The sequence below is a fragment of the Salvelinus namaycush genome, chromosome 23 (genome assembly GCF_016432855.1).
Source record: "Salvelinus namaycush isolate Seneca chromosome 23, SaNama_1.0, whole genome shotgun sequence".
In the NCBI taxonomy this organism is placed as follows: Eukaryota; Metazoa; Chordata; class Actinopteri; order Salmoniformes; family Salmonidae; genus Salvelinus; species Salvelinus namaycush.
The window spans coordinates 22196426-22324441 of record NC_052329.1 but is presented as its reverse complement, the minus strand read 5'-3'; the positions used below and the strand labels follow the sequence as shown (position 1 = coordinate 22324441).

The window sequence follows — 128016 nt, the reverse complement described above, 5'->3', positions numbered from 1 at the left end:
GTAACACAAGACCTGGCAGCCTAATGGGCCTCTAAGACAATTTCAAATATGTTTAAATCACAGTTAAACTATGAGCAATATCTATCATACAAAAAAAGGTGCTATCTACAACGAAAACAGGTTCTTCGACTGTCCCCATCGGAGAATCCTTTGAAGAGCCTTTTTTGGTTCCAGGAAGAACCCCTTTGGTTCGAGGTAGAAACCTTTTGGTTTCCTTGTAGGACCATTTCCTTGTAGGACCATACATGGACACCAAAATAGTTCTACCTGGAACCAAAATGGGTTCTACCTGGAACCAAAAAGGGTTCTCCTACGGGACAGCTGCAGAACCTTTATGGAACCCTTTTTTCTAAGAGTGTATACTGTAGGCCTACATTTTGTTTGACACTATATGTACCACAGTGTAGGCTCCTCAGAGGAGGAAGGGGAGGACCATCCTACTCAGTGAATTTCCTTCCAAATAAAAATAGTGAAACATTAAAAAAGTTATCCTTTTTAGATAAAACTGTACTAAATATATTCACATCACCAAATAATTGATTAAAACACTGGAATGGAGGTCTACAGTAGCCTCAACTGCACTCTGTAGGGTAGCACCATGGTGTAGCTGGTGGACAGCTAGCTTCCGTCCTCCTCTGGGTACATTGACTTCAATACAAAATCTAGGAGGCTTGTGGTTCTCACCCACTTCCATAGACTTAAACAGTAATTATGACAACTTCCGGAGGACGTCCTCCAACCTATCAGAGCTCTTGCAACATTCTCTGATCAAAGGATCAGAGAATTAATCTAGTACTGAAAGCATAAGCTACAACTAGCTAGCACTGCCGTGCCTAACATATGGTGAGTAGTTGACTAAAAGAGAGAGAAAGACAATAGTTTAATAGTTTTGAACAAAGTAATTTCTTCAAAAATGAAGAAGCAAGAGAAAAAGAGAGAGGGGGAGAGATTTTGATATATTTTGTTGTGTCTTTTTTCACTTTCACTTACTTAGCTAGTGAATGCAGCTAGCTAGTTTAGCCTATTCAAAACCCCGGCTCAAACAGAGAGGGATGCTATGTTAGCTAGCTGGCTATAGCTATCCAACACTGGAACTCGTCCAAGTCAAGGTAAGCTTTTGGTTTTATTAATTTATTGTCACCAGGACCCGCAGGTGTAACTGCTAAACTGCTTGCTGCTGACTGTACACTGTACTGCATGATTGTAGCGGGTTTACTAACATGTTAGTTGTAGTAGCTATGTTGACTATGACGTTATTATGGTGACAACCATGTAGGCTGTGTGTAGCGGTTAGCGGTTATGATATGGTTTGGCTTGGAAAGGTTTTTTGCCTGGTCACAGAAAGCTGATGTGTTGTGCACTGAAGTCCACAAGCGAAGGGAAAAGGTGAGAGGAGAGTGTGTAGATGTGGGAAGGAATACAACAATGCTTTTTTTATGTGGCTGCTACGAAAGTGAACTGTGTTTGCGTGTGATCAGGGGTGTATTCATTCCACTAATTCTTTTGAAAAATGTTTCTTAAACAGAAGCAAACGGAACAAAACAGGGATGAACATATCTGAATTTGTCCAATAGAAACTCTCGTTTGCAACTGTTGGACTAATGATTACACCCTAGATCAGCTAGATGCAAGCAAAAGCGTGCAAGGCAGTATTGCATGTGTCAATGTCTGTCACCTTAATTACTCTAATTTTTAGGTTTAGACACACCTACTCATTCAAGGGTTTTTCTTTATTTTTACTGTTTTCTACATCGTAGAATAAAATAACACCTATGGAATCATGTAGTAACCAAAAAAGTGTTAAACAATCCAAATATATTTTATATTTGAGATTCTTCAAATAGCCACCCTTTGCTTTGATGACAGCTTTGCACACTCTTGGCATTCTCTCAACCAGCTTCATGAGGTAGTCACCTGGAATGCATTTCTATTAACAGGTGTGCCTTCCTAAAAGTTGCGTTTGAGCCAATCAGTTGTGTTGTGACAAGGTAGGGGAGGTATACAGAAGATAGCCCTATTTGGTAAAATACCAAGTACATATTATGGCAAGAACAGCTCAAATAAGCAAAGAGAAACGACAGTCCATCATTACTTTATGACATGAAGGTCAGTTAATACGGACAATTTCAAACACTTTCTTCAAGTGCAGTCGCAAAAACAATCAAGTGCTATGATGAAACTGGCTCTCATGAGGACCACCACAGGAATGGAAGACCCAGAGTTACCTCTGAAGCAGAGGATAAGTTAGAGGTACCAACCTCAGAAATTGCAGCCCAAAAAAATGCTTCACAGAGTTCAAGTAACAGATACATCTCAACATCAACTGTTCAGAGGAGACTGTGTGAATCAGGCCTTCATGGTCGATTGCTGCAAAGAAACCACTACTAAAGGACACCAATAATAAGAAGAGACTTGCTTGTGCCAAGAAACACGAGCAATGTACATTAGACCGGTGCAAATTTGTCATTTGGTGTCAAGTTTTGACCTCCTTCTTGTGCAATTCCCCACTTGAAAAGGACAGTCCCTCCACATGAAGATTTTAACTGGATTTCACTCAATAAATAGCCATGGAATCAGTTGTTTGTCTTTTATTTACCATTCTTTGGTTGGCAGTAAACAGGTGAAAAACCTCAAAAAAGAGATGACAAATACAAGTTATTATTTGAGTTGACAGCCTAATTAAATACACAAAATTATCCACATTCACCTCAGATAAACACATTTCTGCCATTATAAAATACAAGGTTTCCACTTTTAAGCAAATGTTTCCCAAAATAGAAACCCACCATTTTTAATCAAATGAGCAGAATCAGTATATTTTTATCTAAATTTGCATTTTAGCCAAATACATTCAAAATATTTTTAGTAGTAAAAAATTACATTTATTTTCTAATCAGTAGTTTTAAGCAGACAAATCTTACATTTTTTAGCCAAAGATTTTTTAGACTATACATTTGTTACTGAATTAAGAACTTGGTTTACTAAGATTTCTACAAAGTTTAAATTACTTTTAACCATTTCAAACAAGTTCTTTGTCAACAATGAATTTGGCTCTTCTTACTTTTCCTTTATACCCCACAAACAACATTTGAAGTTATAAATACCACTGCAAAAGTCCTATCAAAGTTAAGAGTTAAGAGTCTGTGTTTTCCAGAGTATCATTAGCAGTGCACTGCTTAAGTCAGTCTAGCCAAGCATGGCCAATATGGCGCTTACCGGCTGTCTTTCACAGTTTTGTGGAGGGCTTGGACTTGCACAGTCACCTTGATCACAAAGATGAAGTTTCCTTGGTCTTGTGGTGCTATAAATGCTCCTTTCACTGCGGTCTAAAGACAACAGCAGAGCCAGGTGCTGGCACGCCCAGATTGCCTGGAAGATTTGTTCCACCTGGTTCACCACTGATTGAAGGAGGAGGAGTTTCACCACTGAGGAGCTCCCAGGCAGTTTGTCAGCACATTTGGTCTGATGAGTCCAAATTAGAGATTTTTTGTTCCAACCGCCTTGTCTTTGTGAGACATGGTATGGGTCAATGGATGATCTTCGCATGTATATTTCCCACCGTAAAGCATGGAGGAGGAGGTGTTATGGTGTGGGGGTGCTTTGATGGTGACACTGTCTGTGATTTATTTTGAATTCAAGACACACTTAACCAACATGGCTACCACAACATTCTGCAGCAATCCGCCATCCCATCTGGTTCGCACTTAGTGGGACTATCATTTTTTTTCTTCAACAGGACAATGACCCAACACACCTCCAGGCTGTGTAAGGGCTATTTGACCAAGAAGGAGAGTGATGGAGTGCTGCATCAGATGACCTGGCCTCCACAATCACCTGACCTCAACCCAATTGAGATGGTTTGGGATGAGTTGGACTGCAGAGTGAAGGAAAAGCAACCAACAAGTGCTCAGCATATGTGGGAACTCCTTCAAGACCGTTGGAAAAGCATTCCAGGTGAAGCTGGTTGAGAGAATGCCAAGAATGTGCAAAGCTGTCATCAAAGCAACGGGTGGCTACTTTGAAGAATCTGAAATTTAAAATATATGTATATTTGTTTGACACTTTTTTGGTTACTATATGATTCCATATGTGTTATTTCATAGTTTTAATGTCTTCACTATTATTCTACAATGTAGAAAAAAATAGTACAAAATTGGAAGTTCATAGTGTTCAAAACTCTCAGTGTACAATAGCACACACATGGCTAACAACACAAGTTCTGCCGTGCCGGTAACTTTACCAAAGGGCTTTACTTGTCTATAAAATATTTTTTACACAACCTCAGCAAAGAATATAGATGCCATTCTCCCTTTCTTACTGAAGACTTAAATGTATATACAGGTAATAATAGAGGCTATGGGACACAAGGACTTGTTTCAATTGGATAATGAGTGGGTGTTGGAGAGGCAGCAAAGAGGGAGAAAGGCACTGTAATTACATAGGCTTTTCCCTCCTTGGGACGTTAGATCATAGTGATCTGAGCTGTACAATACACCCAACTACTCCTTAACATTTTAAATGCCCGAGACTCTGTGGTCAAGATCAGGGCTTAGCCAAGATATTATATTGTATTTCTTCCTTCCTTCCTTTCTTTTTTCTCCTTGTCTCCTCTCTGCCTCTTGAGGTTTCTATCCTCCTCCATATTCAACAATAAAGTGCGGTTTTGGGATGTTTTTAGCTGTCAATGGCCATATCGTCTTGTAGGATTCAACCATTAAAAACCTGTAGTGTCTGTGAACTGTCTGCTTTCTTGTCTAGACTGTGAAACATACCATCTCTATACGATTCTTCCATGTTATTGAAATATTCTCACCATGTCTCTACTGTGTGTTGTAATGAATTGGAGCTATAGCCCTATCAATAGGAGGTTGTGAAATTTACTATTTTGTCTGTACAACAATATAGGGTTTCTAGTGAATCTCCTGATCTCGCCAGGTTCATGCAATCTCTCTGTGACGGGACAGTGACACATTCTGTTCTCTCTCCCCAGGTAGAGCCATTCAGCCAAAGCCTGTGCTGTGTGTGTGTACTGTGTACTAAGTTTATGGGATCATGTGGGCCTATGCACCAAACCACAAATTACTTAGAAAAGGAGCACACGAAAACAATAGTACTGTCAGAGTCAGCTGTTAAAGTCTGCATGTTTTAGTCATTAAGTTGAGAAATAGCTAAGGAGTAGCCAAAGAGGACTGCTACTGAAACTTTGTCATCTCCTGTTTGCTGTTCAAACACGTTCTCTAGAGCTCCGTTAATACCTGCTTCTAACATGCATCCTTGTCTTGATATTGTCCACATTCTGATTGTGTCCACATCTTTATACAGGTGTAGACGATTAAAAGACTCATTGTGATTGTAATCAGATCTTCCTGAACACCTCCGAAGGTAGTCAGGCACTCATTGTATCTGGATATCAATCAAGTGTAAACAGATATGGATGGTCAAACCATTTAAATCATCATTATACCGGTATCTAAAATCATTGACAGGTAGCACCATTGACTTATGTCATCAATAATTGTCTTAAAATAAATAAATTCATATTATTTTGAAATAATATCTGTCAAATAATCTGCATACAGGGAGGCACCAGGAAATCAGGAAACCTGGAATCTCCCCCACATTTAGTCAGGAATTTGATTAAATGTACAGCATTTCTTACAAAGGGCTTACTTTGACCATAACTGACAACATTAATTCCTATGATAGTTGTTTATAGGTCACAAATAAACTATTTATTCTATACGGGTTATACAGTTGAAGTCGGATGTTTACATACACTTAGGTTGGAGTCATTAAAACTCGTTTTTCAACAACTCTACAAATTTCTTGTTAACAAACTGTAGTTTTGGCAAGTCAGTTAGGCCATCTACTTTGTGCATAACAAAAGTAATTTTTCCAACAATTGTTTACAGACAGATTATTTCACTTATAATTCACTGTATCACACAATTCCAGTGGTTCAGAAGGTTACATACACTAAATTGACTGTGCCTTCAAACAGCTTGGAAAATTCCAGAAAATGATGTCATGGCTTTAGAAGCTTCTGATAGGCTAGTTGACATAATTTGAGTCAATTGGAGGTGTACCTGTGGATGTATTTCAAGGCCTACCTTCAAACTCAGTGTCCCTTTGCTTGACATCATGGGAAAATCAAAAGAAATCAGCAGAGACCTCAGAAAAAAATAATAAATTGCAGACCTCCACAAGTCTGGTTCATCCTTGGGAGCAATTTCCAAACGCCTGAAGGTACAACGTTCAACTGTACAAACAATAGTACGCAAGTATAAACACCATGGGACCACGCAGCTATCTTACCACTCAGGAAGGAGACGCGTTCTGACTCCTAGAGATGAATGTATTTTGGTGTGAAAAGTGCAAATCAATCCCAGAACAGCAAAGGACCTTGTGAAGATGCTGGAGGAAACAGGTACAAAAGTATCTTTATCCACAGTAAAGTGAGTCCTATATCGACATAACCTGAAAGGCCGCTCAGCAAGGAAGAAGCCACTGCTCCAAAACTGCCATAAAAAAGCCAGACTACGGTTTGCAACTGTACATGGGGACAAAGATCGTACTTTTTGGAGAAATGTCCTCTGGTCTGATGAAACAAAAATAGAACTGTTTGGCCATAATTACCATCGTTATGTTTAGAGGAAAAAGGGGGAGGCTTGCAAGCCAAAGAACACTCTCCCAACCGTGAAGCACGGGGGTGGCAGCATCATTTTGTGGGGGTGTTTTGCTGAAGGAGGGACTGGTACACTTCACAAATAGATGGCATCATGAGGGAGGAAAATTATGTGGATATATTGAAGCAACATCTCAAGACATCAGTCAGGAAGTTAAAGCTTGGTCGCAAATGGGTCTTCCAAATGGACAATGACCCCAAGCATACTTCCTAAGTTGTGGCAAAATGGCTTAAGGACAACAAAGTCAAGGTATTGGAGTAGCCATCACAAAGCCCTGACCTCTAGAAATTGTGTGGGCAGAACTGAAAAAGCATGTGTGAGCAAGGAGGCCTACAAACCTGACTCAGTTACACCAGCCCTGTCAGGAGGAATGGGCCAAAATTCACCCAACTTATTGTGGGAAGCTTGTGGAAGGCTACCAGAAACGTTTGACCCAAGTTAAACAATTTAAAGGCAATGCTACCAAATACTATTTGTGTGTATGTAAACTTCTGACCCACTGGGAATGTGATGAAAAAAATAACATTTGAAATAAATCATTCTCTCTACTATTATTCTGACATTTCACATTCTTAAAATAAAGTGGTGATCCTAACTGACCTAAGACAAGGAATTTTTACTAGGATTAAATGTCAGGAATTGTGAAAAACTAATACTAATGTATTTGGCTAAGGTGTATGTAAACTTCCGACTTCAACTGTAATGAATGTAAGGTTACAAGGGGTTTCTTTACATTCCAGGACCTGCTGGGAAGAACATAACTCAAGCCAACAAAAGAATACAAAAACAACCTCTGACATTAATGCTGGCACAGCTCCCCTCCATCTATATATTTCAAACTGCACTGTAAGTCACGCTCTTTAGAGATAAGCAATGTCTTTAATCTATTTGTATGAGAATAGGTCATTCCTTTATATATAAGAAAGGTACACAGTGTTCTTGGCTGCATTTAACAACGCTTCTGTCCAGACTGAAATGTGGACAAGTGTCACGCCCTGGCCTTAGTTATCTTTGTTTTCTTTATTATTTTAGTTAGGTCAGGGTGTGACATGGGGGATGTTTGTGTGTTTTTGTCTAGTCGAGGGTGTTTGTAGTGTCTAAGGGGTTTTGGTAGAGTTTATGGGGTTGTGTTCAGTGTAGGTGTCTAGGTATGTCTATGGTTGCCTGAGTGGTTCTCAATCAGAGACAGCTGTCTATCATTGTCTCTGATTGGGAGCCATATTTAAGGTAGCCATAGGCATTAGACGGGTTGTGGGTAATTGTCTATGTGATGTTGCATGTTTGCATGCAGTGTTATAGCAGTCACGGTTATTTTGTGTTGTTTGTTAAGTGTTCTTCATTATTAAAGGGAAGAATGTATTCTAATCACGCTGCGCCTTGGTCCTCTCTTTCACCTATAGACGATCGTGACAACAAGGTACAATATGTTTTCACAATGTTCCAGGAAGGACAGCATTTCATGTGCCATTCTCCTTGAAAGAATTTATCCTGAGTTAGTGATTCATTTTCCAAGACAACCAACAATTTTACATTTCATTATGTAACTAATGGCACATGGCTGAATTACGTTATTAGGAGCAACTGAGGTTAAGTAACATTATGCCTCCCAGGCAACACTTACTAAATGTACTGTTCTTTTAAGTGAAAGAGATATACACATAACAATTATGAATAAAAATACATATTTGGTCCGTTAAGATTAATACATATTTTATCTTCCTCTTAGTTGTATTTATTTCACACGATCAGTTTGCAACAGTGTATCAAACCAGTGAAATCTGTATACATGATTGCATGAACCTATAAGGCACTGTACACAGAGATGTATTTTGTCATTTGTATTACAATGGGCTGAACTACACTCCAATGTATTCTGTAACAAGATACTTTCAAGAGCTGTAATTTGTGTTTTCCTTTTTTATAGTGGTTCACCATTTTGTGGCTCCCTTTCACCTTGCATTGGTATCAGAAGTCTGATAGAAATATGGTGTGATAAAAGCATCTGCTAAATTAACTACATGAACAGACTTTTCGTAGCAGGTTTAGGAGAACTTACATAGCAGGTTAGGAGAATTAGGTTAAGCTGTATCCCATCTAGACATGACCCTGAAACAAGGCCAATAACAATACCCAGTGTGCTTTGCAGTTCATTTTGGTATGTGCATTTTCACATATACAGTCAGTGCATTCAACTAAGATAAACAACTCATCACAGTCATAGCAAGGAAAACGTATCTGTAACCATTGCTGAGAATGTTGTTGCTGTTCGGGCTGACTCCTTGCAAATGTATTTCTGTATTTTAAAATATAAAATACATATATTTGAATTAAATACATTTCAAAATACAAGTATTTTGTAGTTTATTTTTGATATATTGATCTTTATGACATTTTGTAATTGTATCTCGTATTTTTTGCCCATCTCTGACTGTACATGCAAGCAGCCCAGACATTTCCTTTCCATTTTGGCCATTTCAACGTGTGCAGTAGCAAACTCCATATACAATACACTATAAACTATATTACATCTCATGAATATACAACTTTTGATCAAGATAATACTACAATAATTAAATTAAAAAGTATTGAAATACACATATTACTGTTATAACAAATGAGAAACATCAACGCGTCAGCACACAGTAAATAACATTGTACAGTGTATTCACATATCTGACTTTTCAATATGTTTGCATTTTCCAGCCCCAACGGTTAAAGTTTAGAAAAAGTATGTACAGAGGCATCTCAAGTTGTACAGTCATACAGTATTCAAAGTTCAAGTACAATGCACCATGTTTCACCATTGAGTACTAGCAAAATCAAAACAAGTTCATCTAAGACTAAGACTTATACATTAGCAAAAAGAGAAGATGACATACATTGTTTGGTCATGGAAACATACACTATATATACAAAGGTATGTGGACACCCCTTCAAATTAGTGGATTTGGCTATTTCAGTCACACCTGTTGGTGACAGGTGTATAAACTCGAGCACACAGCCATTCAATCTCCATAGACAAACATTGGCAGTAGATTGGCCGTACTGAAGAGCTCAGAGGCTTTCAACGTGACACCGTCATCGGATGCCACCTGTCCAACAAGTCAGTTCGTCAAATGTCTGCCCCGCTAGAGCTGCCCCAGTCAACTGTAAGTGCTGTTATTGTGAAGTTTTTAAAATGTATTTTACCTTTATTTAACTAGGCAAGTCAGTTAAGAACAAATTCCTATTTTCAATGACGGCCTAGGAACAGTGGGTTAACTGCCTTGTTCAGGGGCAGAACGACAGACCTTTCGGTTACAAGTCCAACACTCAAACTCTAACCACTAGGCTACCTGCCTCCCCGTGGAAACTTCTAGGAGCAACAGCTCAGCCACAAAGTGGTAGGCCACACAAGCTCACAGAACGGGAGAGTGCTGAACCGTGTAGTGAGTACAAATTGTCTGTCCTCGGTTGCAACACTCACTACCGAGTTCCAAACTGCCTTTAGAAGCAATGTTAGCACAATAACTGTTCGTCGGGAGACTTAACGAAATGGGTTTCCATGGCAGAGCAGCCACACACAAACCTAAGATCACCATGTGCTATGCCAAGCGTTGGCTGGAGTGTTGTAAAGCTCACCGCCATTGGACTCTGGAGCAGTGAAAACGCGTTTCTGGAGTGATGAATCATGATTCACCATCTGGCAGACTGACAGACGAATCTGGGTTTGGCCGATGCCAGGAGAACGCTACCTGCCCAAATGCATAGTGCCAACTGTAAAGTTTGGTGGAGGAGGAATAATGGTCTGGGGCTGTTTTTCATGGATTGGGTTAGGCCCCTTAGTTCCAGTGAAGGGAACTATTAACGCACCAGCATACAATGACATTCTAGTTGATTCTGTGCTTCCAACTTTGTGGCAAAAGTTTGGGGAAGGACCTTTCGTGTTTCAGCATGACAATGCCCCAGAAATGTTTTGTCGAGATCGGTGTTGAAGAACTTCACTGGTCTGTACAGAGCCCTGATCTCAACCCCATCTAACACTTTTGGGATGAATTGGAACGCCTACTGCGAGCCAGGCAGTGTGTTCAGGTGTTTACATACTTTTGGGCATGTAGTGTAGTTCAGAAGCTATTTTGTGCAAAGGAAAAGTTAATCAAAAACAGTAAACCACAAATGGATTTTAAGCAACTCTGAGTCTTGAGATATAAACAGACAAACAAATATGAGACAGAAACTACGTCTGAGAGTGAGAAGTTGAGAACATGTTCACTGACATTTACTCTTGAGGTGCTGACCTGTTGCACCCTCTACAACAACTGTGATTATTATTATTATTTGACCCTGCTGGTCATCTATGAACGTTTGAACATCTTGGCCATGTTCTGTTATAATCTCCACCCGGCACAGCCAGAAGAGGACTGGCCACCCCTCAGAGCCTGGTTCCTCTCTAGGTTTCTTTCTAGGTTCCTGCCTTTCTAGTGAGTTTTTCCTAGCCACCGTGCTTCTACATCTGCATTGCTTGCTTTTTGGGTTTTAGGCTGGGTTTCTGTACAGCACTTTGTGACATCGGCTGATGTAAAAAGGGCTTTATGAATACATTTAATTGATTTGATAGAGATAATGCTTGGGCATTTTGAATAGGACTGGACATTCTGTATAACACATTACAGCATTAAAAGTACAGTAGTGATACTTTCCACCCTTCATCATTCTTCTCTCCAGTTAAACCCATCCATCCATCGTTCTTTCCACAGGGTGATTCAAGTGTCCTTCGTAATGGAAGCTACGTGGCTTTTCTCCCAACACCCAACACACTAACACGACCAGTCACGTTGATGCCTTTCTCGGTAGAGGTCTCTAGCACATAAGGGGCCCTCCATGTGTTCCCCATGGCCTGGCCCGGGGACCCTCGGGGGCCTCACACTCCAGTAGTGTTGGCCCAGGTAGGGAAGGTGTCTAGGTGGAACATGGCCCTGCCCCAGCTATTGATGGCCAGAGTGATGCACAGGATGCCGATGATGTTCATCACTATACCTGTCCTAGCCTGGGAGCGAGAGAGGGGAGGCACAACTGGGTGTGATTTCAGGGTCTGTTAGCAATCATTCATACTGAAATCAAATGAACTATAAGACTGGACAACTGTCTCCAACTTATTAGTAAATGGCAATATAAGAAGTTTCCTAAATTGATTACGATTTGTTTGCTATTATTTATTTTTGTTAATTAATAAAAAAAGATTGACAATGCAGTAGATAATATTATCTTTGTAAAATGGTGTACTGTAACTCACCATGTCGGAAACCTTGAGGTAGCCAAATGAGAAGACGATAGCATTGGGCGGTGTGGCCACAGGTAGCATGAAGGCAAAGGAGGCACTGAGAGTACAAGGCACCATGACGTACAGAGGATTCATTCCAATGGACTGGGACTGAAATAAACACATAGACACAGACACACATCTTCAGCTGTCTGAGCCTGGGCTAAGGAGGAGACTCTTAGTGTGAGTCCCAAATGGCACTCGTTTCCCTACATAGTGCACTACTTTTGATCAGAGGCCATGCGCCCTAGTCAAAAGTAGTGCACTATATAGGGAATAGGGTTCCATTTGGGGTGCATCCCTAATGACAACACTCTAGTCTTCTGTGCAGCTTTTCTGCACCGTAATCACTGGCTCATAAGTATCTGATTTTAGTGTTTGTAATTCTAGGGTTCAAAATCGTCCATTAGGCGTGTGCAATAAAGATGCATGCTATGTTGTTTGCGATCTGAGTCAAGGCAGGCAAAATGGAAACGCACCACAGATTTCTCCAGAACGGTGTAGAATCACAATATAATAGCAGAACATAGATTAGAATGTAAGCATCTGAAGATTTGTTTAGTCTCCCCAAAAAAATTAACACGACAGTAATTCTTTTGAAAATTAATACTGGCTGAAAAAAATGTTCATGTCATAATTCTCATCCCTCTGTCATGCTCTTCCTCAACGGATATAATGGATGTTATATTATATAGTTGGATTCATTTTTGTATTAGTCTGTTACAGACACATAAAACAGCTAGACCCAAAAGCACACGTCCTAGTAATCTCTCTTTCCCAGACTTTGCTGTAAGTAGTAGTTGGTTCACTAACCCCATTTTTCTTCCTACAGTATCCTTCTCCCTCTTTCACTCACCCTTTTCCACACTGGGAGTAGTTTCAATGCTGCACTCTTATAGGGGAGACTGGTAAGTACTGTACTTCACATCAAGGAGCTACAGTATTGCAGCATTGCAAGTCGTCTACTACTACTGCTTCTGCATGTACTCTACATGTCTGAGTGTCAGAGCAGTTTACCAGACTGGACAGCTATTGTATTCCTGCTTACAGTTGTGTAGTAGCGTAGCACTGTGTAGTATTGTAGCATTGTGTAGTATTGTAGTATTGTGTAGTGATGTAGCAGTGCAGTATTGTAATATTGTAGTATTGTGTCGTATTGAAGTATTGTGTAGTGATGTACCAGTGTAGTATTGTAGTATTGTGTAGTATTGTAGTATTGTGTAGTGGTGTAGTATTGTGTAGCATTGTATATTAGTATTGTGCCGTAGTGTAGTATTGTGTAGTAGGGCTTAGTATTGTGTATTTAATACAGATTTGTGTGTTAAGTCTTACCATTGAGGCGAGGACAGGTAGGAAGAGAGTGGCAGTGGCCACGTTACTGGTGCACTCGGTGAAGATGGCGATCAGCAGACACAGGATAATAGCAATGGCCCAGGGTGGGATAGTGTGGAGGGGAGTCATCTGGTCCCCCATCCACATAGACAGACCTGACTCCTGCAGGGGCACATACATGACCATACAATGAGTCAAACAACCATGGCACTCTTCTTATGCTGTCGGATACATTACCAGACCCACATACATCTACATATGTACAGGTAACTGCCAAAACAAAGGAAATATGAGTAAATGAGGGATATAAAGTACATTGAAGGCAGGTGCTTCCACACAGGTTTGGTTCCTGAGTTAACAAGCAATTAACATTGCATTAATATGCAATATGCTCATGGTGGCCCAACGCCCTATTAAGTGTTTCCTTTATTTTGGCAGTTACCTGTACATACTGTATACAGTATGCAAAGACAGAAAGGTGGATTTTAGTGTACTCGTTTTCACTGAAGTGACTAAGTAAGCAGCTGATATGTCACCTGTGTGATCCCACATGATATGCCATATGTGTCATCGTATTTGGGAAGTGTACAGGGTGGAGCTGTGTTGACTAATCAAAAATGGCCTTTTGTCACAAAGATCCTGATGAAATGTAGGATGATTCAGTTCTCAGTGGGGATCTGACTTTTTTGGTAAAAATGTTTCTGTGGAAAGCAAACAAGGATTACACCGTACAGATATAGAATCTTAATTTGAGCCAGTTTGCTACAGCATAGAAATAATCCTGCAGCAACAGGAAATTAATTATTATGTGGATTATAATTAATGGTCATTTTAGAAGGGGTTGCTAAATTTTTTGTACAAACTTCAGAGGCCTTTTTAAACCTCAAATACACTACAAGTTTTAAATGTCCTGCATGTCAGGAAAGTTCTCCTGCAACAGGGAGATCCTACATCTGTATGTACATACTGGCCCTGTCTCTCACCTCGCTGCCCTTGGCCAGGGCGAACCCTCCCCCCAAGAGGAGAACGATGCTCCAGGGTAACTTCTTCTGGGCCACCTTCCAGGTCAGCAGAGCTGGTGTGGGGCCAGCCGGGTGCTGATGCTCTGTAGAGGGGTTAACAAATCACTGTTACAGACATGCCATTGTAATGGTCTTCAAGTCTTCATGTCCTTAGATACTAAAGTAGCATACTGAATATCAGGTACCGTGCTTGTTACATTTTATGTGTTGTTTAAAAACATGGTTTACCAGTGTCAAAGCTTTGGGACCTCCTGCAGCAGAAGCGTGGGGGCTTAGAAGGCAGGACGAAGAGAAGGACAGCGATGAACACTGCCACTGTGGCATCAGTTACATATCTGGAGGGAAGAACGGATAAAGAAAGGGTGACTATCTGTCAGCATTCAGACACACAATTCATGTTTTCTTGTGAAGTATTCAAGTATGTGGGAAGTGAGAAACATGACGATGCTCGTCGAACATCTCATCCCAAAATCATGGGCATTAACATGGAGTTGGTCCCCCGTTTGCTGCAATAACAGCCTCCACTCTTCTCGGAAGGCTTTCCACTAGATGTTGAAACATTGCTGCGGGGACTTGCTTCCATTCAGCCACAAGAGCATTAGTGAGGTCGGGCACTGTTGTTTGGCGATTAGGCCTGGCTCGGAGTCAGCGTTCCAATTCATCCCAAAAGTGTTCGAAGGAGTTGAGGTCAGGGCTCTGTGCAGGCCAGTCATGTTCTTCCACACTGATCATGACAAACCATTTCTGTACGGACCTTGCTTTGTGCACGGGGGCATTGTCATGCAGTAACAAGAAAGGGCCTTCCACCAAGTTGGAAGCACAGAATCGTCTAGAATGTCACTGTATGCTATAACGTTAAGATTTCCTTACACTGGAACTAAGGGGCCTTGCCCGAACCATGAAAAACAGCCCCAGACCATTATTCCTCTTCCACCAAACTTTACAGTTAGCACTATGCATTGGAGCAGTTAACGTTCTCCTGGCATCGGCCAAACCTAGATTCGTCCGTCAGACTCCCTGCCAGATGGTGAAGCGTGATTCATCACTCCAGAAACGCGTTTCCACTGCTCCAGAGTCCAATGGCGGCGAGCTTTCCACCACTCCAGCCGACGCTTGCATTTGCGCATGGTGATCTTAGGCTTGTGTGCGGCTGCTCTGCCATGGAAACCCATTTCATGAAGCTCCCAATGAATAGTTATTGTGCTAACGTTTCTTCCAGAGGCAGTTTGGAACTCGGTAGTGAGTGTTGCAACCGAGGACAGACAATTTTTACACGCTACGCGCTTCAACACTCACCAGTCCCGTTCTGTGAGATTGTGTGGCCTATCACTTCGCGGCTGAGCCATTGTTGCTCCTAGACGTTTCCACTTCACAATAACAGCACTTACAGTTGACTGGGGCTGCTCTAGCAATGCAGAAATTTGATGGACTTACTTGTTGGAAAGGTGGCATCCTATGACAGTGGCACGTTGAAAATCATTGAGCTCTTCAGTAAGACCATTCTACTGCCAATGTTTGTCTATGGAGATTGAATGGCTGTGGGCTTGATTTTATACACCTGTCAGCAACGGGTGTGGCTGAAACAGCCAAATCCACTAATTTGAAGCGATGTCCACATCCTTTTGCATATATAGTGTATAACTTGTCAATATAATGTTTTTGTAATGGTCTCAAGTCTTCTATGTATTGATTAGGGCTGGGTCTCAAATGGCACCATATTCCCTTTATGGCACACTACTTTAGACCAGAACAATATGGGCCCTTTATAGTGCACTGTCAAAAGCAGTGCACTATAAAGGGAATAGGATGTCATTTGGAAAGCATACTAGGCGTGTGTAATATGCTGTGCATGTACAGTGTAGTATTTATGAACAGTAGACAGCCGTACTCTGCGTCAGCGTTGAAGATGTATGTGGCCCAGCCTGCCACGAAGCCAGGATCTCTGGTGAACCACAGAACCACCAGACAACTGAACAGACCCAGCACACTCAGCTCTCCAAAAGACATGGAGCCCAGCTGACGATGCTGCTCCTTGATCACATTGTACACAGCTATCTCTTTCTCTGTCTTCACTGCCCCACAGCCCCACGTCTTCTTAAAACTGGTAATAGAGGGAGAGAAAGGGGTTGAGGCTTAAAGGGTGACTTCAGTAGTAAATTGAATTGAGTAGGATGATCTCTGACTGAAAGATAAAACATGTCCTGTTAATCTGAAACTCACTTGAATCCCATGAAGACAAACTGCAGCCAGAGCCAAGCCAGGATCAGCATCAGGATCATGTTGGGGAAAGCAAAGCCGAACCAGGACGCAAAATTGATGACATCTCCATTGTTAGGAAACAGTCTGAGGGAAACATAAAATATTATTAACATTAGCACATAAAGAAAAATATGATTTGAAAGAATCATGATTTGAAAGATGTACTGAAATACGCTGAGGACACAATCCATAGCTGAAGGTACCCACTGGTTCATCTGTCCCTTGAGCACCAGATTGGGGCCAGTCCCTGTGAGGGTGGCAGTGCCCCCGATGCTGGCTGCATAGCAGACACACAGTGTCATGCCCTTACACATCTTCTTCTTGTCTGCAGCTTCCTTACGCCGGATAGCCTCCACAAGTGGATCTAAACAGGTCACCACAACTGGACAAATAGTCCAAATAGGACCATTAACATAGCCCAAGTAGTCACAAAGCAAAGAAAACTAATTTGCATTGCACACTGCTCATACTTACGCTCCTTGATAAGCTTACTTGATAAGCCCTGAGTTCATTCAATGGATAATAACCCCTTTCAATAAACTCACAAATGAACTGTTCATGAATTTGTCCTTCTCTGCTCAGTGCTCACCATGTCCCTCTGCCTGTTTCTTTGTCTGTTTGCTGTCAGTGGGGTCCTGAGGTTGGGGGTTCTCCTCAGTACTGAGGATCACAGGCATCTCAGTCTCTGTGTAGTTGTTGAGCTGCTCCAGAACAGCCTGGACGATGGGCACCATCATGGCTGTGGTGGCTGTGTTACTGATCCACATGGACAGGAAGGCTGTCACCCCCATGAAGCCCAGCATCAGACTGGAGAGACAGGAAACCATAGACTGACATAGAGAATCATAGGAATTACAGGATCTCTATGGAGGAAACACAGGCCTCAGCAAAGAAATGTGGAATAAGAATTTTCTGTAAACCTTAACTTAAAGCATAGCATACAGGTTTAATGCTTTATAACTTGCTATAAGCAGGTATGAGCTTTTAGAAGGTCTTATAACAAGGCTTATAAAATTTTATATTCATCTACACTCTTAGAAAAAAGGGTTCCAAAAGGGTTCTTCGGCAGTCCCCATAGGAGATCCCTTTTTGGTTCCAGGTAGAACCCTTTTTGTTTCCAGTTAGAACTCTTTTGGTTTCCTTGTAGAACCTTCTGTGGAAAGGGTTCTTTAAAGGGTTCTCCTATGGGGACAGCCAAAGAACCCTTTTAGGTTCTAGATAGCACCTTTTTTTCTAAGATTGTATGCAAAAAAAAATCAAAGTCTCTCAAAGGGCTTAATACCCTCTGACACAGAGAGAGTCAAATGTTAGGTAATATTTCCACATCATGTATAATGGCAAGGTCAATACAATATAACATACCTGTAGATAGTCATAAAGATGAACTGATTTTCCTTATCTAGAGATAGATATAGTCACATACATAGCAGGGGATTTGTATTGATGGGTTAGTTAGTTAGTTAGTTAGTTAGTTAGTTAGTTAGTTAGTTAGTTAGTTAGTTAGTTAGTTAGTTAGTTAGTTAGTTAGTTAGTTAGTTAGTTAGTTAGTTAGTTGAGGGTCACTCACAGAGCGGGGCGCACCCCTACAAAGAGCAGCACTCGGAGGGCAATGCGTTTGTGCAGGTTCCAGTGCTCCACTGCCACCGCCACCATCAGTCCTCCCACAAACAACATGTTGGTGTCCTTCAGGTACTGCATACACACCTGGAAGACACACACAGATAAGTGACTCATGGGTCCACGGTGCATTTGTGTATGCACATGCAAACATCTACCAATACTGTATCTACTAAAACAATGTACAGACACCATTGCGAAGTATATTGAATGTCAGTAGGCTACTATAGTACAGTTTGATTAGTACAGTTTTATCGTAGTTTCATTTATCATGTTATTGAAAGATGTCTTCACGGCTTGCAATACAGGCTTACGTCTTTGGACTGCATGATGCCAAACATGGGGAAGAGGACAGCAGGGAGCAGGGCAGTGACAGCCAGCGGTAAGGCCTCTGTACACCAGTACACTGCCATCAGGATGATCACATAGGCACATTCTGCCTCCTGCACAACAAATACATATGATCCAACAGGTCACCAACAGGTCAGAACATCCAACACCACCACACCTGGAAATGAATACTGCTGGCTCATACAGATTAAATACCCTGCTTCTCGCAGCAGGACAATAATCCTGCAGCAACAGGAAATGTGAATTATTATCTGAATGATAATCAATGGATTTTTTTTTGTTAGGGCAAATCAAGTTTGACATTTTAAAGAGAAAATTATAAACTTTAGAAGCCTTTTCAGCCCTTGAATACACTACAATTTGCATTTCCTGCTGCTCAGGAATATTCTCTGCGACAACAGAGTGATCAAATTAAGATAGCAGAGCTGTATTGTTGTTAGGGACAGAAAAATGATATGGCACAAAATTAACATATCATCTTAATGGGATAGATTATAGCTGATTGGTACTGAGACATGTTGATTGGGGTTAAAGATCACACTGTGTTGTAATCCATGGCAGCACTTGTTTGTCTCAACTGTACACTGATCAGACCACACGTATCACTCAGCAGTCCTCTATGATGTGTGTGGGTGTGTGTGTGACAGATTAGTTGTGATAACGTTAGTATTGATTCTGATACACTGAAACTACGTACCAAGGATAAGACAAAGATAACATGCTTATAGCCCCATGTGTGATGCAGTAGTGGCAACACAAGGACAGAGTCTCAGCTTCAGAGGCAACAGGGGCTCTAGTCAAAAGTAGTGCACTATAGTGAATAGGGTGCCATTTGGGATATAACCTATGACAGGAGGATTCAGTGTAACTAGTGTTACCACGCTGGACATGACCTGCCATATAGGATTAAAACAACAGGGAGGATGGAAGGAACAGGGAGGATGGTAGCCTAATGGTTAGGAATGTTGAACCAGTAATCAAAAGCTTGCTAGTTCAAATCCTTGGGCTGAGTTGGGGAAAAATCGGTGAATGTGCCATTGACCAAGGCAGTTAACCCTACTGTAAGTCACTCTAGATAAATAAATAGATGTCTTTAAAGAAAATGGTTCAATGCTGTAACTCACAGTTCAGGCTGCATCAACAGGTGCAAGGCTGAACAAAACCTAAGTTCAATGACTAAATGTCTCTCAACCACAGAATGCAGTTAGACCTGCATCAGTACCGTGTCTAATTGAAAGTTTATGATAAATGTAATTATACAAACATCGTTCAAATATAGAAAAGTAGTCAGAAATGACCAACTCCTTTGCATTTAACAAATTAAACAATATCATTAAACAAAAATATGAAACCCGCTTACAAGACACATCAAATATATTTTCAACATAAAAACGTGTGTATAAATCTGTGCAAAACGTGTGGCAATTCACATACCTTTGTTCCAATGACTAAAGGCAGCGGGAGAAGAAGTAACGGGGAAGAGAATAGAACGATCTCATTCTTCAGATTCCGAAGGGATTTCAGAAATGCTGCCATCCTTTGACTTAAGGCGATACTGTAGCAAAGAACGTTGGAGTACTAGGGACCGGTTGTTTTGCGTCGAGCAGCTCCGGGGAGGGGAGGAAGTGAAAGAGGGAGGAACGGGGAGTCCCGCAGCAGATATTTTTTTTATTTTATTTAACATTTATTTAACTAGGCAAGTCAGTTAACAAACTTTTATTTACAATGACGGCCTACCCCGGCCCAACCCCCACTAACCCGGACGACGCTGGACCAATTGTGAACCGCCCTATGGGACTCCCGATCACGACGGTTGTGATCCATCCAAGGCTTAGGCTAGATTTAATGGTGGTGGGATCCTGAATACCTTTACTACAACTTTTTCAATATCACATCAATTAAGATTAATGACGGATTTTGTTTATCTCCGAGAGAATAAACAACGATAACAATTATGTAAGTAAGCTATGACCAGTTATCTCAATATTTATTATATAATTAAATTGAACATTTGTTTATAGCTTTTGATTATAGCTGTTTCAAATGGAACTGATTACTCAAATTCTGACAGAGAAATGAGACCCTTTACTAGCTGTACACCTCATAGATAACAACACATTTACTTGCCTAAAACGAATAATGTTTGCAATTGTACATGATTAGCCAAGAAGTGTAATGATGTTCTGTGACCATTCCCTGTGTAGTTCTCTGGGCCTGCACAGACAGCAGCAATCAGTCGTGGAAAAAGTATCCAATTGTCATACTTGAGTAAAAGTAAAGATTTCTAAATAGAAAATCACTGAAGTAAAAGTGAAAGTCATCCAGGAAAATACTACTTGAGTAAAAGTATTTGTTATATACAGTACCAGTCAAAAGTTTGGACACACCTACTCATTCAAGGGTTTTTCTTTATTTTGACTGTTTTCTACATTGTAGAATAAAATAACACCTATGGAATCATACCAAGTCCATATTATGGCAAGAACATCTCAAATAAGCAAAGAGAAACAACAGTCCATCATTACTTTAAGGTCAGTCAATCCGGAACATTTCAAGAACTTTTAAAGTTTCTTCAAGTGCAGTCGCAAAAACCATCAAGCGCTATGAAGAAATTGTCTCTCATGAGGACCGCCACAGGAAAGGAAAACCCAGAGTTACCTCTGCTGCAGAAGATATGTTCATTAGAGTTACCAGCCTCAGAAAATGCAGCCCAAATAAATGCTTCACAGAGCTCAAGTAACGGACACATCTCAACATAAACTGTTCAGAGGAGACTGCATGAATCAGGCCTTCATGGTCGAATTGCTGCAAAGAAACCACTACTAAAGGACTACAATAATAAAAATAGACTTGTTTTGGCCAAGAAACATAAGCAATGGACATTAGACCGGTGGAAATCTTTTTTTGGTTCCAACCGCCGTGTCTTTGTGAGACACAGAGTAGGTGAACGGATGATCTCCGCATGTGTGGTTCCCACCGAGAAGCATGGAGGAGGAGGAGGTGTGATGGTGCTTTGCTGGTGACAATGTCAGGGATTTATTTAGAATTTAAGGCACACTTAATCAGCTTGGCTACCACAGCATTGTGCAGCCATACGCTATCCCATCTGGTTTGCGCTTAGTGGGAATATCATTTGCTTTTCAACAGAACAATGACCCAAAACACACCTCCAGGCTGTGTAAGGGCTATTTGACCAAGAAGGAGAGTGATGGTGCTGCACCAGATGACCTGGCCTCCACAATCACCCAGCCTCAACCCAATTGAGATGATTTGGGATGAGTTGGACCGCAGAGTGAAAGAAAAGCAACCAACAAGTGCTCAGCATTTGTGGGAATTCCTTCAAGACTATTGGAAAAGCACTCCAGATGACTACCTCATGAAGCTGGTTGAGAGAATGCCAAGAGAGTGCAAAGTTGTCATCAAGGCAAAGGGTGGCTACTTTAAAGAATCTCAAATATATTTTGATTTGTTTAACACTTTTTTCGTTACTCAACTCAGCAAAAAAAGAAATGTACCTTTTTCAGGACCCTGTCTTTCAAAGATAATCTAAATTACTTCACAGATCTTTATTGTAAAGGGTTTGAGCACTGTTTCCCATGCTTGTTGAATGAACCATAAACAATTAAGGAACAAGCACCTGTGGAACGGCCGTTAAGACACTAACAGCTTACAGACAATAGGCAATTAAGGTCACAGTTATTACAACTTAGGACACTAAAGAGGCCTTTCTACTGACTCTGCAAAACACCAAAAGAAAGATTCCCAGGGTACCTGCTCATCTGTGTGAACGTGCCTTAAGCATGCTGCAAGGAGGCATGAGGACTGCAGATGTGGCCAGGGCAATAAATTGCAATGTCCCTACTGTGAGACGCCTAAGACAGCGCTACAGGGAGGCAGGACGGATAGCTGATCGTCCTCGCAATGGCAGACCACGAGTAACAACACCTGCACAGGACCGGTACATCCGAACATCACACCTGCGGGACAGGTACAGGATGGCAACAACAACTGCCCGAGTTACACCAGGAATGCACAATCCCTCCATCAGTGCTCAGACTGCCCGCAATAGGCTGAGAGAGGCTGGAATGAGGGCTTGTAGGGCTGTTGTAAGGCAGGTCCTCACCAGACATCACCGCAACAACGTCGCCTATGGGCACAAACCCACCGTCGCTGGACCAGACAGGACTGGCAAAAAGTGCTTTTCATTTACGAGTCGTGGTTTTGTCTCACCAGGGGTGAGCGTTTATCGCGTTTATCGTCGAAGGAATGAGCGTTACACCGAGGCCTGTACTCTGGAGCGGGATCGATTTGGAGGTGGAGGGTCCGTCATGGTCTGGGGCGGTGTGTCAGAGCATCATCGGATTGAGCTTGTTGTCATTGCAGGCAATCTCAACGCTGTGCGTTACAGGGAAAACATCCTCCTTCCTCATGTGGTACCCTTCCTGCAGGCTCATAATGACATGATCCTCCAGAATTACAATGCCACCAGCCATAATGCTCATTCTGTGCATAAAATCCTGCAAGACAGGAATCTGTTTCTGTTTTTCAAACTAGACACTCTAATGTACTTGTCCTCTTGCTCAGTTGTGCACCGGGGACTCCCACCCCTCTTTATATTCTGGTTGGAGCCAGTTTGCGCTGTTCTGTGAAGGGAAGAGTACACAGCGTTGTACGAGATCTTCAGTTTCTTGGCAACTTCTCGCATGGAATAGCCTTCATTTCTCAGAACAAGAATAGGCTGATGAGTTTCAGAAGAAAGGTCTTTGTTTCTGGCCATTTTGAGCCTGTAATCGAACCCACAAATGCTGATGCTCCAGATACTCAACTAGTCTAAAGGCGGACAGTTTTATTCCTTCTTTAATCAGGACAATAGTTTTTAGCTGTGCTAACGTAATTGCAAAAGAGTTTTCGAATGATCAACTAGCCTTTTAAAATGATACATTTGGATTAGCTAACACAACGTGCCATTGGAACGCAGGAGTGATGGTTGCTGATAATGGGTCTCTGTACGCCTATGTAGATATTCCATAAAATATCTGCCGTTTCCAACTACTATAGTCATTTACAACATTAACAATGTCTACAATGTATTTCTGATCGATTTTATGTTATTTTATTGTAATGGACAAAAAAAAATGTTTTTCTTTCAAAAACAAGGACATTTCTAAGTGACCCCAAACTTTTGAATTTTTTCATATTTTTTTCTCACAAAATCCATCATGATGGACTTTGAGTCTGAGGCAGATTTGTTCCTTGTGAGTTATGTGACTTTAGTTCACACAGGGTGCAGACCTTTCAAAGTTAACATTTTTAATTGTTTGTTATAGCACCACCATGGGCCCTTGGGTCTTTACCATGTTGCTAAATTGCACAATCCTGGGCCTTTAGATCGCACAGGAATTTGCATTTTTTTCACCATAATGCGTCGCTGCTTTAACCCCTTGCAATAATGAACCGGAACAAATACAGTAGGGTTTCACCAGCTTTGCTGCTGTTGAATCCCTAATTATGCCAATTTTTTTCTCACCATATAAAATCCATAGAATCCCAGGTCCTTACTAACCCTGAGCTGAATCTCAAAGGATCTTATATCGCCACCTCGTGAGTTTTTTGAATAGCTGCAGTTCAGTGATCCTTTGGTAATTTGTTTGCCTACCTGGATTTGTGTGGCATGATCTGTATTCTGAAAATACCCAATTTTAACAGTAAATAAGGGAAAAAGCTCTTTGCAATGTTTTGTGAGGAATATTGTGTAGGTTTACAATGGCATCTTTGTTGTGCCCTGGCTGAGAGCTTGACCTAAGTAACAGAAGTGCAGGACAGAGAAAGCTTGACATGAATTGACCGTTTTTTCAAACCCATTTGTTAGTTTCTTTTAATCTAGAAATAAAACAGCACTGCAGTGTTGACCTAAAGCATTGATAGGGCATGTTTGTTATTCATAAATTATGCACAAAATAAAATGTAAAATATAGGGCCAACATTTCAAAAACACCAAATAATCTCACAGGATTTAGACATGTTTAATGTCTCATCAAGTAGCGTAATAAATCCGGACACAATATTGCATTTTCATGATACATTTAATCCAAAACATCAGATAGAAATACTAGTATTTTTAATCAGCAGTAAACTTCATTAGAGAATGTGGGGCACCTCAGTGTGTTGTGTATTTAAAAGAAAAGAAAAAAAGAAAAACAACCGTTGCTTGTTTATATTTGACACACTTAGAACAATTGTTGCATTTCAATCCAGCTGACCATTTGGATAACTTGGGCTGTTGTCATGCATTGGAGTTGCTGGATTTGCTTCCTCTCTGACAGACAGCAGTGCAGTTCAAGGTCAATAGATAATGGTCTCAATCTCCCCACAGTGAATGAGGCTTCAGCTTACTTGGGTGGCCCACCAAAAGAGTGATGATAATGCTTGTCATTCTTGTCATCAATGGGGAACCGTACTTTATCTAGGTTGGCAGACCCTCCACTACTCTGCATAGCAGAAGCTCTAGGGTTAGGGTTGGTGATGATGCCCAGGAAGACTGGTGCTTGTGTCTTATCGTCCATGAGGGCAAAGAAGAAGGGCTGGTTGAGAGTAAAAGAGGGGTTGGACCGTGAGATGACCAGGCTGGTAGCTGCAGCAGCCTCTGCTCCCTCCTCAGTGATCTCCATGCTGGACTTGTGCTGCACACTGGACACCAGCAGAGGGCCCTCAGCTATGGCTGCCAGGTTGGGACTAGCAAACAACTCCCCCATACCTGAGAATAAGACAATCACACACTTAGGTATAAGAGAAAGAGTGGCAGTTCTAAAGTTTTCAAAAGACTTACAGCTTCCGGCAGTAATTTCAATTAGCGTAGAAGAATAACATGGAACAATTGTTTTAAATCTTTATCTCTCCTTCCCTTGTGCTTCAAGCCTTATTATACTCACTTCACATATTAATCTATGCTGCTGATGGATCTTCCACTACTTACCAATATTGGTCAGAGCCTCCTGCAGGTCCTGGCTGTAGTCCAGTTTGAATTTGGGCAACTTGACCTGCATGGGTCTCTCTCTGGGCAGGCGGTTGTACAGGTCAGAAATGTTGAGCTTTGCTGCGAGGGCTGACACGTTCACCTGGCCATTCATGGGCATCACTATCAGCAGGCTCATCTGATTGTTGAAGGGGAAGCGAGCCACCTGCACAGGAAGACAAGGACAATGATGAGAAATAGACGGTAATGTAGTGCAACAATTTTGTGCCTCAGGAAAGTAGGAAGGTGAATAGAGAAATTAAAGGAGAGAAATTACAAAAAGAAGACAATATGTCAAAAAAAGGAGACAAATACCATTTGGGAATCATATCTGAAATATAATATAACAGTATACAGGTACAGTATATACTACATGTAGAGAGTGATGGATGGTAAAATTATGAAAAACATAAATAGTCAAGCAGGGGGGACGGGGACAAAAGGGATTGAGAGTCTTACCTGAGCTTCCAGATCATTATCAATGAGCAGACTTAAGGGGTATTTGGGCCCCATCATCATGTCAACGTTGACCATGTGCTTGTCGTCAATGTAGAAGACATCTTTGGAGGTAAATCGTGGGTCAAAGCGAGCCTTCCATTCTCCTATTTTGGCCAATGGGTGATTATGGAGATATTAGGAAGAAAAAAAACATTTAAGGACAGACAGACTGATAATGCCAGGCAGGAAATAGAATTGTGAATTTAGTAGATAGATACTATGACAAACCTTTGAAATGGACAGCATTGATGAGCATGAGAAGCAGATTGGGCGGCAGACTGGTCAGGAAGTCAGTCACTTTTCCATTTGTGGCCCTCTCTACCCACTCGTTGACCTCAGCCAGCCCTTCCAAAGTCACTGGCTCTGAGTCATATACATCCTGAGACTGATGAATAAACTCTGGTTTGGGCTCAAACCCTGAAACAGACATCAAAAGACTCAGACATAATCATAATGTTATCGTGAAGTCATAAAGTCAGTAACACATCAGTACTTTCTTATTTAAATCTGGCCATTTAGAGTATTGTTTCATTCAATGTCACTTGTTTGAACTTCTGAACACTCAATCATAACATGTGTCTATTGTCATTAGCTTCCTTCCATTTCCAGGTCCGTTTCCTTTATGTTCCATCAACTCTTACTCAAGTAACCAGTGAAGGGTTGGGGTCAGTAACATTTCAACTCCCTTTCATGCAGTCAAATGACCAAATTGCCCTCATGGGTGGAATGTTATTCATATTTTTCACAATTTCATAATTAATAAACATGATTTTAAACGTTGAAAATCCGATCTTTCTTTGTCAAATGATTTTGTTATATTTCAGTCTTCTGTGATGTATATAAACTGTAATATTGGGAAGTAAACTCAAAATTCACTACATTTCAACTCTATATCTGACATGGTACAGGTGTCTTCTTTTCTTTAAGCCCATAAATGTGTGTGAGGTGTATACTTTTGTTTCAAAGTAGATTTGTTTAAGACTACCAAGAAACACTGTGTGACCCTGATTTAGCCCACTGCAGTAAAAGGTTAAGAAAATAATCAAATTCCAATGGTTCCTCTATGAAAAGCATTGAAGAGAATTGGAAATTGAATTTCAGTATACTTCATGAACTAACTGGAATGTAAATGGAATTGACCCCAACCCTGAAGCAGAAAGCACTGACCTGGTTGCAGGTAGAGGCGTGTGGCCACTTGCAGGTCGCTCTTGCGGAGGCGTTCCAGGAAGTAGTGTAGAGACATGTGGTAGCAGGGCAGAGTGTCTCCATGGAGATGGTGCATGAGCAGCTCCTCTGTCTCATTCATGGCTCCTAAGATACATAAATAGACATGATGATGATGATGTAACATGCTGCAGCTTATTGATAGTGTTATTGATTATTGGACTGCAATGTTGAGGCACAGGCATTTAGCTGCACATTTTATTCCTGCTGTTATCTGTACATGTGACAAATACAATTTGATTTGAGCTCTTAACATTTACAACAAACAAGTACCTATTCAATTAGGTTATGTTGAGTCTAAACGTGTCCTATGGTCAAAAGTAGGGCACTATATAGGGAATAGGGTGCTATTTGGGACATAGGCTAAGAGGTTGTGATGCTGGTACTGTAAACCATGCCAAGTACAGTTGATACTGAAAGAGCATAGATACCTACATTCCTAAAACGTTTTAATCACTCCTAAAAAAACACCAAAAACAGAACATGTCATACCCAGAGCCAGCTGGGAGAGTGCCAGGGATATGCTGAGGGGAGATATAATGACATTAGGCTGCTCAGGCCCTGTTTTCATCTGGCCCAATAGCTTCATGCCCAGCCTCTGGATGGCACCAGCTAAGGCCTGCCTGGATTTTGGCCTGCGAGCCTGGGCCCTACAACCCCCATCCTGCCCCTGATTATCCTCCTCAGATGAGCCCCCGCCCAAGGCACTGGCCGTCACAAGGGGATGAGCGATGCTCATATATGAGGTGGGACTTGTGTTTTGAGGCTCCTGTGTACTGGGTGCAGAAGTCCCTGATTCCTGGAAAAGTGGATTGTGTGGGGTTAAGAGAATGTAGAGTGAAAAGGCACGTGGATGGTATGCGAGCTGTGCATTCTGCTTTGGCAACAGACCTCTTTAGGGTGGCTGGGCATCAATGGGATGAGAGGGACCAGAGGGATTGGAGCATTATTTGACACCTCTCCATTCTGCTTGAAGGGAAAAACAGGGATATGAGAATGCACATCATTCAGAAAAAGTAGTCACGATTGATGTCGATGATTAATTTCAGTGCTTTACAGTTAGCCCTTGTCTGCAGACACAGAACAACAGGAGTGATAGTAGACGAAGGTCCATGTCCATGAACAGCCAGCCTGAAACAACAGAGGGTAACAAGCTATTACTCAATGAGACTGGCCCACTCAATGCCTGTCAATGGAATGAATGACAGGTGAAGGACGACAGGAAACTGACATTTATGCTCGATAATCCAGTCTTTCGCAATGACAAACGCAAAACAGTTCTATCAACTTCTTTAGCATGGTACAGCAGTGTATCTCATTTGAAAATAGAAAACATTACAAAACAAACTTTTCCCTGGAAGAAAACATGTATGTCCTGAGGTATATCATACAAAACATTCTCACCAGTATAGTTTTTTATTTTCTTACTTAATTTGTGAGGCACATTTAGAAGTCTATAATTCCGTCTCTCCCTCTAGCCTCCCTCTCTGTATGGCAACTACATTCTTAATTTAAAAAGAACACCTGAAAGATAGTGACCAGGTACAAACAGTAACATTTTGGGCTCTCTTGCTCTGGTAAATCTGGTTAGCAAGTCCAGCAGCTGGTACCACCAGCTAGCTATACTATCTGTATCTACATAATGGCAAGCCTTGCCACAAGTACACATTGAGAGGAAACACTTTAATATTTTATGACCAGGGACATTAAAACCACTTGCTATTTCTTCATAACAGACCAAAAACAGGAAAACAACATTTAAAAAACAGTTTGCAATTAAATGGAAAGTTTGGTGACATTTGGTTTAAATGAACACACATAATCAAAGGGCAACCTCAAGTGTTATACTATTACTATAATTATAAGTATACTATATATTTACTATTAGGCCTACTACTATTACACTGAGGCAAAGGTTTAGCTGAAACCTTATGACTTGTATAAATGAAAGTGTAAGTCAATGAAATCATAAGCCATATCATAAATTCCCAAATGTCCGTTCTTACCTTGACAAAATTAAGATGGGAAACCTGCTATCCTGTCTAAAGAGACACACACACACTGAATGTGTAATAGCAGAATTCTTCCTTTGCAAAAGACTAGGAGTTGCTCAGCAGTCTGTTAAATTTCAACTTTTATTGATCTGTGCTTCATATATGTCACTACCTGTTTGTAAATGTAAATATTGAGACCGATTCAGGGGTCAAACAGTGAGCCTGACAGCCTGAAACTTGAAGCAACTCCAAACCTGGTATTAAGCAACTCCAAACCTGGTATTAAGCAACTCCAAACCTGACAAAATTGGCATTAGACTGATTGGATGGGTAGAAACTGAACGTAGATACACTGCATAATAGACAAAACGTTTTACCACTCAACAATAAACAGTAGGTGGTATCTACCAGATCACATGACTGCAGCTGTGCTGACAGACATTTTTCTAAAAAACATCAGGAGGGGACTTGGTCCAATAAGAACCCTAAATATTGCGCTCTCTGAGTTGCTTGCAACAGAGAGGAGAATAGGAGAGGAGGATTTGGTGAGGACTGACATTATACAAACATTTCTGACTCATGTAAAAACCTGAAACAAGCACATTGTGTAGGTCATATTTTATTAAACCTGTTAAATAAAATGAGTACTTCTCTCATCAAAATGTTGTAATGGACATCAGTTTGACCAGTTCTGATTATCAAGGTGTTACTTAATTCCTTTTGAAAACAAAGTACATTTTTGATTATTAGACAATACAAAAGTCACAGGAACCATAAAAAAATCCGAGGAGCGAGCCTCGTGGGAACATGGTGACCCTTGTGGCCTGTTAAACAACTGGATGAGCCAAGGTTGACGTTTCTCTCCAAAAGACTATATTGTGTTGAGGTCATGGATGGTAATGCACATCATAAAAGTGCAGAGGAGCACAGACACCCTTGAGAGCAGAGTAGACTGTCTTGAAGATTGACTAAGAACAGGAGTGAAAACTTTGGCAACAGGTGTTATGGTGGAAGAGATAAGCATCCCATTCAGGATAACAAGGTACATACACTGGCTTTTTCTTGCCATTATTTTTCTTATACTGCCAATTTGTGATTACATATAAGGCATAGTTATTACAATACAAAAGTCAATTGGGTCTTGACTTGGATTCTTTGTTCCTATGCCAGTCGATGTAATGGACAAATTAGAGTCCAAACACATTGCTTGCTTAATGTCTGAGTGGGTTTCATCATGATACATTACATAAAAACAACCTTTCTTTAATTAGGCCTACAAACGGATTATTTCTAATCGGCAACCATGGTTCAGAATTATTCAAAAGAAATGTTAACAACGCTAATATTAAACCATTAAATTGTAAAATAATCTTAAAATGTGATCGAGAATAGCTTGATAAATGGCACTCCTTATTGTGCAGTAGGATCTGACCATGTGACCTTGGCACACAGCAGTTACAGGTTGAAGAATCACATCGTGACTCTGCCATCCCTCTTGTCAAGTCTTCAGCTTGTCTGCATTAAGTAGATGCATTAACACTTGTAAAATCAAATGGTCTTGTGTTGGTTTATTTTTTACAATTTAGAAACAATGTACGGTGAGATAAAGCATTACTTCTTTAGAAAGACAAGGAAAACAGACTTTTTCTCATCTAGAAATACAGCATAGTTATTCAGTGCATCTGATACATGGTGTGATCTAATGTCAGGGAGATAATGACAGGTGTGGGTGTGTGAAATGTGAATCAGTCTTTTTGGTGTTGGTTGATAGGTATGCATCTATTTGGAAAGTACCAACACTACATCAGAGCCATGCTCCACCTTCCTGAGCAGTTCCTTTTGAAAATAATATTGACCGAGTCAAGGATAAGAATCTTATTCATAATATAGGATCTATAGATAAATGATAAAAGTCATAATCAAGTGTTTAGTTGCCCCATACGGTAGACCTATCCTCGAATGAGTGATACAAAACTTCATCTTTATTTTGGTCGTTGACTATAGCAGAGCTGACGGGCAAAGTCCTCTCAGTTTGAGGCTCATATAAGTAGTCTTTAAGTAGTCCTCTCTCTCCGTAGTAAAAACACGTTTTGAGGACCTCACCACTTGCCTCATCAGCGGGTCTAGCCTCGATCCCACACGGGGAGGAGCGGAGAGAGGCTCAGGATACAGGCAACACGCTTTAGGAATAGGACACCTTCAGCAAAAGTCAACAGCAGAGTCTATAGCTAGCTGAGGCAGTTTGTTATACGTTAGCCCCTAAGCTAGCAGCCTGATGGCCCCATTCTCTGAACCCAGCAGCAGGAGCCTCTTGGTGGGTAGCACAGCAAGGCTGGTGAGGGTTCCACGAAGGTTCTCCAAGCTGAGCTTGGTGCTGCTGGCTGGGCTGGCAGAGATGTTCATCATGGAGTACACCCTTATCTTGTTGGCCACGGTGCCCGCCATGAACTCTGCCCCGTACAGGTCGAAGGCATGGACCGGGTTGGAGGGTCACTTGTACTGGTGGAGGGGCTTGTGCTCCAGGTCTTTCCACACAGTCAGAGTGTGGTCAGTGTACAAACTGATGACCAGGTTTCCCTCAGCAGCCCGCAAAACACACAGGAGACCACAGTCAGAGAGCATCATGTGTGTGTACACTCACAAACACCCACACCAACCCACGCTCACACCCACACACCCATGCGCTCACCCTGACATAACTGGATTAAAAAGAGCACTTGTATATTCTTTGCCAGGACATTACACATTTTTTATTTTTTATTTAATTTAACCTATTTAACTAGGCAAGTCAGTTTAGAACAAATTCTTATTTATAATGATGGCCTACCAACAGGCAAAAGGCCTCCTGCGGAGACGTGGGCTGGGATTAAAAATAATAAATAAATATAATATAAATATAGGACAAAACACACATCACGACATGAGAGAAAACACAACACTACATAAAGAGAGACCTAAGACAAAAACATAGCAAGGCAGCAACATATGACAAGACAGCATGGTAGCAACACAACAACATGGAAGAAACACAACATGGTAGTAGTACAAAACATGGTACAAACCGCACAAAGGGCAAGAAGGTAGAGACAATAATACATCACACAAAGCAGCCACAACTGTCAGTAAGTGTCCATGATTGAGTCTTTGAATACAGAGATAACCAGTTTACAGAGGAGTATCCAGTGCAGTGATGTGTCCTATAAGGAGCATTGGTGGCAAATCTGATGGCCGAATGGTAAAGAACATCTAGTCGCTCGAGAGCACCCTTACCTGCCAATCTATAAATTATGTCTCCGTCATCTAGCATGGGTAGGATGGTCATCTGAATCAGGGTTAGTTCGGCAATTGGGGTGAAAGAGGTGCGATTACGATAGAAGAAACCAAGCCTAGATTTAACTTTAGCCTGATGCTTTGATATGTGCTGAGAGAAGGACAGTGTACCGTCTAGCCATACTCCCAAGTACTTGTATGAGGTGACTACCTCAAGCTCCAAACCCTCAGAGGTAGTAATCACACCTGTGGGGAGAGGGTCATTCTTCTTACCAAACCACATTACCTTTGTTTTGGAGGTGTTCAGAAACAAGGTTATGGGCAGAGAAAGCTTGTTGGACACTAAGAAAGCTTTGTTGTAGAGCATTTAACACAACATCCAGGGAGGGGCCAGCTGAGTATAAGACTGTATCATCTGCATATAAATGGATGAGAGAGCTTCCTACTGCCTGAGCTACATTCTTGATGTAAATTGAGAAGAGCGTAGGCCAAGGATCGAACATTGGGGTACACCTCTGGTGACAGGCAGTGGCTGAGACAGCAGATTTTATGACTTTATACACTGCACTCTTTGAGAGAGGTAGTTAGCAAACCAGGCCAAAGACCCCTCAGGAGAGACCAATAATCCTTAGCTGACCCACAAGAATGGAATGGTCTACCGTATCAAAAGCTTTGGCCAAGTCAATAAAAATAGCAGCACAACATTGCTTAGAATCAAGGGCAATGGTGACATCATTGAGAACCTTTAAGGTTGCAGTGACACATCCATAACCCGAGCGGAAACTAGATTGCATACCTGAGAGAATACTAGACATCAAGAAAGCCAGTCAGTTGATTATTTACAAGTTTTTCCAACACTTGTGATGAACAGGGCAAAATAGAAATAGGCCTTTAACTGTAAGGATCAGCTTTATCTCCCCCTTTAAATAAAGGACAAACCGTGGCTGCCTTCCAAGCAATGGGAACCTCCCCAGAAAGGAGAGACAGATTAAAAAAGTTGGCGATAGGCTTGACGATGATAGGGGATACAATCTTCAGTGGCGCACCTCAAACATAGGAGAACTGACAGAGTAATCCATAAATATTACAGCAATGAGGAGTCTAGGTCATTTCTGGATGGACCAGTGAGACTCAGTATAGCCTTTATAATGAGTAACTCCTGTCCATATTTACCTGAACTTGAGCCTCTAAAGCCAGAGACACAATCCTTGACCCCACCAATCAGGGTTAAGTCAAGTTTGCTCAGCTTTAGTGCTTTGTTGACTACTTCTGAACAAACCCTCTGGGTACAACTGTCACTTGACTCACGTTAAAATTTCACCACCACCACCACCAATATGGAATAGCAGAATAAAACAGTAAGCTGCAACTCTGCCTGGTGTTTATCAGCTGACTGACTGCTGAACATTTTAGAGCCCTACATACTCCCCTGAGAGGAACATGTGAAGGACTGACTGGCCAGAGATAGTGGCTGCGTCTGAAATGGCATCCTATTCCCTGTATAGTGCACTACTTCTGACCAGGGCCCAAAGGGAGAGAATAGAGTGGCATTTGGGATGCAGCCAGCATGTCTAGCAGCAGAAACATGTTGATGGGAAAAGGCCCATTATGTAACAAAGCTCTACAGGCCAAATAACTGACTGTGTGAGAGAGTGGGAGCAGTCAATGCTAGGAGACAAGGTTCACTGTATATCCCTCAACATCCATTGTTTATGCCGCTGGTGAAATCCAATAGCTAACCACAGTAAAAAAAGATCACTATCCAACGGGAACATGAATCCGTATTGATTTGAAACCACTGCTCTAGCAATAGTCAGTGTGAAATTACCAAAAACATGCACGTGCAGACACTGAACACACACCTACCCAACCCCCCAGCCCCCATCCCCCCCACACACACACACACAAACACCTCTTAATCTGCAGGATGTCTCCCTCGTGAGCGGGCCAGCCTCTCAGCACCAGGCCTGTGCGTGCGTCTAGCAGCACGATGAAGCCAGAGGAGAAGCCTGTAGCCACGGTGCGCCCTCCAGGGCTCAAGGCCAGGTAGCGGATCAGACCGGCACTCACGTTGTGGTACGCCAGCCGTTAGCTCTGCTGCGGAGGATAAGTTCATTAGAGTTGCCAGCCTCAGAAATCAGCAATTAACTGCAGCAATTATAAATTCAATCAGCAATTAATGAGTAGGTGTGTCCAAACGTTTGACTGGCACTGTATATAAATTATATTTATGTTCTATATTTAAGGGAAGAGCATTGACTCTGGCATGTCAGGCAGGCCAAGAATAGGAAGATTAGAAGCAATAGGAAAAAGCTATTCTATTCCATTACACTGATAAATAACATGGGATAATAAATTAGAAAAGCATGGTACCGCCCCAAATGGCACCCTATCCCTTACATAGTGCACTACTTTTGACCAGACCACTAGATTAGCATAAAAAGGTTGGAGACTAAATAGGGGAGTGAGCAGGGTAGTTTTTCTCTGGGTTTGGTAGGTACCTGCAGGCCTGGGTCGATGAAACGGAGGAGAGTCTGCACTGCCAAACACTACACTACAGTGAGGAGCAGGCATGGTGGTCACTGCTGTGATGGGGATCTTCCCATCCAGGGCCTCATAGGAGCAGATCTGTTCACCTGGACACACACAGGAAGAGGAGAGCTTTATTTCCCAATATATTATGTATGTTCGGAAGCTTTCACATTTTATTTACCTAATTTCTTATTCTAATTAAATATGTAGTGGAATTAAAATAAAATCACTCAGTTAAATGAAAAACATTCTGTGTACTCCAACAAAACAGAAGCAGAGAATCAACTCAACACGTCTCCTCCCCACTGACCTGTGAACTGGTCCCAGAGGTGCACGGTGCCGTTACAGCTGACCACCTCCTGGAGCGCCTGCAGTTGGCCAACATAGAACACAGACTTCTTATGATCCGTGTAGGTCAGCCTTGGCTCCACCTCCCGCGTGACGTCGCCGTGGTTATAGAGGCGCCACAGCTTCACTGTTTTGTCCGTGCTACCAGACAGGAAGTAGTCCTCCCCAGCAAGCGGAGCCAAACACTTAGCCATGCCCGAATGGTCCAGGAAGCTATGCTGGCGGATCTAGTGGATGTCGAAGTGGGGATCCTGCTGTTTGAGACCGATCTCATACTGCCAGCAGGCCAGCCAGTTGCCCTGCAGGGAGCGGCCACTGCGATGGAGCTCCTGTTTCAGAGCGCTGTCCTCTGGGGTAGGACTCACCACCCAGGAGGAGGGGCCTAGGGATGGAGTGGTGAAGGTGGAGGCAGACGTGATGACAGGCTGAGTATGACTAGGCCGGGGGTGGCCCCAGTTGTCTAATGAGCCCAGGTTGGGGCTCCCACCCCCCGGCTCAGAGTCCCAGGCCACCTGGATGCGGTTGCCCACCAGATGGCTGCCAAAGGTACATGACTCTGGGAGAGTGTCTGAGCCCAGGGGCGTGGAGGAGCTGTAGGGGGCAGGGAAGGGGCTGCGACCCACATGGCGTCCCAAACCAGGGGAGGGGACAATGGAGCAGGTGGTGGGGGGCATCTCCTTGGACCCTGCTGGTGGGGTGGCATCAGGACTGCCAGGACTCACCCTGGAGTGGTAGGACTGGGCCAACCTCCAGACCAGCTCATGGTTGGAAACCAGCTTATGGATCGCTACATCACCTGGGAGGGCCAAAGGACACAATGCTTTGACAACCATCAAGGACATACAGTTGAAGTCAGTAGTTTACATACACCTTAGCCAAATACATTTAAACTCAGTTTTTCACAATTCCTGACATTTAATCCTAGTAAAAATTCCCTGTCTTAGGTCAGTTAGGATCACCACTTTATTTTAAGAATGTGAAATGTCAGAATAATAGTAGAGAGAGAATTATTTATTCCAGCTTTTATTTCTTTCATCACATTCCCAGTGGGTCAGAAGATTACATGCACTGAATTAGTATTTGGTAGCATTGCCTTTAAATTGTTTCACTTGGGTCAAACGTTTTGGGTAGCCTTCCACAAGCTTCCCACAATAGGTTGGGTGAATTTTGTCCCATTCCTCCTAACAGAGCTGATGTAACTGAGTAAGGTTTGTAGGCCTCCTTGCTCGCACACGCTTTTTCAGTTCTGCCCACACAATTTTCTATAGGATTGAGGTCAGGGCGTTGTGATGGCCACTCCAATACCTTGACTTTGTTGTCCTTAAGCCAATTTGCCACAATTTAGGAAGTATGCTTGGGGCCATTGTCGTTTTGGAAGACCCATTTGCGACCAAGCTTTAACTTCCTAACTGATATCTTGAGATGATGCTTCAATATAACCACATAATTTTCCTGCCTCATGATGACATCTATTTTGTGAAGTGCACCAGTCCCTCCTGCAGCAAAGCACCCCCACAACATGCTGCTGCCACCCCCGCGCTTCACGGTTGGGATGGTGTTCTTCGGCTTGCAAGTCTCCCCCTTTTTCCTCCAAACATAACGATGGTCATTATGACCAAACAGTTCTATTTTTGTTTCATCAGACCAGAGGACATTTCTCCAAAGAGTACGATCTTTGTCCCCATGTGCAGTTGCAAACCGTAGTCTGGCTTTTTTGTGACGGTTTTGGAGCAGTGGCTTCTTCCTTGCTGAGCGGCCTTTCAGGTTATGTCGACATAGGACTCGTTTTACTGTGGATATATATACATTTGTACCTGTTTCCTCCAGCATCTTCACAAGGTCCTTTGCTGTTGTTCTGGGATTGATTTGCACTTTTCACACCAAAGTACATTCATCTCTAGGAGACAGAACATGTCCCATGGTCCCATGGTGTTTATACTTGCGTACTATTGTTTGTACACGTGAACGTGGTAACTTCAGGCGTTTGGAAATTGCTCCCAAGGATGAACCAGACTTGTGGAGGTCTACCATTTTGGAGGTCTCTGCTGATTTCTTTTGATTTTCCCATGATGTCAAGCAAAGAGGCACTGAGTTTGAAGGTAGGCCTTGATATTCATTCACAGGTACACCTCCAATTGACTGAAATTATGTCAATTAGCCTATCAGAAGCTTCTAAAGCCATGACATTTTCTGGAATTTTCCAAGCTGTTTAAAAAGGCACAGTCTACTTAGTGTATGTAAACGTCTGACCCACTGGAATTGTGATGTAGTGAATTATAAGTGAAATAATCTAGTCTTTACACAATTGTTGGAAAAATGTATTGTGTTATGCACAAAGTAGATGAACTAACCGACTTGCCAAAACAATAGTTTGTTAACAAGAAATTTGTGGAGTGGTTGAAAAACAAGTTAATGACTGCAACCTAAGTGTATGTAAATGTCCGACTTCAACGGTGTAAGGAACATATATAATTCAGATTTTAAGCTGGATTGTATGCATTTATGAAATTGTTTGTGTGTGTGCGCGCGTGTGTCTCACCTACGAAGACAGTAGAAGGGGATGTGGGAGGTGTATGCCATCTCAGGGTTAAACACGGCCTGCAGCTCCTCCAGAACCCCCAGCTCACACGTCACCTCCGACCCCTCCGGCGTACACACATCCAGCAGGATGCATTCTCCCACCTCCCTGCAGGGGGAGCTCTCCATCTGCGCCACACAGAGGACAGCTCAATGGAATTAAATAATTTAAAAAAGTCTCACAACTTAACATACGTTAGGAGACTGAGCTCATATCAAAACTGACATATTTGAATTTCCTAGCTTTTAACCAGCCTAACTTCACTTAAAACGTTTTTGTGTTTAATATATAGTGTCAGAATGCCTACCTTCCAGTAAGGCCAGTGTTTCCCTGTCCCTGTAGGCACTGCAGCAGGGAGAAGACAGTGAAGAAGCGTTTCAGGGTTTCTACCATGTGTTGCTGCACCATCTCCCTGCCGATGCGCAGACAGATGAGTCTTCAGACACACAGCCGAACGTGTCTGCACTCCACTGGGGAACCTGAGGACAGAGTGGTAGATTCAATAGAACACTGTTTAACATTATACCCAAATCAAATCAAATCAAATTTTATTTGTCACATACACATGGTTAGCAGATGTTAATGCGAGTGTAGCGAAATGCTTGTGCTTCTAGTTCTGACAATGCAGTAATAACCAACGAGTAATCTAACCTAACAATTCCACAACTACTACCTTATACACACAAGTGTAAAGGGATAAAGAATATGTACATAAAGATATATGAATGAGTGATGGTACAGAACGGCATAGGCAAGATGCAGTAGATGGTATCGAGTACAGTATATACATATGAGATGAGTAATGTAGGGTATGTAAACATAAAAGTGCATAGTTTAAAGTGGCTAGTGATACATGTATTACATAAAGATGGCAAGATGCAGTAGATGATATAGAGTACAGTATATACATATACATTATATTAAGTGGCATTGTTTAAAGTGGCTAGTGATACATTTTTGATCAATTTCCATCAATTTCCATTATTAAAGTGAGCTGGAGTTGAGTCAGTATGTTGGCAGCAGCCACTCGATGTTAGTGGTGGCTGTTTAACAGTCTGATGGCCTTGAGATAGAAGCTGTTTTCCGTCTCTCGGTCCCTGCTTTGATGCACCTGTACTGACCTCGCCTTCTGGATGATAGCGGGGTGAACAGGCAGTGGCTCGGCTGGTTGTTGTCCTTGATGATCTTTATGGCCTTCCTGTGACATCGGGTGGTGTAGGTGTCCTGGAGGGCAGGTAGTTTGCCCCCAGTGATGCGTTGTGCAGACCTCACTACCCTCTGGAGAGCCTTACGGTTGTGGGCGTAGCAGTTGCCGTACCAGGCGGTGATACAGCCCGACAGGATGCTCTCGATTGTGCATCTGTAGAAGTTTGTGAGTGCTTTTGGTGACAAGCCGAATTTCTTCAGCCTCCTGAGGTTGTAGAGGCGCCTTCTTCACAACGCTGTCTGTGTGGGTGGACCAATTCAGTTTGTCCGTGATGTGTACGCCGAGGAACTTAAAACGTACTACCCTCTCCACTACTGTCCCGTCGATGTGGATAGGGGGCTGCTCCCGCTGCTGTTTCCTGAAGTCCACAATCATCTCCTTTGTTTTGTTGACGTTGAGTGTGAGGTTATTTTCCTGACACCACACTCCGAGGGCCCTCACCTCCTCCCTGTAGGCCGTCTCGTCATTGTTGGTAATCAAGCCTACCACTGTAGTGTCGTCCGCAAACTTGATGATTGAGTTGGAGGCGTGCATGGCCACGCAGTCGTGGGTGAACAGGGAGTACAGGAGAAGGCTCAGAACGCACCCTTGTGGGGCCCCAGTGTTGAGGATCAGCAGGGTGGAGATGTTGTTACCTACCCTCACCACCTGGGGGAGGCCCGTCAGGAAGTCCAGGACCCAGTTGCACAGGGCGGGGTCGAGACCCAGGGTCTCGAGTTTGGAGGGTACTATGGTGTTAAATGCTAAGCTGTAATCGATGAACAGCATGCTTACATAGGTATTCCTCTTGTCCAGATGGGTTAGGGCAGTGTGCAGTGTGACGGCAATTGCGTCGTCTGTGGACCTATTGGGGCGGTAAGCAAATTGGAGTGGGTCTAGGGTGTCAGGTAGGATGGAGGTGATATGGTCCTTGACTAGTCTCTCAAAGCACTTCATGATGACGGAAGTGAGTGCTAGGAACAATGGTGGCCCTCTTGAAGCATGTGGGAACAGCAGACTGGGATAAGGATTGATTGAATATGTCTGTAAACACACCAGCCAGCTGGTCTGCGCATGCTCTGAGGACGCGGCCGGGGATGCCGTCTGGGCCTGCAGCCTTGCGAGGGTTAACACGTTTAAATGTTTTACTCACGTTGGCTACAGTGAAGGAGAACCCGCAGGTTTTGGTAGCGGGCCGTGTCAGTGACACTGTATTGTCCTCAAAGCGAGCAAAAAAGTTGTTTAGTATGTCTGGGAGCAAGACATCGTGGTACGCGACGGGGCTGGTTTTTCTTTTGTAGTCCGTGATTGACTGTAGACCCTGCCACATACCTCTCGTGTCTGAGCCGTTGAATTGCGACTCCACTTTGTCTCTATACTGACGCTTAGCTAGTTTGACTGCCTTGCGGGGGGGAATAGCTACACTGTTTGTATTCGGTCATGTTTCCGGTCACCTTGCCCTGACTAAAAGCAGTGGTTCGCGCTTTCAGTTTTGCGCGAATGCTGCCATCAATCCACGGTTTCTGGTTGGGGAATGTTTTAATAGAATGTGGGTACAACATCACCGATGCACTTGCTAATAAACTCGCTCACCGAATCAGCGTATTCGTCAATGTTGTTGTTCGCCTCAATGCGTAACATATCCCAGTCCACGTGATCGAAGCAATCTTGAAGCGTGGAATCCGATTGGTCGGACCAGCGTTGAACAGACCTGAGCGCGGGTGCTTCCTGTTTTAGTTTCTGTCTATATGCTGGGAGCAACAAAGTGGAGTCGTGGTCAGCTTTTCCAAAGGGAGGGCGGGGGAGGGCCTTATATGCGTCGCGGAAATTAGAATAACAATGGTCTAGAGTTTTGCCAGCCCTGGTAGCACAATCGATATGCTGATAGAATTTGGGGAGCCTTGTTTTCAGATTAGCCTTGTTAAAATCCCCAGCTACAATAAATGCATCCTCAGGATAAGTGGTTTCAGGTTTATATAGAGTGGGCTGAGGTTCTTTCAGGGCCGTCAATGTGTCTGCTTGGAGGGGAATAGACACGACTGTGATTATGATCGAAGAGAATTCTCTTGGTAGATAATGTGGTCGGCATTTGATTGTGAGGAATTCTAAGTCAGGTGAAAAAAAGGACTTGAGTTCCTGTATGTTGTTATGATCACACCACGTCTCGTTAATCATAAGGCATACACCCCCGCCCTTCTTCTTACCAGAGAGATGCTTGTTTCTGTCGGCGCGATGCGTGAAGAAACCAGGTGGCTGTACCGACTCAGATAGCGTGTCTCGAGTGAGCCATGTTTCCGTGAAACAAAGAACGTTAGTCTCTGATGTCTCTCTGGAATGCTACCCTTGCTCGGATTTCGTCTACCTTGTTGTCAAGAGACTGGACATTGGCGAGTAGTATGCTCGGGAGCGGTGCGCGATGTGCCCGTCTACGGAGCCTGACCAGAAGACCGCTCCGTCTGCCCCTTCTACGGCGCCGTTGTTTTGGGTCGCCGGCTGGGATCCGATCCATTGTCCTGGGTGGTAGACCAAACAGAGGATCCGCTTCAGGAAAGTCGTATTCCTGGTCGTAATGTTGGTGAGTTGACGTTGCTCTTATATCCAATAGTTCCTCCCGACTGTATGTAATAAAACCTAAGATTTTCTGGTGTAACATTGTAAGAAATAACACAAAAAACGAAATACTGCATAGTTTCCTAGAAACGCGAAGCGAGGCGGCCATCTTTGTTGGCGCCACTATTTCTAATGTGTCCATAATATTTGTGATTTCCTTAAGGGCATGGTGATGATAGTTTGTAGAGTGATTTAATTTATGGTCCATTGAGGTACTTAATACTGTGTTATAGTCTGCCATCATAATGATTTGATCGCTTGTTGCTTGTAAATTCAATAAATTGGTATAAATATTTTCAAAGAATTATGGATCATCCTGAATTTGATCATTTAGATTAAAGAGCCAAATCTGTTTTTCCATCCACTTGCATATTTAAAAAAGGTCCACCTTCCTTGCAAATCATTCCAGACTGTTTGCACATTCGGATCTATCATTTTTTTATTAATATCACACCTTTTGAGTTCCTTTGTCCATGACAGAAATTATTTCACCCCCCCATTCCTTTTTCCACACAACTTAATCTAAGGATGTAGAGCGAGTTTCCTGTAAACAGTATGTTATATTCCTTCTCTTTTAGCCATGTAAAGACTGATTGTCTTTTCTTATAAAAATCGGCTAAGCCGTTACAATTATAACTGGCTATACTTATTTCCCCCCTTTACCATAACTAGATACTATTCTCAGTCTACATTCACCATAAATAGTGCTCGTAAAGTTACTACCATTAGAGGTATTACGACGGTCAAAAATAGAGATTTAAAATGTCCGATTTTTTGCTCAATTTGCTCAAATGTCTGACATTTTGCTCAATTGCCCTCAGCTATGTTTAGACTGTTGCTGTTCATGTTTTGCTGTGTTCTAGTGTACTATGGAATATATTGCCTTCTTATTCTTGACACTTCTCCCAGTCATATTTAAGGTTAGAACTACCTTTCTAAGTGTTCTGATACTTCTAGCTTGGAATTGTATTTTTATGATAACATAGCTACAGTATTTCACCTTTTAATGTGTATAGTATTGCTTACTAGGTGTGTCTAATCAATTTTGTAACCACTCCCTCTTCCAATTAGGGCTAATTGGAAAAGCTGTTCAAAAGAGGACATTGTATTATTTTTTTTGTACTCCCTGATGAAGGCCATGCAGCCGAAACGCAGCGGTTTTAAAAAAACGTTGTTTCTATTGAACATGCCATACTAATAAAGTCATTTTAATTAATTGTATGAAGAGTGCCTTGGTCCTTCTTTCTTTTTGATGACCAATTTACCCCTTTTACCAAAGAGCACCTTCTATCTACCAAAATGTACTATTGTGTACCTTAGTAGCGCTTCCCTTCCTCCTCTTTTTCCTAGTCTGATGTTTAGTATTCAAGAAACAGGTTCTAGCAATATGCACAAACCAACTGGTGTTTAAAAATATACATATATATATATATTCCCTTGCCTGTTTGCCAATGCCACAGATGTTAGAAAATTGAGTCAGGATATTATGTGTGTAGTAGATTTGAGTAGGTTGATGTGTATAATATTGGATGTGATTTCGTGAGAGTGATGTCTGGATAAGACTAAAATGTGTGATAAATAAATAATTACCCAACCAATTTGCATGGTTGAGTGTAACATGAAGTGAGTGAGTATAGCCTTCATATTCAGGATGTTAATTGTAATCTATATCAACATTATAGTTGCATCAGTTACATCATAGTTACAACATCATTCTCATAGAAAAACACATCCCAGCATTTCCATAGTAACTGACGTTTCACATGATTATGAAAGAGACATTGCATTACGATAGAGACGGCTTCACTACAGTACAAATGTATCCCGTACAAGCTGGTATTATTCCCCAACGTCCCTGTTCTGATGTCTTCCCATTGCTTGTTGTAAACATAGATAAACATGTAGACAAAGACATACAAAAGATCAAGACAGACAAAAAAATTATAGAAAAGTTGGACAATAGAGGAGAGAGGGATAGAAGAGAGATGGCGTGTGTGTGCACGTCCGCATTTGTAATCGAGTGTGTTTGTGCGCGCATATCAACTTCATTTTGTTCTGATATTTTCCAGCACCCATCATTTTTTTCTGTAACCTGAAGTCCCCATAGAGTTTAGTACAGCCATGGTGTTATGGAACTGTCTTGGAAAAGCTGTCCGTCTATAAAAGAGTTAATCCACAATGAGAAAGGCACACTTACTCCTCTCCCTCTGTTGCCTCTGTACAAGACACAGCCTCTTGCAACGTTCGTTTCTCTCCAGGGGAAATTTGTAATTGAGACCGAATTTGGTCCCTTTAAGCTCCCTTCCCCTGCTTTTGATCAGCTTCTTTTATTGGTAGTGTTCAAATTTTGCGATGATAGGATGGGGATCCTTGGTCTTGAAGCTCCAAGACTGTGCACTTGATAGAAATCGACCCGGTTTAGTCTCTAGAGAAAGTTAAGGTGGACTGCATGAACTCTGATCGCTTCCTCTGGATTATTGGATGCGTCCTCAGGAATCCCAGAAAATATTAGATTTTCTTGCATGCTACGCTTTGTATGTCTAGTAGCGACCCCCTCATCACCCTGCTTTCCCTGAGTAGACAATCCATGTTCAAATAGAGGGTTTTTACTTTGGCTGTTAGTGCCTTGTTCTCTCCTTGGATCATGAGAACTTCACTCTGACTAAATCCAAGCTCCACCTCAGTGTGTTGCATGGTTGCATGGTTGCAAGTGTTGCATGGTTTCCGGCAAGAGCATTAGCCTCTACTTCAAAGGTAAGTAAATCGTCTGTGTCTTTCTTTTGTCGGGTTAGAGTTATTTTGTGAAGTAGCCGGATCTATTCACGATAGAGTATGTTGTCCCTCCATAGCATAAAGCTGTTGGCACTCAGGATCTCCTTCGTATCCAGGTTGGCACAAAACTGCAAGCAGTTGTAGAAACGTTTTTATTTGATATATTTTTTATTCTGGGCCTTCAAAGTTTCCCACGTCAGTGAGCTCCAGACAGACAGATCTGTAGGCTATTTGCACAAGGGATAAGAAGTAATCAGTTAGGCCTTTTTGATGACGTTCCCACCAGATCAGAGAATGACATTTTTTCCCCCTTTCATGCTGATTGGTTATCGAAAGGGAAAGAGTTGACTCTGTTGAGGCTCTGTTGAGGAACTATTGTCATTCTCAATGGATGTAAAAACAGACTTTGTATACTTGTTGTTCGAGGCAAAGAAAAAAATACTTTGAGAAACTGCCCAGTGATGGTGAGTTAAGACAATCAGAAATACTATCAGATCCCCAAATGGGCACATTATAAGCCTACAATTGCACGCAGGCCAGGTAACCTAGGCTTACTTCTATGCAGAATCAGGTGCCTGCCCTTCCTCAAGATTGACAGGAGCGCTCCAAACAAAGACAATGAATAAATTGACAACTCATAAATGGAATGAAATAAACCAAAACTGTAGCCTAGGTTGTGCGCTCGGCAAACAACATGTCCACTCCTACAATGACAACGGTAAGACTGGAATAATAATATATTGAATGCATGAACAGAAATTACAGTAACCAAACAAATATCATAGATTATAAATTCTGGTAATTAATGGTAAATGTACTACTTACTTACTTACTTACTTACTTACTTACTTTATTGTCCCCATGGGGAAATTTTGTTGCAGTGTCATGTACACATTTAAAGTGGCGTTAAATACAAAACAAGATTGACAATACAACTTTCAATAACAGTCACGCACCAATAAAAAAAAAAAATTATAGTAAGAAATAAGAAATTTAAAAAATAAAACATTTAAAACATTTAAAACATTTAAAACAAAGACTAGCCTGCTGGCCTTAAAGGTCAATGGGAACATTTGCCCAAGCTATTTAAGAGGGATATCACACCTGGCACAAATGATTGTCTCGTTCTATTTTTCCTGCTGAGGGGTGCCCTATACCTGCGCCCAGAGGGGAGTAATTCAAAGTCCAGGTACAGGGGGTGACTTGGGTCTAAAATGATTTTGTGAGCCTTACGGAGGGCCCTGACCTTAAAGATCTCATCCAGGCCTGTCTGTTTGACTCCAAGTACCTTACTTGCTGTGGTAATAATCCTTCTCAGCATGTTTCTCTGACTGACAGTGGCATTGCCAAACCAACAAACAATACAAAAAGTTAAAATACTCTCAATAAAGGATTTGTAAAACAGAGTCAATATAGTACAGTCTATATTAAAAGAACCCAACTTTTTTAGAAAGTACAGTCTCTGTTGGCTCTTTTTGTAGATCTGGTCTGTACATTTACTCCACTGAAGCTTACTGTCCAAAAAGACACCCAGATATTTATATTCCTCTACAATTTCTATATTCTGGCCTCTGATAGATGTTGCAGAGGTAGGTGTTGTACGCTTCCTGAAGTCTATGCACATCTCTTTGGTCTTGTTAGTATTGAGGACCAAGTGTGATTCCTCACACCACTCTACAAAGTCATCTAGGACCGGGCCATGATGTTCCTCGTCATCATGCAACAGGCTGATCAAGGCAGTGTCATCAGCGAACTTAACGAGGTGTCTGTCAGTATGGGAACTAGTACAACTATTAGTGTACAAGATGTACAGAAGTGGGGACAAAACACATCCCTGAGGAGAGCCTGTGTTGGTATTGCGTATATCCGACACATGGGGACCTATTTTGACTCGCTGTGAGCGTTGGCTCAGGAAGTCCAACAGCCACAAAACCAGCCCCCCATCTAAGGAAAAGTCCCGAATGAGTCTCTGTGCCAGAATGTAGGGCTGGATTGTGTTGAAGGCAGAAGAAAAGTCAACAAACAGAACCCTGACATGGGATTTGGCACCTTCTAGATGTCTATAGACCATGTTAAGGAGGGTAAGAATGGCATCATCAACTCCTCTGCTGGTCTGATAGGCAAACTGAAATGGGTCGAGGAGCTTCTGGGTGACACTGAGAATATGACTTTTCACAATTTTCTCAAGGCATTTCATAACTAAGGATGTCAAAGCGACAGGGCGATAGTCATTCAGCACAGAGGGATTCGATACTTTAGGAATTGGTATAATTATTGATTTTTTCCACAATACTGGAACGTGTTGCTGGTTGAGTGAGGATTGGAAAATGTCTGTAAAAACACCAGCCAGTTGTTCAGCACAGTGCTTTAACACATGCCCACTTATTTTGTCTGGGCCTGGGCTTTTGTATGTGTTACATCCCCTGAACAACTTTAGAACATCAGACTGTTGAACAACAACTCTCTCAAACATTTGTAATGATGCTTCCATTTGTTTTACCTCCGACACGAAGTTGTCTGATTCAAATCTTGAGAAGAAAACATTCAGTTCATTAGCCATGTTCTGGCCCTCATATCCCCCAAGGTCAGCACTGGTTTTTCCCCTGCCTATATGGGGGGCGCTAGCCATGGATTTAATCCCTTGCCAGGCCACCCTTGCGTTTCCTGAGGAGAGGGTCCTCTCCACCCTTTGCTTGTATGCCTCCTGGTATACATGTGTGCCATCCCTGCAGCTTCCAAATGGATTAGTCCACTGAGACAGGCATGAATCGGACATGAATGTATATATACATTTTTTGTATATATATTTGCCACTGCTCGACTAAAATCTTGTTCGACCAAAATGTGCCAGATGTCTGTGTCAGGGGAGAAGTTCCAGGTGGTATCTGTGGGAAGCTTGTGGAAGGCTACCCAAAACGTTTGACCCAAGTTAAACAATTTAAAGGCAATACACTCAATTAGTATTTTTGGTAGCATGTAAACTTCTGACCCACTGGGAATGTGATGAAAGAAATCAAATAAAAAATTCTCTATTATTCTGACATTTCACATTCTGAAGTGGTGATCATAACTGACCTAAGACAGGGGATTTTTACAAGGATTAAATGTCAGGAATTGTGAAAAACTGAGTTTAAATGTATTTGGCTAAGGTGTATGTAAACTTCTGACTTCAATTGTATGTCATTCTATAGTGCCTACGGTTGGAAATGGAAAAGTCACTGTTTTTATCCCTCAACAAGTGTATGCACTTTCTCGTCTCCCTCTATCCAACCATGCCCTGAGAAGCACCAGTTTGTGGCTCCGGTGGTGTCGGAGGTGAGCAGCCTGGAGAGTGTTGGGATGAACAGTGTGTATGAGAAGAAGCCTGTGGTAGGAGACCAGACAGCAGGACCAGTTCTGGACTGTTTCATCTACATCGCACACCTCTATGCATTTCCTGTACTCACCTACCAGTACCTGCCCTGCATTGGATACCTGGTAATACTGTCTTATTTCATTGCCCTCGCTATGGGTGCATCTCAAATGGCTCCCTATTTCCTATATAGTTGACTATTTTTTTTACCAGGGCCCGGTGCCATTTTAGTAGGGCTGACCCCATTTAGTCGTCTGGTCGATTGTTTGAGTTTTTTATTTTTACAGCGACATTGCACATTAATCAACGTTTCAGTAAAAGTGCCGGTTTTAGCCAGCCGGCTAATTTTCAACAGCAGTCCCTGGGCAGGTTATTAAAAACAATTGCAATCATTGAGCAGTGAGCACACACAGAGCAACATAGGACAAGCAAGACATAGCATGCAGACAGAGCAACATAGCACAAAAAGCAACAAGACGAAGTGTTTCCACACCTCACAAGCTACAGACAACATGGAAAGCGGCAATACACAGCTAGGGATTATGTTCACAAATTTGATTGACATGGCAGACAACATTGCCATGTTGTCTGCCATGTCGTCATGTTTTTTGTGAAAGTCTGATTGGTGGTGCAGTTATGTGTGTCTGATGACAGTATTCCAGACATGGGAAGCTCTCACAGAGAAAGCAGATTGACTAAAAGTGCTTTTCCTTTCTCATGGCAGACCTTGTGGATCTGCTGCCATATGTTTGGGTTTTCTGTTTAACACAAGTACTGAGTGGAGGGGGAGCCAGGCCATTTAGGATCTTGAATACAAGACCTGCATTGGTGTATTGCACAAGATTTTCCCAACTCAGGAGCTCATGCTTTCTGAGGATGTAACAGTGATGATGGCTATTGGGCTTCCTATCAAGCACTTGGAGGCTGTTTGTAGACAGACTGAATGGGTTTTAATGTTGTACAGCAAGCTTGGGCCCAACTAGTTAAGCAGTATGTTAAGTGGGGGAGTATCATAGATGTGAAGTACAGTTTTGCTACCTCTGTAGTCAAACAATTTCGTATAAATCGGAAATTAGCTAGGTTGAATTTGGTTATTTGAATTACCTTTTTTCACCTGCTTTTTAAGAGAGGTTGGAATCAAGTATGATGCCAAGGTACTTCAAATCAGATCACAATAAGTTGGGTGAATTTTGGCCCATTCCTGACATAGCTGGTGTAACTGAGTCAGGTTTGTAGGCCTCCTTGCTCGCACACACTTTTTCAGTTCTGCCCATTCATTTTCTATAGGATTGAGGTAAAGGCTTTGTGATGGCCACTCCAAAACCTTGACTTTGTTGTCCTTAAGCCATTTTGACACAACTTTGGAAAGATCCTTGGGGTCATTGTCCATTTGGAAGACCCATTTGCGACCAAGCTTTACAGTCCTAACTGATGTCTTGAGATGTTGCTTCAATATATCCACATAAATTTCCTTCCTCATGATGCCATCTATTTTGTGAAGTGCACCAGTCCCTCCTGCAGCAAAGCACCCCCACAACATGCTGCTGCCACCCCCGTGCTTCACGGTTGGGATGGTGTTCTTCGGCTTGCAAGCCTCCTCCTTTTTCCTCCAAACATAACAATGGTCATTATGGCCAAACAGTTCTATTTTTGTTTCATCAGATCAGAGGACATTTCTCCAAAAGTATGATCTTTGTCCCCATGTGCAGTTGCAAACCATAGTCTGGATTTTTTATGGCAGTTTTGGAGCAGTGGCTTCTTCCTTGCAGAGCGGCCTTTCAGGTTATGTCGATATAGGACTCGTTTTACTGTGGATATAGATACTTTTGTACCTGTTTCCTCCAGCATCTTCACAAGGTCCTTTGCTGTTGTTCTGGGATTGATTTGCACTTTTCGCACCAAAGTACGTTCATCTCTAAGAGACAGAACGCGTCTCCTTCCTGAGCAGTATGACGGCTGCGTGGTCCCATGGTGTTTATACTTGCGTACTATTGTTTGTACAGATGAACGTGGTACCTTCAGGCGTTTGGAAATTGCTCCCAAGACTGAACCAGGTCTTGGCTGATTTCTTTTGATTTTCCCATGATGTCAAGCAAAGAGGCACTGAGTTTGAAGGTAGACCTGAAATACATCCACAGGTACACCTCCAATTGACTCAAATGATGTCAATTAGCCTATCAAAGCTTCTAAAGCCATGACATCATTTTCTGGAATTTTCCAAGCTGTTTAAAGGCACAGTCTACTTAGTGTATGTAAACTTCTGACCCACTGGAATTGTGAAACAGACAGATTATTTCACTTATAACTCACTGTAATAATTGCTGGAAAAATTACTTGTGTCATGCACAAAGTAGATGTCCTAACCGACTTGCCAAAACTATAGTTTGTTAAAAAGAAATATGTGGAGTGGTTGAAAGACAACTTTTAATGACTCCAACCTAAGTGTATGTAAACTTCTGACTTCAACTGTATATAATCCCTGATTTAATAGGGATATCCTCATTTAATAGGATCTCTATCATAAAGCAGTAACATTTATTTTTAAGTGTAAACTGGTTGATTGTTTCATATTTCAACCAGGAAAATAGATAGTGTGGTTACTTGGTGTTTTCTGTAATATAGTATGTAACAACTGTTACAGCAAACTCTCTCAGTATTTGAAAATCCTGTCCTTTCGGTGCCAACTATCCATCAATTACTCACCAATGTAGCAGATGGTGAGCAGCCGGAGCAGATTCCTGGCCACATATCGAGACATCACTGTGGGTCCAAGCTTTGCAGACAGCAATCTAACGGTCTTGCAGACCGTGTCTGTAGGGAGAAATCAGTTATCAGTGTTATACAGTCAACACAACAATAACAACTGATATTCTCCGCACCCAAAACCAAATCTCTCACTAATCGATTTGGGTTCTGGACGAAAATGCTTTGCAATCTCTCCTAACAAAATCCCGCCACCTCTGCCAAAGCCCATTCCCAGTGGGGGGGTGAGAAATCAAACACAATGAGCATCTAAAACATGAAATATGCTGCCATGCCCGGTCATGTGGGGGTAAAGTTCAGTTCAGCATTCATTTGTCCTAGCCTGGGTAAAAAAAATATTAGAATATTTCTTTGGTAAATATTTTCTTAACAATTTTCTTAAAACTGCATTGTTGGTTTAGTAAGCATTTCATGGTAAGGTCTACTGTTGTATTCTGCGCACGTGACAAATAAAATGTGATTTGATTTTGATTTGAAGGAGGGTAATGTTAGCACAAAACAGGTCTGGATTTCAGGCTACATTTGTCCAGGGCAAAGTCCAGCACTGTAGCATTCAACTTTGTATTTTCTGGATGTGTGTATAAAGACAATTTCACTCAGTAGACTACTGTAGAGATTTCATGACGAGGCATTGTTTAAGAATAAAGGGTGCTGCTGTAACTCTGCTGGTCTGTCTGTCTGGGGCATGGGTTCAGGGGGATAGTAGAAGGAGGGATAAAGGGAGTGAAAGTACCAGCCCTGACATCTGGACTGAAATGAGATCGCTGAGAGACATGGTGGTGGAACAGACAGTGGAGCTGAGAAACATGGAGGCCAAACTGATGGAGAGTGAGAAATAGGTGGAAGAGCTGAAGACAGAGAACACAGGTAGGGTATCATTTGTCATCATAGGACCTACACTGAAAAGAGCACTACCGCAAACCAACTCCAACCAAAAGGTGCTTCTCATCCAGATGCAAATAGTGTGCATGATACATCTACTGTATGATGGAACATACAACTTTTAAAACAGATGAAGATGTTAATTAGTGACTAAATCAATTAGTGACTAAATCAATGGAGGCCTAAGAAAAAATGTGGTAAAAAATGTGGAAAATTGCATCGCGTCAGCTAGGATGGATTCTATGCCAGAATTAAGGCTATTGGCTACCTGACGGGCTCACTTTGTTGAACTTGTCATCTTCTCGAATCTGCAGGACATAAAACAAACAATAGAGGTAAGATCAATGTTGATTTTTCGACATAACGTAGTATTTTCATATTTTAGTATAGGCTTTTCAAATTAATTTGAAATTCCTGTTCTTTTTAGAAGATTTCACAAAAACTAGCATATCTCTGAAATGTCAATGGAGCACTGAGCGTATACCAAGTGTCTGATTTTCAAAGCCTTTCACATTTAATTCAGATACTGTAATGCCAATTTATCTTTTTGCGACCCGCGGAAACAACTTGTAAGATGACCACAAAACTAAAAGAAACCTGAACTGCTATGTCAACAGAGCTCGGATAGAATGTTAATGATATGTTAGAGAAAGACCCCACTCAACTATTCAGAACATGAAGAATCATATTTGTCTAGGTAAAATGTATTTTATTAACATAGGGAAGTGAAACTTCATCACCAAAGCGCATTTTCACCAACTCTGAGCAGAGTGAGACGACACCCTATATCACAAAACCTTTTTTTCCCCCACACAAACAGCAGAGATTATTTTACTGGAACTCTCATTAGAAGTTGAAAACATGAACAATGGAACATTAGCCTATTTAACATCGTTAAAGAGACCGACTTTGGGGGTGATATAGTAAGACTGCTTTTGGGGTGATGTTATTGTAAAAAGAGCTGTAGTAACAATAGGCATTCATACACCAGATATTTGCTACAAACACTGAAGGGTAGGGGACACTCCAGACTGCGACAGTAGGATTTGGGAGGTCTTCCAAGTGCACTTTTGAGCAAATAGGCCTAATTGTTTCTCAATGTTGAATGTTTTTTCCCCCTTGGTACATTAGCCTGAGAGGCCAGAATGACAACCAGTGAGAGAGCCAGCTGTGGGATCGGAAGACAGAGAATGTAGGTAAAACAGATGTGAACTTAACACAAATTTTACGCAAACAACTAACTATTGTTCAACAAATCTAGTTCAATATGTTTATTGAACAAACTTGATGTTTTGAACAATAGTTACAAATGGTTAATGTTGTGTTCTCTCCTGTGTCCGCGGCGCAGGCAGACCCAAGGTGGCATTCTACACCTCTTTATTGAACTTGGGAGCAATGCTTGTCGGACCCTTCAACAGTGAAAACCACATTGGTCTACAAAACCGTCATCAAACATTGGCAGGGCATCTTCAGTGCTTACACACCAACGTACATGTCTATAAGAGACCTACATTGTTGATCCATTTCTAGGTTAGACTACTGCAATGCTCTACTTTCTGGCTACCCGGATAAAGCACTAAATAATCTTCAGTTAGTGCTAAACACGGCTGCTAGAATCTTGACGAGAACCATTTTTTAAAATCATATTACTCCAGTGTTAACCTCTCTACACTGGCTTCCTGTTAAGGCAAGGGCTGATTTCAAGGTTCTACTGCTAACCTACAAAACATTACATTGTCTTGCTCCTACCTATCTTTCCCATTTGGTCCTGCCGTACATACCTACACGTACGCTACAGTCACAATACGCAGGCCTCCTTATTGTCCCTAGAATTTCTAAGCAAACAGCTGGAGGCAGGGCTTTCTCTTATAGAGCTCCATTTCTATGGAATGGTCTGCCTATCCATGTGAGAGACGTAGACTCGGTCTCGACCTTTAAGTCTTTATTGAAGACTCATCTCTTCAGTAGGTCCTATGATTGAGTTTAGTCTGGCCCAGGAGTGTGAAGGTGAACGGAAAGGCACTGGAGCAACGAACCGCCCTTGCTGTCTCTGCCTGGCCGGTTCCCCTCTCTCCACTGAAATTCTCTGCCTCTAACCCGATTACGGGGGCTGAGTCACTGGCTTACTGGTGCTCTTCCATGCAGTCCCTAGGAGGGGTGCGTCACTTGAGTGGGTTGAGTCACTGACGTGATCTTCCTGTCTGGGTTGGCTTCCTGTCTTGGGTCATGCCGTGGCTGAGATCTTTGTGTGCTATACTCGGCCTTGTCTCAGGATGGTAAGTTGGTAGTTGAAGATATCCCTCTAGTGGTGTGGGGGCTGTGCTTAGTCAAAGTGGGTGGGGTAATATCCTGCCTGTTTGGCTCTGTCCGGGGGTATCGTCGGGTGGGGCCATGGTGTCTCCCGACCCCTCCTGTCTCAGCCTCCAGTATTTATGCTGCAGTAGTTGGTGTGTCAGGGGCTAGGGTCAAGCTGTTATATCTGGAGTATTGAACCCTGACCTGTTCACCGGACGTGCTACCTGTCCCAGACCTGCTGTTTTTAACTCTCTAGAGACAGCAGGAGCGTTAGAGATACTCTGAATGTGATCGGCTACGAAAAGCCAACTGACATTTACTCCTGAGTTGCTGACCTGTTGCACCCTCGACAACCACTGTGATTATTCTTATTTGACCCTGTTGGTCATCTATGAACATTTGAACATCTTGGCCATGTTCTGTTATAATCTCCACCCGGCACAGCCAGAAGAGAACTGGCCACCCCTCATAGCCTGGTTCCTCTCTAGGTTTCTTCCTAGGTTCTGGCCTTTCTAGGGAGTTTTCCCTAGCCACCGTGCTTCTACACCTGCATTGCTTGCTGTTTGGGGTTTTAGGCTGGGTTTCTGTACAGAACTTTGAGATATCAGCTGATGTAAGAAGGGCTATATAAATAAATTTGAAATAAATTTGATTCCTCCCCATTTTCCCCTCTGAAACAGGTATCTTCACAGCACCAGTGAAAGGAGTATACTACTTCAGATTCACCATCATGGACCGCCGGGGCTCTGCTTTGCTGGGTGTGAACTTGTATAAAGGTGAAAAAACTCCACAGCGGCAACAACGAACCCATATCTCCACAGAGTTATAGCTTAGTCGGTTCAAACATAGGTTAATTGTCACGTTCTGACCTTAGTTCCTTTGTTATGTCTTTTGTTTTAGTATGGTCCCGCCTGAGCTGCCCATCTGCCCAGCGCCGTCTGAGCTGCCCGTCTGCCCAGCGCCGTCTGAGCTGCCCGTCTGTCCAGCGTCATCTGAGCCGCCCGTCTGTCCAGCGCCATCTGAGCCGCCCGTCTGTCCTGAGCCGTCAGAGCCGCCCGTCTGTCCTAAGCCGCTAGAGCCGTCCGTCAGTCAGGAGCTGCCAGAGCCGTCCATCAGTCAGGAGCCGCTAGAGCCGTCCGTCAGTCAGGAGCCGCCAGAGCCGTCCGCCAGTCAGGAGCTGCCAGAGCCACCCACCAGTCAGGAGCTGCCAGAGACGCCCGCCAGTCAGGAGCTGCCAGAGCCGCCCGCCAGTCAGGAGCTGCCAGAGCCGCCCGCCAGTCAGGAGCTGCCAGAGCCGCTCGCCAGTCAGGAGCTGCCAGAGCCGCCCGCCAGTCAGGAGCTGCCAGAGCCGCCCGCCAGTCAGGAGCTGCCAGAGCCGCCCGCCAGTCAGGAGCTGCCAGAGCCGCCCGCCAGTCAGGAGCTGCCAGAGCCGCTCTTCAGTCCGGAGCTGCCCTTCAGTCCGGAGCTGCCATTCAGTCATGATCTACCCCTCAGTCATGAGCTACCCTTCAGTCATGAGCTGCCCTTCAGTCATGAGCTGCCCTTCAGTCATGAGCTGCCCTTCAGTCATGAGCTGCCCTTCAGTCATGAGCTGCCCTTCAGTCCGGAGCTGCCCCTCAGTCCTGAGCTACCCCTCAGTCCTGAGCTGCCTTTCAGTCCTGAGCTACCCTTCAGTCCTGAGCTAACCTTCAGTCCGGAGTTGCCCTCAGTCCGGAGCTGCCCCTCAGTCCTGAGCTGCCCCTCAGTCCTGAGCTACCTCTCAGTCCTGAGCTACCTCTCAGTCCTGAGCTACCCCTCAGTCCTGAGCTGCCCCTCAGTCCGGAGGAGTTTTTTCAGTCCAGAAGCGTCCTTCAGTCCAGAGGCGTCCTTCAGTCCAGAGGTGTCCCTCAGTCCAGTGGGGTCCTTTATTAGGGTTCCCAGGCCAAGGTCGGCGGCGAGGGTCGCCGTTCCTAGGAGGCCACGGAAGCGGGTATTGACTATGGTGGAGTGGGGTCCACGTTCAGCGCCAGAGCCGCCACCGCGGACTGATGCCCACCCAGACCCTCCCCTATAGGTTCAGGTTTTGCGGCCGGAGTCCGCACCTTGGGGGGGGGGGGGGGGGATACTGTCACGTTCTGACCTTAGTTCCTTTGTTTTGTCTTTTGTTTTAGTATGGTCAGGGCGTGAGTTGGGTGGGTTATCTATGTTAGTTTTTCTATGATTTTCTATTGCTGTGTTTGGCCTGATATGGTTCTCAATCAGAGGCAGGTGTTAGTCATTGTCTCTGATTGGGAACCATATTTAGGTAGCCTGTTTTCTGTTGTGTTTTGTGGGTGCTTGTTTTCAGTCTTTGTGTGTCTGCACCAGATAGAACTGTTTCGATTTTCACTTTGTTGTTTTTGTATTTTGAGTTGTTCACTTCCATTAAATAAGATGAACAATTACCACGCTGCGCATTGGTCCTCCGATCCTTCAAACTTCTCCTCCTCAGACGAGGAGGAAGACGACAGCCGCTACAGAACCACCCACCACAATAGGACCAAGCAGCGTGGTAACGGGCAGCAGCAGCAGTGGCCGAAAACACAAGACTCCTGGACTTGGGAGGAAATACTGGACGGCAAGGGACCATGGGAACAGGCTGGTGAGTATCGCCGCCCCAAAGCTGAGCTGGAGCTGAGCTGAGCTGAGCTGACCTCTCCTCCTCAGACGAGGAGGAAGACGACAGCCGTTACATTAATGATCCAATTAGTTTTCTTTAGGTACACACAGACATTCCTTTCTCCCCCTGTACATGCTATATAACCTCTAATCCTAATGGTTAAGTTTCTGGGTAGAATTATTTAATCATTTATCTTAAACCTTGATAAAATATCTTAACAAAGGCCTGCAGGCCCAGTCTGACAATCAGCTGCAGAACCAAGCAGTCTGTGTAGAGGTAGAAGCAACCTCTGAGGCACCGCAAGATCTAATACACACTGATCAGGGGCTTCAGAAGATACTTGGCCGTGTTTCTGTGCCCGAGTACCTTAGAGATGGGCTCAAACAGGTACCAGGCAGCATACACAGCAGTGGACTCCTCTAGCATGAGCGCCAGCACAAAGGGCAGGAGGATCTCCAGCCCCTCAGCTGTGATGACTCCCTATAACAGTGTCTCCAGCTGCTGTCATAGGTGGAAGACCACATCACAACTTAGAAGGCTGCAGGTGGTCTCCATCATGAAATGGTAGGAGTAGATGAAATGGTGGAGGGCAGGGAAATAGGTGGAGAAAGGCAATGGGGAGAGGATGGGGCTCAGTAACTGACAGGGGTTTGGGGGCGGGAGACCCTCATAAATGGGGTCGTATTTAAAAAGAAGAGGTTGAGGACAACATGGTTTCTCTACATTGGCTTTGGAGGAGTGCTGCCATAGATTTAGCAGTGTTTCAAGAGCGTGATGCAGTGGCAGGGGCACGTCACGCAGGCTGGCTGAACATAGCTTTATCACAGCCTGGAAGCGCTCACTCAGGGGGGTGTCTGGTTTCACACCCTGCAGTTTAGACGAGTAGAATATCTCTGCTATGAGGACGCCCAGAGCCTGCATGTCCCTCTGGTAGAGTTCTGCTAGACAGGGGAGACACTGTGGAGCTCCTGTCCTCTCCTTCCTGGAGTCAGATTGGTGCCAGATTTCTGCATGGAGGCTCTTCACCAGGAAGTTGTTCAGTTTCTCCAGCTCTTCCAGAGGTTGAAGGGGACTGAAGCCCTCAGGCAGGGTGATCCGTCCAGCCAGGACCAGCCAGAGCCGTCCAGCCAGGACCAGCCAGAGCCGTCCAGCCAGGACCAGCCAGAGCCGTCCAGCCAGGACCAGCCAGAGCCGTCCAGCCAGGACCAGCCAGAGCCGTCCAGCCAGGACCAGCCAGAGCCTTCCGCCAGCCAGGATCCGCCAGAGCCTTCCGCCAGCCAGGATCCGCCAAAGCCTTCCGCCAGCCAGGATCCGCCAGAGCCTTCCGCCAGCCAGGATCCGCCAGAGCCTTCCGCCAGCCAGGATCCGCCAGAGCCTTCCGCCAGCCAGGATCCGCCAGAGCCTTCCGCCAGCCAGGATCCGCCAGAGACTTCCGCCAGCCAGGATCCGCCAGAGCCTTCCGCCAGCCAGGATCCGCCAGAGCCTTCCGCCAGCCAGGATCCGCCAGAGCCTTCCGCCAGCCAGGATCCGCCAGAGCCTTCCGCCAGCCAGGATCCGCCAGAGCCTTCCGCCAGCCAGGATCCTCCAGAGCCTTCCGCCAGCCAGGATCCGCCAGAGCCAGCCAGCCAGGATCCGCCAGAGCCAGCCAGCCAGGATCCGCCAGAGCCAGCCAGCCAGGATCCGCCAGAGCCTTCCGCCAGCCAGGATCCGCCAGAGCCTTCCGCCAGCCAGGATCCGCCAGAGCCAGCCAGCCAGGATCCGCCAGAGCCTTCCGCCAGCCAGGATCCGCCAGAGCCTTCCGCCAGCCAGGATCCGCCAGAGCCTTCCGCCAGCCAGGATCCGCCAGAGCCTTCCGCCAGCCAGGATCCTCCAGAGCCTTCCGCCAGCCAGGATCCGCCAGAGCCAGCCAGCCAGGATCCGCCAGAGCCAGCCAGCCAGGATCCGCCAGAGCCTTCCGCCAGCCAGGATCCGCCAGAGCCAGCCGCCAGCCAGGATCCGCCAGAGCCAGCCGCCAGCCAGGATCCGCCAGAGCCTTCCGCCAGCCAGGATCCGCCAGAGCCTTCCGCCAGCCAGGATCCGCCAGAGCCTTCCGCCAGCCAGGATCCGCCAGAGCCTTCCGCCAGCCAGGATCCGCCAGAGCCAGCGAGCCAGGATCCGCCCCTCAGTCCGGTGCTGCCCCTCAGTCCGGTGCTGCCCCTCAATCCGGTACTGCCCCTCAGTCCGGTGCTGCCCCTCAGTCCGGTGCTGCCCCTCAGTCCGGTGCTGCCCCTCAGTCCGGTACTGCCCCTCAGTCAGGTGCTACCCCTCAGTCTGTTACTGCTCTTTGGAATAGTGGGATTGACATGGAGGGTGGATATTGGGAGGAGGCCACGGAAGCGGGGATTGACTATGGTGGGGTGGGGACCACGACCAGCGCCAGAGCCGCCACCGTGGACAGACGCCCACCCAGACCCTCCCCTAGACTTTGTGCTGGTGCGTCCGGAGTTCGCACCTTAAGGGGGGGGTTCTGTCACGTTCCTGACCTGTTTTCCTTTGTCATGTATTTGTTTTAGTTGGTCAGGGCGTGAGTTGGGTGGGTTGGTCTAGGTTTGATTTTCTATGTTGGGATTTTGTGTTCGGCCTGGTATGATTCTCAATCAGAGACAGCTGTCAATCGTTGTCCCTGATTGAGAATCATACTAAGGCAGCCAGGGTTTCACTTGTCTTTTGTGGGTGTTTGTTCCTGTGTCAGTGTTTGGGCCACACAGGACTGTTTCAGGTTAGTCACGTTTGTTGGTTTTTGTATTTTGTAGTGTTTGTTGTTTTTCCATTAAATAATGAATACTTACCAATCCGCATCTTGGTCCGATCCATGCTCCTCCTCGTCTGAGGAGGAGAACAACTACGATAGCCGTTATACATAGTTTAAAGTGGCTAGTGATACATGTATTACATAAAGATGGCAAGATGCAGTAGATGATATAGAGTACAGTATATACATATACATTATATTAAGTGGCATTGTTTAAAGTGGCTAGTGATACATTTTTGATCAATTTCCATCAATTCCATTATTAAAGTGAGCTGGAGTTGAGTCAGTATGTTGGCAGCAGCCACTCGATGTTAGTGGTGGCTGTTTAACTTCTCTGCGCTACGGATCCCTTTTACGGGATCATTTTCCTAAACAACCGCTAGAATTGCAGGGCGCCAAATGCAAAAATATTACTAAAAATATTTATAATCATGCAATCACAAGTGAAATATACCAAAACACAGCTTAGCTTGTTGTTAATCCACCTATCGTGTCAGATTTTGAAAAAATACTTTACAGCGAAAGGAATCCAAGCTTTTGTGAGTGTAGCAATCAATGCTAGAACAGTTAGCCTTATATTAGCTTGGTTAGCTTGGTCACGAAAGTCAGAAAAGCAATAAAATGAATCGCTTACCTTAGATAATCTTCGGATGTTTGCACTCACGAGACTCCCAGTTACACAACAAATGTTCTTTTTGTTCGATAAATGTTACTTTTATCACAAAAAAACGCCATTTGGGTTGCGCGTTATGTTCAGAAAACCAAAGCCTTGTTCCGTTTGACAAATTCCAAAAAGTATCCGTAATGGTCGTAGAAACATGTCAAATGTTTTTTATAATCAATCCTCAGGTTGTTTTTAACAAACATAATCGATAATATTTCAACCGGACCATAACCTATTCAATAAGAGAGAAAAGCAAAATGGAGAGCTCCCCTCTGGCGCGCAGGCACTATTCAGAGGACACCTGACTACTTTTGAAAGATCTCGTTCATTTTTCAAAATGAAATCCTGAAACTATGTCTAAAGCCTGGTCACAGCCCGGAAGCCATTGGAAAAGTAATCTGGTTGATACCCCTTTAAATGGAAGAAAGACTGGCCAGGAAACACAGAATTTAAAAAAAATGTAATCACTTCCGGGTTATATTTTCTCAGGTTTTTGCCTGCAGAATCAGTTTTTTTATACTCACAGACAATATTTTAACAGTTTTGGGAACTTTGGAGTGTTTTCTATCCTAATCTGTAAATTATATGCATATTCTACGATCTGGACCTGAGAAATAGTCCGTTTACCTTAGGAACGTTCTTTAAAAATATATATATATATGACCCCTAGCGTCAAGAGGTTAACAGTCTGATGGCCTTGAGATAGAAGCTGTTTTTCAGTCTCTCGGTCCCTGCTTTGATGCACCTGTACTGACCTCGCCTTCTGGATGATAGCGGGGTGAACAGGCAGTGGCTCGGGTGGTTGTTGTCCTTGATGGTTTTTATGGCCTTCCTGTGACATCGGGTGGTGTAGGTGTCCTGGAGGGCAGGTAGTTTGCCCCCAGTGATGCGTTGTGCAGACCTCACTACCCTCTGGAGAGCCTTACGGTTGTGGGCGGAGCAGTTGCTGTACCAGGCGATGATACAGCCCGACAGGATGCTCTCGATTGTGCATCTGTAGAAGTTTGTGAGTGCTTTTGGTGACAAAAGCACACAACGCTGTCTGTGTGGGTGGACCAATTCAGTTTGTCCGTGATGTGTACGCCGAGGAACTTAAAACTTACTACCCTCTCCACTACTGTCCCGTCGATGTGGACAGGGGGGTGCTCCCTCTGCTGTTTCCTGAAGTCCACAATCATCTCCTTTGTTTTGTTGACGTTGAGTGTGAGGTTATTTTCCTGACACCACACTCCGAGGGCCCTCACCTCCTCCCTGTAGGCCGTCTCGTCATTGTTGGTAATCAAGCCTACCACTGTAGTGTCGTCCGCAAACTTGATGATTGAGTTGGAGGCGTGCATGGCCACGCAGTCGTGGGTGAACAGGGAGTACAGGAGAGGGCTGAGAATGCACCCTTGTGGGGCCCCAGTGTTGAGGATCAGCGGGGTGGAGATGTTGTTACCTACCCTCACCACCTGGGGGCGGCCCGTCAGGAAGTCCAGTACCCAGTTGCACAGGGTCGAGACCCAGGGCAAAAAAGTTATTTAGTCTGTCTGGGAGCAAGACATCCTGGTCCGCAACGGGGCTGGTTTTCTTTTTGTAATCCGTGATTGACTGTAGACCCTGCCACATACCTCTTGTGTCTGAGCCGTTGAATTGCAACTCTACTTTGTCTCTATACTGACGCTTAGCTTGTTTGATTGCCTTGCGGAGGGAATAGCTACACTGTTTGTATTCGGTCATGTTTCCGGTCACCTTGCCCTGGTTAAAAGCAGTGGTTCGCGCTTTCAGTTTCACGCGAATGCTGCCATCAATCCACGGTTTCTGGTTTGGGAATGTTTTAATAGTTGTTGTGGGTACGACATCGCCAATGCACTTTCTAATGAACTCGCTCACCGAATCAGCGTATTCGTCAATGTCGTTGTTGGACGCAATGCGGAACATATCCCAATCCACGTGATCGAAGCAGTCTTGACGCGTGGAATCAGATTGGTCCGACCAGCATTGAACAGACCTGAGCGCGGGGAGCTACTTGTTTTAGTTTCTGTCTGTAGGCTGGAAGCAACAAAATGGAGTCCTGGTCAGCTTTTCCGAAAGGAGAGCGTGGGAGGGCCTTATATGCATCGCGGAAGTTAGAATAACAATGATCCAGGGTTTTACCAGCCCTGGTTGCGCAATCGATATGCTGATAGAATTTAGGGAGTCTTGTTTTCAGATTAGCCTTGTTAAAATCCCCAGCTACAATGAATGCAGTCTCAGGATATGTGGTTTCCAGTTTACATAGAGTCAAATGAAGTTCGTTCAGGGCCATTGATGTGTCTGCTTGGGGGGGAATATATACGGCTGTGATTATAATCGAAGAGAATTCCCTTGGTAGATAATGCCGGCGCCCCACAGGTTTCTGTGAAAGGACCAAACCGGACCAAACCGTAGCGATTCTCAACCATGATTTGTCACACATTCATAAATGCATTACATTTTCAGGCCAAAATTTTACAATTCATTTATTAGGAGTTTCACATTTTAACTACTTATATGTAAGTGCTTAAAATACTGTATAATGCTGTTATTTCGCAATTAAAGTTAACCCCCCCAAAAAAATTTACACAATTAACTGGAACGATACCTGAAATTACGTTGTGATACTCCCTGCATGGTCTTCATGAAAGAATCCTGGGAGACTAGTTGGCAGCCTGGGTCTCTTGCCAGCCTGTAGCTCAGCTTGCTTTTCCTCAAGCTCTGGATGCACACACAGGTCCAGCCAGGAGGCAGCTTCACCAGGGAGCGCTACACGTAGGTGCGAATCTCAGGCTCACTGGCACTCTCTGAACGGGCACAACGGAAACCTCTCCCGTAGGCCCATCACCCAGCAGGTGGGGACCAGGGCCACCAGCTCTTGAGGCCGGGCCCTTCATCTGTCGTTCTACATCTGAACAAGGCAGTTAACCCACTGTTCCTAGGCAGTCATTGTAAATAAGAATTTGTTTAACTAGGCAAGTCAGTTAAGAACAAAGGTTTAAAAAATGCATTATCTGCATTGTTGGAAAGGGCCCGTAAGCATTTCACTGTTAGTCTACAACTGTTGTTTACGAAGCATGTGACAAATAAAATGTGAGGTTGTGAATTTTTATGTCTTGTTAGGATACGCTCAACTCATATGATTCGCCTACTGCCTAGAAGAAAATAGATTCAGCCAGCTAATCAACACAAGTGCAACAAGTGAAAGCTCAGTGGAAGAAGACAGAATATGAAGATGAGAGCTGCTGGTTATCATGCCACTTCATCTTCAACTGAGCCATTGGACAGGCAGGAGTCATGGGAGCAGAACTTAGCCTAAGGGAGACGAGAAGGGTCTATCTGCAGAACGATTTTACTACATGCCACACCCACCACGCGTCACTTACTACTGCCATTGAGCTGCTAGCTAGCTGGGACAGGGTTTCCCATTGTGGCTGCTAGCTAGCTAGGAAAGGGTTTCTCCATTCTGGCTGCTAGCTAGGAAAGGGTTTCTCCATTCTGGCTGCTAGCTAGGAAAGGGTTTCTCCATTGTGGCTGCTAGCTAGCTAGGACTGGGTTTCGCATTGAGGCTGATAGCTAGCTAGGACAGGGTTTGCGGGAAAGCAGCGCTCAGAATGCGGGTTCGAAGGACACTGTGTACCGGTGTCGCCCAGCTAGCAGCCTCCTTCGGTGGGGGTTTTCGGTGGTTGGCATCCAACGTTGTTGGTGCATTACGTTACCGCCACTTACTGTGCCAGAGTGGGCAAGACAGCGCCAGCAATCCAAACTATCGAATGTGATTTTTAGATGTACTCCCCATTTTAGCTAAGGACATAGCCAGAGACATAGCCCTCACCCTCCGATCCAACAGGTCCCAGACGTGCTCAATGGGATTGAGATCCGGGCTCATCGCTGGCCATGGCAGAACACTGACATTCCTGTCTAGCAGGAAATCACACACAGAACGAGCAGTATGGCTGGTGGCATTGCCATACTGGAGGGTCATGTCAGGATGAGCCTGCAGGAAGGGTACCACATGAGGGACGAGGATGTCTTCCCTGTAACGCACAGCGTTGAGATTGCCTGCAATGACAACAAGCTCAGTCTGATGATGCTGTAACACACTGCCCCAGACCATGATGGACCCCACCTCCAATCGATCCCGCTCCAGAGTACAGGCCTCGGTGTAACGCTCATTCCTTCGACGATAAACGAGATTCTGACCATCACCTGCTGGTGAGACAAAACCGCGACTTGTCAGTGAAGAGCACTTTTTGCTAGTCCTGTCTGGACCAGCGACGGTGGGTTTGTGCCCATAGGCGACGTTGTTGCCGGTGATGTCTGGTGAGGACCTGCCTTACAACAGGCCTACAAGCCCTCAGTCCCGCCTCTCTCAGCCTATTGCGGACAGTCTGAGCACTGATGGACGGATTGTGTGTTCCTGGTGTAACTCGGGCAGTTGTTGTTGCCATCCTGTACCTGTTCCTCAGGTGTGATGTTCGGATGTACCGATCCTGTGCAGGTGTTGTTACACGTGGCCTGCCACTGCGAGGACGATCAGCTGTCTGTCCTGTCTCCCTGTAGCGCTGTCTTAGACGTCTCACAGTACGGACATTGCAATTTATTGCCCTGGCCACATCTGCAGTCCTCGTGCCTCCTTGCAGCATGCCTAAGGCACGTTCACGCAGATGAGCAGGGGCCCTGGAAATCTTTCTTTTGGTGTTTTTCCAGAGTCAGTAGAAAGGCCTCTTTAGTGCCCTACGTTTTCATAACTGTGACATTAATTGCCTACTGTCTGTAAGCTGTTCGTGTCTTAACGACCGTTCCACAGGTGCATGTTCATTAATTGTTTGTGGTTCATTGAACAAGCATGGGAAACAGTGTTTAAACCCTTTACAATGAAGATCTGTGAAGTTATTTGGATTTTTATGAATTATCTTTGAAAGACAGGCTCCTGAAAAAGGGACGTTTCTTTTTTTGCTGAGTTTAGATTTTGCTCAATAGGGAAAGCACCAGTTCTTAGTAGTTACGGGTGCATACTCACGCTGGCCAGAAGTAAAGTGTATGAGTAATACTTCAGCTACAGCCACGGTAGATACACTCTGGGGAATGTTCTCAGCCTACGGGTTAGTTGAGGAGCGTGTTTCAGACAATGGGCCACAGCTCATATCAAAAGAGATGGAGACATTCTTCCAGATGAATGGGGTGAATCACATCAAGTCAACTCCGTATCATGCGGCTTCAAATGGCGCAGCAGAGCGACTTGTACAGAATCTAAAACAGGCTCTAGAAAAGTACAAACATCAGGACAGTCTGTACAGCATAGTGTGGACAACTTTCTGTTTGCCTACAGGAATACGCCACATGCCACAACTGGATAAACTCCAGCAGAGTTGTTCCTAAAACGACAGGTTAGAACAAGGTTATGACTGGTTAAACACAGTTTTTAAGCTGACACGCAGTCTAAGATACGGGACAAGGAGGTCGGCAAGCGTCTTCATTTTTTTCAGTCAGAACAAACAGTGCTTGTCCGGGTTTACCAGGGAGAAGAGAGAGAGAAATGGATACCCGGGGTTGTGAATAGGGTACTTGGTCCTGTAACCTACTTAGTGCAGACTGAGGGAAAATTGTGTAAGAAGCAAGTGGATCAAATGATGATGCGACACAATGAAAGAGAAGACCTGAATGTGTCAGAGTGGAACATTTCTGATTGGGACTTGGGAACAACGACTGTGACAGGCACGCATACAGAGACACAGATTGTGCCAGGCCGTGTGCCTGAGGCCCCTAAGCGTAATGAGAGGCCAAAAAGGGTCAGAAGGCCTCCGGACCAATTGGATCTGTAAACAGGTTGTATATGAGTTGATAAGTGAAAAACTGTTTTGGAAAACCCACAATGTTCATCAAGGATGTTTTCAAAGGAAGTGAGAATTTCCAGGGAGGAGTGTGGTGTATTGAGAAATGTATTATGTGTTAATGAGTTTAGATGTAAAATGGTTGCAAATAGCCAATGGGATTTGTATGCAGCGGTTGAGTTATTTGAATTAACAAATGATAATGGGGTTTCCGTTCTTGCATTGAAGTGATAAGGGCGGTAAAATTTCAATGATGTACAGTGCCTTGCAAAAGTGTTCACCCCCTTGGTGTTTTTCCTATTTTGTTGCATTACAACCTGTAATTTTAAATGGATTTTTATTTGGATTTCATGTAATGGACATACAAAATAGTCAAAATTGGTGAAGTGAAATGAAAAAAATTACTTGTTTCAAAAAATTCTAAAAAATAAAAATGTGAAAGTGGTGCGTGCATATGTATTCACCCCTTTGCTATGAAGCCCCTAAATAAGATCTGGTGCAACCAATTACCTTCAGAAGTCACATAATTAGTTAGATTGCACACAGGTGGACTTTATTTAAGTGTCACATGATCTGTCACATGATCTCAGTATATATACACCTGTCTGAAAGGCCCCAGAGTCTACAACACCACTAAGCAAGGGGCACCACCAAGCAAGCAGCACTATGAAATCCAAGGAGCTCTCCAAACAGGTCTGGGACAAAGTTGTGGAGAAGTACAGATCAGGGTTGGGTCATAAAAAAATATACGAAACTGAACATCCCACGGAGCACCATTAAATCCATTATTAAAAACTTGAAAGAATATGGTGTAACAGTATAACTTTAGACCGTCCCCTCGCCCCGACACGGGCGCGAACCAGGGACCTTCTGCACACATCAACAACTGACACCCACGAAGCGTCGTTACCCATCGCTCCACAAAAGCCGCGGCCCTTGCAAAGCAAGGGGCAACACTACTTAAGTCTCAGAGCAAGTGACGTAACTGATTGAAATGCTACTAGCGCGCACCCGCTAACTAGCTAGCCATTTCACATCCGTTACACTCACCCCCCTTTCAACCTCCTCTTTTTCCGCAGCAACCAGTGATCCGGGTCACGGCACCAATGTAACAGTATAACTTTAGACCGTCCCCTCGCCCCGACACGGGCGCGAACCAGGGACCTTCTGCACACATCAACAACTGACACCCACGAAGCGTCGTTACCCATCGCTCCACAAAAGCCGCGGCCCTTGCAAAGCAAGGGGCAACACTACTTAAGTCTCAGAGCAAGTGACGTAACTGATTGAAATGCTACTAGCGCGCACCCGCTAACTAGCTAGCCATTTCACATCCGTTACAATGGCACCACAACAAACCTGCCAAGAGAGGGCCGCCCACCAAAACTCATGGACCAGGCAAGGAGGGCATTAATCAGAGAAGCAACAAAGAGACCAAAGATAACCCTGAAGGAGCTGCAAAGCTCCACAGCGGTGATTGGAGTATCTGTCCATAGGACCACTTCAAGCTGTACACTCCACAGAGCTGGGCTTTACAGAAGTGGCCAAAAAAAAAAAAGCAAACATGTTTGGTGTTCTCCAAAAGGCATGTGGGAGCTGAGACTAAAATTGAGCTTTTTGGCAATCAAGGAAAACGCTATGTCTGGTGCACACCCAACACCTCTCCTCACCCCAACACCATCCATATTTTTCATCGCCCGGGACTGGGAAACGGGTCAGATTTGAAGGAATGATGGCGCTAAATACAGGGAAATTCTTGAGGGAAACCTCAAATCTTCCAGAGATTTGAGACTTGGACGGGGGTTCACCTTCCAGCAGGACAATGACCCTAAGCATACTGCTAAAGCAACACTCGAGTGGTTTAAGGGGAAAATTTAAATGTCTTGGAATGGTCTAGTCAAAGCCCAGACCTCAATCCAATTGAGAATCTGTGGTATGACTTAAAGATTGCTGTACATCAGCGGAACCCATCCAACTTGAAGGAGCTGGAGCAGTTTTGCCTTGAAGAATGAGCAAAAATCCCAGTGGCGAGATGTACCAAGCTTATAGAGACATACCCCAAGAGACGTGCAGCTGTAATTGCTGCAAAAGGTGGCTCTACAAAGTATTGACTTTGTGGGGGGTGAATAGGGGTCAACCTGTTTTTTTGTCTTATTTCTTGTTTGTTTCACGATAAAAAATCTTCAAAGTTGTGTAAATCAAATGATACAAACCCCCCCCAAAATCCATTTTAATTCCAGGTTGTAAGGCAACAAAATAGGAAAAATGCCAACGGGGGTGAATACTTAAGCAAGCCACTGTATTGGAGAGTTGGGCTGAAGACACTGTAGAGAGTAGTTGACTGTAATGTGTTAAGGTGAACATTAAATAAATCTGTTCCGTTTATTATAAGTACGTTTTGGAGTTTTCAGTAAAAGATCCCAGCATCTTAGGATGCAACAAACCACACCAGGAATTATCTTCAGGTATTCAACCTGAACATCCATCATCACTCTTAAGATGACTCCTTTGACGGGGGCTCTACTCCGATGTTCAAAACGTAAAACTTCCGTTGTCCGGATTCTTTTGAGGCCCACTGCTATCTTCCTCTGCTTGTCAGAAATACAATTAATCAAAATAAAACCACTATTGGTCACTGACAGACTCCACTTTTCCAAGCGCATACTTCACCATTTGACACTTCAAACGGTTTCCCACATATGCATCCTTACCACAGATAACGTTAGACCAATGAGAATTAGAACACCTTTGTCCTTACTCAACAACCGCATCCCAACAAGAAGCGATTCATTATCATTTATGATTTTCCGCCTCCCAAATTTTGTAACAATGCAGAGGGCTCTATATAGCTCTGCATTGACATGATTGAAGGTTGAAGGTAAGTGTGGGCGTGAGGTCCTGTATAAACACAAACTCACTTCCTTGACAACTTCTTTCACAACAGCTCTGCTCAGCGAAGCACAATACATTTGAATGCCCTGACTTCTTCAGAAGCCGTATCACCGTAAATGCTGCATGGCCAATGCAGACTCCAGATTGACCATGTAGCGCCTTGTTTTCCTTCAACAAAGATGGTTTTCATAAATGTTGCAGGATTTGCAGGACATCTAATAAAAGGAGCAGCTATTCATATACAACTGTTATTTTGTGTCTTCTTATAAAGCAATTTTAGACATTGCAATGCCTAACTATATAAACACTTTTTTACACGTTTAACCAAAGTTTCATAGAGGCCCGTTGGCTCGTCACGCTGTTCTAAGGTCAGCTAATTTTACCCCCTTTTGCTAAAGGTGGTCTTGGCGAGTGTAAACTGATCCTAAATCTATAAGAGAAACCGGAAGACTTAGCAGTAGATGACGCGATGACGTCATGAACAGTTCGCGCGTTCAGGGATACATTTGGCGCCACAGACGCAACACTGCCACTGTAGAAGTGAGATTGTCCTCTCTGAGTTAAAACATACATTTTCACCCTACATAGCTATAAACTCAGCTTCAACATGCTGACAAATGGAGCGATAGAGGTAGGTGGTGGCATTTTATGACATACCAGAAAGCATGCAAACAAAGTGTTCCCAGCATCGAGGAAGATGGTTTTCAGACGGGGACTGTCTGCACTGTGTGCTGACTTGCTGCTTTGTTGTGCTAGCCACAATGCTAGCTTACGTTAGCTAGCCATCTATATATATTTTTCATCTGTCTTAAGCTGTGTTCTACTCTTTCAACAGGCCCTAACCAAAGGCTCTAATGATTTACAAAACCCCATACTTCAATTAGTGGTGAGTATGAATGGATGTGGAAGTAGCTAGCTAACGTTAGCTCACTAACTTTAGCGAACTTAACTTGTTAGTTGGCCAAGTTAATAGGGCCAACTGTTGAAGAATGACTACTGGCATTGTCAACAATTAGCTAACTTGGACAGTATGGACATAAACAATTTAAGACAAGGATATTCCCCAAGATGGTAATACAGATTTCGACCACTGCTAGATTTGTCGACATTGACCAAGATCATTTCGACCGCACTCCTGTATTCATATTATTTCAGAACATCCGTAAAATTGATGGAGGCAGTGGACCAGCCCGCTTTCGTCTGATGATGAGTGATGGACAGCACTCAATGTCCTGTGAGTAGAACTATTCCAAATCCACTCCACCACCTGTTCAAAGTACACACAGAAATGGTTGTAGGGCAGGAGGCAGGTGACCATTACAGGTGGCACATTTTTATTATTATGATTTTTTTATTTCACCTTATTTAACCAGGTAGGCTAGTTGAGAACAAGTTCTCATTTACAACTTCGACCTGGCCAAGATAAAGCAAAGCAGTGCGACACAAACAACAACACAGAGTTACACATGGAATAAACAAACATACAGTCAATAACACAATAGAAAAAGTATATTTACAGTGTGTGCAAATGAGGTAAGGTAATAAATAGGCCATAGTGGCAAAATAATTACAACTTAGCAATTAAACACTGGAGTGATAGATGTGCAGAAGATGAATGTGAAAGTAGAGATACTGGGATGCAAAGGAGCAAAAATAAATAACAGTTTGGGGAGGTGGTTGTTGGATGGGCTATTTACAGATGGCTATGTACAGGTGCAGTGATCTGTGAGCTGCTCAGACAGCTGGTGCTTAAAGTTAGTGAGGGAGTAATGAGTCTCCAGTGATTTTTGCAATTCTTTCCAGACATTGACAGCAGAGAACTGGAAGGATAGGTGGCCAAAGGAGGAATTGGCTTTGGGGGTGACCAGTGAAATATACCTGCTGGAGCGGAGCGCGTGCTGCTATGGTGACCAGTGAGCTGAGATAAGACAGGGCTTTACCTAGCAAAGACTTATAGATGACCTGGAGCCAGTGGGTTTGGCGAAGAATATGAAGCGAGCTAAACATACATAGCATTGCTTTGTGGTAAAGGCATGCAAAGAAAACTAATGTTTTCTGTTTGGATATTATATGCCAGTATTTTAAATTAATGGATGGTTCAAATTGTATTGGATATGTAGTAAATGTCAAGGTATCAGTTTAAATTAAAGTCAAGGATATTCTTAATGGAGATGTTAGAGACCTGCCAAATGAAGCTGTTGAGAAACTGCACCCCATTGTTGTAAATCCATAGTGCAATCCTGTCGTAATCTGAATTACACCAGGAGCTAGACTTCAAAGACAACAGGGTAAATCAAAAGTGGTTTTAGTCTTTTTCCACAGTCTCACCCTGAAAATATCAAGGTAAATCGCTGACCTAAGAAAGAGGGGCACTTTGGAGTGTTTTGTGCTGTGGATGTGATTTATGCTGTGGATTGCCTGGGGCAAACCAGCAGGAGGTAGTCAGCATTCAGTAAAAGGACTAGAGAGCTGGAAGTCATCAAAGAAAAAAAACATGAATCAATTTCTTCCTTTTAATTTGGCATAGTTTAAGAAGTATTGTGATAACATAGTCATGAAAAAATAAGACCTATTAAGGAACATATTTTTGGGATCTAAATCTATCTTCATCCCAGACTAGACTGAGCTGCAATTGGCTCTGTTCCATGTTTACTACCAAGGATCCCATGTTGTTTGTATCTGTTAGTGGTGGGGGTTTAGTTGGTCGATGCATATCATCAGCTCTCATAGACAAAGACAGACTAACACAAGCAATGGGCGTGTGCAGTGGGTGGCCACCCTCTACTGCACTGCCGATGTTTGTATTGGTCTGTCTTGTCTCTAACATCTCTATCCCTCCTGTAGCGTTCATGCTCTCCACCCAGCTCAACCCAATGGTTGAGGACAACCGACTGGCCCCAAACTGTATCTGTCAGCTGAAGAGGAACGTGACCAATGTCTTAAAGGATGGACGGTATGTTGCTTCTATCTTTTGATCTTTTCACGTTTTCCTGCCTACAGAAGGACTAACCCTTTACTTTCCATTTCTATTGGAAACATGGTTTATTATTCAAATAACTTTAATGTAGGCTAGCTGTTCCTGTAGGCCCTCCTTGATGCTGCATCATTTTTCTCCTTTTGATAAATTGTCTGAGATGAGTCAAACTTTTAGAGCTGTTAGTATGGGGACACACAATGGATATGCACATACACACACACATATATATATATATATATACATACATACATACATACATATACACACACACTTGAAGTCGGAAGTTTACATACACCTTGGCCAAATACATTTAAACTCTGTTTTTCACAATTCCTGACATTTAATCCTAGTAAAAATTCCCTGTTTTAGGTCAGTTAGGATCACCACTTTATTTTAAGAATGTGAAATGTCAGAATAATACTAGAGAATGATTTATTTCAGCTTTTATTTATTTTATCACAATCCCAGTGGGTCAGAGGTTTACATACTCAATTAATATTTGGTAGCATTGCCTTTTAACTTGGGTCAAATGTTTCGGGTAGCCTTCCACAAGCTTCCCACAGTAAGTTGGGTGGATTTTGGCCCATTCCTCCTGACAGAGCTGGTGTAACTGAGTCAGGTTTCTAAACCTCCTTGCTCACACACACGTTTTTAGTTCTTCCCACAGATTTTCTATACGATTGAGGTCAGGGCTTTGTGATGGCCACTCCAATACCTTGACTTTGTTGTCCTTAAGCCATTTTGCCACAACTTTGGAAGTACGCTTGGGGTCATTGTCCATTTGGAAGACCCATTTGTGACCAAGCTTTAACTTCCTGACTGATGTCTTGAGTTGTTGTTTCAATATATCCACATAATTTTCCTCCCTCATGATTCCATCTATTTTGTGAAGTGAACCAGTCCCTCCTGCAGCAAAGCACCCCCACAACATGATGCTGCCACCCCGTGCTTCACGGTTGGGATGGTGTTCTTCGGCTTGCAAGCCTCCCCCTTTTTCCTCCAAACATAACGATGGTCATTATGGCCAAACAGTTCTATTTTTGTTTCATCAGACCAGAGGACATTTCTCCAAAAAGTACGATCTTTGTCCCCATGTGCAGTTGCAAACTGTAGTCTGGCTTTTTTATGGCGGTTTTGAAGCAGTGGCTTCTTCCTTGCTGAGCGGCCTTTCAGGTTATGTCGATATAGGACTCGTTTTACTGTGGATATAGATACTTTTGTACCTGTTTTCTCAAGCATCTTCACAGGGTCCTTTGCTGTTGTTCTGGGATTAATTTGCACTTTTCACACCAAGTACGTTCATCTCTAGGAGACAGAACGCATCTCCTTCCTGAGCGGTATGACGGCTGCGTGGTCCCATGCTGTTCATACTTGCATACTATTGTTTGTACAGATGAACGTGGTACCTTCAGGCGTTTGTAAATTGCTCCCAAGACTGAACCAGACTTGTGGAGGTCTACAATGTTTTTTCTGAGGTCTTGGTTGATTTCTTTTGATTTTCCAATGTCAAGCAAAGAGGCACTGAGTTTGAAGGTAGGCCTTGAAATACATCCACAGGTACACCTCCAATTGACTCAAATTATGTCAATTAGCCTATCAGAAGCTTCTAAAGCCATTACATCATTTTCTGGAAATTTCCAACCTGTTTAAAGGCACAGTCAACTTGGTGTATGTAAACTTCTGACCCACTGGAATTGTGATACAATGAATTATAAGTGAAATAATCTGTCTGTAAACAATTGTTGGAAAAATTGTTTGTGTCATGCACAAAGTAGATGTCCAAACCGACTTGCCAAAACTATACTTTGTTAACATGAAACTTGTGGAGTGGTTGAAAAACTAGTTTTAATGACTCCAACCTAAGTGTATGTAAATGTCTGACTTCAACTGTATATATATATCATCCATGTGTTTAGTCTTTGGAATGTTATTTATGAAGCAGTTGTTAATCTGTTTTTCTTTTCAGGCGTGTGGTGATCATACTGGACATGGAGGTGGTGAAGTCTGCTGATAAGGTCGCTGGAAAGATCGGAGAGCCCCAGCCTTACGTGGAAGGCGAGTCTTCAGCCCATACTGCATTTCTAACCATCACAATATCATACGGCTTAGGGGGACAGAAGTTGAACAAATGTTTGAATCCAGACATGGATATAGCCTACCATGTTGAATGTGCAGTTTACTTGAGTTTTGACCTTTCACTTCCTCATCTCCCTTGCAGGTCAGAGTAAAGCCCCACAGTCAGCCTCCAATCCCTCAGTCCACCCCCTGCAACCCCAGAATGGAATTGATGGTATACAACTCCAGATCACTCACTTTGCTTTTAAATCTGTCTTTTCATCATGTACCAGGAGTTGAATTGAGAGGTTGGGTCATGAATGGACTGTTTTCTCAAGATACATTCCTAATGTTTGGCAGCTATATGTATTTATTTAAAATGATTTAGAAGGTTACAAAACATTTCAATATAGGTTATTTTCTTTCAGTTTACAGTAGATGGCAGCATTTATGCAAAATGGACAAATGTTGGTTAAAATCCTCAGATCTACTGAACATATGACTGCTGCTGTTTTTGTCAGAACGCTTAGCTAATTAACATTTGGCTCTTGGGTATATGCAGTCATCTGTAACATTATACTTATCTTACTAAGATGGTAGTTGACCCATGTGATGCTGATAAGCACAAAATATTAGGTCTATATTCGGTCTCTTTGTTGCAAATAAGACAGTAAAATCAGTCTTAGAGAAAATCTATAAAACATACATGCTGCTGGTGAACCATCTGTACTTCACACAGGGTATTATTTCCAGTAGTCTAGATGTGCTCGCCAGTCAGACTGTAAATTTGGTTTTGAATTGGATATGATCTGAGTATACAGTAGTATTGATGGTTTTCAGCTCTTTCGACAGTTCCCTTTTCGTCAGGTAATTAGGTAAGCACTTGGTTATAATTAGTACTGAAATAAAATGGTAATCATGCCATGATGAGAGATGGTACGTGATGGGTAGCCTAATTATCAATAATATGCTACTGACATTGATTCCAAAATATACATATTTTGTTCTACTTTAATTTAGCATGTATTTTTACTAATACTCCCTAAATAGGTGTAAGCGAAAGTGTGCAGGTAATTAATGCTTAATTCTAAACCCATCTCGTGACTGAATTACCATTTCTAATCATTGCACAGTACAAGTGTTTACTCAGTTATTTCATGAAAATATGCAGGGCAAAATGAAACTTTTCTTAGTGCTAACCTACAGTATCATAAGGCATTTTGTGAACCATGACAGATGAACTCTTAGCCCAATCTACTGCTTCAGGAGCTTATATCATCTTATGGTCCAGGTCATAGGTATTCATCCCACTAATCTGATGTCAGGGAATTGAAGTAGTGATGGTGAGCTGCATCCTCATCAGCACAGTTATTATTGTTCAGTTGTGTGGCTGTGCTGCTGGATCTGGGGGCTTAATTACTAGAAATGCAGTGGTTGGCAAAGTGGACTCTCTGAGCTGTAATCCAAAGTGTGAGACGCACACAAATCAAATGTGCAGCTAGCGTTTGTCCGGACAGAGAAACCTCAAAGTCAGGCCTCATGCACCAATTTCCTTTGGGAAGAGCAGCTTTGCTTTGTTATTTCACACTTCTGTCTGCTTTGAGTCTGATATGTGAATCATCATCTCTCTCACAGAAACATCTCATACTCACACAACTTAGTTTGTCTTGGGGGGGGGTGTCTCCTCTCCTACTATCCCAAATCTACCGCAATAAATCCACTACTCTTCCTGATTAAGATTTTCTGTGATGCGAGACTACTTTCATGGAGTGAGATAATTACATTGATCAAGGAGTTGTGATCCAAAGAAATTAGATTTTTGAAATTCAGCCCTGATGAATTATGGATGTCTATTCTTTTGAGTTTGCCACTCCATCACTGCTCTCTATATGCACCAATAACACCTCTGTTCTCTTTTTAATTTCCCTATCTATCATAAGGCTCCATGTACAAAGGTCCCAGCAGAGAGTTTGGGGGGAAGAAGGGCATGCCTCCGTCTGCCATGCCCAGCACTCCTGGGGGATCCGCCAAAGTCGTGCCCATCGCCAGCCTCAACCCCTACCAGTCAAAGTGAGTGGTCTTCTTCTTATATTCGTCTATGGTTGAGTCCCACATGGCACCATATTTCCTATGTAGTGTACTACTTTCTATCAGGTGGACCATCCGAGCCCGTGTCACCAACAAGAGCGGCATCCGCACCTGGAGCAACTCTCGTGGTGACGGCAAGCTGTTCTCTATGGAGATTGTGGATGAGAGTGTGAGTAAACGCTAACAAAAAGGGTTTCTCGTGTTGCCGTGTTGGATCGTGTGGAGCTAGTCCGTAGCTGACTGTGTTGTGTGTTGATGCAGGGAGAGATCAGAGTGACTGCCTTTACCCAGGAGGTGGACAAATTCTACAGCATCATCGAGACTGGCAAGGTGAGAGGAACTGCCTCATATTAATGATGCTTATCCACCATATGTCTGTCACTTTGGCAGATTTGGGTCAACTGAGTAATCAATCTCAATGTGCTATTGCCAATACCTTTTGATTTGTGCAATGTGCTGAATTGGATATAATACACTGCTCAAAAAAATAAAGGGAACACTTAAACAACACAATGTAACTCCAAGTCAATCACACTTCTGTGAAATCAAACTGTCCACTTAGGAAGCAACACTGATTGACAATAAATTTCACATGCTGTTGTCCAAATGGAATAGACAACAGGTGGAAATTATAGGCAATTAGCAAGACACCCCCAATAAAGGAGTGGTTCTGCAGGTGGTGACCACAGACCACTTCTCAGTTCCTATGCTTCCTGGCTGATGTTTTGGTCACTTTTGAATGCTGGCGGTGCTTTCACTCTAGTGGTAGCATGAGACTGAGTCTACAACCCACACAAGTGGCTCAGGTAGTGCAGCTCATCCAGGATGGCACATCAATGCGAGCTGTGGCAAGAAGGTTTGCTGTGTCTGTCAGCGTAGTGTCCAGAGCATGGAGGCGCTACCAGGAGACAGGCCAGTACATCAGGAGACGTGGAGGAGGACGTAGGAGGGCAACAACCCAGCAGCAGGACCGCTACCTCCGCCTGCAAGGAGGAGCACTGCCAGAGCCCTGCAAAATGCCCTCCAGCAGGCCACAAATGTGCATGTGTCTGCTCAAATGGTCAGAAACAGACTCCATGAGGGTGGTATGAGGGCCCGACGTCCACAGGTGGGGGTTGTGCTTACAGCCCAACACCGTGCAGGACGTTTGGCATTTGCCAGAGAACACCAAGATTGGCAAATTCGCCACTGGCGCCCTGTGCTCTTCACAGATGAAAGCAGGTTCACACTGAGCACATGTGACAGACGTGACAGAGTCTGGAGACGCCGTGGAGAACGTTCTGCTGCCTGCAACATCCTCCAGCATGACCGGTTTGGCGGTGGGTCAGTCATGGTGTGGGGTGGCATTTTTTGGGGGGGCCGCACAGCCCTCCATGTGCTCGCCAGAGGTAGCCTGACTGCCATTAGGTACCGAGATGAGATCCTCAGACCCCTTGTGAGACCAAATGCTCGTTGTCAGCACATTCAACTATGTAAAGAAAAAAGTATTTAATAAGAATATTTCATTCATTCAGATCTAGGATGTGTTATTTTAGTGTTTATTATTATTATTTTATTTTTTTGAGCAGTGTATGATATAATGATACAAATCTGAGATGAATGATTCTCTCCAAAATGAGTCACACGACAGTAGCAACATGATCCTCTGCTTCAGATCCTCTGCAAGGCTTTATTTACCGCCTACATCAGTATTCAGCTGAAATGAATCCTGTGTCCAGATCTATTTTAGATTTGAACTTTATCTGATCCATGTCCAGGTGTTCTACATCTCCAAGGGATCCCTGAAGATCGCCAACAAGCAGTACTCATCCCTGAAGAATGACTATGAGATGACCCTGAATGGAGAGTCCACCATCATCCCCTGTGAAGACACCCAGGACGTACCCATGGTGCAGTGCAACTTCGTCTCCATCGCCGACCTGCAGGCCCGAGAAAAGGACACCATTTTGGGTAAGGAGCAGGTGTAGCAAAGGTGGAGAGAACGGGGTGGGTGGTCCAGGCAGGGCTGGCGGTGCATGATAACCGTAATTAATAACAGACTTAGCTTATTATTATTATCCTATCATAGGGATGGCTTCAATAGAGTGGTAGGGCAGCGTAGGGGAGATGGATGCTATGGCAGCAGCGGGAAGCTGGTTGCGCTGTGGAGGTTGAGGTAATTCTAAGAGCAGATATAAAAGTCATTAATAACACTGATGACAGTAATGGCCTGTGGCGCAGATTGACTTTGGGCCCTATGGCAGAAAGGAGGGAGAAAACTGGTAAAATGAGTTAGCAATAAGCCGTAGTCAGCGTCCCAAATGGCACTCTGTTCCCTATATAGTGCACTACATTTGATCAGGGTCTAATGGCGCCGGTCAAAAGTAGTGCACTATGCAGGAAATAGGATGCCATTTGGAACTAATCATAAATTGTAATGACGCTAATAGACTTCTTGCAGCTTGTAGTCTAACTGTATAGTCATTTCTCTTCAGGACCAGCAGGCGTCAGCCCAGCCAGCCTCGTGATGTTGAAGACATCTTCTTAAGCATGCTTAAATCAGTTGTAACCTAGCAAGGACTGGATGAAAGGGTTAAGATGGCAGAGAGTATAGGTTGCTCCCAAATGACACACTGTTCCCTATATAGTGCACTACTTTTGACCAGAGGGCCCTGGTCAAAATTAGTGCACTACACTCTTAACCACTAGGCTAACTGCGGCCCCATGAAGATAATTATTTAGGACGTAAAGTGATTTTTAGATCAGTTAGTCAGCAGTGCCCGACTGCAAATGAGTAGAATTCCATCTCAAACATGGCCGTAATCTACTGTGCTAATGATGTCACCTGTGTTGAAAATATGTTCAACTATCTATGGACATTTTCACATACATATTATAAATATTGATCACATGTCTTATTCTCCTGGGTCACTCAGTCCCCCAGTTCTCCACGGTAATGCTGCTCAGAGTCAACTGTGCTAATGACGTGATCGTGTGTGTTTTTCCAGATGTGATTGGAGTGTGCAAGAGCGTGTCCGACGTGACCCGCCTCAACACCAAGAACAACCGTGAGGTCTCCAAGAGGACGCTCAACCTGATGGACCAGTCTGGTAAACTGGTGGAGGTCACCCTGTGGGGAGAGGAGGTGAGGACTGGGGGACAGACACTAGCGCAGCCATAGATGGTCTCTATGCGTCTGGACACAATGGGACAGTCCTGCTGGATAAAGAGAGGATGAAAGTCACTTTCTCTCATGCTGGTGACATGCTGTAGCACATTCATTATGTGCTGTACACACCTGCATTAAGTTTGTGTCCCTGTGTCTTGTCAGCCTGACCCCAGGTAGGTCTACAGTACACCTCTCCTAATTGAAAAAGTGTTGTGAGCCGTGTGCCTCCCTGTTTTTGGAAATGTCTGTTAAGCAGTTTGAAGAGGGAGAGGAGATTTGAGCACTGGTCTCTGTCTGTTTCTCTCTCTGTCTCTGTCTGTCTGTCTGTTTTAATATAAGCTGATGTGGTTCTACACCTGCATTGCTTGCTGTTTGGGGTTTTAGGCTGGGTTTCTGTACAGCACTTCGAGATATTAGCTGATGTACGAAGGGCTATATAAAATAAACTTGATTTGATTTGGTTGAAGTCACTGAGAATACCCTGTCAGTGTGATGAAGGAACCCAACTCCTGCAGTTGATTTTATACGTGGCTCAGTGGGGCTATGCTTAGTTTGCCACCATATGTATAGTTTATAAAGAACAATAAGCTTTAGTAAATACAGAATTGCAAGAATATTTTTTCACTTTATTTTTCTCCCTCGGTGCTGATACACTACATACCCAAAAGTATGTGAACACCTGCTCGTCGAACATCTCATTCCAAAATCATGGGCATTAATATGGAGTTGGTCCCCCCCTGTGCTGCTATAACAGCCTCCACTCTTCTTGGAAGGCTTTCCACTAGATGTTGGAACATAATGGCCCCAGAACTATGCATTGGGGCTGGTAGCGTTCTCCTAGCATCCGCCAAATCCAGATTCGTCTGTCGGACTGCCAGATGGTGAAGCGTGATTCATCACTCCAGAGATTATATTTCCATTACTCCCGAGTTCAATGGCTTTGCACCACTTCAGCCGACGCTTGGCATTGCGCATGGTGATTTTAGGCTTGTGTGTAGCTGCTTGGCCATGGAAACCCATTTCATGAAGCTTCTGGCGAACAGTTATTGTGCTGACGTTGCTTCCAGAGGCAGTTTGGAACTCGGTAGTGAGTGTTGCAACCGAGGACAGACGATTTATACGCACTACTCGCTTCAGCACTCGGTCCTGTTCTGTGAGCTTGTGTGGCCTACCACTTCGCGGCTGAGCTGTTGTTGCTCCCTGATGTTTCCACTTCACAATAACAGCATTTACAGTTGACTGGTGCAGCTCTAGCAGGACTGAAATTTGACGAACTGACTCGTTGGAAAGGTGGCATCCAATGACGGTGCCATGTTGAAAGGCACTGAGCTCTTCAGTACGGCCATTCTACTGCCAATGTTTGTCTATGGCGATTGCATGGCTGTGTGCTCGATTTTATACACCTGTCAGAAATGTGTGTGGCTGAAATAGCCGAATCCACAAATTTGTGTAGTTTTGCACATAAAGTGTATATCATTGGTATCCTCAGTCAACCTATATGTTCTATTTGCAGGCAGAGAACTTTGATGGCTCTGGGCAGCCCATCCTGGCCATCAAAGGGGCCAAGCTGTCGGACTATGGGGGCAGATCTCTATCTGCTTCGTTCAGCAGCACCGTCATGGTCAACCCCGACATCCCTGAGGCATACAAGCTGCGGGGCTGGTAAGTGTCTCATCTGGAGCCAAATAGCTTTAGGTTCTAACAGCCTCTGTGACTGTTATACAAGAACAGCCTGGGTATGTATGGAGCCACTATTGGGTCATATTTTGGTTTTAAAAGACCTGGAACGAATCTCTCACATCCTCTGCTCCACTGTTGAGAGAATTCTAAAGGAATTTGAATGTTAAATATCAGATCCCCCAAACCCTGAGAGGGGTGCGTGCTCTGGCTTGTATCATCAAGATTAGCCTACCTCCATTAGTGAAGATGTGGGGGGGTTACTTCAATGAAGCTTTACATATGATTGCAAATCATTCTTCAACTGTGGAAAATGCCTTTTTCTTCTTATCTGCCCTTCAAAAGAAGCCACAAATGACATTTGCACAAATGTGTCTTTGATTGTGGTGATGGGAGCATTTGTGTTTTGATCACTTTGACGGGGCAGAACATAAATATTTTATTTCATATTAATGTCAATAACTAAATTCAAAAGATATTTGGAAGAAACCCTAAAGCCTATATTTGTAGCCAATCTGTAAATGGCACACCCAACTACCTCATCCCCATATTATTACTTACCCTCTTGCTCTTTTGCACCCCAATATCTCTACTTGCACATCTATCACTCCAGTATTAATGCTAAATTGTAAATATTTCGCCTCCGTGGCCTATTTATGGCCTACCTCACTAGTCTTCTACATTTGCACACACTGTACATTGATTTTTCAATTTTGATTTTCTATTGTGTTATTGACTGTACATTTGTTTGTGTAACTCTGTTGTTTTTGTCACACTGCTTTGCTTTATCTTGGCCAGGTCGCAGTTGTAAATGAGAACTTGTTCTCAACTGTCCTACCTGGTTAAATAATGGTAAAATAAAAATAAAACAATTTTGTAGTGAAACCTAAAGCCTATATTTTATTGGAACAAATATATAGTGAATATAGGTCCAAGTTGAGTTTTTTGGATGTGAGAGTGGTTATTTAGGGAAATGGGTAGTTGGTAGCACATCCACATGCAGTGGTTTAAGATGGCAGACACTATCACAGAGGAACAGGCCCCTGTGTTATCCCTTGAAGACGCCCTATTGGCTGCTCCAGCAAAGCAATGGGAAAACTGTTACTATGACTCGTTCTTTCATATTTTCTTTGCGTTCTCTTGAGAATTCCCGTTATTCATTACTTAAATAATGTTATTCACTGTGTACCATATCCCCAAATAAATACTTCGCTTTTCCAATCCCATATCTAGTTGGGAAGCTAGGCAGCAGTTTAGTTAAGTTGATATCAAAGCAGTGTCTTGTCAATGGCCGGCTAGAAGCATAAAATTTGAATCTTGTAATTCAATGGGTAGAAGCAAGGTTGGAAAGGCAGTCGGCTAGATGTGTATGGATGGAGGAGGCAGGGTGATCACAGGGACTTAAAAACTTATTCGGGATCGGTGTCCCTTCCACGGGACGGTTGAGCTAACGTAGGCTAATGCGATTAGCATGAGGTTGTAAGTAACAAGAGAATTTCCTAGGACATAGACGTATCTGATATTGGCAGAAAGCTTACATTTTTGTTAATCTAACTGCACTGTTTTAAAGTAGCTATTACAGTGAAAGAATACCATGCTATTGTTTAAGGAGAGTGCACATTTATGAACATAAGTTATTTTAAGGGACAGCCATTGCTCCTATTTAACCTTCACCTCAGCTCTCTGGCACCTTGATTGATCTGTCCCTCCTCCTTCTACATCCTCTTCTCCCACTCCACTCTGACAACAGACCATGCCTGGCCCCTAGTCAGACATTGAAGGAAAAATGTCTCAAAAGTGGAGATTCAATCGATTCTCACTCAAGGTGCTATTTTATTTACCTTCCAACAGCAACACCGGCCACACACTCCCCAGGGAAATAAGATGAAATGAGGCTGAGGAATGAAAGGGAAGGAGACCCAATAACAATTTATATTTATATTTTGGCACGTCCTGTGCGTCTTGACGTGCTCAAATTCCACTTCCCTGTGCCTTAGAAAAAAAGGTTGGGCCGCTGTAATTATTTTTGAGCGGATCAGAAGCCTTGATCTGCATAATGAGAGCAGTGAAATGTGACTACATAGCGGGAGGGAGAGAGGGGTGGCAAGTCAACAAAATATGCTCGTATCTGCCACTTCATTGGGTGTCTGGGTTGTGGTGATTTCTGATTACAGCTTTATCTCTCCCTCACGACTACCCTTTGAAAGGTTGTTGTCGAGTCACTGGATCTCAGACGTTTCTTGGAAACGGTTTTGGTATTATTTGTTTTTTCAGTATGCTAAACACCCTGTCCTATAAACATTTAATGGACTGAGCTATAGAGAATTGTTACTAGTTGGGTATTTGAATGATATTTGGCCATTTCAAAGAGGTCATTCCCCAAACATAATGTGGTATTACATGCTTCCTATTCAAGAGAATTCTCTACCATTTGTCTAAGTGGAAGCCTGTCTCAAGCATTTTGCATTAAATCGTATAGCTCGTTTACCAATATGGCATTGGATAATGATTTGGATGTAGTGGAGCGACTTTGCGAGAATCTCCAATGTTTCCGCCTGCTCACTTCAACAACGCAGGTGTTTCACTTCCTGCCCTCTGAGCTGTGTGAGCTTCCTTCATTTTCTCTGAAGTCTCAAATGTCACCCTATTCCCTATATAGTGTACTACTTTTGACCAGAACATTATGGGCCCTGATTGAAAGTAGTGTACTACAAAGGGAATAGGGTTTCATTTGGGACGCAGACACACCAGTCACTTGTCACATGGACAGCCAGTGATAACGAGCCTACGTGTTGTTTTGTTTTCCAGTGCAAAGCCTAGCTGCTGTGGGATGATGCATGTCCTCAAGGACAAGTGGGCTCCTGCAGGTTTGCAGGCATCCATCGGTTAGGCCAGGTGAACAGTTCAGAGGTTGTTGATATGAGTCCTGACCTCAGCCATTAGTCTCTGACAGAAAATGAGACTACATGTTATATTTTTTTTGGACGATATTATACTGAACAAAAATATATATGCAACATGTAAAGTGTTGGTCCCATTTTTAATGATCTGAAATAAAAGATCCCCAACATTTTCATACAGCTTATTTTGCTCAAATTATGTGCACGACTTTGTTTACATCCCTGTTAGTGAGCATTTCTCCTTTGCCAAGATGATCTATCCCGTTGACAGGTGTGGTATATCAAGAAGCTGATTAAACAGCATGATTATTACACAAGTGCACCTTGTGCTGGGGACAATAAAAGGTCACTCTAAAATGTGCAGTTTTTTCACACAACAAAATGCCACAGATGTTTTGAGGGAGTGTGAAATTGGCATGCTGACTGCAGGAATGTCCACCAGAGCTGTTGCCAGAAAATTGAAAATAAGCCGCCTCCAACATCGTTTTAGAGAATTTGGCAGTACATCCAACCGGCCTCACAACCGCAGATGATGTGTAACCACGCCAGCCCAAGACATCCACATCCGACTTCTTCACCTGCGGTATCGTCTGAGGAGGGGGAGTCTGTAATAAAGCCCTTATGTGAGGAAAAACTCAATCTGATTGGTTGGGCCTGGCTCCCCAGTGGGTGGACCTGGCTCTCAAGTGGGTGGGCCTATGCCCACCCATGGCTGCACCCCTGCCCAGTCATATGAAATCAATAGATTAGGACCTATTTCATTTATTTAAATAGATTTCCTTCTATGAACTGTAACTCAGTAAAATCATTGCAATTACATTTTATATTTTTGTTCAGTGTATGTCGATTGTTCTAAAGTATTTTTTTTTTTTTTTTTTTTTTTTTTTTTTGCTAGTGTAGATAGCGTTAGCTACCGCTAGTCTGCTGTACCTGCACCAAAACGCCTGTATTTTTCCTTCATAGTTTGTTCATCTTCTTTTTAAATAGTGAGCCAACATGTTTTCAGCACTTTTTTTTCATTTCGCTGACTGATCAAAACAAATGTTCTCATGCTGTCTTGTCTCTCTGCAGCAGACATATAGTGAGCAATATATTTGAGACCTCAAATCGCAATAAAATCGCAGTGTTGAATCGCAATATAGAATCGTGAGAATCGCAATACATATCCCTGGCAATTCCCAGCCCTACATGATGGTCTGCTATCTAAGGATGGAATAGACTCTCAAATATGAAGTAAAATGTTGTATTGAGAACAATGTATTTTTGCTTTTCAAGTAGTACGGAGCAATATGTTGACAAAAACTAGGTTAGTAGTGAATGATTTAGTGATTTTAGGCCTAGCACATCAGTGCTTGTTGAATACTTTCAGTACTCTGGGAGAGAAGGATGTTGATCATCAGTGAGCCATGCTTTCAGTAGTCTGCATCCCAAATTTCCCCCTGTTCCATATATAGTGGATTCAGAATTCAATTTGGGGGGCTACCGATCTGTCCACAAATGAAGAGGCCTTTTTATGTGAACGTTTTCATCTTGCAAGCATAGAAAACCCAGAGCTTTTTACAACTTAAGAACAAAGGCAAACTGTGCGCCTTTTGTCAGAGCCAAGCTCTTGAAAACATTGTTTTGCAAAGTGTAGGTGTCTTAATTTGATCATTTTTGCTGCAAACTCTTGGGATTTCCGTATCTATCTATCTATCCCACCCGGGGTAAGATGTTGACTGAAACCCATGCAGTGGTTCTGCTCAGCCTATCCCTGTGTGTGCTGGACTGAATTAAAAAAATTACCGCCGCTCTCCCTTTTTTAATGTCAGACTAATTAATCTTATAGAGAGAAACTGTTTTAATTTCCTCAAACAAGAATGCCACACTACGCAGCAATTATCTTGAGCCTTGATTTGGTTCTGAGCTCCATAATAATATATATATATGATTCCCTTGTCTTTGAAATAGACTTTACAGATTGCCATGAAATCTGTTCTTTTTTGGGGAGAATTGGGAATATGAACTATTGTGCATGAAAGAAACATGGATTAGTCTTTATAGACAGCATCAAATGTGATTCCTGTGGTGCTGCAGTAATTTAGGGCACTGTCTTAGCCCCACTCTATTGCATAATTTAAATGCTTAAAGATTAATTTAGCTAGATTAATTAAAGTGTTCCTTACTCAACTGGTGCTGTTTTTTCCTCTCCTTTTTGCAACTTTGGTGCATGCTCATTTAGTAGGCATTATTTAGGCATTTAAATGATTCATAACGATAATTTATTTACCTTATCATAAACCACATCTACTTAATTATAGCTTAGTCTAGTCAATTACCCTGCTCTTCCCCAGTATCAAGTAACATACCCTGAAAATGCCTTGACTGCTCAGTTGCTATTTGGGAGGATTTAGATAAAATCCACATAAAATAAAATCTAATTTGTTTCTCTAATTTTGTGCCAATTTGTTTCATAAGCAAACGTGAAATGTTTCCCTACTGAGCCATCCGGTGCATACCGTAGCAGCCTTTGTCCATTAGATGGCATCACAGGCTACACAGACACATCTGGAGTGGCTCCTGCTCTCCCTCTTCTCTCGTTCTTCCCTCTCTTCTCTCTCTCTTCCCTCCCCTAGCTGTCTGGACAACTGTGTCTCTGTCTGTCACTTCATCTTGTCATTCTTACTCTTGTTCCTTTCCTCTTGTCCTATTGCCATTGCGCACTTAGTGATACTTGGCTACTCTCCCTCTTTCTGTTCTGTGTTTTCCTGCAGTCACTGAGTCATCGGATCTCCCTTACACACTACAAACAGACAGGATGGGTCCCAAATGGCACCTTATTCCTTTTATAGTCCACTACTTTTGACCGGAGTCCTATGGGCCATGGTCAAAAGTAGTGCACTACATAGGGAAATGGGTGCCATTTGGGATGTGGAAATCCTGCTACCCACTAGTGGAGCTGCTCAGCTCACAGCAAAAATATATTTGTCCTTTGCATCAATGAATAACATAGCATCAACTTTTTGAGTGCGAACCCTCTACTAATGAAACAGCGCACCAGTTAGTGATTTCAAGAACCTTTTGATTGCCCTCCTCTGCTCACACACTGGAAGTGTGCTTTTCAGTAGTTCTGCCTAGCTTGTGCTCAGTGCTCCAACACAACGATTCATATTTTTGATTTTAAACAAGTAGTTTAACTCTGTGGCTATTCTACTTGGTCTCTCCTCTTATTCCCTCTTTCTCTTGTTGTCCCAGCATTGCAGTGGTGTAAAAATACTTTAAAGTACTACTTAAGTAGTTTTTTGTGGTGTCTGTACTTTACTATTTATATTTTTGACAACTTTTACTTCTACATTTCTAAAGAAAATAATGTACTTTTTACTCCATACATTTTACCAGACACCCAAAAGTACTCTTTACATTTTGAATGCTTAGCAAGACAGGATGCCCCTGGCTATCCATACATAAAAAATGGTGCCGTTGGGCTTGCTTAAAAGAAGGAATTTGAAATGATTTATACTTCTACTTTTGATACTTAAGTATATTTGAGCAATTACGTTTACTTTTGATACTTAAGTATATTTAGAACCAAATACTTTTAGACTTTTACTCAAGTAGTGTTTTACTAGGTGACTTACTTTTATTTGAGTGACTTTCTATTAAGGTATCTATACTTTTACTCAAGTATGACAATTGTGTACTTTTTGCACCACTGCAGCTTAGTCCCTCCTGGCGCATGCTTAATCTGTCCTTTTTGTGAAATTAAAAACAGTCTTGTGATTCAGACAATTTGGAAATGTTATGTTGGAATAGAATACATGGTCATATTTACAACCCTGTTCCCATTGGTAATTACCTCATGTACTGCATCATTCAACTTCACAACTGCAGAGAGTGAATGCTTGAGCAGACCTCATGGATGACTAATCATATTTGCTGTATGTTGTCCGCCAGTCAGAAACGCATCATGAGAGCCATAGCTGAGGAAGGAACAGTGCTTACAGAAGGGTTCCTGTCATGCATAGCTGCTCTTTCTCCTTCCCTCTGTCACATGCTCTATGTCATGTCTTCCTGCCGTCCTGTCCTGTCCTTGGCCGTATGGCTCGGTGTGACGGGGTGCCATGCTATGCACATGAATCTGTTCTTTCCCTTTTCTTCTTATTGTCGTTGTCGTCTCTCTTCGTTGGTTAGTCTCACTTCATCCACTCTGCGCATCTCCCTGCCTGCCTGTCAGTCCACTGTTGTACATCTTCTGCCAGCTCCAATTTGTCCTGGTTTTAGTTTCCTTCATCAAACCCACTGACTTACTATACCCTGCCTGTTGTAGCGGTTTCCTACAGAACAGTCTTCTGTTTGTCTGCGTTACATAGTCTCACCTTGCTTAGCATTTTGTTCATTATTTGTAACTCTGTCAAAAATAACATCTTGAAATCAGATATAATTTTATGATCATCAGCTTACCTACCAGGAGTCTGGATTAGAAAACCCCATAAATGTTTAATTCCTTTGATTCTGTTCCAGCCTATTTCTCTTGGTGAAACACCAGCAGCTTCATGAAAGGAGTTGTTAATCAGAAACAAGTATTTTCAGGTGGATTTCAGAACTAGGTGGATGTTGTTTTTAATGCATCAACAACCAGGTGTCAGGCCCCCTATCAGTACGAACACCACTAGAATTATAACAAAGCAGGAATGGTAGTACAGAGATGAGGGAATAGGTGCCACAGGAAACAATTGCACACATTTTTCGGTGGTTGGGTGGGAGAGGAAATTGGCAGAGGCCATAGTGGCCGGGCCACATGCTTGCAGGCCATTAATGGGGATATTTTCAATTAGTCATGCTTCCAAGAGCAAGTCCCGCTCACTGTATTTACAGCCCCTGTCCCCTTACCCCCCACAGCGCTACACAATACCTCCTAGCAATAGATTACTCAGCTCTATTGATCTCTTGCACCATTCCAACCTGAGTTTTTTTTATTTTTTTTATTTTCCCTTTCCCCTGCTCTCCTCCCCCTTTTCTCCATCTCTCTCCTTTTCTCTTGTATTGTGTGAATCACCTGGAGGTAACGCTGAGTGAAAATTGGTTTCTGATTCCCCCATCACAGCTGTTGATTCATTTCACAGCCACTCTCTCTGCCACTCAGCCTGGTTTGCTCTCAGCACAGACTATTTTTGCGTCCCAAATGGCACCATATTCCTTATTTAGTGCACTATATAGGGAATAGGGTGCCCTTTTAGGATGCAACCTAGCTCAGCTTTGTCAAACAGGCATGGCTATGTTGGCCAGGATGGGTTCTGTTAAACTACTACTAGACAACAGTTAATTCACTAGGCTACAAGACGGTGGTCTACGAGGCACTAGGCTACAAGACGGTGGTCTACTAGACGCTAGGCACTAGGCTACAAGACGTTGGTCTACTAGGCACTAGGCTACAAGACGGTGGTCTACTAGGCTACAAGACGGTGGTCTACTAGGCTACAAGACGGTGGTCTACTAGACGCTAGGCACTAGGCTACAAGACGGTGGTCTACTAGGCACTAGGCTACAAGACGGTGGTCTACTAGGCTACAAGACGGTGGTCTACTAGGCTACAAGACGGTGGTCTACTAGGCTACAAGACGGTGGTCTACTAGGCTACAAGACGGTGGTCTACTAGGCTACAAGACGGTGGTCTACTAGGCTACAAGACGGTGGTCTACTAGGCTACAAGACGGTGGTCTACTAGGCTACAAGACGGTGGTCTACTAGGCTACAAGACGGTGGTCTACTAGGCTACAAGACGGTGGTCTACTAGGCTACAAGGCGGTGGTCTACTAGGCTACAAGGCGGTGGTCTACGAGGCGCTAGGCTACAAGGCGGTGGTCTACTAGGCTACAAGACGGTGGTCTACTAGGCTACAAGACGGTGGTCTACTAGGCTACAAGACGGTGGTCTACTAGGCACTAGGCTACAAGAAGGTGGTCTACTAGGCACTAGGCTACAAGACGGTGGTCTACGAGGCACTAGGCTACAAGACGGTGGTCTACGAGGCACTAGGCTACAAGACGGTGGTCTACGAGGCACTAGGCTACAAGACGGTGGTCTACGAGGCACTAGGCTACAAGAAGGTGGTCTACTAGGCACTAGGCTACAAGAAGGTGGTCTACTAGGCACTAGGCTACAAGAAGGTGGTCTACTAGACGCTAGGCACTAGGCTACAAGACGGTGGTCTACGAGGCACTAGGCTACAAGACGGTGGTCTACGAGGCACTAGGCTACAAGACGGTGGTCTACGAGGCACTAGGCTACAAGACGGTGGTGTACGTGGCACCTCTATGAATTACACTTGACCTCTTTGTCTTTTCTATTGAGATTGATGGGGTTGTTTCTGCAGTGATATGTTGACTAAAGGTGTGTGTGTTTAACCGTGTCCATCCAGGTATGACAAGGAGGGCCACTCTATGGATGGCCAGTCTCTGACGGAGGCGAGGACAGGTGGAGGTGGAGGAGGGAACACCAACTGGAAGACCCTGGCTGACATCAAGACGGAGCACCTTGGACACGGAGACAAGGTTTTTTGCCAATGCACACACACCAGCACACACTCATACGAAATATCGAATACAAGCGATCTCTTCTTTGAAGGTGGGAAGTAGACCAACCTGCATTGTGGATCCAACACACAGCAGCATCTCTATCTTAGTCACCATGGAACACTGGAACCTTGTCACTTCATCCTGGCTTTCCAAGGATTCTCTTCTCTTCTCTTGGTTGGCAGTCATGATAAGTCTTTGTAATCAGAGCGACTCATTAAAGGACTGTGCTACTGGATCCAAAGCTTATTTTTAAAGCAGAATGCTAGCTTGTTTCTATCCAAAATGTGACCCTGTTCCCTACATTGTGCACTACTTTTGCCCAGGGCCCAATGGCACGCTATTCCCTTTGGGACCTGGTCAAAAGTAGTGCATTATATAGGGAATAGAATGCCATTTGGGATGAACCCTACAGTATTCTGATCTCCCTCTCATTAATCACCAACATAGTAGGTGTCCTCTGCTGCTCTCTCCCTACCTAGGTATGTGCTTTGTGACGTCACATTTATCTCCCATATTGATTGTGAAGATAAGTGGCTCCATTCATTAATCTTGGTAATGAAGTGATTGCTCTATATAAGTCAAGTAATATATGTGCTTGAAATTGCAGCTTCTTATTTTCATTTTATGAGAAGGGTGGAAAGGTGTATAATTCATCTAAGGTTATGGAAACTGATATGTTTAATATTTGTAATATAAAACTATATTATTTAATCCTGGGCCTTGGTTATTAACCTCCGTTTTGGGATAAGGGATGAGAGGATTTTAATGAGGTTTATTTGACTGACGTTGTGTGAGGAGAGTTCTCTGGTTAGAAGGGCACTGGGAGAGAGGGGGGGATCGACAGGGAGAGGGGATGGTACAAAAGCTCAGGATTGACTGGGAGAGATGGAGAATCCAAATCAAATTGTATTTGTCACATGCGCCTAATAAAGCAGGTGTAGACCTTACTGTGAAATGCTTACTTACAAGCCCCAACAATGCAGTTCAAGAAATAGTTAATAAAGTATTGACTAAATAAACAAAAGTTGATTAAAAAAAGTAACACTAACAAGGCTGTATACAGGGGGTACCGAGTCAATGTGTGGAGGTACAGGTTAGTCGAGGTAATTTGTACATCTACAGTTGAAGTCGGACGTTTACATACACTTAGGTTGGAGTCATTAAAACTCGTTTTTAAACCACTCCACAAATTTATTGTTAACAAAATATAGTTTTGGCAAGTCGGTTAGGACATCTACTTTGTGTATGACACAAGTAATTTTTCCAACAATTGTTTACAGACAGATTATTTCACTTATAATTCATTGTATCAAAATTCCAGTGGGTCAGAAGTTTACATACACTAAGTTGACTGTGCCTTTAAACAGCTTGGAAAATTCCAGAAAATGTCATAGCTTTAGAAGCTTCTGATAGGCTAATTGACATCATTTGAGTCAATTGGAGGTGTACCTGTGGATGTATTTCAAGGCCTACCTTCAAACTCAGTGCCTCTTTGCTTGACATTGGAAAATCAAAAGAAATCAACCAAGACCTCCACAAGTCTGGTTCATCCTTGGGAGCAATTTCCAAACGCCTGAAGGTACCGCGTTCATCTGTACAAACAATAGTACGCAAGTATAATCACCATGGGACCACGCAGCCGTCATACGGCTCAGGAACGAGACGCGTTCTGTCTCCTAGAGATGAACGTACTTTGGTGTGAAAAGTGCAAATCAATCCCAGAACAACAGCAAAGGACCTTGTGAAGATGCTGGAGGAAACAGGTACAAAAGTATCTATATCCACAGTAAAACGGATCCTATATCGACATAACCTGAAAGGCCGCTCAGCAAGGAAGAAGCCACTGCTCCAAAACAACCATAAAAAAGCCAGACTATTGTTTGCAGCTGCACATGGGGACAAAGATCGTACCTCTTGGAGAAATGTCCTCTGGTCTGATGAAACAAAAATTGAACTGTTTGGTCATAATGACCAACGTTATGTTTGGAGGAAAAGGGGGGAGGCTTGCAAGCCGAAGAACACCATCCCAACCGTGATACACGGGGGTGGCAGCATCATGTTGTGGGGGTGCTTTGCTGCAGGAGGGACTGGTGCACTTCACAAAATAGATGGCATATAATGGGAGAAATGAGGGGAAATGATGTGGATATATTGAAGCAACATCTCAAGACATCAGTCAGGAAATTAAAGCTTGGTCACAAATGGGTCTTCCAAATGGACAATGATCCCAAGCATACATCCAAAGTTGTGGCAAAATGGCTTAAGGACAACAAAGTCACGGTATTGGAGTGGCCATCGCAAAGCCCTGACCTAAATCCTGTAGAAAATTTGTGGGCAGAACTGAAAAAACGTGTGCGAGCAAGGAGGCCTACAAACCTGACTCAGTTACACCAGCTGTGTCAGGAGGAATGGGCCAAAATTCACCCAACTTATTGTGGGAAGCTTGTGGAAGGCTACCCAAAATGTTTGACCCAAGTGAAACAATTTAAAGGCAATGCTACCAAATACTAATTGAGTGTATGTAAACTTCTGACCCCCTGGGAATGTGATGTAAAAAATAAAAGCTGAATAAATCATTCTATCTTCTATTATTCTGACATTTCAGTCTTAAAATAAAGTGGTGATCCTAACTGACCTTAGACAGGGAATTTTTACTAGGATAAAATGTCAGGAATTGTGAAACTGAGTTTAAATGTATTTGGCTAAGGTGTATGTAAACTTCCGACTTCAACTGTAGGTAGGGGTGAAGTGACTATGCATAGATAATAAACAGCGCGTAGCAGCAGTGTAAAAACAAAGGGGGGTCAATGTAAATAGTCCAGGTGGCCATTTGATTAGTTGTTCAGCAGTCTTGTGTCTTGGGGTTAGAAGCTGTTAAGAAGCCCGTTGGTCCTAGACTTGGTGCTCCGGTGCTGCTTTTGATAATTTTTTGGGGCCTTCCTCTGACACCGCCTGGTATAGAAGCCCTGCAGGTCCTGGATGGCAGGAAGCTTGACCCCAGTGATGTACTGGGCCGTACGCAATACCCTCTAGCGCCTTACGGTCAGATGACGAGCAGTTGCCATACCAGGCGGTGATGCAACCAGTCAGGATGCTATCGATGGTGCAGCTGTAGAACTTTTTGAGGATCTGGGGACCTATGGCAAATCTTTTCCTGAGGGGGAAAAGGTGTTGTCGTGCCCTCTTCACTACTGTCTTGGTGTGTTTTGACCATGATAGTTCGTTGGTGATGTGGACACCAAGGAACTTGAAACTCTCAACCCCCCCCCCTTTTCCTATAGTTCATGATCAGCTCCTTTGTTTTGCTCACATTGAGAGAGGTTGTTGTTGTTGTTCTGGCACCACACTGCCAGGTCTCTGACCTCCTCTCTATAGACTGTGTTGTCGGTGATTAGGCCTACCACTGCTGTTGTGTCGTCAGAAAATTGAATGATGGTGTTGGAGTCGTGGTTGAACAGGGAGTACAGGAGGTGACTAAGCACGCACCCCTGAGGGGCCCCAGTGTTGAGGATCAGCGTGGCAAATGTGTTGTTGCCTAGTCTTACCACCTGGGGGCGGCCTGTCAGGAAGTCCAGGATCCAGTTGTAGAGGTAGGTGTTTAGTCCCAGGGTCCTTAGCATAGTGATGAGCTTTGTGGGCACTATGGTGTTGAACGCTGAGCTGTTCAACACCAATGAATTGAACAGCATTCTCACATAGGTGTTCCTTTTGTCCAGGTGGGAAAGGTGAGATTGAGATTGCGTCATCTGTGGATCTGTTGTGGAGGTATGTGAATTGAAGTGGGTCTCGGGTTTCTGGCATGATTGTGTTGACCAGCCTTTCAAAGCACTTCATGGCTACTGACATGAGGGCTACGTGGCGGTAATCATTTAGGCAGGTTACCTTTGCTTTCTTAGGCACAGGGACTATGGTGGTCTGTTTGAAAAATTTAGGTATTACAGACTTGGCCAGGGAGAGGTTGATAATGTCAGTGAAGACACTTGCCAGGTGGTCCGCGCATGCTTTGAGGACACGTCCTGGTAATCCGTCAGGCCCGGCAGCTTTGAATGTTGACCTGTTTAAAGGTCTTGGTCACATCAGTTACGGAGAGTGTGATCACACGCATAAAAGTCCATTAGATCGTCTGGTAGACTCACGTCACTGGGCAGCTTGCGGCTGGGTTTCCCTTTTGTAGTCCGTAATAGTTTAAGCCCTGCCACATCCGACAAGCGTCAAAGCCGGTGTAGTAGGATTCAATCTTAGTCCTGTATTGATGCTTTGCCTGTTTGATGGTTCGTCAGAGGTCATAGCGGGATATCTTATAAGCGTCCAGATTAGTGTGCTACTCCTTGAAAGCGGCAGCTCTAGCCTTGAGCTCGGTGTGGAAATGTACATACGTTCACTGTGGGGACGACATTGTCAATGCACTTATTGTTGAAGACAGTGACTGATGCGGTATACTCCTCAGTGTCATCTGACCACTTCCGTATTGAGCGAGTCACTGGTACTTTTGCTTGTAAGCAGGAATCAAGAGGATATAATTATTGTCAGATTTGTCAAATGAAGGGCAAGGGAGAGCTTTGTATGTGTGTCTTTGTGTGGAGTAAAGGTGGTCTAGAGTTTTAAAATAAATATATTTTTTTATTCCACCCCCCCTCTAGTTGCCCAGGTGACATGCTGGTAGAAATTAGGTAAAAAGGATTTAAGTTTGCCTGCATTAAAGTCCCTGGCCACTAGGAGTGCCGCTTCTGGATGAGCATTTTCTTGGCCTTATACAGCTTGTTGAGTGTGGTCTTAATGCAAGCATCGGTTTGTGGTGGTAAGTAGACGGCTACGAATAATATAGATAGTGTGGTCTACAGCTTATCATGAGGTATTCTACCTCAGGCGAGCAATACCTCGAGACTGCTTTAATATTAGACATCGCGCACCAGCAGTTATTGACAAGTGGATACACACCCCCACCCCTGGTCTTACCAGACGTAGCTACTCTGTCCTGCCGATGCACGGCGAAGCCAGCCAGCTCTATATTATCCACGTCGTCGTTCAGCCAAGTCTCGGTGAAACATAAGATATTACAGTTTTTAATGTCTTGTTGGTAGGATAGTCTTAATCATGGATTGTCCAGTTTGTTTTCCAATGATTGCACGTTGGCCAATTAATACCGAGGGTAGTGGTGGTTTACCTACTCGTCAGTTAATTCTTACAAGGCACCTCTCCCCTTTTCTCCATCGTCATGCTGATGACGGGGATTTGGGCCTTGTCTCGACAAAGCAGTATATCCTTCACGTCAGACTCATTAAAAAAAAAGTTGTTGTCTAGTTCGAGGTGAGTAATCGCTGTTCTGATGTCCAGAAGCTCTTTTTGTTCATTAGAGACAGGAGCAGCAACATTATGTACAAAATTAGTTGAAAACAATGCGAAACAACAAACAAAATAGCAGAGTTGGTTAGGAGCCCATAAAATAGCAGCCATTCCCTTCTGCGCCATTATACTAGGAGAGTCGGACAATGGTAGCAAAGCTCAGGCTTGACGAACGGACACGGGTGGACTCAGGTCATGTGAAGGAGTGAGGTGTTGGAGAATGGATAGAGGGCTTTGGGGTATAGACAGGCTTGGTTTAAAGAGCATGTGAGAAAATGTCCTACCTTAGCAAACGGAGGGGAAAATGGGGCATGTTGTTCCAAATATATAGGCCTAGATAAATAATAGAAGAGCAACACTCGACTGGAAACCTATTTGTGGCTAAATCCCTACCTGTTTGTGTGCATGGAGGATGTTGGGGCATTGCTGTGGTGATTGGCTCAGTGGCTGGCTGGGCTTTAGTAGTGTTGCTCCTGGCTCTGTGTGATCTAGTCCTGGTTCTGCTGCTCTCTCATCTACTCTGCCGCTCTCCAGGGCCTGGTGTCACCAAGCCTCAGTACAGCGCTCTTATTGTTCTTTCTTGAATCCTGACGCCCCTCACATTGTAGTGTATGGACACTATATAGGCTAACCAGTTACTTGACACGCCCCTCACATTGTAGTATATAGACACTATATAGGCTAACCAGTTACTTGTCACGCCCCTCACATTGTAGTATATAGACACTATATAGGCTAACCAGTTACTTGACACGCCCCTCACATTGTAGTATATAGACACTATATAGGATAACCAGTTACTTGACACGCTCCTCACATTGTAGTGTATGGACACTATATAGGCTAACCAGTTACTTGACACGCCCCTCACATTGTAGTGTATGGACACTATATAGGCTAACCAGTTACTTGACACGCCCCTCACATTGTAGTGTATGGACACTATATAGGCTAACCAGTTACTTGACACGCCCCTCACATTGTAGTGTATGGACACTATATAGGCTAACCAGTTACTTGACACGCCCCTCACATTGTAGTGTATGGACACTATATAGGCTAACCAGTTACTTGACACGCCCCTCACATTGTAGTGTATGGACACTATATAGGCTAACCAGTTACTTGACACGCCCCTCACATTGTAGTGTATGGACACTATATAGGCTAACCAGTTACTTGACACGCCCCTCACATTGTAGTGTATGGACACTATATAGGCTAACCAGTTACTTGACACGCCCCTCACATTGTAGTGTATGGACACTATATAGGCTAACCAGTTACTTGACACGCCCCTCACATTGTAGTGTATGGACACTATATAGGCTAACCAGTTACTTGACACGCCCCTCACATTGTAGTGTATGGACACTATATAGGCTAACCAGTTACTTGACACGCCCCTCACATTGTAGTGAATGGACACTATATAGGCTAACCAGTTACTTGACACGCCCCTCACATTGTAGTGAATGGACACTATATAGGCTAACCAGTTACTTGACACGCCCCTCACATTGTAGTGTATGGACACTATATAGGCTAACCAGTTACTTGACACGCCCCTCACATTGTAGTGTATGGACACTATATAGGCTAACCAGTTACTTGACACGCCCCTCACATTGTAGTGTATGGACACTATATAGGCTAACCAGTTACTTGACACGCCCCTCACATTGTAGTGTATGGACACTATATAGGCTAACCAGTTACTTGACACGCCCCTCACATTGTAGTGTATGGACACTATATAGGCTAACCAGTTACTTGACACGCCCCTCACATTGTAGTGTATGGACACTATATAGGCTAACCAGTTACTTGACACGCCCCTCACATTGTAGTGTATGGACACTATATAGGCTAACCAGTTACTTGACACGCCCCTCACATTGTAGTGTATGGACACTATATAGGCTAACCAGTTACTTGACACGCCCCTCACATTGTAGTGTATGGACACTATATAGGCTAACCAGTTACTTGACACGCCCCTCACATTGTAGTGTATGGACACTATATAGGCTAACCAGTTACTTGACACGCCCCTCACATTGTAGTGTATGGACACTATATAGGCTAACCAGTTAGTTGACACGCCCCTCACATTGTAGTGTATGGACACTATATAGGCTAACCAGTTAGTTGACACGCCCCTCACATTGTAGTGTATGGACACTATATAGGCTAACCAGTTAGTTGACACGCCCCTCACATTGTAGTGTATGGACACTATATAGGCTAACCAGTTAGTTGACACGCCCCTCACATTGTAGTGTATGGACACTATATAGGCTAACCAGTTACTTGACACGCCCCTCACATTGTAGTGTATGGACACTATATAGGCTAACCAGTTACTTGACACGCCCCTCACATTGTAGTGTATGGACACTATATAGGCTAACCAGTTACTTGACACGCCCTTCACATTGTAGTGAATGGACACTATATAGGCTAACCAGTTACTTGACACGCCCCTCACATTGTAGTGTATGGACACTATATAGGCTAACCAGTTACTTGACACGCCCCTCACATTGTAGTGTATGGACACTATATAGGCTAACCAGTTACTTGACACGCCCCTCACATTGTAGTGTATGGACACTATATAGGCTAACCAGTTACTTGACACGCCCCTCACATTGTAGTGTATGGACACTATATAGGCTAACCAGTTACTTGACACGCCCCTCACATTGTAGTGTATGGACACTATATAGGCTAACCAGTTACTTGACACGCCCTTCACATTGTAGTGAATGGACACTATATAGGCTAACCAGTTACTTGACACGCCCCTCACATTGTAGTGTATGGACACTATATAGGCTAACCAGTTACTTGACACGCCCCTCACATTGTAGTGTATGGACACTATATAGGCTAACCAGTTACTTGACACGCCCCTCACATTGTAGTGTATGGACACTATATAGGCTAACCAGTTACTTGACACGCCCCTCACATTGTAGTGTATGGACACTATATAGGCTAACCAGTTACTTGACACGCCCCTCACATTGTAGTGTATGGACACTATATAGGCTAACCAGTTACTTGACACGCCCCTCACATTGTAGTGTATGGACACTATATAGGCTAACCAGTTACTTGACACGCCCCTCACATTGTAGTGTATGGACACTATATAGGCTAACCAGTTACTTGACACGCCCCTCACATTGTAGTGTATGGACACTATATAGGCTAACCAGTTACTTGACACGCCCTTCACATTGTAGTGTATGGACACTATATAGGCTAACCAGTTAGTTGACACGCCCTTCACATTGTAGTGTATGGACACTATATAGGCTAACCAGTTAGTTGACACGCCCCTCACATTGTAGTGTATGGACACTATATAGGCTAACCAGTTAGTTGACACGCCCCTCACATTGTAGTGTATGGACACTATATAGGCTAACCAGTTAGTTGACACGCCCCTCACATTGTATTGTATGGACACTATATAGGCTAACCAGTTACTTGACACGCCCCTCACATTGTAGTGTATGGACACTATATAGGCTAACCAGTTACTTGACACGCCCCTCACATTGTAGTGTATGGACACTATATAGGCTAACCAGTTACTTGACACGCCCCACACATTGTAGTGTATGGACACTATATAGGATAACCAGTTACTTGTCACGCCCCTCACATTGTAGTGTATGGACACTATATAGGATAACCAGTTACTTGTCACGCCCCTCACATTGTGTGCATGGAGGTTACATGCACACATTAATGCCATTATTGTGGATTAATATAACAGTTTAAAACATTTACATGCTTTGGAAGAAAAAACAATTTCCCTAAAATCACATGGACACATCTACCTGATAGATAAATGCAGAAAATAGCCAATCAAAATAGACGTTCTTTTGCAAATCCTTTTTGATTCTGGTTTCAGCGTATAAAGTTTGATGTGAAAACCATTTTTATGATGTATACTTTCAGTTTTTCTGAACTCCTCTCGCGCACAAGTGGGATGCTACCGGTGCTGGCACATACGCAGACCTATTGTTTTATTTAACTAGGCAAGTCAGTTAAGAACAAATTCTTATTTACAATGACTGCCTAGGAACAGTGGGTTAACTGTCTTGTTGAGGGGCAGAACGACAGATTTTTTCCTTGTCAGCTCGGGGATTTCGATCTAGCAACCTTTCGGTTACTGGCCCAACGCTCTAACCACTAGGCTACCTGCCTCCCCACCACTGGAACACTGATTAAGCTGTTTACATGTCCAAATCATTTGAAAGATTGCTCAGGAAACCAGGTGTTTTAATCACTGTATGCTTACTTCCAGTTTGGCCTTTTGCTGATGTTTTTTAAAATTAGCATAGTAAAGTGCATGTAAACGTTGTCACTATCTCATTGTAGAGTAGGCTGTTGGCACTATATAGGCTAACCAGTATGAGCATTGCTGATTCACTAGTTCCTTTGACCTTCACCAGAGTCCTCCACACTATCCATTAGCCCCCTGTTGGGTTAAGGTGCTTTCTCCTGGCATTAGGCTGTGGTGTGAGAGGAGGAGGAGGAGGAGGAGGAGGGGAGAAGAGGGGAGAGGTGTGACCCAGGGCTCTAGTTCAGCCTGTAGTGTCTGTGTGTGATGAAGGCTGGGGTTGACAGAGGAGCTGACTCGAGCTCAGTCTGTCCTCCTCGTACTGTTCCTGCTCAGCCCGTAGAGACTCTGGGACACAGGGGGTCACAAGGTCGGCCCTCTCAAAGCCCTCCGCAAGTCAGCGGCAATTAATTGTCCCTGTCACAAAGTCTCTGTCAAAACCTCCAATTTCCACAACACCGGCTTGCCCTGTCGACAGCGAATGGCTAACCCCGTCCACAGTCCGCTCCTTCCCGATTGCTTGACACTGCCTGCGTATGTAAAGCCTTGTGACAGAGACAGGAGAAAAACGTCTTCAGTGGTCTCTTCTCTCTCTCTCTGTGGTGAGTGACATGATAATTGCGGAGGTATTAACTTGGTTAATTAGTGCTCTTTGGGGAAGCTGCAGTGTGGGAAGGGATTATGAGGTGTTTGTCAAAACAACTAGTTTTAAAGGCAGATTCCATGCGTTGAAAAGGGAGAGATTTGTCTCTCATTTGTCCACTCATTGATTACTCCCCAAGTGTTTTTGTGGTCTGAAGTGACACAAAATATAAATTGTCCTTCTGTGCAATTTAATTGTGGCTGAATTCCTTAGGCTGACTGCTGGCCACTGTCACTATGCCTATGGGGAGAGAGTGAAATCAATTACGGCCAATGTGGCGGAAACGTTCCCTTTAGTTTTTCTATTTATTTCCTTTGAAAACTGGAGGTTAAGACTTTGCCTGGGGCCTCCATCTAGATTGTGAACTATAGAGAGAAAGAAAGAAAAACTCTTGCATGTGGAATTCTCAATGAAGTGCACCAGGCAGAAATGTCCTTTTTCCTGTCCACTGCTTTCCTTTCTGTACGTCAGGCAATGTTCCCCTCCATGAATATGAATCAGGACGTCCAGGTTATTACAATTCCCTGTTGTGATCCTACTGTAGGTCATTATTGTGTACGGGAGTGTTATAGGTTTTTAAAAGAGCACACCCTGTTTTGTCCTCTGGATGAATCCTAATGACTGACTGATGAAGGTGCTTGGCCTCAGAGGTTTTCCTGTGTGTGTTTCCATAAGGAGATATTACCATGTGGTGTTGCCTATAGGCCCTGGTCGAAAGTAGTGTACTACATAGGGAATAGGGCGCTGTTTGGGATGTAGACGGTGTTAAGACGTGGAGGTGTCTGCTCCTCTCTCTCCCCTTCAACGTGACCCTGTTTTCACCTCACTATGCCTCTGTCACCTCATTGTGACATCTCTGTCCCCATGGCCACCTGCAGGGTGGTGACGAGCAGTAGGAGGGGGACTGACACGCAGAGGGGGAGAGAGATTCCACCTGTCTGTGGCAGAAAGCTGTGACCTGTCTGTGGCAGAAAGCTGTGACCTGTCTGTGGCAGAAAGCTGTGACGCAGACCTGTCTGTGGCAGAAAGCTGTGACGCAGACCTGTCTGTGGCAGAAAGCTGTGACCTGTCTGTGGCAGAAAGCTGTGACCTGTCTGTGGCAGAAAGCTGTGACCTGTCTGTGGCAGAAAGCTGTGACCTGTCTGTGGCAGAAAGCTGTGACGCAGACCTGTCTGTGGCAGAAAGGCGTATGAAGTGGTGGGTGGGGGTATAGAAACAGAAAGGGAGCTCTACAACGTGTTGACAGAACGAGAGGCGGCGTGACTCATCTCCAACCCTGTTGACACTTAGTCACATCATTATGTTGCACCTCCCACAGCCCTTTCTGTCTGTCTCCATTTATATATTTCAGGACTCAGCGCTGGGAAATTCTCAGCAGGTGCTTGCTGCTCTCCGACAGGCTAGGAATTATTCTGAAAGGCTGTTTATGTATATTGGGGTTATAAACTTTGCATATGCCCCCATAAAAAAGATGAGGCAGCCTGCCTTTGCAGTTTTGTATTTGTGTTTGGAGCTATGCTATGCAGATTGCGGTTGGATTGTTATTTTTGCATCCCACTGCAGTAATGTTTCTCTTTTAATAGAGTTTGAATATTCTAGTTGATGTTCTTTAATGCTTATTAGTTGTTAGTTCTGCACCGTGTAATGTCATGAACCTTATGTAGAAATCATAGACTAAACCTGCACAAATTGAATATGGCCTGCCACAAAACATCTACATTTTCAAAAGGATTGACAGAATGATTCTCGTGTGTTTGTGTGTGGGTGTGTCTGTCCGGGCGGACTCCTTCAGCTGCAGGTATAGCAGTATGATCTTCCATAAAACATCTGAAGTGTACACTTTTTAAAAGGGCTAAGAAGGATACTCAGTAATGTTGTCTGTGTGTTGTCTGTGTGTATCTCTCTACAGGCAGACTACTTCAGCTGCATCGCCACCATAGTGTACATCCGTAAGGAGAACTGTCTGTACCAGGCGTGCCCTAGTCAGGACTGCAATAAGAAGGTGGTGGACCAGCAGAACGGCATGTTCCGCTGTGAGAAGTGTGACAAAGAGTTCCCCAACTTCAAGTACCGACTCATCCTCTCTGTGAGTGGCTCAGCTCTGTCTAAACCCTCTGGCTTTCTGGCTGGATTCAGTACGCACAGTCAGAGGACCCACACACAAGCACACACGTAGGAACACACAAGCACACATGTAGGAACGCACACGCTGCGTCCCACTCTGCCACCCTATTCACCCTCACTGTGACAGAGTTCCTGCCCGCTCCTGACCCTTTCCCCTAGGCCTCTATTCATTCTCTCATCCTCACAGGACCCTTGGTGGGGCTGTGTCTGCTGCTGCTGTGGCCGGGTGTGTCTTCCTCTGGGGGACTTTTATATACTGCCTCTCATTACTCTGCCTCTTGCGCTTTTTCTCTGGCATGCACACTTTCGCTTTCTGTCTTCCTCCCTCCTTTCACTCTTCTCGCTTGTCTTCACACCCCTTTCTTTCACTCCTTTCTCCTTCCTTCTGGGCGCTGTTTTCCCCTCTTCTCCCAGGACTCCAGCCAGTCTTCCCTGTGGTTCTACTTCTCTAACGGTCCTTAACTCTCCCCGTCGGATCTCTTTACACTCATGTTTGAAAAAGATTATTTAAGGCTATTCTGTTCTCGCTGCTGCAAGTGTTAAATAGTGGCTGGCTATTTCGGATTCATTTTATTTGTTTTGTTGGAAGTCAGGATTATGTTGAGTTAATTGCTCTATTCCCCCCCCATCAATGTTGAGGCATTTTTTTTCTCTGCTTGTTAAAAATAGCAGCATTAAAATACTACCACATTTAGTCAGCAAACGAGCTCTTGCAGCCAGACATCTAAAATAAGCTGCTTTTCTATTGTTTTGCACCTCTCGCCAGTCAGCATATTGCTTTTCTTCACAGAACTGGAACATAAACTGGGAATAGGCTACCACTGCGCGCAGCTCTCATCACACGTACACCTTGGTTCTGCTGGTGCCAAGAGTTCTATAATAATGATTTTCCCAGGTGTATAAACTTGTGCAATCGACAATACATTGAATATTCAGCAGCAACGTGACATCATTAACAATAATAAACCAAAGTATCAAATCCCTGAGAAGCCTACATTTTTAATAGACTGAATGCATTCCAAATGGCACCCTATTCCCTATGTGTTGCACTTCTTTTGACCAGGGCCCATTGCACACTGGTCGAAAGTGGTGCACTATAAAGAGAATAGGGTGCTATTTATGTTGCAACCTATGATCAACAAAGCCCAGATGACCTTTCCCTTTGACTTTCCCCAGTACTCACTCCTAACATGCGTCTGTCTCTTTGTTCCTCCTCTCGCCCTGCAGGCCAACATAGCAGACTACGGGGACAACCAGTGGGTGACCTGCTTTCAGGAGAGTGCTGAAGCCATCTTGGGACAGAACGCTGCTTACCTAGGGCAGCTCAAGGACTCGGTGAGCCTGCCTGTCTGTCTGCCTGCCGGTCTGTCTCCCTGTCTGCCCGCCTGTCACCCTGTCTCGCTCCTTCTCTGTCTGGTTCAAAGCCTGGCCTGAGGAAAGGGCCTAGGGGAGGTGCTGAACCCCAGGCACTGTCTACTCTAGCCTGTCCCTGCCAGCCACCAGCACCAGCTACCACAGCCTAAACAGGCTGCTGTGCCGTGTGGTCTCTGTAGGCCCTCACACAACCTCTATAACCCAAGGACTTCTATTGAAATAATCACAAGTGATTTTTAACAAAAAAAATGTTGCGCTACGTACATTGTTTTTTAAATTAGATAGAAAACGGCTTTGATTTAGAACCAGACATCTTGATTAAAACAATGGCTTTTTAATGTAAACGAGCAAGTTTCTGATTGTCATTAATGTTAAATTGATCCCATTTTGTTAATTTTCATGCAGAATGAAGCTGCCTTCGAGGAGATCTTTCAGCAGGCCAACTTCCACACGTTCGTTTTCCGTAACAGAGTCAAGCTGGAGACCTACAATGTAAGTAGCGCCTGACAGATATGGGATTTTGGGATCCAATACGATGCTTATTTTTGGGAGGCAAAGTAGGCTATACCTGTTACAATTTATCGGCCGATGCATTGTTTTTCAGACGTGATATGTCTCTTCAAAGATACCTTTGAATGTGATTTCTTACAATTGAAAACAAACATTATTAAGTGAACAGAAGCACTCAGATTAGCATGTTTTTGTTCATCATTTGTCAATATCGGTGGTATAAAGACCGATATGATAGATCTAAAATTGAGGGAAAAGCCCAATATCAGCCGATTTTTAATCAGTCAACCGATATATTGATTTGACTAAATGTATAAAATGACAGACATCAGGCTTGGGCGGTATCCAGATTGCCATATCTTCACGCCATACCAGGATATTCAGTAATACCGACACTGAAAACAAGGGGCGCTGTTTTCAAACCCCACTGATACTCTGTAATCCGAAGGTTAGCAATTCTAACAAGTACATGTGAAAACCTGTAGAGAATGCTAACTAAATGCTAATGAGCACATTGCAAACATTTTGTACAGATTCAGACTTAAACTATACAAGTAACAGTTTTCTGCACAAAACAAATATTAGCTAGCAAGGCTCTTGATCCAGGAGGGGATTCTCTGCTGTTACCAAGCGAGTGCTTAATTTTGGAAGAAGCTAACCAGATAGATAGCTAACTAGCTACTAAATTAGCAAACCAAATGCAGAACTGCAGAGCATTTAGCACATTTTAGACAGTTAACTTAATAGTTATAAGATGTTTAGCTGGCAAATATTTAGTTGTGAGTTCCGTACTGTAACTAGATCACCTGGCGCGTGCTGCACAACAAGGCTCCGGTCTCTTGTCATTGTGTGCTTGTAATAATGTAACAGGTGAAATGAAGAACGCAATGTTCTTCATCTCCTAACGTATTACACAAATTGACTGCAGGTATTTACTTTAAAAAGTAGCAACAAATGTTCAACTTGATTAAATTCAACAACAAAAAATCTGTGCTATTGACAGTATTGATTAACCATCATGTGGCTTTTTCCAAATGCCCCGGTATACTGCCCAAGCCTAACAGACATTTATTACTTCATATCAGAGCGTGTTGCCAACTATGAGGTAGAGGTTGTCTGGTTCCATTCCAGTCATCTGGATGGGAGGAAAAAACACAGACACACATACATCTTGTTCAGAGGTTTGACAGAATGCCAATTTATTGAAATCGGTATGTAAACAGCTTCTTTCTATGTTCAGCTGTGTGTGACGTTCATATTCCAATTGGCCTGACAAATATCAGCATTTGGCTGTGGCATTTCTCCTTTTATTGGTTGAATTGCCTCCTCTCCTTCCATCCCTTCGTCTGTAGAGAGAGACCACAGAATAGAACAGACGGTGGGTTTTCTTGAGACGACAGCTCGTTTTCAGGGGCTGTGTGAAAGGTGCACACAGATTAGTTGTGGTCACCCTCTCCTGGAAGCTACACAGATGGAGCCTTGTTTTGAGGGCACAGCATAAAATAATTGATTGGTTTGGGACTGAGAACAGGGAGAGTTGGAACTCTGCCAGGGAGGCCCATTAACAACAGAAGAGTAGAGACCACTGTCTGTGTGTGTGTGTGTGTGTGTGTGTGTGTGTGTGTGTGTGTGTGTGTGTGTGTGTGTGTGTGTGTGTGTGTGTGTGTGTGTGTGTGTGTGTGTGTGTGTGTGTGTGTGTGTGTGTGGGAACACAGTCAGCTCAGCCTCGGCAGCTTGCTGTTTCAAGGATGTCCTGGCCATTGCCTCAAGCAAATGTTTCCTTAAAACATATCTGGGCATTCTGCTGCAAGCCAGTTTTCCTTGAGAGGAAAAAAAATCAATTTTTCTTACTTTGAGTTGTGTAGCTAGGTTGTAGAGCATGTTTTCTGATGTAGGATGAACAATGTAAGGGTCTCATATTGACATTAGGGCTGGGAATTGTAACTGTTGCAATACTTTATTCATTTTTGTGTCACTAATTGACAAAGTCCATGTTTTTGTTCATGGTTGCCATGGTTAATGACTCATACCAATACTTTACTAGACATCAGTACTATAGCATCATATGGTTAATGACTCATACCAATACTTTACTAGACATCAGTACTATAGCATCATATGGTTAATGACTCATACCAATACTTTACTAGACATCAGTACTATAGCATCATATGGTTAATGACTCATACCAATACTTTACTAGACATCAGTACTATAGCATCATATGGTTAATGACTCATACCAATACTTTACTAGACATCAGTACTATAGCATCATATGGTTAATGACTCATACCAATACTTTACTAGACATCAGTACTATAGCATCATATGGTTAATGACTCATACCAATACTTTACTAGACATCAGTACTATAGCATCATATGGTTAATGACTCATACCAATACTTTACTAGACATCAGTACTATAGCATCATATGGTTAATGACTCATACCAATACTTTACTAGACATCAGTACTATAGCATCATATGGTTAATGACTCATACCAATACTTTACTAGACATCAGTACTATAGCATCATATGGTTAATGACTCATACCAATACTTTACTAGACATCAGTACTATAGCATCATATGGTTAATGACTCATACCAATACTTTACTAGACATCAGTACTATAGCATCATATGGTTAATGACTCATACCAATACTTTACTAGACATCAGTACTATAGCATCATATGGTTAATGACTCATACCAATACTTTACTAGACATGTGTACTATAGCATCATATGGTTAATGACTCATACCAATACTTTACTAGACATCAGTACTATAGCATCATATGAGAGCAGCTGTGTTAGATGGCATCTGTCTAATAAACTTAGTTAATGTTGGGAAATTATCAGCAGAATGTATATATATATTTTTTTACTCAAGCAGTTCTTCATCAGTAATTGGAGATTGTATAATGCAGAATTAGATGAGAAAACAAAGTCGCTTCCAGAGGTGACCTTGTACCTACCTACCTGCTGCTCTGACCACAGACAGACTACCAGAGACATGATATTGTGTTGATGGAAGAGATGCAGCTTAGCCATGTCTGCTGACAATATATTTGATCATTGTGTGAGGAATCAGGAGGTGAGAGAAGCATAGTTTATAAATAACAATGATTAGCCTATACGTGATCGTAACCCAGCTGTAACTTTGTACAGTGCTCTTATTCCCTCCCCCTAGCTCTCACTTTTCTCTCTTCGTCCAGACAGTTTAGTCCTTGTAACTTGTTTAGTCTGTTTCCAGTGCTTGGTTGTCTGGGGGACATTGGAGAAAAGAGAGCACATCGGACATAAAACCATGTCAAGTTCTCAAATAGATGTCTGTCTTCCATCTCTTTCCAAACCATGACAGGCCGAGCCCAGTGCAGTAGTACTACGGAAGAAGAAGCAGAGAAGTGCTGTGGATTTGCATAGCAAGCGGCAGTCTGATTCTCCTCGCTTTGCCCACATAAATCCTGCCTTTCTGGCAAGATGTGACCAACACTAATCGCTTGACAAACTCTGTCACACTCGCTTGTGGAGCTGCAGTGCAGTAGGCTTGTGTGTGTGTGAGCCTGCGAGACCTGTGCGTGAGAGGAGTGTGCTCTGGGGGAAGAAAAGGGAGGTGAGGGTGAGTTGGGGGACTAAAGCAGAGTGACGAGGGAGGGAGTTACTCATTAGATGGTAGAAAATGACGAGGGACTATTTCCAGACCACCCTTCATCTCTGCTGCTGTGTCTGTTTCAGAGCCGCTGCACACAGGATGAAAAGACTGATGCCCTTTTCATGTGTGATTTGGTTAGTCAGGTTTCTGCTCCCACTACCATAGCAACGCTGGCACACTTAGTACTATTACAGAAAGGTCTCATTGGAACTGCACTGTGTGTATCTGTGGGGTGTGTGTGCACTTTGTAGGGATGCTGGGCAGCTTATGGAACAAGCTTCCCCCTATTGTCAGGACAGCGGAAGTCCCCACCCATCTTTTGAAAACGTCTGAAACCCTAACTTTAAAGAGTATCTTAAATATGTAAAATTGTTTTATGTGTGGCTGGAACAAACAGGGCCTGAGCTGTCTGAAGCCTGAGTGTAGGCACAGACACACAAAGTTTTGTCACATCCATCGCACACATGCTGGTAAGCTAGCCGAGCTGAGCCCCTACCCCCCCGCCCCAGCCACACTGTGTCAGCATGTAAACCGAGGTGGGGGCAGCACAGCAGAGCACAGGACTGACACTACACCACAGCCCTGTCAGGACCGCTGTCTTCGGTCTAGTTTCTACACCTGCTGCGACCAACAGACCTCTGCTAGAGATGGGGACGTATCTTCTGTAGTGTATTTCATGGAGTGGACTACTTCTATGAACAGTCACAATGCAACCATGGTTACATCATTCTTGTTTCTTGCTGTAGCAATGAGAAGATATCCATTGCAGCTAGCACTTCAATTCAATGAACAGTGAACAATTAAAACATGGTTCAATCATTTTTTGGCTGTAAAAATATGACCGTAATAACTAGTATTGTAAACATGGGAGGTGCTCAGTGGACCACAGGCTGCAGATGTCTGCAGAAGTCAAACCCCACATGGCTGAGGTCATCCGCTGAACCATAACGTTGCTGTATACCTTCTCAAGCGTTCAATCTGGCCCTGGTTAGAGCCAGATAGGAGAGTGTGAATGCACTAACATCCAGACTGCATAAATAGCTTTTTAGCTGAACCTAATGGAGTGAGTGCATTGTAACCACAGGGCAGATCGTAACCACAGGGCATATCGTAACCACAGGGCAGATAGTCCTTTTTAAGCCCATGTGAGAGAGGAGTGCTACAACACCCCCATTTCCTTCTGTCACGCACCCTATGACACCCTCCCTCGCCCCGCTCTGCACCCTGCCCCGCCACCTGCACATACACAGCCTAGAACAATGCTCACCCCACTCAGGAAATGGGTATTTCTCCTCTGAGAAAATTCTAAATTGGCAATTGATTGCAGCGTTTTGATCTTTTGTGTTCACTGTGTACAATTAGCATTTTAGCAGCAGCATAGCTATTACCCTTGCCTGAGGATTGTTCTGTAGAGATCTGCAAAGAGAGAGACGACTGTAGGATGGTGATGACTGTCGAATCTAACCTTCTGCTGGGTCGCATTCATTATCCGCCAAAACAGAAGAAAACTGACAAACAGGGAGGGATTACTTGAACTACCAGTCCAATATGAAACACATATTTTAGCTTTCCGTTGGAAAATGTTTTGCTACAGCGTGCACTTATGCCCTGTGTTATGTAAGGCCTGCTTAGAAGGATAGGATTTCCTCTTAGTGAGGGGACAAGAAGAGGGGGCTTGTCTTCTCTCAGGCTCTAATAAGAGTGAGTCAATTGAAAGGAGCATGTATTTTTGACCAGGCTCGATAGGGCTCTGGTCAAAAGTAGTGCAGTATGTAAGGAAATGGGAATAGGGTGTCATTTGAGACGTAGCAGGTGACTGTAGCCGCCTCTTTAAAGAGTGATGGACCAGGTGGATGACCTTATCTACTCTAGACAGATGCGGAGGTGGTGAGAACATTTAAACGCTGTCTCTGTCGCAGTGCACAGAGGTTGCATCACCATCCATTTAAATGGCAGATTTTAAATACAGACTCTTCAAATATCACATTTTCTAACGTGTTAGGGAAGTAGGATAATCTCTCTGGTACCAGGCTGCCTGCCTACTTAGTGCTGCTTTCTCTGGCTGAACCTGCAGTCAGTGACCTGTGGTGAATCCAAGCTTTGTCCTTGGCTGAACAAGCTTGTATAACATGCATTCCAGTAAAAGTCCAAACAGACCGTGTAGACCAACAGTTAAAAGCAGCGGGTGTCCGGCCTATTGACCACAGAACCTCGGCTGTCTTTTTCTGTTAATTTCCTAATGATTCTACATGTTGAATGGCCACTGTTTGTTGACACCCAGCGGGTGATCTACTGCACATGGCAGGGGTTTGTGTTGGTTTGTCTTCCCTCTAGCACAGTGGGTGCATCCCAGTAATATACTACTTCCCACAAATCTAAAGCATTGTTGGTGGAGGCATGGGCTATAGAGAATTTCCTCCACATTTCTTGTACCAGTCATTTACTTTGAAATCAGTGAAGGGAAGTGAATAAGTTCACACTTTGGGAGGAAGGAGAGATAATTGGGAGATAGCTAGTGTAGTGAATGGACACTGAGGGGGACATCATGTAACATCTATTCCATGTGTTCCCCTGTCCCTTTAGGACGAGTCCCGGATCAAGGCCACGGTGATGGAGGTGAAACCTGTGGACCACAAGGAGTACAGCAAGAGACTCATCATGAACATCAGGAAGATGGCTTCCGCCCAATAAGAACGCTCGCTTTGCCCCCTCGGCTACGTTCAAGCTTCGCCCCCTGATCTGCAGCCGCAGCACTTCCCAACCTGCCAGACTGACTGTGAACCAGTCCTAGGTTTCATCCCAAATGACACCCTATACCCTATGTAGTGCACTTCTTTTGACCAAAAGTGGTGCACTACATGGGGAATAGGGTGTCATTTCAGACGTAACCGAAGTGTTACTATTCTATACTTTTTATTTAGCTGTGTCCATGTTACTCTGTAAGTCACTGAACTTTGAATATGTTAACTATGCTGAATGTACTGGAAGTTTGGTTTTGTCTTCTTGGCCCAATCAGTAATCTAGAGAGAGTGCTGCTGGGGCAGTATTATATCTTTCTGTGTTATGGTAATGGGTGGGGGGTGACTTCCGAAACTGCTGACATTTTGGGTGGTGGATAAAATGGAGGGAGGGATGAATGGTGCCTGGGATGGGACAGTCTTAACCACAGAAATCATAGCTGTGTGGTCTGTCTTAAGTCAGCTATTATTGCATGGGTGTTTTGTATACGCAGAGGGGTCTGTACTGTAACTAGCGCTCTCTGTCACTCGCTCCCACCATCACTATGCCTGGACCTACCCATCCCTGATAAGAGCAGGGATTTTCTAACTCACACACAGAGCAGGCAGAATACGGGAAATGCGCTGTACAGTATTTATGTAGATACATGGTTTCATTTTTGTAATTATTTTCAGTACCTCTTAAGTTAGAATATTTCAGACAGCAATAATTGGCATTTTTCTTTACATCTATTTGGTCAATTGATTACATAAAAATAAACCTGTATTTTGATCAAAAGTGAAGGAGTTGTCGGGTGTGTTTTTAAATGAATGTTTTCTGCTTTGTTCTGTTGACAGATATGAGTAAAGGGCCCAGGTTAATGTGATATGTTAGAATGCACTGCTGGAGTGTAGCCAGATAAATGTCTGAGTGTAATCATGTTGTACAGCAGGCAGGTTAACCAGGTCTCAGCCCATTTAAAGAGAAGGCAGTGGGGTGGGGGCCGTGGGACAGGTCTGGAGCCTTAATCTTTGTTGCTGCATTTTAAAAGATGTATTCAGTAGCTGGCTCACAGTACTCTCTGGATGCATCCCAAATGCTACCTTATTCGCTTTACAGTGCACTAGAGCCCATAAGGCTCTGGTCAAAAGTAGTGTACTATATAGGGTACCAATTGGGACGAACATCTATCTCCAGATGTGGAGCTCAGATGTGCCACTGATACCCTCCTGCAGTCTTGACTTCCATGTTGTATTAAAGCAGAACATCAGTAAAGCTCTTCTTCCCCATTTTTCTTCTGATAACCATCGCATTTCCACTGAACGCTGCATCTTCGGCCCATTGTGTGTAGCTGAGATGGATTAAAGCTGTCTTCCCGCTGTTCAAAATGTTGTTCTTTTTAGCTGTGCCTCATTGCTTGAGTTTGTCTTCGTTCCCCCCCTTCCTCCCCCCACCTCTCAAACTGACACCCTCTGCTTCTTTATATGGTGATTTCCCCTAGGAAGACTTCCTAGAAGTTTCCTCTATATAACGCCGCTGTTGTCATTTGTTGGCTGGGATGGCTGTTGTATTTTGGCTCCGAAGATAACTAGTGTCAAAGCTGAGCGGAACGGTTTGTGAATCCCCCCCACACTCTCGGCCTGTCAGTCACACATGTAACCATGGAAATAACCTCTGGGCTCCGTGAGGGGTGAGCCAGTGATTGTCGCTGAGCTCAAACACTTAATTCCATGACGCACTCACACATTTTGACGGTTTTGGGGAGTCAAGTCTATCACATTATAAATAGTTCTTACATCCTGCATGTAGACTACTAATTTAAAACATGGTGAAGGAATAATATCACTTCATTCAAGCTTATCCTGAGGAGTCGTCACAATATGCCAGCCTTTTACACCTAGCTAAATTATTTCCTTCCAATTTCCTTTATGCCATGCAGACTACCAATTAGATAGAACATTTGATTTTAATGCACTTTTACAATTGATTTTACACTTGTTATAATGACACATATTGGCTGACACATTCAATTAAACTGAATTACATTTTTGTGTAATAATCAGAATTAGTTCCCACTCAACTATTACCTTGACAACAGATGGGCGTTACAGATGGGGACCTGGGGGTTGGCAGGTGAGCTAGAGTGGGTATGATAAGTATTCACCCCCCTTGGATTTCTTCACATTTTGTATTACAAAGTGGGATTCAAATGGATGTAATTTAATGATCTACACAAAATACTCTAATTTCAAAGTGGAAGATAAAAAAATTATAATAATCAGATTAATGAAAAATAAAATACTAAGATACCTTGATTAGATAAGTATTCACCCCCTGAGTCAATAGAATTTAGAAACACCTTTGGCAGCGATTAGTGACCTGAGAGAATTGGGTAAGTCTAAGAGCTTTGCACACACGGATTTTGCAATATTTATACTTACCAAGTATTCTTTTCAAATGTATTTAAACTCTGTCAAGATGTTTGGGATTATGGTTAGACAGCAATTGTCAAGTCTTGCCATAGTTTTTCAAGCAGATTTAAGTCAAAAATGTAACTTGGCCACTCATGAACATACACTGTCATCTTGGTAAGCAACTCCAGTGTAGATTTGGCCTTGTGTTGTAGGTTATTGTAGTGCTGAAAGGTGAATTCCCCCCGTGTCTGGTGGAAAGCAGACTGAACCAGGTTTTCCTGTAGGATTTTTCCTGTGCTTAGCTCTAACCAGTTTATTTTCATCCTGCAGAACTCCCCAGTCTTTGCCAATGTCAAGCATACCCACCATCATGCTTCAAAATAAGGAGGCAGTTACTCAGTGATGTTGTTTGGATTTTCCCAAAATACAAAGTGTGTTCCTTTGCTATGTTTTTTTGCAGTATTACTTTTGTGCCTTGTTGCACACAGGATGCATGATTTAGAATATTTTTATTCTGTATAATTGTATTCTTGTTTTCTCTTTTAGGTCATTATTGTGGAGTCATCCTCAGTTTTTCCAATCACAGCCATTGAACTCTAGCTGTTTTAAAATCACCAATGGCCTCATGGTGACATTCCTGAGCAGTTTTCTTCCTGTCCTGCAGCTCAGTTCAGAAGGACAGCTGCATCTTTGATGTGTCTGGGTGGTTTAATACATCATCCACAGCATAATTATTAAGTTGACCATGCTTATAGAGATGTTCAAATCACACACCAAAACTGGATGACAAATGTTCAGTGTCAGATTTGTTATTATTACCCATCTACCAAGCACTGCCCTTCTTTTTGAGGCTTTCGAAAAGCTCCCTGGTCTTTGTATTTGAATCTGTTCTTGAAATTCAATACTTGACTGAGGGACCTTACAGATGTATGTATGGGGGACAGAGGAAGGGGTAGTCATTAAACAATTGTGTGAACCCCTATCTCACACACAATGAGTCCATGTACTGTAGCTTATGTGATTTGTTTAGCCAAATTTTACTTACAAACTAATTTTGCCTTAACAAAGGGGGTGAATACTTATGCAGCGAATATATTTTTGTTTAATTTGTATTTGTAGAAATGTGTAGAATTCATTTCACTTTGCCATTATGGAATATTTTGTGTAGATCAATGACAAAAAAAATCACTATGAAATTTATTTCAATCCAACTTTGTATCGCAACAAAATGTGCACAATCCAATGGGGTGAATACTTATTATACCCACTGTAGGTAAAAATCACAATCAGTCGGGCCTCAATGTACTGTAGTGTAATCCGTCTTTCAATTGAATGAATGAATAAATACAAACTATATTGAAGCACATAGGAAGGAGTTAGATTGTCATCAGCATCGGAAACATACAGGGACTGTACAGACACACAAGCATCAGACTTGGGATCAGAGGACATTCCCAGATCTCACCCTGAAAACAGATGTCTGAATAGCACAGTAGGGGATCTTCTTAATCTATATGAAATATGCTCCCAGATGCTACACTACTGTTAACGTTAATATCTGCTAAGACGTCAAGTCTCTATTGAACAGGTCAGACAGAAGAGTGGGATCTGTGTAGCACCAAAATGGCTGCTTCTGGGGCATGGCCTCCCCTACGCTCCACTCGCAGAGTTCAGAGTACCTAGGAGTTCTATCTAAACCTGGTTAACACCTCAAACCTCTCTGATTACCTTGTATGCATGTACCGTCTTGCCCTCCTGACTGTGACACGGCCGACTTTTATAGATAGCGTGTGCAGTGCTCCCAGCTTGGCTAAGCATACTGTGATGGGTGGATAGGATAGTGTTGTAGGGCAGTGCTGTATGTTATCAACAGCTGCTTGGTGAGAACCTTTGACTGGCATTGCTGGTGCTGCTCATCTGTTTCACTCAGATGGTAAGGAATTTGATGAGTCTCTGTTCTTATAGAGAATTTTGATTTGTGAGATAAATTGTAAACTAGCAGATTTATTTTCCGCACCTGTAGAGGAAACTTAAACTGGAGAAATCAGTTGATATGCAGATTTTCTATGCAGTAGATAGAGCACTGTAAACAGTATGAACCTGGTTACCCCTGATGCATTTACAAATATACTGCTTGTAGATTTATGTCATTTTTTTTACCTACTTTTAGCTGCCGTTAAGTACAACACAAGTGAATCTTGTCATGGTTCCCCACCCTCTCTGGTTTCTTAGAAAGATGTTGACATTTTAAAGATGTGAGGGGAGCAGTATTGTCATTTATGTATACCAGACACTGAGGGGGGTCCATGTGTTCACTTAGCTAGGGGTTGACGGCTGAAACAGTTTTACACATGCAGTGTCAAACTGGAGCAAGTGTGGGGAGAACGTGAAGAAGAAGACATAGGTGTGTGTGTGTGTGTGTGTGTGTGTGTGTGTGTGTGTGTGTGTGTGTGTGCGTGTGCGTGTGTGTGTGCTGGTGTGTTTGTGTACATTCATGTGCACACATTTGTATGTGACTCAAGGGAAAGAATGGTCTGTTTCTGAGACAAGCACTTCAGCATTCATGCTAGGTAAGAAACAATGAGCTCTATGTGGAGTCAATGACATATGTTCATAGAAACTGGTGTAATGGGGCCATTAGAGAAATACAATCTGCTCTGTGACTGACTGTCCACTCCGTACTGCACCAAACTGGATGGGAAATTTGATCACCGAGTCCAAGACCCCAGTAAAAATAATCGGATCATCTATCGGTCTAATCTTAAAATGGGTCCATAATTGAGACCCTGAAATGGGGTAATAAAGTAATCTAATGATAGACTAACAACAACAGTAACTTTTCAGACAGTGTACTGTATGTATGAGTGAGTATGAGTCAGCTATTGGCTACCATTGTTTTGGTGGTAATTGCACACTGTGAAGCTCTCCATTTGCGTCCATAACTGCAACCTATTCCTATTTAGTGCTCTACTTTTGACCAGAGCCTTGGTCTAAATTAGTGCACTATATACGGATTAGGGCCCCATTTGGGACACACAGCCCCAGTCCTTGTTTGTTGTGATGTTCCATGCGTCCTCTCCTCTGGCTCAGCATGTGCCCGGTGAGCCCTGGTGGGTTGGTGATGCATGCTTTGCTGAGCTGTGCTGAGCTGAGGAAGCAGAGCGTTAAGGCCCACAGGCCCCAGCATGGCCCTGACACCATGGAGACAGATGGCCAGGAGGCCCTCTGGGGTGCTGCTGTAATTGTAATGGATGGAGCGCTGTGTTTATCTCTCAAGATTCATGGCCCTGGCTGGTGCCCCTTCGCTAGTACCTAGGGGTGTGTGTGTGTGCGTGTGTGACTGTGCACTGTGACTCTGTGCCCGTATGCCCGTCACTAGTACCTGAGGGAGTGTGTGTGTGCACGTATCCCTGTGGTTTCTTAAAGGATTTACCCATGTTAAAAAAATACAGTGGTGGAAAAAGTACCCAATGTCATACTTGAGTAAAAGTAAAGATACCTAATAGAAAATTACTCAAGTGAAAGTCACCCAGTAAAATACTACTTGAGTAAAAGTATTTGGTTTTAAATATACTTAAGTATCAAAAGTAAATGTAATTGCTAAAATATACTTAAGTATCAAAAGTAAAAGTATGAATCATTTCCAATTCCATATATTAAGCAAACCAGTAGGCACAATTTTCTTGTTATTTTTTTATTTACAGATAGCCAGGGGCACATTCCAGAACTCAGACATAATTTACAGACAATGCATTTGTGTTTAGTGAGTCCGCCAGATCAGAGGCAGTAGGGATGACCAGGGATGTTCTGTGTGTGAATTGGACCATGTTCTGTCCTGCTAAGCAGTACCATTTTAGATAATGGTACTTTTTTGCATAATATCACATAACATATTTTATATTTTATATACAGATCTGGATTCATTAGATTTTTTACATTTGGATTCATAGTGCTCAGACATGTCCGGTACACATGATATGCTGTATATTATTTTCAGTCACAACTATTACAGATGAAGAACTATTGCAGATGAAGAACTATTACAGATGAGGAACTATTACAGATGAGGAACTATTGCAGATGAAGAACTATTACAGATGAAGAACTATTACAGATGAGGAACTATTGCAGATGAAGAACTATTACAGATGAAGAACTATTACAGATGAGGAACTATTGCAGATGAAGAACTATTACAGATGAGGAACTATTACAGATTAAGAACTATTACAGATGAGGAACTATTGCAGATGAAGAACTATTACAGATGAGGAACTATTACAGATGAGGAACTATTACAGATGAAGAACTATTACAGATGAAGAACTATTACAGATGAGGAACTATTACAGATGAAGAACTATTACAGATGAGGAACTATTACAGATGAAGAACTATTACAGATGAGGAACTATTACAGATGAAGAACTATTACAGATGAGGAACTATTGCAGATGAGGAACTATTACAGATGAGGAACTATTGCAGATGAGGAACTATTTCAGATGAAGAACTATTACAGATGAGGAACTATTACAGATGAGGAACTATTATAGATGAGGAACTATTACAGATGAAGAACTATTACAGATGAGGAACTATTACAGATGAGGAACTATTACAGATGAAGAACTATTACAGATGAGGAACTATTACAGATGAGGAACTATTACAGATGAGGAACTATTACAGATGAGGAACTATTGCAGATGAGGAACTATTACAGATGAGGAACTATTACAGATGAAGAACTATTACAGATGAGGAACTATTACAGATGAGGAACTATTACAGATGAAGAACTATTACAGATGAGGAACTATTACAGATGAGGAACTATTACAGATGAAGAACTATTACAGATGAGGAACTATTACAGATGAAGAACTATTACAGATGAGGAACTATTACAGATGAGGAACTATTACAGATGAAGAACTATTACAGATGAGGAACTATTACAGATGAGGAACTATTACAGATGAAGAACTATTACAGATGAGGAACTATTACAGATGAAGAACTATTACAGATGAGGAACTATTACAGATGAGGAACTATTACAGATGAAGAACTATTACAGATGAGGAACTATTACAGATGAGGAACTATTACAGATGAGGAACTATTACAGATGAGGAACTATTACAGATGAAGAACTATTACAGATGAAGAACTATTGCAGATGAAGAACTATTACAGATGAGGAACTATTACAGATGAGGAACTATTACAGATTAGGAACTATTACAGATGAGGAACTATTACAGATGAGGAACATTACAGATGAGGAACTATTGCAGATGAAGAACTATTACAGATGAGGAACTATTACAGATGAGGAACTATTACAGATGAGGAACTATTACAGATGAGGAACTATTTCCGATTAGTAACTATTACAGATTAAATCCACCCCTCAGCTTCCCTCAGCCCATCCCATCTATCTCTATAGAACACCTTGTCTTGATTTTCTTGTGCCATATATTTTTAAACTGTGCTGTGATGTCTTACATAGATTCTGAACCTTTCTAAATGCATATTATCAACAGATTATGATTTAAAAATGAATTTTTTGCATAAAGTATTATTAGGTTGTTGATTGATTGACTATGGCTTTCCAGATTGCCCAATAGTGCTATTTGTAGCGTTAATATTAGAACAATGTTATGACTTTTTAGCCACTCCTAAACCTGTGACCAGAAAACTGTTTTAAGGGGCCATACCAAAATCTGCATAGCTGACATGGTTGTATGCCCCATATATATAACATTTTGTTGGTAGCAAGAATTTTGTATAATAATTTACATTGAAAAACCTGGATTGTTAAATCAATCGTTGTTTGTATATCAGTTCATAATGTGCCATATGATCAGAACATCAAAGATGTATTCCCAGCTGTCTTGTAACCTGTGTGCTGCAGCTGTCAGCATGTTTGTCCTCTAATGGAACTGTTACGTTTTTTTATTTAGACCAAATTTTTTCAGCCAATTTTGGTCTTTTATATAGGGCAGACTGACCGGTTCCCTGCCTTCTCCCCCTTCCACCTGCCGTTTCCATTTCTGCGGTAATTCTGCAATCAATTGGTTGTAACTTTGTATTGAGCAAACATTCCCATATATTTTCGATAGCTGTATGCGTGACATAACTCCCCCATTTTTATTAATAATTCCTTTAATAAAAACGACATAAAAAAAGAGTATATTTTAGTTTAATATTTGTTTTGTCTTTTCTGGAGGCTGAAATTCAAATTATAATCAGCTTGGTGTATGGCTTGTTTGAGAAAGGGCAATACTTTGAACAAGGTTTAATTTTCCATTTGAACAGAAAATTAGATGTTGTAATCTGGATGAAGGTAAAAAGGCCATTTTTAAAGAGAGGATAAACCATTCTTAATAATCTACAGGAGGAACATTTTGGGTTTAAGTATAATTCTGTACGAGTGAAGCTTTTAGTGAGAGGTTTAATGCTTTAATATTTAATAGTTTCAGCCTCCCAAACTAAAATAAATAAGCACGTTTAATTTTGTCTGGCTTACTATTCCAAATAAATGTAAGTAATTCTTGCTGATGTCATTTGAAAGACAAGTCCTTAGGAGTAGGCAGTGCCATAAGTAAATACGTAATCTGTGATATGATTAACACTGGGGTTACAGTTGAAAAGCAGCAGTGTATTCTTCTGCACTTGACCACACATCCTGGTCACGTGGCTTCTGCTCAGCACTAGAACGGCTGCCCAGCCAAGGCTATTGTTGTTTAGAGAGAGAAAAGATAGTTGGCAGAATACTCACTCTTCAAGTGAGTGCAGAACATTTCTCTGACAATCAAATGTCTGGCAGGTGGAAAGCCGATATTCACAATAATTGTTGTGATCAAATAAAGTAATAATCCATTGTAGCTTCTCAAAAGCACTGTAGATTGAATCTGTACATACACATGTCTCTGGCTCTTATCCCCTTTCCACTTTAATTGGATTTGGTTATAGATAGGGGCTTTTTGTTTGCTTTTCTCAAGCACTAGATTATAAGGCCAAGCCAATGAATAAAACATCCTGATAGCGATGATGAGAGTTGCTGTTGGAATTTTTCTCCGCTGCCTGTTTCTCTGCCTGTCATTTTTACCGGCGCTCGTATTCTTGAAAAATACATACTTTCTTTGGATTCAGTCTAAATGAATCTTCCTCATTCCCTCTTGATTTTCTCCTCTGCTTCCCGTAGAGCGTCCATATATACTGGAGGTAAAGTCGCAAAGACTTAAGACCAGATATTCATCAACATCCCCTAAAATACAATTGGCTGGCTTATGGATGGCTTGTCTCCTCACAGCAGCAGCCACTGATAATATGACTCATAGCAATTTCCAGGCGATGAACAGACAGACAGGCTAAGTATACTATCCACATATCAGGTTGAGTAGGTGGCATGTTTGATGTTGTTGTTATTGATGTGAGCCATCAAAAATCATTGTCTTCAACATGTTTTAAAGTGGGTCAGAATAACACCGTGTTGCGAGGTGCTGGAGGTAAATATTTACCCAGAGCTAACAGGCGGACACACGGCTGTCTATTGTTCAACTCCAGTCTGGTCTAGATTATCATATTTGGTCATCCCTGTTTTATAGATTATAATGTCACTAGCTGCTGTGTGTGTGTGTGTGTGTGTGTGTGTGTGTGTGTGTGTGTGTGTGTGTGTGTGTGTGTGTGTGTGTGTGTGTGTGTGTGTGTGTGTGTGTGTGTGTGTGTGTGTGTGTGTGTGTGTGTGTGTGTGTGTGTGTGTGTGTTTTTAACAGATGCAGTGTTGGGATCCTGTCAACAACAGTTACAGGAACGCAGTCAGAGTGCTTTTGGATGGCGCAGGCAGATTTTTGAGATGCACAATAAATCATACATCACAAAGAAAAATTGGTAAAACTAAGGCGAGAACATCAAAGGTCTGGCACATCAGTGAAATTGCTATGCCTGATAAGGCTTCCCATTTCAAATAACTTTGAAGTTTCATGTTGCTCTTTTGTTGAATCTGACACAAGGCCCTTTGAGAACCACTGTGGTGTATTTCTGGGTGTACAGGTGTAGCTGACCTTGTCTGGGCTTCTTTTAATTGGATGACCAATTGCATTGAATAAGGAGCTGCTCATCAATGAATACTGAGGAGTGATATCATCTCAGAGTTCAATGAAGTGTCAAGATAACAGGTGATTAGACAGCAGAAAGAGTCATGGTGTGAATACTGCTTTGGTCTGTCAGAGCTCATTGACATGTAGAGAAATATTAGACATACACCCACTCTCCTGCTTTTAATCTGAAATGTCTCTCTTTTTCCCCTGACGTAACAGGGAGGATGAAGACCAGCGAGTTGTACCACCTGATGTGTATCTATTGTCACCTTCCCTCTTACTGCCGTTCACGTTAAATGACTTGGAAAAGTGCACCAGCACCCCACAGATTACTTCTATTCTTAGACACTCACACAATACCACCACCTTCTCTCCCTCCATCCCTCTCTCCCTCCCTGCCATCCTCCCTCCCTGCTTGCCTCCCTCCCTGCCATCCTCCCTCCCTCCCTGCCTCCCTCCCTCCCTCCCTTCTTGTCTCCCTCCCTCCCTGCCATCCTCCCTACCTCCCTGCTTCCCTCCCTTCCTGCTTGTCTGCCTCCCTCCCTGCCATCCTCCCTCCCTCCCTGCCTCCCTCCCTCCCTCCCTTCTTGTCTCCCTCCCTCCCTCCCTCCCTTCTTGTCTCCCTCCCTCCCTGCCATCCTCCCTCCCTCCTTCCCTCCCTTCCTTCTTGTCTGCCTCCCTCCCTGCCATCCTCCCTCCCTCCCTCCCTCCCTGCCTCCCTCCCTCCCTCCCTTCTTGTCTCCCTCCCTCCCTCCCTTCTTGTCTCCCTCCCTCCCTGCCATCCTCCCTCCCTCCTTCCCTCCCTTCCTTCTTGTCTCCCTCCCTCCCTGCCATCCTCCCTCCCTCCCTCCTTCCCTCCCTTCCTTCTTGTCTGCCTCCCTCCCTGCCATCCTCCCTCCCTCCCTCCCTGCCTGTCTGCTTCAGAGTTTTCACCATTCTGCTCTTCACTCCCGTCTCTCTGTCTAAAAACAGGTCTTTTTAGGTCCCTCTGGTGGAGGTTAGGACAGGCTGTTTGATTATATAACTAGGCTCTGCTCTCATGCTGCCTCTCTGGCTGGCTGCCATTCTCTCTCTCCTCTCCTCCCTCTCTTCCCCTCTCACTGTTTGAGAGCCTTTAATAGTTTGGTGAGGCTAGTGGGTTCCCCTTCCAGCCAAAGAGTGTATGACCCTTTGGGACATGGGTGTGCGTGTGCGTGCATGCGGAGGAGGGAAGCTGGAGGGAACTGGAGGGAAGCTGTTCCACATCAATACAGATCCCCCTTTCTCTCACAACCCCTTCCCCTCCATCTCCCTCCACCCCACCCTCTTTCTCACACACTGTAGTTTTGCTTTGAGCATCTCTTTTTCGAAGGGTTTGTCTCTGCAATGTTATTCCAGTCATGAGGGCTAGCCTGCTGGTCCTGGGAGACTGGGAGAGACTATGGCTGGGTTTATTAATGTGGGCTTCAGAAAGAGAATAGTACATTTGCAGAACATTTGCTGGCTTTGCCAGCCTTTTTCATTTGCATGGATTCAATGGCTCGAGTCTGTCCCTACACAGTCACTCTAGTCTACACAGTATTATGGGAACTGATCTGAAGCTCATGTAGTCATACAGATTTGTTAGATTTATGCACCAATAAAGTTTTGAGGTGCATCCCAAATGGCATCCTATTCCTAGTGCACTACTTTTTACCAGGGCTTATAGCGCTCTGGTCAAAAGTAGTGCACTGTGTAGTAGGAAATAGGGTGTGCATTTGTCTCCAAGGTCTGATCTTATCTCCGTGTCAAGCAGGCCAGGCCCAGAGAGTACTCACCCCATGCTGGGGATAGCTAGAGGCCTTGCCCTGTCTCTGGGTGCATCCCAAAGGGCCTTGACCTTGCCCTGTCTCTGGGTGCATCCCAAATTGCACTGTATTCCCTATATAGTGCACATATTTTGACCAAGGCCCATAGGGCAAGGCAACTATATATGAAATAGGGTACCATTTGAGACGCAGCAATCTGGGCGCCACAGGCCTTGCCCTGTCTTTAGTGATCTGGGCTTCCTGGTGCTCCTGTGGGTGATCTACTGCTGTGACGGAGTCATTTCTCTTGCTGCCTTCTACAATATACACCCTCCCACTCACACAACACACTCCAAGCTGGCCAGTGAAAGAGCATTTGGCTTATTTACTCACTGTCAGTGCAACCTTTTCTGGAATGAAATGAAGAAAATGGGAGTTTGGGTGTTCAGGGCTGTACTGTCTTGCTGGCTGACAGAACGCCTGCACATATAGCTTTACACAAGTCCTGCTGCAGATTCTATTTTGACATCTTCCTACAGACCCTTGAAGGCAAGGCTGAATGTGAAGAAGCCCTGTAGTCCTTCATGTGTGTGTGAGGGGGAGGCAAGACAGGCAGGCAGGTGAAGGGTGGAGAATTTCAATTAAACATATCCTTCTAAAAGTATTTGCACAGAAGCTAGGAGGTTCCACTCCCTGTATTAATTGTTCTGCCATTTTGAAACGGTACTTCCCCACACTGATATAACCTCTTCTCAAGTTATTACAGAGATGCCATCGGCTTAAATGCAATCATTAAATAATTATTCCTCCACACCGTTCTAAATTATCCCTACTCAAAGAGAGGAGAGAGAAGAAAGCCTACAGAGACTAAAGTAACTGGTGCAGCAGAGCAAACCCACCACCCAGATGCCTCTTTAACTCAGCCAAGTCAATTGCTCTCACTAGGCAGATGATATTTACCCTACAGCCATGATTCTAGATCATTACTTACCAACCATTGTGCCTCATATTTGCCTAGTAAAACCAAAAACTCAGGGCATATAATAAGAGAGAAAAGCAAAGCGAGGAATGCTTTTGTGACAAACATTGAGGAAAAATGAAGCAAATATGCGGTATCATAAACTCTGAAGTGCTATAATTACAAAGAGAGGATGCTATGCGATGCCAGAATGATCCTTCAGAGGGGCCTTAGGCGCTGCATGCAGGTCTGTAGAGACACAGATAACACCGCAGAGCAGTGTGGGAGGAGTCTGTCCCCTGAAGCCACCACTGGTCTACGCCAGGCTAGCTAGCCCCCCATTGGATTGTTTAATTGAAGTCCCTGTTTGGACCATTAGTGACCCCTGTGTTTTCTGGCAGGTCTTTGATGTCTGCTAATGAAGCGCCTGCAGGGTGTGTGTGGGGGGTACCTGTATGTGTGCTTGCGTGGGGATGTTTGTAGATTACTGAAGCCTGGTGTGTAGCCAACAGCCCCCAGTCACTAAGACTCTGAGACCCTGGAACGTAACACGACTGTAAGGACGAGCGAGAGGCAGATATGTCACGTTTGATCGTGAGGTTGTGTCTTTTAAGCGGAGGCGTGCTGGGGGCTTTACCGTGGTGAGTGGGCTGGTAAGGCAGTATGACGCCGGGTCTGACTTAGGGGCTTCTAAAGCCCACTGGAACGGCGGGTGGGGCGTCATCTAAATCCCCCCTTTCATGCCTCTCAGCGCTGGTGCCTTGGACAGCTCCCCTCCCACCGGACGCTCCGATGGATGTGGAGGGGTGACTGTGTCCCCAGCCGAGCACCGTACCCTGACATAGACAGATAAAGAGAGAAGACAGAAGAGCAGCCAAGGATGTGTGACACTGAGGGCAATACTTCAACCTCCCAGGATTAGATATGCCTGTTTTTCTACTGCAGTGAAGAAATAGAACAGTGGAAGAGAGAGACAGTTTGTTTCTGAGAGGAATAAAAATATATATATCTGAGTTTCCGGTACATTTTAAGGTCTGCGGTAAACCGAGCACTTTGCCATTTAAAAAGACATAGCGGTTATGTTGAACCTCATTAAGCCTTCAGATAGAGATGTAGGGCTTGTAGCCTGTAACACGTACAGGTCTTCAAAGGTGCCAATCATCATGTAGTGTATTTTGATGGCATGCCATACATTATTTATTATTTTTTTACCTTTATTTAACTAGGCAAGTCAGTTAAGAACATTATTTACAATGACGGCCTAGGAACAGTGGGTTAACTGCCTTGTTCAGGAGCAGAACAACACATTTTTACCTTGTCAGCTCGGGGATTCGATCTTTCAACCTTTCGGTTACTAGTCCAACGCTCTAATTATATCACACTTTAACTTCTAACTCCATTCAGGGGCTTTTAACTCCCGTCCTTTGGTATGTTCCTAGAATCAGGATGAGAGGTGTAACGTAGCATGGCCATCATGTGAAGCTACAGTCTCTGGATTCTGTATAAATCAATAATCAGCCCCTCTCAGAGCTGGACAGATATACTCAGAATAGTCAATAGGGATTGTCAATGTCTATTTGGATAAAAGCCCCCATGACTTCTTAGAGACTGAGCCTTACACAACCATTGGCACAGTTGACAGCATGTTGAATCTTTAATACTGTCCCTTAGCTCTGCTGGGATTGCATTCCATTCCATCTCCAAACAATCCACACTGTGCATTCCTCTGAAGGCGCCAGGGACAGCTTTCTTCACAGACTGAGTAATGCCACTAAACCAGGTGGGATGCAGGTCTGCAGGAGAACAGACCCATCTGTTGTACTTCTACTTTTCTATTAGGAACAACAACCTGGAAATATGTTTTCCCTGTGAATGGGAGGTGAGGCGGTTCTCAAGCTGCAGGATGTTAGACGCCATCCTGGTTCTCCTGAAAGACATCAGGCAATTATCTCATGGACAGCAGACACCTCGCTAGCTCCCAGCCTCTTGCTGACAGCGCATACTCAAATCATGCTGCCCCAAAACCACATCATTTGTCCCGGCGGTATATACGATAAATTATTACCTGTACGTATAAAAAATAACATTAGAATTTTAATTATCTTTACTTCCCCTTTGTCTGTCAGGCAGGTGTGGGGCATGACAACAAACACACTGCTGAAAAACACCAAAAGGCCATTCTGTCTAACGAGAGTTGCATTCTTACATTTTTTTAAATATATATCCTATTCACCATGGTAACACTATTCTCTGACAACATTTGTAAATATGATTTAATCACAATCCTAAATAATTATAGTGGGTGTTGTAAGAAATTTACCTTTAAAAATAAAGCTACTTATCTTATGAGCAGAAGAGCTGTAAAGTGATAATCATTCAAAACAGCTTTAGGTGTGGTAAATAAGCCTAAAGTCAATATTTGGAAGATGAATTATGATAATTGATTTGAAATATGTAATCCACTGAAATACTCAGAAAGTATTCAGACCTTGACTTTCCACTTGTTAGGTTACAGCCTTATTCTAAAATGGATTAAATAAATAAAAATCCTCAGCAATCTACGCACAATACTCCATAATGACAAAGCGAAAACAGGTTTTAGAAATGTAAAGAACAAAAATACCTTATTTACATAAGTATTCAGATCCTTTGCTATGAGACTTGAAATTGAGCTCAGGTGCATCCTGTTTCCATTGATGATCCTTGAGATGTTTTTCAACTTGATTGGAGTCCACCTGTGGTCTATTCAATTGATTGGACATGATTTGGAAAGGCACACACCTGTCTATATAAGGTCCCACAGTTGGCAGTGCATGTCAGAGAAAAAACCAAGCTATCAGGTCGAAGGAATTGTCCGTAGAGCTGCGAGATAGGATTGTGTCAAGGCACAGATCTGGGGAAGGGTACCAAAAAATGTCTGCCGCATTGAAGGTCCCCAAGAACACAGTGGCCTCCATCATTCTTAAATGGAAGAAGTTTGGAACCACCAATTTTAGAATGCGGCTGTAACGTACAAAGTGTGGGAAAAGTCAAGGGGTCTGAAAACTTCCCGAAGGCACTGTTTGTGTGTGTTTTCTTGTTGGTGTTGATGGCTGTACTACAGAGATATTTACCTGTCAGAGAGCAGGGCCTGAGAGGACAGAACAGCTAGTCTAACTGACAACTCAATGAGACCTCTGTCACCAGGTTCTCTCCTCTGACAACACTTATTGATCTGGCTGTAATTGATTATGGCTTGAGATGGCTTGAGATGGACTATGGGCTAAGGAGAAATAGAGTGATGAGGATGAAGTACGGGTCGTTAGGTTTGAATGGAGAGGAGCGGGGGAGGAGAAGGAGAGAGTGTGTGGGTGGAGGCAATTTTGGATGAACAGAGCTGGAGAGGAGGAGAGATGTGAAAGGTTGAAAGATGAGGGCAGGGTAAAAAAAGAAAGAAAGTGATGGCTCACTGCAGATAAGAACAAGACAGAGATAGAAAAGCCTTTTCAAACACTGTGTTGACATAAAGACAACAACACCGTCAGGGAGTCAACATCCCATCCTAGCATTCTGAACCTGTTCGCTTTAATTCAGGACAGCCCATACCACTAACAGTGTCAAAGGACACTAATCAGTGTAATTGCCTTCCTGATTGGCTATTTTGAACCCTGCCGACCCGCTTATGTCATCATAAATGGGAATGGAGCTCCAGTGCCAGCGTCATCAGTCGTCGACCCCCTCCACCTCCACCTCCACCTCCACCTTCAGGGCTTTGGCCCTTTGATTACAGAGGGTTGTTGTATGGAGAAGCCAGAGCCCAGTGATGATGGAGCTCAGACTGTGTGACCATGCCAGGCACAGCTGATCAATATGCTGCTTTGGTCCTGGCTGTGTTTATTGGCAGCCGCCGGTCATTTGGATTTGCCCAGCCGTGTGTGTGTGTTGTGTGCTCTAA

General features: G+C 43.4%; 3 protein-coding genes, 1 long non-coding RNA gene and 1 pseudogene across 4 annotated transcripts; 2 read left to right on the top strand and 3 right to left on the bottom strand.

Annotated features, from left to right (window-relative positions):
• Positions 1 to 11586: 11586 nt before the first annotated feature.
• LOC120018536 (solute carrier family 13 member 5-like) lies at positions 11587 to 20102 on the bottom strand. Its single transcript, XM_038961756.1, has 12 exons — positions 20001 to 20102; positions 18530 to 18658; positions 18166 to 18302; positions 17188 to 17354; positions 16806 to 16962; positions 16560 to 16682; positions 16228 to 16440; positions 14568 to 14674; positions 14301 to 14422; positions 13318 to 13479; positions 11959 to 12096; positions 11587 to 11712 (listed from the first exon to the last, which is right to left on the bottom strand). Exons 1-12 carry the CDS (start codon positions 20100 to 20102, stop codon positions 11587 to 11589), a joined length of 1683 nt encoding a protein of 560 aa, XP_038817684.1.
• Positions 20103 to 24570: 4468 nt separating this feature from the next.
• LOC120018187 (alpha-2-antiplasmin-like) lies at positions 24571 to 28073 on the bottom strand. The gene is given in 7 exon segments (XM_038961243.1): positions 24571 to 25320; positions 25540 to 25744; positions 26038 to 26180; positions 26305 to 26493; positions 27244 to 27387; positions 27793 to 27936; positions 27939 to 28073. Coding segments are annotated over 7 exon segments (1215 nt in total). The 5' UTR covers positions 27964 to 28073; the 3' UTR covers positions 24571 to 24955.
• A 1860-nt stretch (positions 28074 to 29933) lies between these two features.
• LOC120018535 lies at positions 29934 to 57636 on the bottom strand (annotated as a pseudogene).
• LOC120018186 lies at positions 51316 to 54820 on the top strand. Its single transcript, XR_005472191.1, has 4 exons — positions 51316 to 51572; positions 52719 to 52779; positions 54563 to 54658; positions 54783 to 54820. It is a non-coding gene; the product is annotated as an uncharacterized LOC120018186 (long non-coding RNA).
• An 11553-nt stretch (positions 57637 to 69189) lies between the features above and the next one.
• LOC120018185 (replication protein A 70 kDa DNA-binding subunit-like) lies at positions 69190 to 112216 on the top strand. The gene is made up of 17 exons (XM_038961242.1): positions 69190 to 69326; positions 69531 to 69581; positions 69851 to 69929; positions 71540 to 71648; positions 73639 to 73727; positions 73891 to 73962; positions 75668 to 75797; positions 75882 to 75984; positions 76077 to 76145; positions 77573 to 77765; positions 78803 to 78939; positions 80477 to 80625; positions 89938 to 90070; positions 102353 to 102529; positions 103795 to 103902; positions 104347 to 104433; positions 110699 to 112216. The coding sequence occupies exons 1-17, from the start codon at positions 69303 to 69305 to the stop codon at positions 110804 to 110806; spliced, it is 1818 nt and encodes a 605-aa protein (XP_038817170.1). The 5' UTR covers positions 69190 to 69302; the 3' UTR covers positions 110807 to 112216.
• The last annotated feature ends 15800 nt before the right edge of the window (positions 112217 to 128016 follow it).

Bases quoted from the DNA above. Each gene is read 5' to 3' on its own strand.
- LOC120018536 (XM_038961756.1), bottom strand. From the start codon at position 20,102: ATGGCAGCATTTCTGAAATCCCTTCGGAATCTGAAGAATGAGATCGTT. The intron at 18,303-18,529 runs GTAAGCCTGTAT...TGTGTCTTCCAG, and splicing joins GCATCATGCAGTCCAAAGAC to GTGTGTATGCAGTACCTGAA. The intron at 14,423-14,567 runs GTAAACCATGTT...ACCCCTCTACAG, and splicing joins GTCCCAAAGCTTTGACACTG to AGCATCAGCACCCGGCTGGC.
- LOC120018185 (XM_038961242.1), top strand. From the start codon at position 69,303: ATGCTGACAAATGGAGCGATAGAG. The intron at 76,146-77,572 runs GTGAGAGGAACT...ATCCATGTCCAG, and splicing joins GCATCATCGAGACTGGCAAG to GTGTTCTACATCTCCAAGGG. The intron at 102,530-103,794 runs GTGAGTGGCTCA...CTCGCCCTGCAG, and splicing joins AGTACCGACTCATCCTCTCT to GCCAACATAGCAGACTACGG.